This window comes from Erinaceus europaeus, chromosome 7, assembly GCF_950295315.1.
Source record: "Erinaceus europaeus chromosome 7, mEriEur2.1, whole genome shotgun sequence".
Lineage (NCBI taxonomy): Eukaryota > Metazoa > Chordata > Mammalia > Eulipotyphla > Erinaceidae > Erinaceus > Erinaceus europaeus.
In genome coordinates, this window is record NC_080168.1 from 114,962,883 (window position 1) to 115,104,645 (window position 141,763).

The 141,763-nt window shown below is 48.8% G+C and overlaps 3 protein-coding genes and 1 non-coding gene across 6 annotated transcripts; all 4 read left to right on the top strand.

Moving 5' to 3' along the window:
* The first annotated feature begins 20,524 nt into the window (after positions 1–20,524).
* Positions 20,525–52,986, top strand: FAIM2 (Fas apoptotic inhibitory molecule 2). The gene is made up of 12 exons (XM_016190581.2): positions 20,525–20,697; positions 23,830–24,022; positions 27,750–27,847; positions 28,116–28,180; positions 28,526–28,579; positions 34,368–34,418; positions 34,720–34,759; positions 35,658–35,695; positions 36,066–36,153; positions 36,420–36,515; positions 38,049–38,102; positions 51,247–52,986. Exons 1-12 carry the CDS (start codon positions 20,683–20,685, stop codon positions 51,394–51,396), a joined length of 942 nt encoding a protein of 313 aa, XP_016046067.2. The 5' UTR covers positions 20,525–20,682; the 3' UTR covers positions 51,397–52,986.
* A 9,338-nt stretch (positions 52,987–62,324) lies between these two features.
* On the top strand, positions 62,325–72,148 carry BCDIN3D (BCDIN3 domain containing RNA methyltransferase). The gene is made up of 2 exons (XM_007528536.3): positions 62,325–62,582; positions 67,114–72,148. Exons 1-2 carry the CDS (start codon positions 62,349–62,351, stop codon positions 67,816–67,818), a joined length of 939 nt encoding a protein of 312 aa, XP_007528598.1. The 5' UTR covers positions 62,325–62,348; the 3' UTR covers positions 67,819–72,148.
* Positions 71,952–72,055, top strand: LOC132539627 (U6 spliceosomal RNA). The gene has a single exon (XR_009550965.1). It is a non-coding gene; the product is annotated as a U6 spliceosomal RNA (small nuclear RNA).
* Positions 72,149–84,178: 12,030 nt separating the features above from the next.
* On the top strand, positions 84,179–121,529 carry NCKAP5L (NCK associated protein 5 like). 3 transcript variants are annotated; one of them, XM_060195398.1, is made up of 11 exons: positions 107,498–107,646; positions 109,299–109,367; positions 109,459–109,497; positions 110,839–110,958; positions 115,205–115,315; positions 116,007–118,612; positions 119,128–119,290; positions 119,553–119,634; positions 119,911–120,216; positions 120,302–120,447; positions 120,685–121,529. In XM_060195398.1, the coding sequence occupies exons 1-11, from the start codon at positions 107,521–107,523 to the stop codon at positions 120,895–120,897; spliced, it is 3,981 nt and encodes a 1,326-aa protein (XP_060051381.1). In that variant the 5' UTR covers positions 107,498–107,520; the 3' UTR covers positions 120,898–121,529. The 3 variants fall into 3 exon arrangements, with proteins under 3 accessions (XP_060051382.1, XP_060051381.1, XP_007528558.2); XM_007528496.3 differs by having other exon boundaries at positions 120,305–120,447; XM_060195399.1 differs by lacking the exons at positions 119,128–119,290; positions 119,553–119,634; positions 119,911–120,216; positions 120,302–120,447; positions 120,685–121,529 and adding exons at positions 84,179–84,244; positions 106,128–106,186; positions 118,711–119,115.
* The last annotated feature ends 20,234 nt before the right edge of the window (positions 121,530–141,763 follow it).

Genomic DNA, 141,763 nt, shown 5'->3' on the forward strand with positions numbered 1-141,763 from the left:
GATAGTAAGTACACTAGTTTGTACATGCATAACATTTCCCAGTTTTCCATATAACAATACAACCCCCACTAGGTCCTCTGTCATCCTTCTTGGACCTGTATTCTCCCCCCGCACCCCAGAGTCTTTTACTTTGGTGCAATACGCCAATTCCAGTTCAGGTTCTCCTTGTGTTTTCTCTTATGATCTTGTTTTTCAACTTCTGCCTGAGAGTGAGATCATCCCGTATTCATCCTTCTGTTTCTGACTTATTTCACTTAACATGGATTTTTCAAGCTCCATCCAAAATTGGCTGAAAACAGTGAAGTCACCATTTTTAATAGTTGAGTAGTATTCCATTGTGTATATAGACCACAAGTTGCTCAGCCACTCATCTGTTGTTGGACACATGGGTTGCTTCCAGGTTTTGGCTATTACAAATTGTGCTGCTAAGAACATATGTGTACACAGATCTTTTTGGATGGGTGTGTTGGGTTCCTTAGGATATATCCCCAGGAGAGGAATTGCAGGATCATAGGGTAGGTCCACTTCTAGCCTTCTGAGAGTTCTCCAGACTGTTCTCCACAGAGGTTGGACCAATTGATATTTCCACCAACAGTGTAGGAGGGTTCCTTTGACCCCACAACCTCTCCAGCATTTGCTGCTGTTCCCTTTTCTGACAGATGACATTCTCACAGGAGTGAAGTGCTATCTCATTGTTGTCTTTATTTAAATAGTCAAATTGTTTTATGAAGTTGGTACAGCCCAGGACATGGTATAATGGATAAAACACTGGACTCACAAGAATGCACTTCTGCGTCGTATTCCTGGCATTGCATGTGCAGCTCTGTTTCTCTCTCTCTCCCTGTCACTCATACATAAATATTTTCTTAACAAAAGATGTTAGATAGCAACTATCCTAGTTACATTTTTTTCCATAATGGATCATTATAAATATGACTGTGTTTCCTGGTGGCCAAGGCAAAAAGAGAGAGAGAGAGAATGGGTCATACAACTACCATTATTTGGCAAAAGGAAATATATTAAGTTGTTCAGAGATTGTTTTCCCCTTGGTATAAATACTAAGGCTCATTTATCATGTGGGTCTTTAGCTCTCTAAGGAACAGAGATCACCACAGTAGATAAGGCTGTTTTTCCAGGACAAAGACAAAGCAGTACCTCTCAGGTGGTCATTTCTTCTGCCAAATAGCAGCAGATGCCAAGAGTTAGCATCCAGAAGGAACTGGGTTGAAGACCTTTTTTCTTAAGCAGCCAATCTCAGGGGTTCAAATGTATAGTTTTCTGGTGACAATTCCTGATCTGTCTGTAGAGGTGTCTCTCGGCTTTGACAAGCCTTACAAGAATGTTTTCCTTCTACTTTTCTTGGCATAAGGAGGACACCTTTCGCGAGAGTTTTATACTCCTGTTTGCACAAAGAAAGGAAGAACTCCGAGAGCCCTTCTTGCACCTGCTCTTTTCCAAGTGCCTTTAGTGCATACTTATCCTCATGTCAGAGTGCTGTGTTTGGGGGGCACGGGGGTGGGGAGCAGTGTTCTGTGGCCCTGCAGGACACACTTACACAAGCACACTTCTCAAATACTTGCTCACTTTCCCATAGTTGCCTTTGTCCACTCAAATATAAAGGCACAGAAAGGTCGGTTTCATCAATTATTATTATTATTATTTTATTTACCAGAACACTGCTTAGCTCTGGTTTATGATGGTGCTGGGGATTGAGTCTGGCACCTTCAATACCTCCAGTATGAGTCTTTCTGCATAACCACTGTGCTAACTCCTGTTTTCATTATTTCTTGAGTCTCAGGTTCCTTATGAGAACGGTTGTGTGTTGTAGAGGGTGAGTGAGTGAGTGTGTGTGTGTGTGTGTGTGTGTGTGTGTGTCCATCCTACTAGTCTCTTTAGTCTCTTGTTTTCTTTGCTTTTTGCTTTGTTTTTGGACAGAGACAGAGAGGCGTTGAATGGGAAGGAGGAGATAGAGAGGGGGAGAGGGAAAACCGTGACACTGCTTCACTGCTTATGAAGCCCCCCTCCCATTGAAGGTGGGGACCAGGAGCTTGAACCCACCTCTTGTGCATTACAAGATGATGTACACTCAACCAGGTGCACCACCACCTGATTCTGCCTGTATGTTTTCCATCAATTTAATTCTTTGTTCAAAATCTCTAAGAGGGCTGAGGTGAAAACTTGCCTTCCTTTTATATTCCCCAATATTGTGTGGGCTTTCCTGACACTAAACAAATTGTTGTTGTCTATTTAAAATTCAAGTTTAACTAGGTGTCCTCAATTTAATTTGCTAGAGTTGGCACCCTTAGACATTGATCACCCATTGCAATAATAGTAACAACTCAGATCTGCAGAACATAAAAGAGTTTTGATGAATTGGGGCCCAGAAGGTGTCACAGTGGCTAAAGCAGTGGATTCAAAAAATGGGGCCTGGAGTTTGATCCTTGGCACCCCATGTGCCAGAATGAAGCTCTGGCTCTCTGTCCCTCTCTCATTCATAAATATATGATAAAAAATTAGTGATTGATTGCTGGGTATTAAACCAGACCTCAGGCATACAGTCTTGGGTTCTATCCCAAGCTTTGGAGACACTGTCACATCTACCAACTAGTATGTTCCTTTCAACAAGTCTGACCTGGTGGCACACTTGATACTGTAGTGGGGGGCTGGGCGAGTGCTGCTGTAGTGGGTCAGAGGTCAAGGAAGGGGAGTGAGTGTCTTGGAGGTGGGTGGGTGTTGCCTCTGGGAGCCCTCTAACAGCAGCTGCAGCATTTGACTAGAACATCATGCAGCTCTGGCTGTTGGTATCGGGAATTGAACCCAGGACCTCTTACATCCATACCCTGTGCTAATGATGAGCTCTCTCCCTCCACCACTGTTCTTATTTTTTTATTATTAGTGATTTAATATTGATTAAGAAAATTATAAGATAACAGCGCTGTAATTTCATACCTCTCCCACAACTAGAGTTTTGTATCCTGATTCCCTCCATTGGAAACTGTGTTAGTTCTCCCAAGATCAGAGATATGTGTTGACTATTATTTCTATAATTATCTATCTGGATTTTTAGATATTTGCTAATTTTTTTCCCCTATGCACCTGCCTTCTCTTCCTTTCTAAGTTACAGCTACTACTTCTGAGTGTTCTTTTTCCACACCCCCACCCCTTCTCTCTCCTGGTCCTGGTGGAGTTGGAGTTCAGAGCCCTCTGGTTGTCTTCCCCTAACATTTATCCCTTTTGGGATCTGGACTAAATTCTTTATGGGGTGCAGAGGATGGAAGGTCTGGCTTCTATAATTTCTTCTCCGCTGGACATGGGCGTTGGCAGGCCAACCCATACCCCCAACCTGTTTCTACGTTTCCCTAGTGACTATTCTTACTGGATCAGTGCTGGGGAGAGAGCTCATCAGTAGCACATAGGATATGTATGCAGGAGGTCCTGGGGCTCACTTCCTGACACCACCAATAGTCAGAGTTGCATGGTACTCTGGTCAGATGTTGCTATTGCTAGAGAGTGTACCCAGGACCACACATATGAATGCTGTCATTGAACTACTTCCTTGGCCCAACTCCTTTTTTATTTTTAGAATGGGAGAAGGAAAGGAGACAGAGAGAGAGAGAGAGAGAGAGAGAGAGAGAGAGAGAAAGAGAGCACTCTGCCATTCATGGAGCTCTTGCTGCTCTTGTATGGGGATCAAACCCAGAGCATCACATATGACAGGCAAGCACTTCACCCAACAGCCACCTCCTCACCCAGTCTCCATATTATTATTCCCCATTTAACATGCAAGAAGCCCAAGCACATTTATGGCACATTGGACAGGTATGCATTTATTCTTTGCAAAGCCTGATAGAGACATGAACTGATCACCACAGGGTCCCCCTGTTGGTGGCCCACTGAACCCTGCCATGTGTGCTCACACACCAGCCTCTGGGAGGAGCCCTGAGGGGTCCCACACAGCATGTCGCTGTTGCTAGAGTTTTCTGAGCATAAGTTAGTCTCTACCTTTCCATTCTGCCTCAGGCTGGAGCCCACAGGGGACAGGAGCTATACTTTTTCTTTGCTGTACTCAGCAAAGCTTGGTATGGGTACTCTGTAAGTGTGGGATTCAGGGACTGTTATCTGAGAGGGTCTGTCCTCTGGCACATTGCTCCATGAGCTGCTGCATCCTTGGGTGATGGTGGCACTTCGGGCTTGAGCCTGGGCCTGCATGTGGCAAAGCACATACCTTATCAGGTGAACTATATACCTGTTTTTATACCCTTTAGACAAAATAAATTAACAAATATACAATTGTGAGGAACAAAAACTTTGGGGAGGGGGCAGGGAGGTGGCTCAGCAGTAGAGCACAGGCCTTGCATGTGTGAGGCCCTGAGGTCAATCCCTAACATCATGTTAAAAAAAAAAAAAGGTAGATAGGCTGTCATAAATGGTGGAGCACTGCTTTGAGCTCTCTCTCTCTCTCTCTCCATCTCTCTCTCTCTCTCTCTTTTCCTGTCTCTCTTACACACATGCACACATTTAAATAATAAAACAAACCTATACTTGGGTGTGGATGGGTGAAGAAGTGAGCAGGTGTGTTGGCACTGGGCTCCCTCTCTTTGGTGACAGTGGCCTAATCGGGGGCAGCCTGCCCGGAGCCAGTCCCCGCCTGGCCCATGCTGTCCAATCCTGTCACTTTTCAAACTGTCTCTTCTTCTTGCAGTTGTCTGCAATGCCTCTAACTCCAGGAAACTGTGCTTGTTTACCTGGTGTTTGTACACCAATGCACCCCAAAGCTGCAGAAAAACACCTGCAGTCCTGTGTGCCCGGTGCATGCATGCTATGTTGAACTTGTTGGACTGAATTTTAAAAAGGATCTTGCTAATTTTATTGTTTCCCATCAGGTGTGCTTTTTGAGCTTCCTGCAGTGCTTGTGAAACTCCTCAGGCCAAGTCCCTCCCCTACTTGCTGAGGAATTAAAGTCCCTTTTCTGGTGTAGCCCTCTCACTTGGCAACAGTTCCACAGAGGTTTCCAGAAGGGTCTGCCTTGCTCAAGGTCACCATGATGTTTGGGTCCAAGCCAGCAATCCCTCAGTTCTCTCTTTCTGGGTCCCTTCTACCTCTCTAGTGTATGCTGGAACCTGGGGTACCAGGTTGTCAGTCTAGAATATTAGATGCTAATATTGCAACTCCTATTGGTGTTAGACATGAGAGGCAGTGCCTGTGGTGTTGTTTTCTGTCTGGTCTCTCTGACCCAGATAACCAGCACAAAGCTGGAGTTCAGTGAGGGTCCACCCTTCTCACTAGACGTCATATTCTTGGTGAGCAGCAGTGTCTGGGACGTGGACTCAGTGGATCATCTCACACTCTTCAACACAGCTGAACTGGAGAAGCCAGGAGTGGAAGGACATATCTGCCTCTTCCTCCCAGCAGGCCCTGAGTTTTAGAGTCTAGAGGCCAAAGACCTGTGTTTTTACCTGCTCTGCAGCCTAGGCCGTGTTTAGAACCATCCCGAGTCTGTTTGCTAACCTGTCAAATGGCTAATTCCAGGGACTGATCTGAGGTTTCCACCTGATTTTGTACCTCTGAGAGTGCTTTATAAGTCACAGGTCACCACGCAAACCTGCTCTCTGTCTTTGATCCTTTTGCTTAATGTCTCCTATAGCTCCCCTCCCTCACTCCAAGGACAAAGCTCCAGCTCCTCAGCCTGGAACCTGAGGTTAGTTTTCTGTTTATCTGTTTTTTTGTTTTTTTTCTTTTTTAAAAAATTTTTAAAAATATTTTATTTTTATTTTATTCCCTTTTGTTGCTCTTGCTGTTTTATTGTTGTAGTTATTATTGTTGTTGTCGTTGTTGGATAGGACAGAGAGTAATGGAGAGAGGAGGGGAAGACAGAGAGGAGGAGAGAAAGGTAGACACCTGCAGACCTGCTTCACCGCCTGTGAAGCGACTCCCCTGCAGGTGGGGAGCCGGGGTTCGAACAGGGATCCTTATGCCAGTCCTTGTGCTTTGTGCCACCTGCGCTTAACCCGCTGCGCTACAGCCCGACTCCCCTGTTTATCTGTTTTTAAAAAATATTTATTTATATAGAGTACCAAAGTAAAAACCCTGTGGTGAGGGGTAGACATGCAGCTTCCTGGGCCGGTGGGGGTTGGGGGTGGGTGGGTGGGATGGGACACAGTCTTTTGGTGGTGGGAATGGTGTTTATGTACACTCCTAGTAAAGTGTAGTCATATAAATCACTAGTTAATTAATATGAGAGGGGGGAAATTAATTGTATGCCTCAAAGTTTTTAAAACACAGACTGAGTCTTCTTAATATATAGGCTGTGTATTTGATATGCGGACTCTCTCAAAAGCCTAGACCAAGTAGATCAGAGGCAACCAGTGGCACAGCTATTTACAAGATACTGGGTACTATACAGCAAACCCTAACAAAAGGACTTTTCAAAGTTAACCCAATTACCAAATAATGTGATGATAACATTAACTATCCATTGTCTTTTGAACCCTAAGACAGCAGGAACCTCACATCTCCACTATAGAGCCTATATTTCTCCCAGTCCTGGACCTTACGATAGGGCCCACTTTCCCACATGCCTCTCCCAATCCATATCAAATAATATTGCATCAGCCGATCGCAACCTACTCAATGCAACGATTGCCACCTCAACATGCTTCAGCTCAGACTGTGTCCAGAGACTTCAGGTGTGGAATGACAACCCTTCAGCTTCATTACTCCGGTGAGACCTTTCCTTTCATAGCATTCTCTAATTCCATCCCAGGTGGATCACTTTCTAACAAAATCCCAAAACCTAGATATACACCAGGTTCTGTGAGAGAGAGCATATGTTCACACGTATCCATAAACAAGTGCAAAATATATACCTGAAAGCAGAAGTACACTAGAGTTTACAGTGAGCACCCCCCCAACACTTCCTCTCCACTATTCCAACCTTTGGGTCCATGATTGCTCAACAATTTGTTTGGCTTTGTATGTTAACTCTCTTTTCAACCACCAGGTTCCAGATGCTATCAGGATGCCGGCCAGGCTTCCCTGGACTGAAGACCCCACCAATGTGTCCTGGAGTTCTGCTTCCCCAGAGACCCACCCTACTAGTGAAAGAGAGAGGCAGACTGGGAGTATGGACCGACCAGTCAATATCCATGTTCTGTGGGGAAGCAATTACAGAAGCCAGACCTTCCACCTTCTACAACCCACAACAACCCTGGGTCCATGCTCCCAGAGGGATAGAGAATGAGAAAGCTATCAGGGGAGGGGATAGGATACGGATATTGGGTGGTGGGAATTGTGTGGAATTATACCCCTCCTACCCTATGGTTTTGTTAATTTATCCTTTCTTAAATAAAAAATAAATAAATAAATAACTAAAAAATATATATTTATTTATAAAAGGAAACACTGACAAGACCATAGGATAAGAGGGGTACAACTCCACACAATTCCCACCACCAGAACTCCGTATCCCATCACCTCTCCTAATAGCTTTCTTATTCTTTATCCCTCTGGGAGTATGGACCCAGGATCATTATGGGATGTAGAAGGTGGAAGGTCTGGCTTCTGTAATTGCTTCCCTACGGAACATGGGCGTTGACAAGTTGATCCATACTCCCAACCTATCTCTCTCTTTCCCTAGTGGGCCAGGGCTCTGGGGAAGCAGAGCTCCAGGACACATTGGTGGGGTAGTCTTCCCAGGGAGGTCCAGTTGGCATCATCATGGTAGCATCTGGAACCTGGTGGCCTCTCTGAGAATCCCAGGTCGAAAGCAGCTTCTTTGCAACACTCACACCAGGTATTGTCTCTAAGTCACTATCTTGGCTCCACTTTGTTTTTTGGTTTCATTGCCACCAGGGTTATCACTGGGGCTCGGTCCTAACACGACAAATCTACCACTCCCTGTGGCCATTTATGCTTCTCCCTTCCCTTTATTTTTATTAAATGGGACAAAGAGAGATTGAGAGGAGAGAGGGAGATAGAGAGAAAGACACCTGCAGATCTGCTTCACTGCTCATGAAGCTTCCCCCCTGCAGGTGGGGGGCAGGGTCTCTAACCCACACCCTTTTGGGAACACGAGGTTCTGCCTGGGTCCCAGCACCTCCTCCCCACCTATTGCCGCTCCATTCACTTGCTTTTTGCTCTGGCCACAATCACCACTGCTCCTTTTGCTCAGGGTGCTCCCCTCCCCAGCCTAGAGGGTTCCTATCTTGGCAATGCCCTGCTTCCTTGCCTGTCTGTACCAGCCTGACTCAGACCCCCCCTGTACTGCCATCCCCCATTACCTGATAATTAGATCCTCCTCTGGACTGAGCCCACACAGGGCCTGGCACTTGCCTGAAATAAGTAAGTAAAGGTTCAGAAAATGGTAGCGACTATTTCTACTCTCGGCATTCTTACTGACAGCACCTCCTCCCAGCCACCCCCCAATTCCTGCCTTTCCCACTAGGTAGGTGGCTCCTGGTCTGTCCTTAAGATGTCTTGAAGCCATCTTGGCCAAGCCAGTCCAGGCCATTCCAGAGGAAGAGGAGAGAACTGGCCTGTCCTTACTGATTAAAGGCACAACCAGCATGAGAACCATCGTGGGAGAGGAAAAGGAACCCGAGCTGTGTTCTCAGGCAGGAGGTCTGTGTCTCAGCTGGTGAGGTGGAGTCTGAGGAGGGTAAGGCCACAGCTGCTATAGGATTTTCCCACCCTCCACATTCCACCTGAGTAGCATTTCTGAGAGGAAGGCCAAGGACAGCCCACTTGCCTTCTGGGGCCTGACCTGTTCTTGCTGCCTTCTGGGGCCTGCACTGTTGCTGGCTAGCTCCTCAGCCTGTCCCAAGTTCCCATAGTGGTTAGTGCCATAACCACTGCTAATTCTCACTAATCATGTGCCAACGACAGCACAGCACTGGGGAGATAGGGAACTGGCTTTGGAGGCCTGCCAAGTGCCTAGCCGGAGGTAGGTTTAGGGTGATCACTGCTGTCGCCACAAATTTTCACAATAGCCACTAGACACCTGTGCGTTAGAGACAGACTGTCCTGGGCTCAAGGCCCAACACCACCACTTTCTAGGTGTGTAACTTTGACAAACTGCTTCACCATTCTGGGCTTCCTTTCTTTTCTAAGCAAGGCCAATGATAATAATAGTTCCTACTTCACTGAACTGATATGAGCATAACTTATCATGTCTTCAAAGCACTTAGCTCCAGCTGAAGAGACAGCATAATGCTTATGAAAGTAAACTCTTATGTCTGAGGCTCTTTTGTCCCAGGTTCAATCCCCAGCACTACCATAGCCAGAGCTGAGCAGTGCTCTGGTTAATAAAAAAATAATTAAGTGCTTAGCTCAAAGCTTGGAACACTAGTGAACATTCAATAAATGCTAGTTATTGTTAACCATTTCCCTACAGGGGTGATGAGGCAGTGGGAAGCAAGAGAACTTCACAGGGTCAGACAGTGGCGCACTGGCTTGAGTGTACATAGTAAGAAGCGCAAGAACCCGCTCAAGGATCCTGGTTCAAGCCCCCAGCTCCCCATCTGCAGTGGGGTCACTTCACAAGCGGTGAAGGAGGTCTGCCAGTGTTTATCTTTCTCTCTCCCTCTCTTTACTTTCCCTTCTCCTCTCAATTTCTTTCTGTCCTCTCCATTAAAATGAAAAAAAAAAAAAAGGCTGCAGGAGCAGTGGATTTGTATTGCAGGCACTGAGCCCCAGTTATAACTGGGAGGGAAAAAAATTTAAAAAAGGAAGAGAACTTCACCAAGGACACTCAGCTAGGAGCTAGTGGGGGCTGGATTCCACGCCCCTCCCACACTTGGGCTGGGGTTGTTTGACTCCAAATTCAGGGTTGTTTGGATTTGTCATGTTACCCCTTATTTTTTCTTGCCCTCATTCCCTACTACACTTAATCCAAAATAACAACTGAGATAATTTGAGGCCTGGTGAAATAGATCACTCGGATAGTGCACTGCTTTGCCATGCTTGAGCCTGATCCCCCACCAGAGACTGTGGGGTCTCTCTCTCCTCTCTCTCTCTCTCTCTCTCTCTCTCTCTCTGTGTGTTTGTGTGTCTGTCTGTCTGTCTCTACCTAAAAAAGAGAAAGGAATAAAGGAAGAAAGAGTTCTTATGTGTCATTCTATAATTGCAGTGGGTAGAAATACTTCAAATATGTTTAAATATGCATATTTAAATGTAAGAGTTCATGATTAAAAAAAAAAAATACCACAATCACTTTTGGAGATTCTAAGAAAACAGCTCATTATTTTGAAGATGGCAAGCACAGGAGAGAAGCTCCAGCACTGACTTCTCCTCCTATCTACTTTATAGAAATTAGCTCACATTAGCCACATAGCTGAGACTGGGATATTCTTCTTGGTAAATCTGCTTCAGCCAGTAAGTGTGGATGGGATGCTAGCATAGCACCATGAACTAATGCTCCAGCATTCATGATCACCAGCTGCACAAACGGTGTCTCTTGGTAAAGTCCACACCAACTGGGCTGCCATCTCCCCGAAGGCTGAACCCAAGCGCACCAAGCCTCTCGATCCAGCAGCATGATCAAACTCCAGACTGTGGGAAACTCTGCAGAACAAATCATCTGCTTTCTCAACAAGCTGTTAAAGAGGGGAGAAGAGAAGGAGGAGGGCCTATAGCCTAAAAAAGACTTGAATGACACCTGTCACTTACCATACAGGAACTTAGTCTGAACTCAGCTTTAAACTATTTTATTTGTTTAGTTTTCTTAATATACTTTATTTGTTTTATTTTACTGAGAGAGTGAGGCATACAGAGAGAAAGACACACAGAAAGAGAGACCAGAGCACTGCTCAGCTTTGGCTTATGGTGATGCTGGGGATTGAGCCTGGGACCTTTGGTGCCCCAGGCATGAAAGTCTTTTAAATAACACACTATTTTAAGAGAAGAGGCGGCTAGATAAATTGAACAGTGATTAGTCATGTTGGTCTATCATTGCCATTGCTTTGGGTGTAATAGCAGGTAGTGTAGCTGTTTTTGTTTGTTTGTTTTTGCTTTATTTATTTTGCCAGAGCAATTCTCAGCTCTGGTTTATGCTGGTGTGGGGGATTGAACCTGGGACTTTGGAGCCTCACACATGAGTCTCTTTGTAGGGGCTGGGCGGTAGCACAGCGGGTTAAGCATATGTGGTGCAAAGTGCAAGAACTGGTGTAAGGATCCTGGTTCGATACCCCAGCTCCCCACCTGCAGGGAGGTCGCATTGCAAGTGGTGAAGCAGGTCTGCAGGTATCTATCTTTCTCTCCTCCTGTCTTCTCCTCCTCTCTCCATTTCTCTCTGTCCTATCCTATAACAACAACAACAACAACCACAGCAAGGGCAAGAACAAGGGGAACAAAAATGGGAAAATTGGCTTCCAGGAGCAGTGGATTGGTAGAGCAGGCACCGAGCCCCAGGGATATCCCTGGGGGGGGGGGGGTCCAGGGGGGCCGGGGGAGTTTCTTTGTATAACCATTATGCTATTTATCCCCTGCTAAATTGTTTTCTTTTAAGGATACATACTAAAATGTTTACAGATGAAATGAGTAATGTCAGAGATTTGTTTCAAAATATCTCTCCATCTCTGTATAAAAAAGAGAGTCTTCTTCCCCACAAAACCAAACAAACCTAAAAGAAAAAACAGAATGGTATAACCATCTTGTCTTTATTACTGTGTCTATTTATTCTTCCTCTTTGGGTGTCCTTTTCCCAGTTGTAAGGTAAAGATGTTAAGAGTATCTCTTCTTTTCTGTTGCTTCGCTATTCCAAGTTAATTTTTTTTTTTGCCTCCAAGGTTATTGCTGGGGTTCAGTGCCTGTACCCGAATCCACTGTTCCTGGAGGCCTCTTTTTTTTTTTTTCCTTTTGCTGCTCTTGTTGTAGCTTCGTTGTGGTTATTATTGTTATTGTTGATGTCGTTCATTGTTGGATAGGACAGAGAGAAATGGAGAGAGGAAGGGAAGACAGAGACGGGGAGAGAAAGACAGACACCTGTAGACCTGTTTCACAGCTTGTGAAGCGACTCCCCTGCAGGTGGGGAGCCCGGGGCTGGAACTGGGATCCCTACACCAGTCCTTGCACTTGGTGCCACGTGCGCTTAACCCGCTGTGCTACCTCCTGACCCCCCAAAGTTAATTTTTTTTTCAGATAGAGAGACAGAGAAGCGGAGAGATACCACAGCATGGGAGCTTTCCCTGGTGTTGTAGTACTCTCACGTGGTGGTGGTGGTGAAGGAAGAGGAGGAGGGGGACGGTGGTGGGGAGGAGGAAGACTTGAAATTGGGCAGAGAACATGGCAGAGCAGGTGCCCTCCCAGGTGAGCTGTCTCGACAGCCCTCAGTTAGGCTATTTCTAGCACTGAGCATTACTGTGGGCAGGGGAGGGGTTGATCTGAGTACCTGACTTGTTTATAGACACTGAGTCTCTGAGGCACCCTGTGTGCAGGGGACTGCAAGATCCCCATTTTAGAGTGAAGGAAGAGGGACTGGCAAAATTGCTCACTTGGATAGTATGCTGTTTTGTCAGCTGTTTTGTCATGAGTGTCCCCCAGGTTTGAGATTGACCTCCACCATGTTGAGGGAAGCTTCAGTTCTGTGGTGTCTGTCTCACTCTCTCTGCCTCTCTGACAAAATGAGAGAGAGCGAGCCTGAAAGGTTAGTCAACTTGTCCAAGAGATCCACAACAAGTGAAGAACTGAGCTTTGAACCCCGAGCTGCAGAAGACAGTGCTTAAGCTCTACAGTCCTACTGCCCCTCATGGTGCAGCCTCTTCTCCATCCTCCAAGTTCCTGCAGTCCTTTCTGCAGCCCCTGGCCCTCCTTTACCCGCTTCCACCCCACCTAGCCTGTGACTGCGAGAAGAGTTGCCCTGAGGGAGGAGCCCGTGGGAACCTGCCTGGGGGACCCCACCTCGAAAGTGGAGTCGACGTGTGAGAGACAAGATCTCTTGTGAGCTGCTGACCCATGACTTAGGCACAGGCGGGCCAGGACTTGCCACAGGGGCAGAATGGTGCCACCTGGGCGGGAGGTATGTGCTCCTCCTCGCAGCCCGTGCCCCCCAGGCTAGGGAGCATCCATGACGGAGGCACAGAGGCAGCGTCCTGGGTCCAAGGCCTGGCCGCCTCTGGCCTCTTCCCCTTTGCTCTGTAGCTAAGGCCTGCCTGCTCTCCTGACTCCTTAATCCAGAGGACTGAAGGGTTAAACTCGCTCAATATTCCTGGTGTTACAGCCATCACATGGTCTGGATTCTCTCCCCAGCCAGTGCATGTTTTGAGGATTTATTTTCAGGAAGACTTATTTTACCCACTACTTAGTAGAGAGACAGAGAGGTTCACATGAGCCAGAGAGAGAAGTCAGAGCAGCTCTCCAGCATATGTAGTGTCAGGGGCTGAACCGGGAACCTCAGCCATGCAAGTCTGACATTCTGCCTGCTGCACATTTCCGTGGTCATGAAGATTTATTATTTAGTTTTTTCTCATTGATGGAATTTCACCAATCCAGGCTGACCTTTTCAGGTAGATAGATAAAGGACAAGACACCACAGTGACAAAACGTCCCCCCACATAGTGGAGGCTGTCTGGAATTTGGTTCACACATGACAAAGCTGGTCCCCTCCCAGATGAGCCATCTCATCTGCCAGAGATTGATTGGTTTTCTTCTCTTTCTTTCTTTTTTTTTTTTTTTTAATGAGAGAAATCAACTTGAGAGCCCACTCTGTCCTGACATGGGTGGTATTGGGGACTCTACACCCCAGGGCTGTTTTTCAGTACTTACTCTGTGGCAAGCACTGTGCTGGGCTCAGGATATGAAGATGATGAAAACCTTGGGAGACTCGGGCACAAAAGTCTGTACGCAAACCACTGTGACATCTCCCCCACCCAATTAAAACGTAAAAAGAAAAAAGAGGAAAAGAAAGTTCTTTAGAGGTAGAGCCCTAAGTCTGGCTCTAGTCCCTGCTACACCCTTCACTCCTCACTCTTCTCCCTACACTCCCTGAGGCCTCTCCCAGACCCCAAGTTTGATAGAGCTTTGCCACATGGGCTGGGTGTAAGTGTGGGGGTGGGGCACCCCTGGCCATCACCAGGTTTGGGGAGTGCGACCCTGGATAGATTTGTGCTGTGGCCCCTCTCCAGAAAAACTCTGGGTCTTCTCATGCCACTGGCGGCCAGGTGTTCTGAGGAAAGTTCTTTTTTTTAATTTAATTTTTAATTATTATTATTTGTTGGATAGAAACAGCCAGAAATCAAGAGAGAAGGGGGAGAGAGGGAGAGAGAGAAAAAAAGACATCTGCAACAATGCTTCACCACTTGCAAAGCTTTCCCCCTGCAGGTGGGGACTGGGGGCTTGAACCTGAGTCCTTGAGTATTGTAACATGTGTGCCACCATCTGACCCCCCTGAGGAAAGTTCTTTGTAGGACAAGGAGGTTGGCCATATACCTGTAGCAGGCTGCTGAAGACAGTCCCCACAGCCACACACACATCTTGAAAAGCTGACAAGGCTACTGTCGAGGCTGAGTGCAGCTGCTTTCTGCTAAGGAGGAAGGGAGTGAACCAGTCACACCATGTGAAGCAAGATTTTCACTAGCAAAGTCTCACAGCTCCTTGAAGGAGCTGTCATCAAACCTGATTACCTGCTAAGGAAACTGGGATGGACAGATGGGTCCCACTGCAGCACTTACCAGCTAAGAGAGACCTGAGGTGAGTGCCCTTGCCTTCCCAAGATCAGTTTCCTGCCTAAAATGGAGGTGACTGGAGCTAGAGAGACAGTTATGCAAAGGCTTTCATGTCTGAGGTGATCATGGACCTGCCTCTACTGGCAGACTCAACGAGGATCCACAGGGTGCAGCTAGTTCAATCCCTAGGATACAAATAAATGCTCCACAAAGACTAGCCAGCAAGGGCCAGAGAGATAGTTCAAGGCGTAGGGGGCCTACATTGCCCTGTGCATGGCCCAGGTTCCAGCCACAACATCACGCAGGGGTTGCCATTTTGACGGGAAGTCTCCAAGGCTAATGGCATCTCTATGTGCATGAAAAAAAATTGACCCAGAGTGGTGAGACAGTACACGTCAAGTCCCTGGCACTGAAAGAAAAAATTATTGCTCCAGTCACATCACATGGCTGGAGAGGGAAGGATCTGGGGATGGAACCAAGGTCACTAACTACAGCCACATCCCTTGGGGATAACAGTCTCTCCCTCTTCTGCCACACAGTTACTCAAGTCAGAAGGAGAAGTTTCATGAGCAGTGAAACAATGCTACAGGTATCTCTCCTCTCTTTCTGTCTCTCACACTGTCAAAATGAAAGAAAAAGGAGAAAAAAAAATGACTGTTGGGAATGGTGGAGTGGTGGAGGCACTGAGCCCCAAGGAGAACCCTGGTGGCAGAAAATATAACCCAGTAAATAAAATTTTCCCATACCACCAAACTCAGGTAGGAGAGATGGGACAGGAACTGGAAGGGTCAAGAAACACAATACTGCTTTTTTTTTTTTTTCTTTCTGGCCACAAGGGTTATTGCTGGGGCTCAGTTCCTTCATTACAAATCCACCCCTCCCTGTGGCCAATTTTTCCAATTTTTTTCTATTTCTATTTAACAAGACAGGGAAAAATCAAGAAGGGAGGGGAAATGAAGGGAGAAAAAGAAAAACACCTGCTGACCTGTTTCATGGGTGAAGCGTCCCCCCTACAGTTGAGGGTGGGGGCTGAGATGGGCGGTGGTACACCTGGTTAAGCGTACATATCACCATGCACAAGGACAGTACTACCTTTGAGGGTGTTCCCACCTGAAAGAGAAGGAGTCCACATACCTTGATTCATGTGACCATCCCAGCCTCAAACTCATCAACCCCAAGGCCCAGGGACAGGTCCTGACAGGAAACAGCAAGAACACGCAGGGCATGTGAAGGGGCAGGAGGGGACATGGTCCAGCTCTAGATTCCAGCTGAGGGGCAGGGGAGAAAGGAGGAGAGCAGAATTGTGTTTCACACCCTGAGCAACATTTGCAGCCAGGAAGGGCTGATACAGGGTGTGGGCTTTTGGCCAAGGCTCCTGTCCCCATGTGTGGGGAGGCACAAGGTGCCGTGGGTGAGAGGCAAGAATGAAAAGTCTACCTCAGAGGACTTGTACACACAGGCTGCAGCTTCCCAGAACCATGCTGGGTTCTAAAAAACCAGCTATAGGGCTGCTGGGGTGGGAGGTGGTAGTGGGAGCTGGGGGACATATCTAGAGAGCAGAAAGGGGAGGCTAGGGACCCTCAGGGCAATGAAAGAAAGGTTCTGGAACTTGTGTGTGTGTGTGTGTGTGTGGGGTGCAGTTGTGGCTGAGACCCCAAGGATGTCAAGGAGGAGCACATGCCCTGCCTCCTCCCCTTCCCCATCATGGCCCCAAATGCACGGGGCTGTCTCTTCCCACCGTGGGGAGAGGCTGGTGTAGCTTGAATGCACAGGTCTGTGTGAGCACCTCAGGCAAGGAAGCCCGAGGGTCCCCCACAGCCAGTCTGTGTTGTGATGATCCCCGGAGGGAGGCCAGTCACTGGGTGGTACCCCCTTCTCAGATCCCAGCTTTCTGAATTAGTGACTCACGCTCTTTGGCCTTTTGCTGCCATGAGTGTCAAAGGAGAAGCATGCCTCCATCAACACCTCGGGCCCCTCAGTGCTCTGGGCGCCCAGAATAGAGCTGGCTAGCAATCAGAGCAGAACTGGGGTGGGCCTGGAAGGAGGGAAGGGGGAATGGCTGTCCTTGAAAAGCCTCCTGATGCATCTGCCTTCCTCCTTGGGTGTATCTGCGTCCTATGCCCCCCCCCCCCAGGGCAGCACTTCTTTCTGGCCATCCCACCTGGTGCTGCTCTGCCAGCCAGCTGCCACCCCTCCCCTCCTGGTTCTCCCTCTCCATGTTTTCCTTACACACTCAGGAGATCAGTCTCTACCCACATCTTAGGCCCAAGAAGTTCCAGCCCAAGTCACATTGCTCAGCCCATGAGGTCCTGGGCTGGGCCCAGGGAAGGATGGAAGGAAGCAACATTCCCCTGAGTGACACTCGGCTGGCGGGGCTGCTTAGACCTCTCTCTTGGGCACCTTGGGCCTCTAGTCATCTTCAGCTGAATGTCCACAGGCACTGCAGACTGGATCTGACTGAACAGCTGCTTTGTTCTCCTCCCTTTTTTGGTAAATAAATATATATACTTACTTATGAGGGAGGAAGAGGAAGGAGGGAGAGGGAGAGAGAGAGAGAGAGAGAGGAGACACACTAGAGCATCACTCTGGCAAATGTGATGCTGGGGATTGAACTGGAGACCTCATGTTTGAGACTCCAATGCTTAATCCACTGAGCTATCTCTCAGGCCACTCCCCTTTCCTTTTAATAATGGGAACTCTCCCCCCATTAACCTCTAGTCCATCATTTTTTCCCATTTATTTATTTATTTATTTATTTATTTATTCCCTTTGTTGCCTTATTGTTGTAGTTACTATTGATGTCATTGTTGTTGGACAGGACAGAGAGAAATGGAGGGAAGAGGAGAAGACAGAGAGGGGAGAGAAAGATAGACACCAGCAGACCTGCTTCACTGCTTGTTAAGTGACTCCCCTGCAGGTGGGGAGCTGGGAGCTTGAACCAGTATCCTTACACCAATCCTTGCACTTTGTGCCACATGTACTTAACCCACTGTGCTAGTGCCTGACTCCCAACTTTAATTTTTAAAAACATTATTGTCTTTATTTACTGGATAGACAGCCAGAAGTTGAAAGGAAGGGAGAGATAGAGAGGACAGAGACAGAGAGAGACCTGCAACACTGCTTCACCACTTGCAAAGCTTTCCCCCTGTAGGTGAGGACATGGGGCTCAAACCCAGATCCTTGTGCATTGTAACATGTGCACTCAACCAGGTGTGCCACCGCCTAGCGCCTAGCCCATAACTTCTTTACCTAGTCATCTGATGATGGACATTTAGGCTGCTTTTATTCTTTGGCTATTGTGAATAATACAGCTATCAACATAGGGGTGTGTATGTTTCTTCTAATTAGTGTTTGAGTATCCACTGGACGCATGCCTAAGAGCGGTGTTGCTGGATCATAAGGTCGTCACATTTACTTGTCTAAGGGCTCGCCATATAGTCTTCCAGAGGCCGTCCATCGCTTTTTCTGGACCCCCCTCTCCTTTCACCCCATGCCTGGCCTCTTTGCAAGCCCTGTCTTATCCTGCCTTTCCCCATCTTTTCTGCCTCTGGGTTACTAGTTCTGATGACATTTTCTCAAACACACAGGGAGCACTTATTATCTACACTCCAGACTTGGTGCTTTTCCAGTCTTAATTCTCTTAGTTCACACGCCTTCATTTTATAGATGAAGAAACTGAAGAAGCACAGACCAGTGAAGCACCGTGCCACGGCATCAGGATCTGAGCCCAGGTGGCCTGCTGCAAAATCTGGACTGAGTCTCTGTTACAAGAGCTTTGTGCCAGCCACTGCGTTTGTGGTCTCTCCCTCCTTCAACCCCTGCCATTCAATGCTTACAGACTGACCCTTCATCCCTTCTTGTCCAACAAAGTGATTTAATGGTAAACACTACTCTGTAGTCTGTTGTTGCCTGCTCTGGAGCAACATTTTCAGACAGAAAAGGAAGAAAGGGAGAGATGGCACAGCACAAGGCTCCTAGATGATGCCGAGGGGCTAAACCTAGGCCAGATATGTGGCAAAGCAGGCACCCTCCCAGGTGAGCTATCTCATCAGCCCCCAATTGTGTTTTCTGAAGCAAGACCTCGGACATGCTAATTACCTGCTTTAGTCTCTTGACACTCCTCCCTCGAGGCCCCAGCTTGTGCTAACATGTCAGAGCTCATTCCCAGCTTGGCGCACAAGCATATGACCCCAGCAAGCTCCCCACATATCTATGGGGATGTCTTGTGGTTCCCAACTCCCCTTACTCCAGCTTTCCTGTTTCGACTGCTCACTCCTGTGTCCCATGGGTGTGACTTGGGACTGTTTGCTTCTCTTTGAGCCACGGAAACACCTACCACATGGTTCCACACAGGGCAGATATAGCCGAGGTGACAAATAAGCCACAAGTAACAGTGCCCTGAGATGCCACAAGAGAGTGGGATTATTGGGTTGTCGGAAAAGCCCTGACACATTTTTTTTTTTTGTATAGAAAAATGTCATGAGGAGAGTCAGGTGGTAGTGCAGCGGGTTAAGTACACGTGGCACAAAACACAAGGACTGACATAAGGATCCGGGTTTGAGCCCCTGGCTCCCTACCTGCAAGGGAGTCACTTCACAGGCGGTGAAGCAGGTCTGCAGGTGTCTATCTTTCTCTCTGTCTTCCCCTCTTCTCTCCACTTCTCTCTGTCCTACCCAACAATGACAACAACAATAATAATTACAACAATAAAACAACTAGGGTAACAAAAGGGAACATAAATAATATTTTTAAAAAAGAAAAAAAAAGAAAAATGTCATGAGTTTTCTGACAACCCAACCCCCCATTAAACATCTGAGAACCCTTAACACTTATGCACAGGGTGCTGGGTCAAATAGTTTTCATCGGATACTCCTAGAATCTGAAGAAGCCCCAAGAATGGGGCGTTCACTTGCACCAAGTCACACAGCTTTGAGGTAGAGGAGCTGGGGTGGGAACAAGATGGGTTGATTCTCATGTCTTTGCACTTGACTGTCACACCTCACTGCCTCCGGATGTCAGAGGAATGCAGACAAACACCTCCATCTCTGAGTAATGTCCAAGACCACAAAACGGGAGCAACCAGCAAGTGATGTCAGAGAAGCATCGCAGCACCGACAGTGTCCAAATGGCTGAGAAGTAACCCGGCTGTCCAATGCACTCTCCTCAGCTCAGGTTTCTCAAGCACCTGCTATGTCCACTGAGGCACTAGTTTAACCCAGTAGAGCAGTGACAGCACACCCGCACCTCCTGGGGATGCCAAACCTACTGTAACGTTGCAACAATGGACTGAGCCTGGAGGACAGGCTTTAGACCGTGGGGTTGTGCAGAAGTACACGTGATGGTGGAGACAGCAAAGGACGGTGTAGGGAGGTTTCCAGCCAGCCCAGGTAAAATGTTCCAAGGGGGCTTGGAAACAAGTGCACCCCCCCCCAACCTCGTGTCTCCTCCCACTTAACAGGTGGGAAGACAGAGGCCTAGGAGAGGTTCCCACAGGATTTGCCTGAAGGCCATCAAGAACTCAGGGCCCAGGGAGTGCCCGTTAGGAGCCTGGCGGGGACTGGAGAGGACTGTGAGGGCAGAGCACAGAAAAGCCCAGGGGGAGCCTGTCACCAGGGAGGCGGCGGGGAGCCCAGCCCTGACTGCAGCTCGGGTTCCAGGCGGGTATCAACTGCTCGGGTATCACTGTCTGCCCGCACCTCCTCCGGCAGTCCGTGTGGACTGGTCCACCCGTGGTTCCTCAGCACAGAGCCTTGGTCTGGGGGGTGAGGGTCCCAAGGTCAAGGGGCGGGAGCAGAAGAGGCGCCGCCTTCTCCAGGCAGGCCTGCGAATCCGCATCGCCCCCCACCCCCAGCCAGCCGCGCAGCCTCCTCCCCCGCTGGATGGTACGCTCCTCTCGGCTCCTCTGTTGCCTGGCTGCAGTGGATGTTGCTAGAACCCACTCGGAGGGAGGAAGAGACGCAGGCAGCCTGCGGTGACCCGAGAGGCCGTCCCTGTCTCAGGGACCCTTTCCCGGACAGACGCCACCATGACCCAGGGAAAGGTACCGCATCTCCCCCGCATCCTCCGCTCAAGCTCCCTGCATCCTCGCGGAGCCAGCGTGCTGGACCACTGGGGCAGCCCTAGCTCCTGTTCCCAGGTGCACTGCGGGCCTTGCTGGAGCTAGAGGCCTCAAAGACCCGACTGCACAAGTGGGCGAGGAGCGCCTCCCGCTCTCCAGAATCGCTCTCCCCCCAGCTCCCTACCAGTCTGTGTCTCAGCATCACAGGGCACTGGGCTCAGGTCTCTTGAAGGACTCAGCCTGGGTGTCTGGTGTGTGTATGTGGGGGTGGGGGGCATAGTAGCACCATCTGGCCCAATCCCACCCATATTATGCTTACCTTTTGTACCCTCCCTTGCAGACCCCTCTGCAGACACCCTTGCCCCCACCCCCTAGGGCCCTGTCACTATTCCACATCTAGATGGGTTCCTGTAGTGGGGTTACCATGGTAACCTGCATAAGAATGCTCTGGGTTCTGATTTGGTTTTCTGAGGGTCATGGACTGGAAAAGACTGAGAAGGGGGAAAAAAAAAATTCCTTTAACTAGCGTTATGCCCAAAAATGTAAAGCAAGAGCTGGAGCAGGGGCCAGACTGGCTTAGTGGAGTTATGTAACATCAACAGCCTGTGGAATTATACAACTGTCAGGGGCTGGGGCAAACAGGGAGGGTCCTCTGGCCCTCTGTTTTGGGGTGCTCAGGACTGGGCAGAGCAAACAGAAAAAAGACCTCCCCCACATTTACCCCCCCCCCTTTCTTTGGGATGAGTCTCAAAGCCAAAGGCATCCTTTCCTGGACACTCAGACTCTGGGTGTTTTTTTTTAAGCTCTTCAGGCCTGAGGATGATGTCATTGGGTGATACCACCGCTGTTAGGCAGACCTCATTTGGACATGCTCTGTGTGTGTGTGTGTGGGTGTGTGTGTGTGTTAGGAAGACCAGATATGCACAAGGCTGGTCAGTGGTGGTAACCCTTTCTCTGGGCTCTGAACCCAGACACCCTTATTGTGACAGATTGGAAAAGGTTTCCCAGAACAAAGGGGGTTAGGTATCCACAGGCCTGGGCTCTGACACCTTAGCCCTGGGGGTGGGGGGCAGCAAAGGAACCACCCCCAGCTCTGCTGATGCTCACCCTCCCACCTCCTCACCTCATCCCCAGTGGTCATGGTGCTGATGTCAATTCCTGCCCTGTGTGGGTGTCTCAGTCCAGCCTGCTTGCCCCCTGCTCACAGCTTTGTGGTGAAAAGACCCCTATCTAGGTCATTGGAGTGGATGGAAGAGAGAGCTTCCTGCACTCTCTTGTCCCTGGACCACCTCGCCTCAGCACATCCTGCAAACAGGGAACTCTGCAGCTTTTCTCAGAGCTTCCAGGCCTTTCAGAAATAGAAAGGACCTGAGCCATATCAGTCTTCCCTTCTTTCTTTGCTTCTTTCTCTCTTTCACTCCTTCCTTCCTATTTTCACATCATTTTATGGGGGGTGGGTGGTGTTAATGGTTTATAGTACAGTAGCTGACACATGGCTACAATTTCTGAGTTTAGGTCCTTTTCCACATCCTGTACCAGGACCCCAATGCCCTCTCCATCCCATCCGCTCCCCTTCTTCCTCAGAATCCTTTGTTTTGGTGCAGTGAACCAGACCTTTCTTTCTTTCTTTCTTTTAAACATTTTTATTGTCTTTATTTATAGAGAGAGCCAAAAATCAAGAGGGAAGGGAGTGATAGAGAGGGAGAGAGACAGAGAGACACGTGCAATACTGCTTCACTACTCACAAAGCTTTCCCATTGCAAGTGGGGACCAAGGGCTTGAACCCAGGTCCTTGCACACTGTAACATGTGTGTTTAACCAGGTGCACCACCACCCAGCCCCTCAACCAGACTTTTCTTTTGGGAGCTTGACCTCTCATTCTCTGAAGTCTGGGCCTTTTGTCAATGCTTTCATGCAACCCTTCCAGCCTAGTCTTGCTTCTCAGGTGACACTATTAGGGCCTCAGATCTGCAGTGTGGAGCTGGGGCTACGCCAGTATAAATGGACTTGAATTCCCAGCCCTCCTTAGTGCATTTTCTTCCATTTCCTGGGTCTCATTTCTCTCATCTGTGAAGTGAAGGAAGGAAGCCTGATGCCTTGTGATCTCCCTTCCAACATAACATTCTGTGTTTTGTCCTGGTGTGGGAAAGAGGTGATTTAGGAAGCCCTAGTAGAGTGACAGCAGACTGGGATGCTCAGCCACGATGCTCTTGTCCTTCCTATGCCCCATAGTCCTTTCATTCCATCAGGGGTCTACCATGTGTCAGCCCCTTCCTAAACTTCCAAACCATCCATAACCAGCTCCTGGCTCAGGGACAGTGACCACTAGTGGCAGGCTTTCCTGAGATAGCTCTCCTTCCTCTGGTCTTGTGCCAGCTACAGTGTGCATCCCCGGCTGGCACCACCCACTGAGCTCAGTCCTTCCATCAGGAAAGCAGGAAGGTTCTGTTTTCCTTAAATTTGAGGGGCTATGATTGAGCAGTAGAAACTGTATGTATGAGAAGTGTACACCCTCATGTATCCATAAGTTTTGAGACTTGTACACACTGAAATCATTAGACAGTGAAGTTAGCTCAAATATCCACAACTTCATGCCATTTTTTTCATTTTTAATTTGGAGGAAGAAAACTCAAGATCCACCCTCTCCACAGATGTCAGAGAGACTATAGGGACCAGGTCATCACACACAAGTTTCCCAGAAGGTCTCAATTTTGCACAATGGAAACGTTGTCCCCTTGGCCAGGTCTTTCCCATTTCCTTCACCCCATCCCCACCACACACACCCCGGCAGCCCCCATTCTACTCTGTGCTTCTAGGAATCTGACTGTTGCTAATTCCATATACAAGTGAGATCTTTCAGCTCTTGTCTCTCTGTGTCTGGCCTACGTCACTTATCGTGACGTCCTCCCGTTTTGCTCATGTGGTGCCAAACGGCAGGATATCATATGTGCCACATGAAACACAGATAAACATTTATTAGTAGTATGAATTCTCTATACTGCTTAAAACAGGGGTGTGCAAGTACCCATGGAAGCCCTAGGAACTGAAGGCTGGTTTGGAGGTCTTAGGATATACCTTTTCCCCAGTGACTGTCTCTCTCTTTCTGCTTTGCAGCTCTCTATGGCTAATAAGGCCCCTGGGACAGAGGGGCAGCAGGCGAACCCTGAGAAGAAGGAGGCCCCTGCAGTGCCCTCGGCCCCGCCCTCCTATGAGGAGGCCACCTTTGGGGAGGGGTTGAAGGCAGGGGCTTTTCCCCCAGCCCCCTCGGCCGTGCCCCTCCACCCCAGCTGGGCCTATGTGGACCCCAGTAAGTGTCTCAGCTGTTGGAACTAGCGGGGAGGCAGGGGGTGTGGTGGGAAGCTTCCGGGAGTACTCTGCATGGTTATTGCATGAGGGTGCTGGTAAAAACAGATCAAAGGAGATTCTGAGCAAGGGCTGTCTGTAATCAGGGTACTCTTGGACGTTGAAGAGGGTTGTTATTTTTTTTCTTACATTTTATCTTTATTTATTTTTATTTGATTTGATGGGATAGAGAAATTGAGAGGGAAGGGGGATAGAGAAGGAGAAAGAGACACACAGAGAGACACACCTGCAGCACTGCTTTAACACTCATGAAGCTTCCTCACTGAAGGTGGGAACAGAGGCTTGAACCTGGGTCCTTGCACTGGGTAGCACATGCATTTAACCAGATGCACCACTGCTGGGCCCCCGAGGGTTACTTTTTTCAGGTCACTGAGTTAGGGCAAATAGAGTGGATAGAAGCACAGAGGTAAGTTAGGGGTGGCTTTCAAAAGGTTCTCCTGGGAGAAAGGGGTGAGGGAAGTCAGGCTGGACTTAGGAGGGCACAGTAGGCGACAGCAGCTGGGCCCAGTCTGAGCTGGACCCCGGTGTGTGTCTGTGTGTGTGTGTGTGTGTGTGTGTGTGTGTGTGTGTGTGTATGTGTGTTGCTGATGTTGGCCAGTCTATAGCCTTAGTAGGTATACACCCCCATGGAGACCTCAGACTTGCTGAGATGAGCATCTTGCATCTCCTAGTCTTTCTCTCTTTCCTAGACTCTCCTAGTCTCTCTCTTTTTCCTTTCCTCAGGCCTTTGTCAGGGGCAGGAGGGCATGACCTGGGGAAGGTGTGTGAAGACAGGGCTGGATGGTAACTCTCCAGTTGAGCACACACCTTACCATGAGCAAGGGCCTGGGTTCAAGCCCCCCACCTGAAGGGGACCATTTCACAAGTGATGGACCAATGCAGCAGGTGTCTTCCCCCTCTCTCTCTCCCTTTCTATCTTTCTCTGTCTCTCACCTCTATTAAAAAGAAGTAATCATGGGGCTGGGTGGTGGCATATCCTGTTAAGTGCACATAGTACTAAGTGCAAGGATCCGGGTTCAAGCCCTCCAAACCCCCACCTGCGGGGGTGTCACTTCACAAGCAGATCTGTAGGTGTCTCTCTTTCTCTCTCCCTCTCTTCCCCTCCTCTCTCAATTTCTCTATGTCCTGTCCAATAAAATGAAATTAAAAAAAGGCTGCCAGGAACAGTGGATTTGTAGTGCTGGCACTCAGCCCCAGTGATAACCCTGGAGACAAAAAACAAAAACATAGTAGTCACTGAGTGTGGTGGGCTTGTGCAGGCACCAAGCCTCAGAAAAAATCTTGGTGGCCAAAAAAGGAAAAAAAAAAAAAAAAAAGAAAAGAAAAAGACATGGTGTGAAGGTCAGTATCTGTGTTCCGCACAGGTTCTCGCACCCTCTCACACTCTTGGGGAGAGTGTCCCAGCCAGCAGAGACCTCACTGTCAGGCTGATCCGAGACATGGGAGCTGAGATCAGAGTCCCACTCATTCAGCAAGGGCCCCTCCTCACAGCCCCTCAGCCCCTCCCCCCACTCTCACCCCCAGCAGAATTCTAGAATGAATCTGGGGACAATGCCTCAGACAGAGTCTCGACTCACTGCAAGTGGCCACCATGGTTCGCACCACTCGCCACAAACCCCCTTTGCCCAGAACCATGCAGACACACCCCAGCGTGACCTACTGGAAGGTGCCTAAAGGTCTGGTCTGCATGGCACCCCACCCCTCCATCCCTGTCCTCACTGGGGGTTAGGGATGGTGGCGGAGATGAGGGTGGGGTCTCCAGGCCTCAAGTTTGCAATGAGAGAAGGTCCACCACTCCCACCCCCCTTCCCCTCCTAGTTTCCCATGTCCTGGCTGCCTTAAGGAGTATTCCCCAGGCTCCCCTTGGGACAGGAAAGCAGCCCTTCTTAGTCCCCCATGTGACAAACATTCACTGAAGTAGACTGAGCACATCTGTAGGGGGCTGGGGGTGGGTAGAGGTTTGCATGGCCTGTGTCACAAAACTGACTGCAGACCAGCAAGTAGGTGACTCCTGCATAGTGGAACAGACAGTGGAGACCCGGCCAGCTAGAATAACCCTCTTCTGGGAAGGCTTCTTGGAGGAAGGGGCATGTGCCTTGGCCCCTGAAGGAGTTAGCCTAGAGAAATGGAAATGAGCAGTTAAGGCTGAAAAAACAGAAGCTGCAGAGGCCTGGGTGAATAAGGGCACAGGGCTACAAAAATGTGGTCAGGCTAGAGAAAAGGGTGTCGGAGTGAGGAGCAGTGGAACTGGGGACTGTGGATGGTCATTAAGGAACTTGATCTTGAGTGACAGGCAGCAGGGGCTGTGGAGGAGCAGGGCAGTGCCAGGGCCAGCTCTGAAATATTAACACAGATGCTACCACCGCGGGAGCCGGGAAGGTCATGGAGAACTGGAGGGGACAGGAGAGGAGGGGAGTGGACGTTTGAGGACTTAGGCTCAGTCTCAACAAGAGAGAGATGCAAGGTGCAGGGTGGCAGAGCCTGGCAGAGAGACAGCCATGGGGTTTCTGAGTTTATCTTCTTTGGTATCACCAACCTCTGTCATCAAAAAAAGAGACACAGAGAAGGGTGTGACTTGCTTGAGCTCATATAACGAACCCCCCACCCCAGCCCTAAACAAGCACAGAGAGAGATGGAGGGAGAGAGAGGGAAGGAAGCCACAGCACCAAAGTTTCCTCCAGTGTGGTGGGCGCCGGGCTAGAACCTGGGTTGTGCACATGACAAAGCAAGAGCACTATCCAGGGTAGCAGTCTTGCCAGTCCCACATGGCAGCGCTTATTACAAAGTCTTTGGGATGACTAGAGGCACAAGAGCCAAGGTTCTGCCAGTTGGAGGCTGACAGGCAGTAGGAAGACAGGGAGGGAGAGGGCACGGATTCCGTGTTTGCCAAGTGGCGGGCAGCTTCTGCCCCAGGCACTTCAGTTCTAAATGACAGCACTGGCCTTTCACCTTTTCTTTTCTAATGTATTTCTGATATTTGTTAGGACAGACAAATTAAGAGGGGAGGAGATATAGAAAGGGAGAAAGAAAGAAAGAAAGAAAGAAAGAAAGAAAGAAAGAAAGAAAGAAAGAGCAACACCTGCAGCATTGCTTCCTGCTTGAGAGTCTAATGCTTTATCTACTCCTCCACCTCCCGGACCACAAGATGCACAGTTTCTTGCCTCCCCTCTCTCAGCCTGTCACCTTCCTCTGCCATAGCTCACTGGGTCCCCCACGCCCTTCACCCCCTCTTGCCTTCACCCTTTGGAGTCCTTGGACCTGCATAAAGCTGACATGACCGTGGGGCCTGTATTCTGAGTTCTAGAGCCAGACCTCCAGACCTTATGCCTACCCATCCACTTCATGCCTCTGTCCTACTCACACCCCCAAAGTACCTCCCCTCCCCGCAGCACCCCTCACTCCATGTGGTTCTCAGCTGGAGCCCAGGCAGGTGCTGAGACCAACCAGCTCCAGACAGAGAGAGGGAGAGAAAGACAGACACCTGCAGACCTGCTTCACCGCCTGTGAAGCGACTCCCCTGCAGGTGGGGAGCCAGGGCTTGAACCAGGATCCTTATGCGGGTCCTTGTGCTTAGCGCCACCTGCGCTTAACCCGCTGTGCCCGACTTAACCCTTAGCCCGACTCCCTGAGGTGGGATTTCTATCATGAGCCCTGCCTGTCCATCCACTTAGGCAACTCCAGCTATGAGAGCGGCTTCCCCGGAGACCATGAGCTGTTCACCACCTTCAGCTGGGAAGATCAGAAGGTCCGCCGAGTCTTCATCAGAAAGGTAGCTGCCTCCCCCACCAACCCAGCCTGCAGGGGTGCTTCATGCCCCTGCTCCACCTGACATGAGGTCTGTCCTCAACAGCCTCTGGGGTACCTTTGCTCTCCTTTCATCATGTTGGGGGGCTGTCCCAGTGACCCCTGAAAAGAAGGGCGGGAGGCTCAGTGTGGAGAGTAGGCTGAGTCTCCAGGAAGAGGGGGTCTCCCAGAGGGTAGCTGCCTTGGCCTTGATTGGGGGTTTTCCATGTCCCCCACTGCTCCCCACCTCCCAGGTCTACACCATCTTGCTGATCCAGCTGCTGATGACCTTCAGTGTCGTGGCGCTCTTCACCTTCTGGTGAGTCACGGGGGACATGCCACTGAGGCTAGGGTTGGGGTTGGGCCAAAGGCCTGGGTCAGACAGTCTCTACAGACTCTAGGACTGGAGAAATAGGTGACCTGGCACCAGAAGAGTGGCACCAGGAGACTCTGCCCCTGTGGGTGTAGGGTGGGCCTGAGCAGGCAGGTCCACGCAAGGCCCCAACTGGGAGCCAGAAGGGACGGGGTTCCTTGAGCTCCAGGGAGTGTGGGCTCTCCTCCCCCACACACCCCCCCATCCCCACGAGCTGCACAGGACACACATAGATGTTGAATCAGAGACCAAGACAGAGGGTAAATCAAATTCTCTCTCCCTCCTCTGCAGTGACACTGTGAAGGACTACGTCCAGGCCAACCCCGGCTGGTACTGGGCGTCCTAGTGAGTACACCCTGTCCCCAGACCTGCCTAGATACTCTCAAAGCACCGGGCTGCACGTCTCTGTTGACAGGAGGGCCCTCCTGGGTGTTTAGACTGAGGGGAGGGGAGGGTGGGGCTAGGCCCACTGCCAGGGAGACCCAGACCTTAGCTGTGCAAGGAAGGGGGCTGAAACACCTGGGTCCACATAATGATAATTACCATTATTAGCGCTTACAAATTATTAATCATAATAGCCACCACTTACAGAATGCCTTATAAGGGCTGGGCATTGTTCTGGGTGCTCGATACACAACATTGCATCGATTCTCCCATCGACTGCTTACAGTTGCCTCAGAAAACCAAGGTTCAGAGAGGTTGAGTCATCTGCCTAAGGTAACACAGATAGTCAGAGCCGAAGCTGGGATTCAAACCGAGGATTCAGGTTGAGGCTTGTGCCCTTAATCCCTCTGCTTGGCAGGCTCCCTCCCTTTCCTGCTTCTGGCTTCTACTTGTCCTCACCTCTTTCAGGAGAGTGGCAGGTGACTGAGAGAAGTGTTGTGCTGGTGGGGGTGACCTCAGCCTCCTGTCTGGGTCATGAGGGGGTCTTACTGGGTATGTCCAGGTAGGGACCACCCTGGGCTCAGAGCAGCAGTGCTCAGACCACAGTCTCTGAGCAGGGGAAGAGCCTTTGCAGGGGAGGGCCTCACAGGAAGCATGAGGGGAGTCGGGGACAGAGCCTGAACTCCTGATGCCTCAGTCAGAGTCACCTCTAAGGACTGAGGCGTCTTAAGCAAATGTAGGGGTATCAGGGCACACAGGAAATATTTGGTAACTTGTGGGGAGGGGGCTGCTGAGGTCTAGCAGGCTGCAGAGATGTTTGGTCTGGCAGGCTGCAGAGTTTGGGTCAGAATTAGGTCACTTATTATGGGATGGAGCTGCCAATGTCATATCCAGGAACTTGCACATGGTGGCTGTTCCAGGCCCAGGCTGGTGGCAGTGTGGGCTCAGCTCAGAGACTCTGTGGGAGCCCACAATAATCCTAGAAGCGCCCTGAATTAACATGGGCTGAGGAGGAGAGCCCACCTCCTCTCCATGCCTAAACACACACACACACACACACACACACACACACACACACACACACACACACCCTGACTCCTTCTTAGGGCAGCAGACAGTGGGTCCCCTATAGACCAAGCCCTGAGGCTCAGTCCTGGGAGCTGGAGGCTGTGCGTGGGGGAGCTAATGAGGCCCCAGGGACTGCCACCCGGGCTGGCCCACGAGGCAGGTCGGCGTGACTCCCAGCACGCCTCGGGCACCCAGGGAGTTTGGGAATGGAGGCCCTGCCTCCCATCAGGCCAGATGTGGGAGGGTCTTGTGCTCTGTGTCCCAAACAGGTGATGGGGGTGGGATGGGGTAGCAGCTCAGGAAGGAGCAGGCTCAGGAAGTGGGGGAAATCCCCTCTCATTGAGGGAGGGAGTGGGCAGGGCTGTCCATGGACTCTGCTTTTCATGGGGTGTCTGTCACAGGGCCTTAACACCAAGACACTGCCCTTTTGCTGCTGAGCCCCCACATCCAGTCTGCCCCCCCTGCCCCAGACTGCCTCCAAGTCTGAGATCTGCCTGGTCTCCCTTCCCCGTGCAAGGCCTGGCGTGTAGATTTTTGTCGTTTGCACTGCGCAGCAGCCCTGCTGGTGGCTAATCTCACGATGCACATCATCCAGAGCAGGAGGCTGCTGCTCCCTGAGCATCATGGTGGCACCGCAGCCCTCTCCACTGCAGAGATCAGGCCCCGCAGGGTAGTTACCCCACCTGGCCCAGCACTGGCTGAAAGCAGGGTTGTGGGGGGAAGGGTTGGGTGTGGAAGCTGGCCTCCACCAGGCCTCCCTCCTCTGCTCTGCTCCTCCGACTCAGTCTTTCTCATTTCTTTATTTTTTAAAGACAGAGACACAAGCAGAGAGAGTGTGTGAGAGAAACCACAGCACCAAAACTTTCTTCAGCTGAGGCTGGGCTCAAACCTGGGTAACACAATGCAAAGTAGTGCACTACACAAGTGAGCTGTTTTGCTGGCCTTCATTCTTTTTTTTTAACATTTACTTATTTTATTTTTATTTTATCTTATTTTTTTATGAGAGCACTGCTCTGCTCTGGTTTATGGTGGTGTGGGGGATTGAACCTGGGACTTCGGAGCCTCAGGCATGAGAATCTCTTTTGCATAACATTATGCTGTCTACCTCCACTTTAGCATTTATTTTTATAACTATTTTATTTGATAGAACAGAGAGAAATTGAGAGGGAGAGGGAGACAGAGAGGGAAAGAGACAGAGACAATTGCAACACTACTTCACCACTTGTGAAGCTTTCTTCTTGCAAGTGGGGACCAGGTACTTGAACCCAGGTCCTTGTGCAAAGTAGTAGAATGCACATAACCAGGGGTACCGCCACTCAGCCTCACTGGCCTTCATTCTTTCTGGTAGAGCCCTTGAGGCAGCTGTCACTGGGAGAATAATCACAGCTCCCAGCTGCACTGCCTTAGCGTGTGCCAGGCTGTACTCAGTGCTGCATTCTCTCTGTCTTCCCTCCAGCCCAGTGAGTTGGTAGCAGCCACAGTCTCCCTGCTACAAAGGCAGAAGCCAGGGCTCTCAGCTAAGTCACTTGCTAAAGTCGCAGGGTGGCAGTGGCTCTCTGAGCTGCAGGTCTCGCTGCTATTCCTCCCAACTATTTTTCTGAGGATCTGAGGACCAGAGAGAAAACTACAAGTGCGCTTACCCTCAGGAAGCTTGCTTCCAGTCTAGCCAGGGGGGTGGACCCACGCCCAGCATGCATTCACACAAAGGTATTATTATTGTTATTATTATTATTACCAATAATGTGGCCAATGACTCAGGGGAGACCAAGAGTGAATAGATGTCAGAGTGTTGGTCAACCGGGGCGGGCTGAGTACTTGTCCCTCCCAGGCCAGGAGGCTCCCACAGTCACTGTAGCTGTGGTTCAGCACCTCTGCAGAGCCAACACAGAAGAAGAGAATTTAGACAGAGGATTCTGCACTCTGCTCTTCAGACCCAGAAAACTCATGTTTCATCCAGAACCTGCATAGATGCCCCATTCAGTGCCAGGCCTAGGCTAAGTAGTAGATGTCAACCGCGCGCGCGCGTGTGTGTGTGTGTGTGTGTTTGTGTGTGTGTCTGTCTGTCTGTCTGTCTCTGTCTGGTGTGCAGGCCATCTGGGGTGGGGGTGCACGGAGAATACCCTTCCACCCCAGGCCTCAGGCACCCTTGCCAGTTGGTCCTTGCCAGCAGGAGCCAAGTGAAGTGGACACAGGGTGAGGAAGGCCGGTGGGCTGACTCCTGCAGAACACTCACTGCCAGGCCTTTGGAATCTTCAAGCAGGGGTGTCATGTTACCGGAGCTGCCTGGAGCTCAAGAGGGTGGAAGGCAGGATAGGAGGCAGGAGAACCAGATAGACAGAAGTGGCTAGATCTAACCGGGTGACAATGGGGATGGGGAGGCAGGGCAGACTGGGGAGCTGCCTGGGTAGGAGTCTGCACAGGGCCAAATGACTAGCTGGGTGAGGTCAGAGGAGCACCAGGAGGATGCTGAGGGCACAGGGCATCTTCTGCAGCGTTGCAGGAGGAGGGCCAGGAGAGGGAAGCTGAGTTGATCTCTGTTGGTTTGTTATGTTTGTTTGCTGCCAGGGTTATCACTGCAGTGTCACACCTCTACAATTCCACTGTTCCAAGCAGATTCTTTCTTTCTTACTTCCTTTCTTTCTTCATTCCTTTTATCCTTCCTTTTTTTTTTTCTTTAGATAGAAAGTGAGAGGAGGCCAGTTGGTGGTGCACCCGGTTAAGCACACATAGTACTGAGTGCAAGGACACACGCAAGGATCTGAGTTTAAGACCCCAGCTCCCCATCTTCAAGAGAGAGGCCTCACAAGCAGTGAAGCAGGTCTTCAGGTGTCTATCCTTCTCTCTCCCTTTCTTTCTCCCCCCCCAATTTCTCTGTGTCCTATCTAATAAAATGGGAAAAAAGGGTCACCAGGAGCAGTGGATTCATAGTGCCAGCACCAAGCACCAGTGAGAACTCTGGAGGCAAAAAGAAAAGAAAAGAAAGAAAAGTGAGAGCCAGGGGTGGGTAAGAGAGAAAGAAGAGAGATATCACAGCGCTGCTCCACCACTTGCTCCCATGTGGTGGCTGAGGGGCTTGAACCCTGGTCCTCACACATAGTACACTGTGTACTCTACCAGGTGAGCACACACTCCTGGCCCCCTGACTCAGTTTTCAATCATCATATCAGATTTGAGGCTGAGAAGGAAAAATCTAGATCAGAAACTTACGTGTGTCAGCCCAAAGCCTTTGAGCTCACCCGGAGAGAGCATGGAGAGGCTTGGACCCAGCAGGCCTCGGTGTTGAAGGAACCAGGAGTGTTTCAAGACAAAGAAGGAGTGGCTAGGGAGGTAGGAAGGAACCCAGGAATGTGTCACTGGGGACAACAGGAGTGATCAGATGTTGAAAAGTCGGGTAAGATAAGGGTTGACACGTGTCAATTGGATTCAGCAAGGTCACAGTGACATGGCAAGACCAGGCCTCATGAAGTGTGCAGCTGGAGCTGGTTTGTTAGGTTGGGGACTCGTTGGGAAATGGAGAGGACCCAGAGAATGGAGATGTCTGTTAAAGACAAGTGGCTGTGAGTGGTGGTGGCCAGAGCCAAGAAGGGTGGTGCTTAGAGCTGGAAAATGGCTGGAGAAATGGAGGAACAACAGCATGAAGGCCACAGGGATGGTGGCGCCTCTGCAGGGTGGGCCCGAGCTGGGGGCCTGGCTGGAGGGGAAGGAGGGACAGGCACATGGATGCTTGTATGTGTTAGGCAGGGAGCCAGCAAAGCCCCACCTCATCTCTAGCTCACATCAGGCCAGGCCAGGCAGGGAAGCAAGGCAGCCTGGGAGGTGTAGGTGAAGACACTAAAAATGGGGGAGCAGTGAGGAGGGAGGCAGGCACCACATCTAGGGCTTATGGGAATCTGGTGACCTTGTGTTCATGGTGACTCTCCTTTAGGTAGCAGTGAGGATGCCCACGCTTGGGTCCTCACCCCTCACCTCCCACCCCTTGTTGCCCTGCACCTCCATTGCACTCATGCCACCACCACCCCCACCTTCTGAGCTGTACCTGCCCATCTCTCGTGAACCTGCCCCCCCCTAGCCAGACATCCATGCCACCAGCTGTGCCAGACCTAGGCAAGACAGGCTTGAGCCCTGCCCCTGCTGAGTTTGCAGTAAAACAGCCGACATGATGCCTGCAGGTAGTGAGGCGCTTGGGCAGGGCTAGGAGGAAGCAGTGTGGGCCAGTGGTGATGAATTAGGACTCTGGAGCAAGGGCTTCTGGGTTCAAATCTGCCTCTGCTGCCCCAGCTGCAAAAGGCAGAGCAGCTCATGCAGAAGACGGGAGGGGCACTCTAGTCAACATTCACAAAGTGCTTTGCACTCTGCCTGGCACGTGGAAGCCATTATCTCTGAGCCGCTAGGTTGTAGGATGGTGTCTGGGGGGTGGTGTGTGGCTACTCTGGGCGGGGCGGCCAGCTAGGCCATGGCACCCAGGATTCAGTATTCCTGGAAGCAGGCTTATCCTATCCCCTTTCCTCTCTGTGGGACTGGACTGCCTGCCACCTGTCCCACTTCTAGGGTGACCATGACCTTACCCCTCCCCCCCAGCCCCCTGCCTGGTGCCCTGTGGGTGGGTGGCAGAGTAGGATGAGCAGGGAACCAGACATGGGGCCTCTGGGGGACTGACTGACTCCTTGTTTCTCTCTCACAGTGCTGTGTTCTTTGCAACCTACCTGACCCTGGCCTGCTGTTCCGGACCCAGGTACAATAATGACTTGTGGAACCATCAGCATGGTATTGGGGAGGCCCTGGACCCTCCTGCCTTCACCAGTACTGTGCACACCCAGGAGGTTCCTATCTGTTTCTGGGCTTCATCAAATAAGCCTTCTCCTTCCTCCTTTTCCTGGTGCCTTTGAGGGGGGCAGAGGGTGAGTGGACAGTGCACATGAGAATTTGGATGAGAGAAGAGCTCCGACAGTGGGGTTGGCATTGGGCAGAGACCTCCTCCCAGCAGTGGGGGACTGGCGCCCCCAATCTCCTCAAACCCCACACATGTCTTGCAGGAGGCATTTCCCATGGAACCTGATTCTCCTGACCATCTTTGTAAGTGATGGGGGCAGATCTGGGGACAGTTGTGGAATGGAAATGAAGGGAAGATAGGAGAAGGGTGGGCTTCAAGGGTCAGGAAGATGGCTGGGGATATCCAGTTTGATGTTTCAGGGTCTTTTCACTCCACTTCCACAAAGATGCTCCACCCTCATACCCAGACAGCTTCGGTCTTCCTACTCTTTCTGTCTTTCTCTCTCTTTTTGCTCTGGGCCTTACATAAGCACAATTTCACATCTCCTGCCCCCCCCTTTTTTTCAAATTTAGTTAGAGGAGACCAGGGGATGGGGATAGGGAGAGATAGCACAATGGTTATGCAAAAATATTCTTGTGCTTAAGGCTCCCATGTCCCAGGTTCAATCCCCAGAACATCATAAGGCAGAAGTGAGCAGTGCTCTGGTAAAAATAAAGAAACGAGAGAGAGAGAGAGAGAGAGAGAGAGAGAGAGAGAGAGGCATCATAGAATGAAAACATCCTCCAGTGGTGTGGCACTACCACGTGGTCCTAAGGCCCAAACCTGGGCCACATACATGGCAAGCCGTGTGCCCTTCCCAGTGAGCTATCTCTCTGGCCCCATGCACTGCCTCTCTCTAAGGTGATTCTTTTAGAGATTGGTACTGGGCATCCTAGAGCAGTTATGGGTAATAAAACACGGGGTGGGGGTGCACAAATAAGGAAAAGAGCCAGGTTGGGGGAGATTGTCAGGGAGAGCTGGGGCCAGGCATAGGGGCAGCTCCTCAGCCAGTCCCAGTGAGGCCGCAAACGTGTGTGTAAGCAGACTGACACAGGCTTGAGGGGCACACAGAGGGTGGAGCCCTGGGCTGGCCCCTGAAGATGTCTGGGCCCTGCAAAGTCTGGATTCCGGGACATTCCCTCACACTACCTCTTCTTCCAGACCCTCTCCATGGCCTACCTCACAGGCATGCTGTCCAGGTAACAGATGGGTGGGAGGGAGGCACCAGCCACACCCTGTGGGTGCTGCCTCTCAGTACCACCCCTTCTCCTGGGAACAGCTGGATGTGGGGGGGGGGGGTCAGGATTTAGCTCAGAGCCCCCTTCCTTTGCACCTTGTGGGGTGGGGCAGCACCTCCAGGAGCCATGGGTGGGGGAGAGGGTAGGGGTGGAGGATGAGGGAGAGTTGGGGCCCACAGAGAAGCCAGGAAGAGGAGGAGTCTTGTAGAGAGGTCAAGGTGGGGCTGGGGACCAGGGTCAGGTTCTGGCAGAAGGTGGGTAGGCCCAGTAGGAGGGGCACTGGGGAGAGCAGAAGCCCTGCCAGTGAGCTGCCTCTGTTCATGCTCCACAGTTACTACAACACCACCTCTGTGCTGCTGTGTCTGGGTATCACAGCGCTCGTCTGCCTCTCTGTCACCCTCTTCAGCTTCCAGACCAAGGTCAGCCTGGACTCTGCAGGGGGGAGGGGCATGGGGGCTCCCTGGTTGGCTTTTCCTGGTTGGGGAGAGAAAGGAGTAAAGAGCACTTGGGTGAGTGGTGGCAGACCTGGGAGAAGACAGCCAGCTTGTGTTGTGTGCATATGGTGGTGTTGCTAGGCCTCAACCTTCTGGCTGGTGGGGCCCCCTGGAGTGGCAAGGCACTGCATACAGGCTCAAAAGGGGGTTCCCACCCCAGCAGCTAACACCACACCTGCCCCATCCTGCAGTTTGACTTCACCTCCTGCCAGGGAGTGCTCTTTGTGCTTCTCATGACGCTTTTCTTCAGTGGACTCATCCTGGCTGTCCTCCTGCCCTTCCAATACGTGAGTCCAGGTCACCCAGTGGGCCCCATATGGGGGGGGGGTGCTGGCCCAGGTGCTGTTTCCTCCTACACCCTCTGGGGAAGGCCCAGAGCCAGCTCCCTCCTGCCCTTACCCCCATCCCCACGTGCTTGCTGGCCATGTAGGCAAACAAACAAGGAGGTTTTTCTTGGCAGATGGGGCACCTGCCACATCCGGCTTCACCTTTCCATCCTTCCCTAGTGGTGGGAAGGGGCGGGCTAAGACAAGGACATGGAACAGACAGGATAGGCTCTCTGAGGCTCCATGGGACCCTGCAGAGGGACCTTTTAAGGGCTCTTGGGGGAGGGAGGGGGCCAGCCTGTTTCAGAAAGGCAGAGCTGGCAGGTCTGTGGATAGGAGTTATGGTAGGGGGGCTCTAAATATGCACCCCAAAATTAGAGCATCCACAGCCCCCCCTCCCCAAATCTTTAGTCCTCTAGACATGCTTCCCTGGGAAATCTAACAAGTATCTCTGGGGGATTGGGGACCATTCCAGGTACCAGGCCGCTGCAGATACAGAAGGGGACAGATTGAGATCAGAGTCTTGGGAACCTCAGAAGTTATAGGAGCCCTTACACCTTACACCTGACTCACACCTGCCTCTAGCTCCTCTTAGCCACCATCACACAAGGTTCCACTGCCCCTGTTCTTCCAGGCTGGGTGCAGCTCTCCCCACCCACCCCAGTTCTCCTGCCCCCCTCCTCGCCCAACCCCAGCCCCCAGGGCCTTGGCTCCCCATCCAGGACATCAGGATCAGTGCTGGCATTTCCTTGGCTCTTCCCAGGATCCTGTTGACGAAGGGAGGGCCCGGAGCTGGCCTTGAGGCCCTCTGTGTATCTAGGGGCGGGGGGGACAGGAAGGGACCCAGTGCTTCAAAGAACCCTTTATTGACCCAAGTCAGCCTGGTGAGATGCCTATATTTCCAGGAATCTTCTGGGTAACTGGTGTGGCACCTCTTACAATGTTTCCACACACAGGTCGGTGCCCCGAGACATGGGTGTGGGGAGGGCTGGGGGTTGCGTGGGAAGAGGCTATGTTTCAACCTCTGCAGCAACACCACTGTGCACAGCAGAGCCATAGCTGGGGATGCTCCCCAACTCCCCAAGTTCAGATCTCTGTGCCTCTCTACTTGGCCACATCACATGGGCTGGTAGGGTCAGGGAGCTCCAGGACCCCACACCAGATGGCCTCAGGCCAGACCCGCCGGGAGCAGACAGCCAGCAACAGAGCCCAGGAGGATGAGTCACCTGGGCTGCTTGAGCCTGAGTGGTTGGGAGCACCCCAACAGTCCCTCCATCATCACTGTGATTTTGGGGTTCCTCCAACCACCAGCACACAGCCAAGTACTCTTAGGTCCCGGGGCTTTTTCAAGACTGGAGCAGGGCTGTGGGAGCATGAGAGAAAGCCCACACTAGGAAGAGGTCTGTCCCACATCCTCTGGGCTAGGACCTCGCTCTCCGCGTGGCTTCTCTTCCTGCCGCCTCCCCAGCCCTGAGCCTTCCCCTCTGCCTGCAGGTACCCTGGCTCCACGCAGTGTATGCCGTGCTGGGAGCAGGCGTGTTTACACTGGTGAGTGTGCCCTCCCCACCTCACCTCACCATCACTTTCTTGGCCTCCTTACTCCCCAAGTCTCTCCTTTCATCTCTATTCTTTTTTCTCCTCCTCCTCCTCCTTGAACCGCTTGTGGGTGGGCTAAGAAGGGGCACCAAGACAGAGCAACTGACCTGGTTGGAGCAAAACGGAAGGTAGAACAGGATCAAAGCTTTGTTTATTTTGTAGAGCTGGGCCTGTTGATGCACCATTTTACCACTGTGGCTTACTTCTTCCTTCAAAGAGAGACGGACATAGAGAGGGAGAGCTACCATACTACAGAGCTTCCTCTGTTGCCATGGCACCTCCCATGTAGTGCCTGGGCCTTGCACTTACAAGGCACATTGTGCCCAGTGAGCTACTTCTCTAGCCCAGGACTCAAGTTGTATATATGGAGCTGTGGGGAGGGTGCCTGACTGCCTGGAGCAGGAGGGATAGGAGAGTGAGCGTGTCCTGGCCGCATGGGCTGATAATCAGTGCTTTTCCGAGGGGTAATCTTGGAGCAAAGAGCATGTGAACAGCCTGTGAGAGAGATGCACGTAGACTGAGCTTGTTCTTGGCTGTGGTGGTGGTGAGCGCTGTTTCTCCAACACACAGTGATGCTTCCTCAGAACTCCATAAAACTGTTTTTGTTGCCTTCCAGTCAGAATGAGGAAGTCAAAGTTCAGGGACTTTAAATAGCTCACCAAGCCCCTGAACGTTCTGGCACTCCACACCAAGCAGAGACAAGCCCACATGCATTAGTGGCTTGGTGTTGGTGACCTCCTCACGGGGAGAGGGGCCAGGGGTGGGGGGTGCATATACCTCAGGTAAATGTCACCACCAGCAGAGGTCACAACCCCACTCCCTCTCCCTCACTGGAATGTCTGCTCACCTCGGTCTGGCTGGAGTTCTAGTTTAGACTGGAGGTCCCAGGGACTTATGGGTGACAGTCTGGAAGAACAGAGATGAAGTGGGGTAGGAGAAAACTATGAATAGAGGTTTTAAGAAGGGGATTGGGTAAGGATCAAGCCAGAACTGGGATACAGTGGGGTCATTCATTCATTTCTTGCAGGTGTTTATTGTGTTGGGTAGGCAGGAGGTCACAGAGCACATTGGCATTAAGTAGGTATCTGTGGAATGAGTCCATCTCCTCCAGGCTTAGAACTAAAGCTGGCTAAAAGGGGACCAGGATAGCATAGTGGTTATGCAAAAAGACCTTCTTGCCTGAGGCACCTAAGGTCTCAGGTTCAGTCCCCAGCACCACCATAAGCCAGAACTGAGCAGTGCTCTGGGGGAATTTTTTCTCCTTCCTTTCTTTCTTCCTTCCTTTCTTTTACTACTTAAAAGGGGACTGAATGAAAATTCCATTCCCTCCTTTTACAGATGAGGAAACTAAACCCCCAACCAAGTGATTGGGCAAGAGTAGAACAGCTCACTCATCACCCAGAACTTTCCCAGCTTTAGCACCGAAAATCCCTCTTGGTGGGGGGCGCTAAGTCTTGGACAGACCGAGATCCCTGACCAGCCCGTGACACTAACTTCTCCTGGCTCTTGGACCAATGCTCTTCCCTCCAGCAGAGCCTGCTAGAGACAGATTTCCATGAAAAGCATGGGGTGAGGCAAAGAAGGAGGGAGCCCTCTGGGGCTGGGGCTGGGGCTGGGGCTGGGGAGAGCCTGGAAGGGAGTCTCCCAGGACAGTGTCCTCTGAGGGATGGGGAGCATGAGTGCAGGGCAAGCAGCATGGTGAGGTGTGGGAGGTGAGGGTGGGGTGGAGAGTCAGTTTCGGGGGAGGATCATCCGTTTCATGAGGAATCAGTCCCAGGAAGTGCCTGGTCTCTTCAGGGAGCATAGACCATGGACGGCAGTCCCTAGATTTCCTTAAAAACCCCCACATGCTGGGTGGGAGTCAGGCGGTAGCACAGCGGGTTAAGTGCATGTGGCACAAAGCGCAAGGACCAGCATAAGGATCCCGGTTCAAGCCCCAGGCTCCCCACCTGCAGGGGGTTTGCTTCACAGGCGGTGAAGCAGGTCTGCAGGTGTCTGTCTTTCTCTCCTCTCTGTCTTCCCCTCCTCTCTTCATTTCTCTCTGTCCTATCCAACAACAACGACATCAACAATAGCTACAACAACAATAAAAACAACAAGGGCAACAAAAAGGAAATAAATAAGAAAAAAAAAACCCCGCCTGCTGCTAGAATAATACAGATAATCCCAGCCACCTGCTCAGCGCTCTCACACCATTACATCACTAGCTGCCCTCCATAGCCTAGGGAGGGAGATGCTGCCATCCCTGACATCCTGGCACTGAAGGGCTGGCACAGAGTCCCGCTGCTAGGAAGAGGCAGGCCTACACACAACCTGGGTGTTCTGGGCCCAGCCTGTTGCCATCCCCAGTACCTCATGGTTCCCTTCAAAGCCAACACTTTCATGGTCTTGGAGGTGGCGCAGTGCATACAGCATTGGATTCTCAACCTTGAGGTCCTGAGTTTAATTCCTGGCAGCACATGTACCAGAGTGATGTCTGGTTTTTTTTTTCCTCTCTCTCTTCCTATTTTTCTCATGAATAATAGTAATAATAAAAATAAAAGCCAGTGGCCTGGGAGGTGGCATAGTGGCATAGATAAAGCATTGGATTCTCAGCCATGAGGTCCCGAGTTCAATCCCTGGCAGCACATGTGCCAGAGTGATGTCTGGTTCTTCCTCTCTCTCCTTTCTCATGAACAAATAAATTCTTTTTTAAAAAAGAATTTAAAAAAAAATAAAAGCCAACACTTTCTGTTGTCTTGAAGTGAGCATAGGTTGAGGGTGCCCTGTTCTGCACCTCCTAAGCAACACCACTGTTTTTTATTCTCTTTTAAGACATGGGCTTAAAGTGGAGGGAGTTGAGGAGCTTTCCAGCAACTTCCTGCCCCCTCTCTTGAATCCCCGCCCTTGTCTCTCTGCTGAATTAGTCGCATCAACATGCGGCAGACTATACATCTCCACTTCTGGGGTGGGGGGGGAACCCCACCAAACTCTTTATTTTTTGCTATATTTTTATTTACTATATATGAGTTTCACAGAGAGGGGTGGGAGGTAGGAGAGAGATCAAGATGCCAGAGCACCACTCTGGTATATGCAGCACCAGGAACTGAAGCAGGCATCTCAGGCACTCAGGTTCATTGCTCTACAAGCCAAGCCACTGCCCAGGCCTCCCAGACTCTCTTGATTTGCACCCTCTTCTCTCTCACCCATTAGAGCAAAATTCCTTATACAAAAATACATACCATCTATATTTTTCTCCCCACTTCTCATTTTTCTTTTTTGAAGAAAAGCTATGGGGGGTAGTGGTAGTGCGCCTGGTTAAACACACAGATCACAGTGCACAAGGATCCAGACCCAATCTCCTGGTCCCCACCTGCAGGAGAAAACTTCATGAGCGGTGAAGCAAGGTTGCAGGTGTCTCTCTGTCTCTCTGTCTCCCCTCCTGTCTCAATTTCTCCCTGTCTCTATCCAACAATAACAAATAAACAAAAATATCTTGAAAAGAAAAGACGAACTATGGCAGTAGCTATTTTGAAGTAACAATGGCTTACACCATTATGTAGGTTTCTGGTGTACAAACTTGAATTCAGTATTCAGGTGCACTACATTACGATCCGCCAAAGTCTCCTTTCTACCCAGCTTTACCACTCAACTTTCCCCATGCACTCACTCCCCAGCCTACTTCCCTTCTGGTGACCATCAGTATACCCACTAAGTCTATCTGTATTGTCACAAATGGCCACATCCCACCTTTTTTATAACTTGGTAGTATTCCTTTGTGCATTCATGCCCCCTTCTCTTTATCTACTCCTCCACTCACAGGCACTTAGCTTGTTTTCACATCATGGCGATTGTGAATAATGCTGTAATAAGCAGAGGGGTACGTATATCTTTTCAAATTAGTAGGTTTGTAACTTTCAGACAAATGCCCATAAATGAACTAGCGAAACGATCTGGTTTTTCTACTGAATTTTTAAATGTATTTTATTTATTGGGGCTGGGTGGTGGCACACCTCACTGAGTGCACATGTTACAATTCACAGAGACATGGGTTTGAGCCCTGAGTCCCCACCGGTAGGGGGAAGCTTTGCAGGTGGTGAAGAAGGGCTGCAGGTGTCTCGCTCCTTCTCTCTCTCCCATTTCTCTCAATTTCTGTCTGTCTCTATTCAATAAGTAAATAAAGATAGTACAATTTTAAAAATATTTTATTTACTTTTGAGTAAAGTCAAAAAATTGAGGGGGGGGAGTTGGGCAGTAGCATAGTGAGTTAAGCGCACATGGCGCGAAGTACAAGGACCGGCGTAAGGATCCTGGTTCGAGCCCCCGACTCCCCACCTGCAAGGGAGTCACTTCACAAGTGGTGAAGCAGGTCTGCAAGTGTCCGTCTTTCTCTCCCCCCTCTGTCTTCCCCTCCTCTCTCCATTTCTCTCTGTCCTATCCAACAATGACAACATCAACAACAATAATAACTACAACAACAATAAAACAATAAGGGCAACAAAAGGGAAAATAAATAATAAAAATTTAACAAAAAAATTGAGAGGGAAGGGGGAGACAGAGAGACAAAAAGAGAGACCTGCAGTATTGTTTCACTGCTTGTGAAGCTTCTCCCTGAGGGTGGGAGGTGGGAATTGAACCTGAGTCCTCAAGTATTGTAATATGTGCACTCTACCAGGTGCACCACCACCTAGCCGCCGCTACTCAAAGTTCTGAGGAATCTTTATACTGCATTATTATTATTATTATTTCCTCCAGGGTTATTACTGGGGCTTGGTGCCTGCACTATGAATCCACTGCTCTTGGAGGCCATTTTCCCCCCTTTCGTTTCCCTTGTTGTTTATCATTGTTGTTATTGCTGTCCTTGTTGTTGGATAGGACAGAGAGAAATCGAGAGGGGAGGGGAAGACGGGGGGGAGAGAAAGTTAGACACCTGCAGACCTGCTTTACCGCTTGTGAGGCGCCCCCCCCCTGCAGGTGGGGAGCTGGGGGCTCAAACCGGGGTACTTACGCCGGTCCCTGCACTTTGTGCCATGTGCGTTTAACCTGCTGCACTACCACCCGGCCCCCCATACTGCCTTCTATAATGACAGTCATTATTATATACTTCTACCAGTGATATATGAGGCTATCATGTACTCCACATCCTTACCAACACTATAATAATGTCTTGTCTTAAAATTTATATATATTTGTTTATTAAGGAAAGAAAGAGAGAAAGGAGGAGGGAGGGATGGAGGAAGAGAGAGATCAGATCAGTTTTAGCTCTAGCTTATGGCGTATGGTGGTGCTAGAGATTGAATGTGGCACCTCAAAGCTTCAGGCATGAAAGATTTTTTTGCATAATTATTATGCTGTTTCCCCATCCCTGTCATTAAAAAATTACTCTATGCATTAGAGATAGAAAGAGAGAGGAGAAAGATGCCCCCTGGCCACAGTGGTGAGCTCTAGTGCCATCAGCTCACTCTGTGCTCACTCCCTGGGGTGTCCCCAACCGCCTTTGAACATTGCCTTCCATGGTGGTGACCCCCAGCATCTTGTCCTGGAGTAGGTATTTCTGGCATGTAATTCCATACTGAACTTTCCACTGGCCTGCTCAGTTCCCCTATTTGGAAGTCTAACAAGTGCCCCAAACTGTGTGTGTACAAAGTCAAACGCTGGCTTTTTCTCTGAACCCCTGCTCCTCCCACTGCTGTCCCCACCTCTATAAGTGGTGACTCCATCCTTCCCATCACAGGCCAAACACCTTGGTGACAGCCTCAGTTCCTCCACTCCTCACACCCCACAGCTGGTTCAACAGCAAAACCCAGTTGGCTCTGCCTTCCATGTAGAAGCTGATCATTTCTCTTCACCTTCACGGTTCCTCCCTGGTCCCTGTCACCTCCCCCAGTGGCCTGTTACTGGTGTGGCCTCTCCTACCCACCACCATCTAGATTCAGTGCAGCAGCTAGAAGGTCAGATCACTGACCTCCAGCACCCAGCAGGCCCTTGCAGTTCTTTCTGCGGGTCCCCAAACCCCTAACCTCACAGCATTCCTTCCCACCCCAACCCTCCCATATACTCTGGCTTCCCTCCTGCTCCAGAGCTTGGCAGGCTCACTTCCACAACCCCAGGCCAGGGCCTCTACTGCTGTGATTTCCTTCTGTCTGCTCACAACACACACACACACACACACACACACGCACGCACGCACGCACGCACGCACGCACGTATGCACGCACATGCACACACACACACACATACACACACACACACACTTGCACGCACACAAACACAGAGACCTTTGCTGCCTGTCCCCACCTGCATGGTTCACCCCTGACGCACTGTATTTTTTCCCCTGGCTTTTCTGTGTCCTCCTCCAGCAGAAGGTAAGGGGTTTTTATCTGATAGGCTCTCTGCTGCACCCCCAGCACTTAGCCCACGATGGGTACATAACAGGCAGCTACACACACACACACACACACACACACACACACACACACACACACACACACACACACACCGCCATGTCTGCAGAGCACACTGACACCTGGGAACCAGGGCCTAGGGGCCAGGCCAGCTGAGATGCTGTGCAGACAGCCTAGCCACATGGTTGACTTGAGCGCCTGCTCCCCAGTGAGTCACAGGGGAGGGGAAACCATGGAGCCTAATTAGCCGTTAATGTCTCATTAGCAGATAAACACAGCAGACCTGGGCTGGGATCATCCTGGGGGTTATGTAAACAGTGGGCAGAGTGCAGGCAGGCTCTCAGGCTCTGTGTCCCCTCCACCTCCTGTCCCAGTTCACCTGGTCACAGGAGTGACCCACTGCCCTGAGCCCCCTTGGGTCAGGATGGGGGCGTGCTCTCACTCCTCTCCCTCCTGTCAGTCTCAGATTCAGGAGATGAGGCCCCTGCCCAGAAGGTCCCTGGCCTCAGTCTACCACTGTTCCCTCCAGTGGGCTCTGTGGACCCCCAAACCACTCCTAGAACCAGTGCCAGCTCTCCTGGCCTCTCCTCCTGCCCTGATGGTTTTGGAGGATGGGGCATGGAGGTGTCTTAGCACCCCAGGGAACCCTCAAACTCACTGCCTCCAGGAGGACATGTGAGGTGGGGGTCAGGGGGATGAGAGCTGTTTGAGTGCACCTGGCCCTCAGAGAGGACCTCCACCAGCCCCCACCTGCCTGGGTCATGGGAGCCTGAGAAACCCCCACTCTTCTGTCCTGTGGGTGGGGTCTCCCGCAGGGCCAGGCTAAGACTGGGCAGTAGAAAACCAAGGAACAGCACCCCCCAAGGCCTCACACCAGCCAGTGAAGTCTCAGGATGTCCTGCCTGATCAAACTGCCACTGGGTACCAGACACCGCGTGCTATCGACCTGTGCTAGGAAGTTGGGGTGTCCCAGTCATCCTCTCCCTTCCTGACCCTTTTCCTGGGGCCTTTGTTTATAGAAACTCATGGGAAGTCAGACTTGAGGGTAAGTCACGGGGCTGAGCAGGGTCTTGAGGCAAGGTGGAGGGTAAAGGAGAAAGTCGTCGTAGGGAGAGAAAGTGAGGGAGCTGAGGACTAGACCTGTGGGCTCCTCCGCTGTGACTTGGAGCAGGCTGCTTTGCCCTTCAGGGGAACTAAAGTCTCCCAAGCTCCTAAATCAAGAAGCCAAGCCTGGAGACCACAGGGAGAAACCAGGCAGGGGCTTCAGAAAGGAGGTGACATCCCGGTGGCCATGGTTCCGCCCTCTTCTGGTTCACCATGGTCAGTAGGAGCCCCGCAGGAAGCATCAGTTTCTGCATCTGAGGACAGTTGGTGAGAAATCAGACACGGCTAGATGCTGCGAAACCAGTTAGGAGGCCATTAGCATGTACCAGAGTTAGGGACAGCGTGGCAGGGAGATGGCTAAGGGCAATACCAGGTATTTAGGTGTTTCAGTACAGTAGGTGTTTGGGAAAATGAATCTGGGAGACAATGGCACTTGAGGGGAGACAGGCCTCCTGTGCTGCCTCTGGATTCCTGACCAGGGAGTTCCGCTCAGCCTTTTGTCTTCAGAAAGAGGACCAATACGATGAGTCCTTGGGCTGGGGTGACAGCAGAGTAGTTATGCAAAAGACTTTCCTACCTGAGGCCACAAGATCTCAGGTTCAATCCCCTGCTCCACCATAAACCAAAGCTGAGCAGTACTCTGATTAAAAACAAAGAAACAAATCAAAATATTCTCAAAGTGGCAGCAATCTCCCTGCCCTAACGTCCAAAGAGAACACAGACACACATACACAACTACATACATACCACGCAATACACCACACATAGCATGGAGTGTCACAGGCCAAATTGGGTGCAAGGCCCCCTTTCCCTGGCTCTGGGCCCAGCATTCTTCTCACTCTGTTAATGAGTTCATTTTCCAGATGAGAAGACAGGGGTTTAGACAGGCCTCAGGCCCGGCCCCCTCCACACCAGAAGGAGCCAGAAAGCATTGACCTCGGTCACCCTGAGTTTAGGCCTCTGGCACTTACTTCACTCCAGGCACCACTGTCAGACCCAGGCCAGACCCTGGTACCTGAGGGATTCCAGAAAGATTCCATTTCCCCCCCACCCGTACCCCATCCCACTCCTTACCCATTTTTCTAGTGGAGTTGTGATAAGTGCTCTCCCTTCTTCACAATTAGAGAACCATTTTGGAAAGTTAAAAAACGGTGAGGCAAACCCAAGACAGTGGTATGGCTATATCAAAACCTTAAACTTTATTATGTTCAGAGCCTCTTTTGTTGTCTTTTCTTTCTTCCCCCCCTTTTTTTTTCCACATCAGTGGTTCACATGATCCTGCACCTTCTTCAGTTCTGCCCCCCACCCTCTGTCGCTCAAATCACCCCATGCCTCACTTGAGACCTTGCCTGAACCCTCTGGTAGTTGAGTGGATTCATCAGGGGAAGGAGGGTGGACTGACTGGTAATTGCTTCTTCAGGAGGAAAGTGTACTGGGTCCCCCTCCCAGGCCTCACCTCAGTTTCACTTCCTGAGGTGCTAATCCTCAAGAACCACTGCCCTGCTTAAACCAAGTCCTTGGGGCCAACACCCTGACCAGGAACCCCCCCACCCACCCATCAAACCCCTCAGCCTTGAAGGTGTTATTCCCCATTCCTCAGTCCCCCACCTTCACAGGCCACATGGGAACTCCTCCCCCCACCATGCCATGGTGTTCCCATGTGGTGCTAGGGTTCCAGCCCTATCCAGTGAGCTGTCTCCCACCCCTCTTTTAAATATGTAACTAAACAGGAGAATGTGTACATTCACATAATTCATTATTAAGTCTTTTTAATATTTTGATTATATTATTATTTTTTATGTTTTAGACTGATCTATTTCTTTATTGGGAGAATTAATAGTTTACATTGAAAAGAAAGTACAGTTGTTGTAACATGTATTATTTTGCTTTTTATTATTAATATTATTATTTACCAGAGCATTGCTCAGCTTTTGGTGGTGGAGGGATTGAACCTGGAACTCTGGAGCCTCAGGCATGCAAGACTTTTTGCATAATCACTATGTGATCTCTCCCTGAAATCATAAATGATATAGGTAGAGCAAATGTTGATGACAGCACCCCTGGCGCCCTCCCCTGCTGGACTGCTGGGGTCAGTGTCCTCTCGACAAAGACTTGTTCTCTGTGCGTCTTCTAGATATTTGGTACATGGGCTCCTGTACCATCTAGTTTTTCAGTGTTTGTCATGTGATGCGGGTTTTTCTTGTTCTCATAATAACACGTAGTAGAGATGTTTCTGCCCCACCCCAACCCCCTTTCTGGAAGCATCTCTGCTGGGGGCTGGGGGCTGGGGGTGGCCTCCAGGTTCTGCTGCCAGAGGCGCTCTGCCGTGAGCTGCCCGGGCTCTTCTCTGTGTGCTCCCACTGCCATCTCTGCAGGGCAGACACTACCCACGTGTCACCTTTTATGCTTATTCAACACACGTCCAGCCAGCTTTTTCTATTCAGTGCCTGCTTGCTGGTAGTACTCAGCTGGCCTTTCTGGGGCCTCTCAGCCTCACCTCAAGGGCACAGAAAGCCACAGCCTGGGCCTGGGCCTGGATTCACAGCCTCAGACCAAGGGTGTGGCCAGGAGCCCCTGATCAGCTGGCCTGATCCATGAGCAAAGTAAGAAAGCCAGCCTCGGGCTCATTTGGTCAGTCCTCTGCCAAAACAGGAAAGAGACTGTCGGGTTCCAGAACTGGGTAGATTACCTATTGGCAAATCACTCACTTGCTCACCTACCTCAAGCCCACTATTCCCTGAAGCCTTGCAGTCAGCTGGCTACCAGCTCAAGTGCTTGCTCTCTTTCTAAGCTTAACTCTCAACTAAGAGCTTAACTGCCTACTAAGGTATAGCCAAGATACCTTCTCTCAACCAAGACACTGCTTAATAGTGCTTACATTGAAGGGGTGGGGTTAGGGGGAATAGCATAGTGGTTATGGAAAAAGACTTCATGACTGAGGCTCCAGGATCCCACGTTCAATCCCAGGCACCACCATAAGCCAGAGCTGCACAGCTGGCTTCCCTTGTAATGCATGCCCATAGTGTCAGCTCCCAGTGTCTTACTCTCACTACACTGTCTTTGCACTCTGAAGGCAAGCTCTCTAGAACACAGTACTGGGTGCTTAGTAAATCTGCTTAGAACGAATAAGTGGAAGTCCCAAGCTGGCTGCTAGACTGAGGCTTCAATGATATGGCAGCAGTGGGACTGCAGTTGGGGGCAGGCAGAGTCCCAGGTAGCTAACACCTGTGGCCAGCAGCCAAGGTTCAGGACCGAAATCACTGCATTCCTCTCTCCTCCAAGGAGAAGGCCAGCTGGCTGCACTGGGAGACCTCCTGGTTGGGTGCTTATTGGAAGGGCCACCCCAGACCTCGTCAGGTCCAAGCTTTCTAGATTGAGAGATTCAATTTCATTAGCTCATCCAGGGGTGACCAGGCTCTGGGAACTCGACCAAGCAAGTTCCTGATTGATAAGCCAGACCAGCAATTTATTAACTAAAGTTGGCAACAGTGGCTGCTGGACCGCCTGTAGTGGGAATGCTGACCCCTCTCCTTGCTTGCTCTCCAACAGAAGGAAAATGTACTTGGGGATCCAAATCACAAGGCCTGTTACCCCCTTCTCCAGCCCTGACCTCAGCTGTCTTCCACATGCCCAGGCCACGCAGCTTCCCCTGATGACATCTCTGCACCCTGGTGGAGCACAGGAGCTACCTGAATCCCATCCCCCCCCACACACACACACACTCTCAAGAGGCCCCTCATCTCCTGAGGATGATGACAATAAGCTGCATTAACAGGCACCATTCATTACGTGCTCACCATGTGCCAGGCATCATGCCAGGCGCTTTGCACACCTTGCCTGGTGCTCAACAGCCTCAGGAGATAGGCTTGCTGATCCCTCATGGACCTGAGCCCCCAGGGTCCCCTGTGTCCCCCACGCCCAGGGTTAAGTAGCGGTGGTGCTCAGACAGCCCAGCCCAAGCTTGTGACCAGCCCTACTCCCTGCCCTGCAGGGAGACGTGACTGATGGCACACCTGCTGGAGTTGCTCCCCGCTGGGGGCCAGACTTCCTGTGTGCTGGAAACTTGGTTCTCAGGCAGGGACCCTGGAAGCTCCCTTGGGGCTGTATCCAAAGTCACTTCAAGAGTCGGATGCCTTAGCCTAAGGGTGCACTATGCTGGCGGGCCCAGCCCCTCTCGCCTCCCAACCCCCACAGCTCTTGGCACACCAAGCCTCTCATTTCATGGCTCCTCTAGCTTATCACCTTAGCAGACTCCTACTCATACCACAAACCCCAGGACCCTTCCCTCTGGCCCAGTCAGCCCTGATCCTGGCCTAGTGGCTTTAACTGTGCTGGTCCATGGTGGTCTCCAAAGGCAGACACGGCATGGGGCTCTTTGTCTCTGTAGCTCTCAGGCAGTCTGGCACCAGCTTCTGCCACTTTGCTTATCTACCTGCAGTGAATGTGCCACAGGCCTGGGGAACATGGGGTCTCCCGCACACAGAACAGAAGTGCTAGGCATAGCCCTGCTCACAAGAATGCAGATTGCTGTCAGCAAGTCCAGACCTATGCGGGCCAGTGCTCGTGACCTTAGTGCTTGAGACACTAGTGACACACTGAGGACCCCAGAAAACAGCTGCACTAGAACCCCAGAAAATAGCAGCGTGGGCAGAGAGGGGCCACGTCTTGAGCAGAAACTGTTCATAATTCTTCAGGCCAGCACGGAGCCCTGAGGAGATTTGTCCTGGGAGGAGACACATTAACTGGAGGTGCTGTCAAGGCTCTGGAGCCCACCTGCTGAACGTCAAATCCTGGTTTCACCCATTCCAAGCTATGTGGCTGTGCTCTAGAGACAGAGGGGCTGACTCTACAGCTTGACATCCTGGGGCCTTGTTTCCTTGGGGAACAGAGTCCCCACTCAGTAGGATGTCCCTAGGCCCAATGGGCTAATTTAGTTAAAGTACAGACTGAGGCCAGAGAGATAGTTCATCAAATAGGGTGCCTGCATAGCCAGACACACAGCCCAGGGTCAAACCCTGCCACCACATGGGGGGTGTTATGGCAAGAGAAGAAGCATCCATGCTGTGGTGTCTCCCTCTCCCCCTGTCTATGTGAATGAAAAAAGTGGCACAGAGTGGCAAAATCATGTTTTAGTATGGCCCAGTTCCACCAAGGAAATAGCATGCCCACCCATGCTCACTGTTACTGGAAGTATTTGTTTATCCTCTGAGTGTGAGCAAGAGAGGCAATGGCATGAAGACCAAGGTCTTCCAAGTTCCCTCCTCCAGGAAGCCTTTCCTGTCTGCTTGCTCCACCCACAGAGGTCATGAGCCTTGCTGTTAGCCACCTGTAGTGCCTCATCTTCCTCTGCGTTTACACCGGTCATACTACGATGCAGCCTCACTGGGCTCTAAGATGTGGGTTAGGACATTGTCTGCTTTGTGCTTTCTGCCTGGCTCATAGTAGCTGCTCAGTAAGTAGGTGCTGAGTTAGGGGGGTGGAAGGTGCCAGGAATCAGCTATAGGAAGGTCACTGAGAAGCCAGGTAGCAGGTGACATGGGGTGGGCCTGCAGGACCTCTCGGTCCCATCCAGGTGGTTAGACTTCTGACTGCTCTCCGTCCTTCCCCAGTTCCTGGCATTCGACACTCAGCTGCTGATGGGTAACCGCCGCCACTCGCTGAGCCCCGAGGAGTATATTTTCGGAGCCCTCAACATCTATCTGGACATCATCTATATCTTCACCTTCTTCCTGCAGCTTTTTGGCACCAACCGTGACTGAGGAGTGCCCCCTATGGACCTCCCCCCTTCTGAGAATGCGCCCCCACTGGCCCCCACGTCCCTGCACTCCTGCAAGCCCAGCTATAAACCGAGCTGCCAGCCCAGCCTGTGCCCCCACTCCCTGAGCCCGGCCCTCATCCCCTGCAGCTTATGCCCACACCCAGGAACCACCCCATGAACGAAGGCCATCTGCACATGTCCCCAGTGTCCCCAGTTATGGCTGCCACACAGGGACAGTCAAGCTGAGACTACTCTGTGTATGAGGACTCTAAGGACCGGGGAGTGGGGGGCTGTCCACAGGATTTCAGAAGTGAGAGAGATGCCCCAGGAAGCCAGGTTGAGGCCTGAACCCCTGCTGTGATTCTTCTGGAGTTGTTACAGCTATGTGACCTTGGTGTGTGCTTCCCATGTCCAGCTTGCTCTCTCTCTCTCTCTCTCTCTCTCTCCCTCCCTCCCTTTCTCCCTCTCTCTCCCCAGGTCAGGCAATGACACTCTGTTTTGTAAAAAGTTTATTTATTGAGGGACAAAGAGAGAGAACCAGAGCATCACTCAAGCATAAAGCATTGCTACCCTATAAGCAAAGAAGGGGTGAGGACACCAAGTGAGGGTGCCATGCCCAGCCTTCATGGCAGGCCTGCTGTCCTCTCCCAGCTCTGGGGCCAGCAGTTTATTGGAGGTGCATGAGTCCTGGGATCAAGGGCAGGGGCGGGGGACGGCAAGACAGTCAGTGGATCCTCCTGGCACGTGGGGGCAGGAACCGAGGCAGGAAGAGGGTGTCTCTTCCACAGCTCCAAGGTTGGGGGGATGGGGTAAACCGTCTGTGAGTGCCACCTACTTTCCCCTGCATCCACCTGCAGGGCATCTAGGGTGTCCTCTCCCACCATGGGCTTGAGGCTGAGGCCAGGGGCTGGATGTGCCAGGATGGAGCAGAGCTTTAGTCACCCTGAGTGGCCCACTGGAGGGACTCCAACCTCCCCCACCCCCAGCCCTCTCCCAAAGCTGTGTTTCCCAGACCCTCTCCCGGCCACTGCCAGTTGCTGGCTTCTCCCTGGCCGGGCCCCTGGAGGCTCATGAAGTGCCCATGGCCATTCTCCCAGCCTTGAGCCCTGAGCCCCCTCTGCTTTTTCTCCCCTTTTCGCCTCATTGAGTCCATTTGGAAGCTGCCCAGCTGATGCTAACAGCTGGGCCCAGCCTTCCAGCTGACCCCATGTGATAAGGTCGGCCTCCTTATCATCCTCCAGGCAGCTGAGATCTCAGGCAGGGTGTGTGTTTGCGTCAGCTCAGCCTCCTCCCCCCACACTAAGGCCTGCTGGGTAGGGGGTTCGGGGCCACACCTGGGGGAAGCACGCAGCCAGCACCTGCTAGCAGCCGAGTCAGGCTGAGTGGAAAGTTACCGGGTGGAGTCCAGGAGGCTAGGAGTGGACACCCGGCCCTCCCTTGGCCTCTCCCTCCCGGCAGTTTCCCTCAACTTGTGCTGGGGGTGGAGGGGTGTTTGCCACAGGGGAGGGTGACTCCAGTCTGTTATCTGTCTTCCCCCCTCCTTCCTATTCCTAGCTTTCACAAAATCTTAGATAAAGCATTTGGAATCTCATTCCATCTCGGGTGTGCGAGGAGAGAGGGGATGGTGGTGGGGAGCCTTACTGGGATCGTGTGTGTGTGTGTGTGTGTGTGTGTGGGTCTGAATGCACTGCACTGTTCTGCCCTGTACCAAGCTGGGGTAACCCAGAGGCCTGGTGACAGTGTACAGCAATGGGGCGAATAGGGGCTGCAGTGGCCCAAGAGGTCTTGTCCTCTGCCGCCCTGCCCTCCCATCACCCCTCAAATCCCCCCACCTGGGGTCACACCTTCTGGACAAGCCAGGAGGCAGGTGTCTAAGCCCCAGCATTGCTGCCAGCGGGCACACATGGGCCAGCATCTCCAACTGTGAGCCCCGTTTCCTACCAGTGTGATGGGAGACCATGACTGGCAGGGGGCTAAGAGCATCACAGTGTGGATCCCCATGAACTTCTCGAGCCAGTTGCTACTTCCCACTGATGTCCTTTCGGTTCCCCTCCTAATCTCTGGTCCCAGTCTAGAGGGGACCTCCCTACACACACACACACACACACACACACACACACACACACACCTTAGCCTGTTCTTTCAGCCTGGGTCTTGGTCATGTTCCCTAGAACCCACTTATCTGGACCCCACCTCCTGTTGGGATGACAGAAGCTGAGGAGCATGTTAGAGGCAGAGCTCCAAAAGCTCAAGGGAGAAGACCAAGCCTCAGTCATGAACCTCCAGACGTGGGCTGCTCAGGCCCACCTCACAGCTGTGTGTGCTATAGAACTCCCAACTCTGGGTCCTGAGGGAGGCTGGGATTCATGGGGCTGCCTGCAGGGCAGGGCTGGGGCGTTTGTCCCACCTGCATCAGCTGCAGGAACACCTGTATGGGTGCTGGAAGGAGAAAGGGTGGAGGATCAGGAATGCAAGATTATAAGAAACCGAGAAGCTGAAGCTGGCCAGGTGCCACACGCTGCAGAGGAGGGGGAGGGGAACCTACTGGCCCCTCACTGTTTTCGCAGCGGCAGGGCTGGGACCAGGACGGGACAAGGGGGGATTTATAGAGCAGTTAGGAATCTGACTGTCTGTGACACAGGGTCAGAGGTCTCTAGTTGAGTGGAAACATTGTAGGAGCTCCTCTCCTAGGGACTGATAGCAGGTGGGGGTGGAGGGGAGCAGGGAGGCACCTGTAAGGCCATTGGCTTCTGAACCTAAGACCAGGTGGTGCACAGCTCCTGGAAGGGGGCTGGAGAACCCCCAGGAATCTCTGCCATCTCTGCCATCTCTGCTCTTCCTCTTAGGGAAGTCATGCAACCTTATTCCAAAAGGTTCGGGCTTGCCACCTGCCCACCTGGGAGGAGTCCCCCAGGGCCAATTGGCAGGTGACTACGATTGTACACAAACACTTTGCTGCCCCTCAGTGGCTTCCTGAGGAAAAGCAGGGCCTAGTTCTGCACAGGAGAAGCAGAAGCCAGGTGTTTAGGGGTTGTGAGCAGGAAATGGTCCCAGCTCTCTAGCCCAGCTCTTCTCAGACCTCCCCAGACCTCTCTCCACATCAGCCTCTGGTGGTTCTATTCAGTCTAACATTTGCTGTATCCTGTGCACCTTTCACCTGTTTCCTATAAACTCTCCCACTGCTGGACCCCGTAGTGCCTCATTGAGACACACACACACACACACACACACACACACACACACACACACACACACCCTTACCCTTTTGGCCTCAGCTCTTTCAGGTTTTCCAGACATCATGTCTGTTCTGGTTTGTGGCTGACAGGAGATAAGTGTGAAAATAGTTGGGGTCAGGTAGCACCACACCAAGTGAGCACATATATCACTACAAGCATTGACACAGGTTCAAGTCCCTGGTTCCCACCTGCTGGAGGGAAACTTCACAAGCAGTGAAGCACTCCTGCTAGTGTCTCTCTTTCTCCTTCTCCATCTTCCCATCCCCTCGCAATTCCTCTCTATCAAAGGGAAAAAAAAAATGGAAGCAGTTGTAACACTGCTGGTATCTTGTTTGTTGCCTCAGTTTATCTCAGGGAGATTGTGTGAAAGTTTGTCTCAGGCTCAGCACGAGTGGTTCACACCAGAGCTGCTTCTCCAGGCACAGCTAAGTGCAAATGAAATTTCTATCTTCATGGGAGGAAAGAGGCCTTACCCTTTCTACTGACATATGCCCTCACAGAGGCTCTTGGAATCCTTGCACCTGTCACAGCTCTGTTTGGAGCTCTCCCAACTGGTAGTCTTCCTCAGAAGCCTGCTCTTTTGTTAGAAGAATATTTTGTTATTTTTCCCCATGGAGGGAAGCCTGTATTGCACCTGGAAGAAACCCTAAGAGTCACAGCTTTTGGAGTAGTCTCTCAGACAAATGGAATAGAGAGCCCCCCAAATAAGCTCACACATAGACATCTAACCTGTGACAAAGGAAGCAAAAATCATACAACAGAAGGGGAAAACACCCTTCAGCAAATGGTATTGCAAAAACTAGACCATCAACTAATACCACACACAAAGGTTAACTCAGATAAAAACTTGGATAGAGGGGCCAGGTGGTGGTGCATTGGGTTAAGCACACACATTACAGTGTGCAAGGACCTGGGTTCAAGCCCCTGGTCCCCACCTGCAGAGTAAAGCTTCATGAGTGGTGAAGCAGGGTTGCAGGTGTCTGTCTCCTCCCCCTCTCGTCATACCCCTCCTCTCTAAATTTCTCTATTCCTATTCAATAATTAATAAAATTTTTAAAATTAAAAAATACTTGGATATATTAGACCCAAGTCTATAAAATACATAGAAGAAAACACAGGTAATACATTTAGGGATCTTCACATCTGAGGAATATTTGGAGATTCAGTCCAGTAGTGCACTATTGGTGGAAATGTAAACTAGTGTGACCTCTGGGAAAGGCTGTGGAAGTATTTTAAAGACATGGACTCCCCACCTGAAGAAGGAAAGCTTCACAAGTGGTGAAGCAGTGCTGCAGGTGTCTCTATCACCCCCTTCCCTCTCAATTTCTGACTTTCTCTATCAAATAAATAAAGATAATTAAAACATTAAAAAAGAAATATAAATACCAGTGCCAACCAATGGCACACCTGGTTAAGTGTACACATTACCGTCCACAAGGACCCAGGTTCAAGATCCTGGTCCCCACCTGCAGAGGGAAAGCTTTACGAGTGGTGAAGGAGGGCTTCAAGTGTCTCTCCCTACCTTCCCCTCCCTCTCAATTTCTCCCTGTCTCTATCCAATAAAAAAAGAAATGGAGTGGTCCAGGAGGTGGTGCAGTGGATAGGGCTTTGGCCTCTCAAGCATGAGGTCCTGAGTTCAATCCCCGGCAGCACATGTACCAGAGTGATGTCTAGTTCTCTCTCTCTCTCTCTCTCTCTCTCTCTCTCTCTCTCATCATTTCTCATGAATAAATAAAATCTTTTTTAAAAAGAAATGGAAATATCTTATGATCCTTCAGTGATATATATATATATATATATATATATATATATATATATATATATATATATTCATTCCAAGGACAAGGAAACACTAATCTGAAATGCTACATTCATAGCTGCACTGATCCCAATAGCCAAAATATGGAATCAATCTAAATTCTCAACAGATGACTAAATAAGGAATTTAAGGGAACAGCCCAGGAGGTGGCACAGTAGATAAAGCATTGGACTCTCAAATGTGAGAGTTTGATCCCTGGCATCACATGTGCCAGAGTGGTATTCTGATTCTCTTTTCTTTCTTTCTCTTATTTATAAATAAATATTTAAGGGGGAGTTATGGAATACTCAGTGGATTTTGGATCAGCAAGAACTAGAAGCAATTATGCCAAGTGAAATAAAGAAATGAGAAATAGCTGCTAGATGGGTTCATTTATACGTGAAATACATATATCTAAAACAAATTTGAAAAAAAGTAATAACCAAGTTGACTCTTAGACTCTGATATTATGGTGGTCATTGGAGGGGACAAGAAATGGGCAAGAGGGAGTCAGGCTGTAGTGCAGCGGTTTAAGCGCAGGTGGTACAAAGCACGAGGACCGGCGTTAAGGATCCCGGTTTGAGCCCTGGCTCCCCACCTGCAGGGGAGTAGCTTCACAAGTGGTGAAGCAGGTCTGCAAGTGTCTGTCTTTCTCTCCCCCTCTCTGTCATCCCCCTCCTCTCTCCATTTCTCTCTGTCCTATCCAACAACGATGACAATAATAACTACAACAATAAAACAACAAAGGCAACAAAAGGGAATAAATAAATAAATATTAAAAAAAAAGAAATGGGGCAGAGATATTTCCCATTCAAACCCTTGAATACATACAGCCCATCTTTTCTGACTTTCAGAATTTCTCTTGAGAAATAAACTGATAGTTTTATAAAAGTTCTTTTATAAATGACTGACTCATCTTTTATCTAGCTGCCTTCTTAATATTCTCCTCTTCATTAAATAATATTTATTAGTGCTTGATTTTTTTTTTTGTTGTTGTTGTTTTGTGCTACCAAGGTTATTGCTGAGACTTTTTGCCTGCATGATGATGACTCCACTGCTCCCCAAGGCCATTTTTTTTCCTTTTTTTTTTCTTACAGAGGTGAGAAAAATAGGCAGTCACTGTAAAATGGATTAAGAATTTAAAAAGAATTGAAACTGAGAAACTCATAGAAAGGAAAAAAAAAAAGATAAGGGGTTTGTGTTTGTTCTTCGTTGTGACTGGGACTTCACTGTGCCAGGCCAACTTTTTCAGATAGACAGAGACAGAAAGAGACCACAGCACAGAGGTTTCCTTCAGTGTGAGGGGGCTGAGTTCACATCTGGCTGTGTGCATGACAAAGCAAGCATACTAGCCAAGTGAGCTATCTTGTTCTATCTTGTCAGTTACACTTAATTTTTTTTTTTTTTTAGTAATAGTCATTCCACAGCCTTTAGGGTGATAGATTTTGATTTTCATAGCCACTGTGCCACTTCCCAGGTCACTGGTTTGTATATATTTCTTACCATTCCTTTGTTTGCCTTTGCTATTCTATTAATGGTCCTGCTTGCTGGGTAGAAACTTTTTAGACTTTTTTAAAAATAAGATTTATTTATTCCTTTTTGTTGCCCTTGTTGTTTTGGTAGAAACTTTTAAATTTGATACAGTTCCACTTTCTATTTTTGTTTCTGTTGTTTTTGTGTTTTTGGTATCCATGTAATCATAAGTCAAGATAAATGTAAAAAATCCTTATCCCTGTGGTCCAGGAGTTGGTGCAGTGGATAAAGCATTGGATCCTCAACCATGAGGTCCCGAGTTCGGTCCCTGGCAGCACATGTACCAGAGTGATGGCTGGTTCTTTCTCACCTCCTATCTCTCTCATGAATAAGTAAATAAATAAATAAATTCTTTTAAAAAATCCTTATCCCTGGGCCAGGTGATGGCCCACCTGGTTAAGTACAAGTACTCTACAGTGCACAAGGACCTGGGCTCAGGCATGAGTGGTGAAGCAGGGCTGCAGGTGTCTCTGTCTTTTTTTTTTTTTGTAAAGGTTTTCCATGTATCTATTTTTTCTTTTTCCTTTTTTAAAAAATTTTTATTTATAAAAAGGAAACACTGACTAAACTATAGGATAAAAGGGGTACAACTCCACACAATTCCCACCACCAGAACTCTGTATTGCATCCCCTCCCCTGATAGCTTTCTTATTCTTTAACCCTCTGGGAGTATGGACCCAAGGTCATTGTGGGGTGCAGAAGGTGGAAAGTCTGTCTTCTGTAATTGCTTCCCCACTGAACATGGGTGTTGACAGGTCGATCCATACTCCTAACCTGTCTCTCTCTTTCCCTAGTGGGGAAGGGCTCTGGGGAAGCAGAGCTTCAGGACACACTGGTGGGGTTGTCTGTCCAGGGAAGTCTGGTCGGCATCATGCTAGCACCTGGAATCTGGTGGTTGAAAAGAGAGTTAACATACAAAGCCAAACAAATTGTTAACCAATCATGGACCTAAAGGCTGGAATAGTGCAGATGAAGAGTTGGGGGACCCTCCATCTTGTAGATAGTTAGTAGGCATATTTTAGTTATATTCCAAAGGACCTGTGGCTAGTTTTTTTTTTTTTTTCTTTTTTCCCCTGAGCCTGAAATCTGATATGCATGTTATTGTTTGGGGAGATGATGTCATCGCTGGAAAAAGGACCAGAAAACTGGATCAGGGAAGAGAGTAGCTCCCTAATATGGGAAAGGGATATAAAAATAGTTGATTGCAAACCCCATCGATTTGATGTGATCTAGGGCCCATATTTAGCTTAGGAGCCTATGTGACCTCTGCATCCCTGTAGATCTGAGCTCACATTCTATGGTCATGAGTAGAGACATTCCAAGCTGCCCCAGTATCGGCCTATCTTCCTCAGGTGTAGCATAGAGTATGTTGTATCCTTCGGAGGATGGAACATTCTCTACTGTTGTTGATCCAAGTTGAAGGCAAGGTCCTATGGGGGCCCACAAAGGGGTCTATTGTGTTGTTCCTGATAGAAATGACGGGTAACAACGGAGAGAGGGATTTATTCGAGTTCTAGGCCCATCATGTCTGTTTGGGAATATCAGGACTCTCTGATTAGGGCCCCAGCTGATGGGGTGGCCTGATAGTGACTAATGAGTCATCATTAAAGTATGCCAGTCTCTTGCCCTTATTCAGCTTTTGCAGTCCTTGCTTTGATAAGGTTAGCTTTGGAGTGAGTGAGAGAACTGTAATAGGAAGTAGGTGAGAAGGGTATCTAAGTCTAAGTAGACACTATTTCATTATGGACTTTATACTGACTCACTGCAGACTATTGTGCATTTTTGCTTTCAGGTATATATTTTGCCCTAATTTATGGATACATGTGAACATATGCTCTATCTCACGGGACTTGGTCTATATCTAGGTTTTGGGACTTTGTTAGGAAGTGAACCTCCTGGAATAGAATTAGAGAATACTATGAAAGGAAAGGTCTCACCCGAGTAATGAGGGTGAAGGGTTGACATTCCATGCCTGAGGTCTCTGGACACAGTCTAAAGTGAAGCATGCTGAGGTGGTACTCCTTGTGTTGATTAGGTTGGGGTCGGTGGATGCAATATCATTTGGTATGAATTGAGAGAAGCATGCAGGGAAGTGAGCCCCACCCTAGAGGCTATAGGACTGGGGAAATACGGGCTCTATAGATGAAGCAGGAGGTTCCTGCTCTCTTAGGGTTTAAGAAGACAATAGGGGGCCAGGTGGTGATGCACGTGGTTGAGCGCACATAATACAATGTGCAAGGACCCAGGTTCGAGCCCCCAGTCCCCACCTGCAGGAGGAAAGCTTCGTGAGTGGTGAAACAGTGCTGCAAGTGTCTCTCTGTCTCTCTCCCACTCTATCACCCCCTTCCCTCTTGATTTCTGACTGTACCCAATAAAGATTTTTTAAAAAATTTTAAAACATTAAAAAAGAAGACAATAGATAGTTATTGCTATAATCACATTATTTGGCAATTGGGTTAACTTTGAAATATCCCTTTGATAGGATTTGCTGTATCATACACAACATCACCATAATTTATGTCCTTTTACATTATTTGTATATAGCTGTGCCACCGGTTGCTTCTGTTCTGCCTGATCTAAGCATTTTTTAAAAAATATTTATTTATTTATTTATTTTCCCTTTTGTTGCCCTTGTTTTTTATTGTTGTTGTAGTTATTATTCCTGTTGTTATTGATGTCGTCATTGTTAGATAGGACAGAGAGAAATGGAGAGAGGAGGGGAAGACAGAGAAGGGGAGAGAAAGACACCTGCAGACCTACTTCACAGCCTGTGAAGCAACTCCCCTGCAGGTGGGGAGCTGGAGACTCGAACCGGGATCCTTCCGCGGGTTCTTGCGCTTTGCGCCACATGCGCTTAACCCTCTGTGCTACCACCTGACTCCCCTGGTCTAAGCTTTTAAGAGAGTCAACATATCAAAGACGCAGCCTATGTATTAAAAAAGATTCAGTCTGTGCTTTAAAAAGTTTGAGACATTCAATCACTTTTCCCCTCTCATATTAATTAAAGTGATTTATATGCCTACAAATTAACAGGCATGTACATAAACACCATTCCCACCACCAAAAGACTGTGTCCCATTCCATTCCACCACCCTAGGAAGCCAAACATCCACCCTCACCCTCAACCCAGGGTTTTTACTTTGGTGCCCTAATCCAAGGTGTGTGTCTCTGTCTATCTTCCTCTCTTTATCCTCTTCTCCTCTAAATTTCTGTCTCTATCTAAAAAATAAATATATAAATATCCTTGTCCCTATGCTTTTTTTTCCCTATGAGTTCTCTCAGTTTCAATTTTTTAAAAGTCCTTAACCCATTCTGAGTTGACGTTTGAGTAGGAAAAGGATCCACTTTCATTCTCTTTCACATAAACACTTATCATTGTATGTTCCAACAGCATTTATTGGTACTGGGATTTCATTCCACAAATATTTACTGAGCATCTTAGGATCTGGCATTATGGCAGACTTTGGGAATCAAACCCGAGAATAAAAAAACTGTGGCAAACACAAACTTTGGAACCAAACTGCTGACTTTTAATCCTGGTACTATCGTTTCTAATTGCATGACCTTGGGCAAGTTACTAACTTCATCATGTACCAGTGTCTTCATCTATATAAAACAGATGGCAATTGCAGTTTTTTTTTCCTAGGGGATTAAATGAGTCAATAGTTGTAAAGGGATTAAAAGGGTGTTTGATGACTGGTAAGTACTCTTAAATGCTAGCTCTTAAGTTATAAGACTTTGCTTCTCAAGGAACCAATAGGTTAAAGGTGTCGTCCGTCTTATGTGGCAGACACAGTCTTCTGGGTCTTCAGGCACCTATGTGTCTTGTACTTCACTTTCCCAGAACCACAATATGAATCGCGTGCAAGTTCCCGTTTTGCAGACCCACTGTGAGACCCTGGGTAAGCAATGCCTTCCCTTTCTTTCCTTCCTCTTTCCATTTTAACCAGTGCACTGGACAGCTCTGACTTACTGAGAATTGAACTTGGGACCTCGAGGCCTCAGGCATGACAGTCTTTTTTGTATAATTATGATATCTCCCCATTCTATGGATAAGAAATTTCTACTCTCGAGGTCCCCATTGCATTTGTAAAGGGAGGGATTTGACTAAAACTTATTTCCAATATCCCAGCAAACTTATTCTGGGTAACCGACATTGAACTGAGCTCAATTCAGGCAAGTCACTTCACCTTTCTGCCCTTCCTTCCTAGCAAGCAAAATCACGTCTACAAGGTAATGCCAGCCCTTGGCGTCAATCAAGGGCCTGAACAAGCCAACCTCCACACTAGCCAACGCCGCCTTTCCGGGCTGGAGCCATTGCCCTGTAGCCGCAGCAGCGAGACCCACTTCCGGTTCCGCACGGAAGCGGAGGCCAGGCTGACGCTAATGGCGGCACCCACAGAGCAAGTCGTCGGGTGCGTGGAAGAGGCGGCAGCGGAAGAAAAACCGCGAATTCTGGAGCCTGGGGCCGCCCCATTCGGAAATTTCCCCCATTATTCCCGTTTCCACTCTCCAGAGGAACGACTCCGTCTCTTGCCCCCGGAGCTGCTTCGCCAGCTCTTCCCTCGCAGTTCCGAGACAAGGCCGATCCTGGGGCTCGACGTGGGGTGTAACTCCGGGGTGAGTGAGAGGGGAGGGACCCGAGGTCGGGGAGCCGCGCGGTTGGCTGCCCCGGAGTTCATTCGGTGATGCTGACCCCTTCACGGGGTTTCCGAAATGCGGTGACTGAACCCCTGTCGCTGCGGCTGCCATCCCCGCGGGTTAGGGAGCCCCGCGCCCTGCCTCCGCGTCCTCCGCGTCACTGCCGAGCCCGGGTGGGTGGGGACACCGCATCCCAGCTCGGGCGCTTGCTTGCCTCCAGTTCTGCAGGAGAAGGGGCTTCTGGAGATACCCGCTTGAAAGTGTGGGGTTAGGGTTAGTTGTCAAGGAGAGAAGGGCTGGAGAGGGGTTGTAGAATCTGCCTGGAATTAATATTCATTCGTGTGCCCTACCATGCAAGTCGGTCCCTGAAACCAAGCGGATACTTACTGAAAGAGCAATGAGTTGACTGAATATATAGTAGAGGGGATTGAGAAGGAAAATACAGCATCTTTAGGTGTACAGTGTGTTAAACTACATTAAAAAAAAAAAAAAGGCAACACGAAATGTCTAACTACCTATTTATAGCTCCTAGGGGATCTGAGAGGAGCAGATACTCTAGCCCTTTGACTTTCAGTGTTTGAAAAACTAGCCTTCATTCTGCTCCAGATCGGGAGCTGGATTGGATGAAGAAAGTTGTGTTGCTGGTGCTAGACAGAAGAGTCTTGTTGAAGGACTGAAAGCTACAGGGACACACTGATAAAGGAGAGGGATCCTTTAGATACAGAATTAAAGCTGGAATGAACAGCTTGGGTGGATGTCTGGCTGTCTCCTGCAGACATTTCTCTGCTGTGACTAGGAAACCAGAGAGGGGAAGAAAGTCTGGGTTTAGGGGCTGGGGAGATAGCATAGTGATTATGCAAAAAAGACTTTCATGTTTGAAGCCAAAAACGTCCCAGGTTCAATTCCCAGCACCATCGTGAGTGGGAGTTTATCTGTGCTTTGGTTTAAAAATAAAGTCTGGGGAGTCGGGCGGTAGAGCAGGGGGTTAAGCACATGTGGTGCAAAGCGCAAGGACCTGCCTAAGGATCCAGCCGGGTTTGAGCCCCGGGTTCCCCACCTGCAGGAGAGTCCCTTCACAGGCGGTGAAGCAAGTCTTCAGGTGTCTTTCTCTTCCTCTCTGTCTTCCCCTCCTCTCTCCATTTCTCTCTGTCCTATCTAACAACGACGATATCAATAACAATAACTACAACAACAACAAAAAACAAGGGCAACAAAAGGGAAAATAAATAAATATTTAAAAAATTAATAATAAAAATAAAGTCTGGGTTTATGCTTAAGGCTTGGGATTTCATGAAAGGCATTTTAAAATCTGGAAAGCCAGATTTTAAAATTGAGAGTAGTATACATACTCATGAGAGTTAAGGACATTAATTGCTGCTAACTAGGACATTGGTTCTCAAACCTGAATGTTCATTCGGAGGGCTGTTTATTTTTTATTGCACAATCAAAATACAAGGGCATCTAGGAGAAGATAAGTCTCCAGACCCTGCCATCCATTTCTCCTATACAGTAATAACCACTATTTCTAATTTGTATACATATAAGTGTACACAAGCATGTTTGAGTCTATAACTATCTCACCTTTTTGTTTTACAAATCATAGCACACTGTTTTACATTATGCTATTTATTTAGTAACTTAGAAATCATTCATGTCACTACATTCCTTTTTAGCTGCTACATAATTTATTGAACAAATGTCCCGTGATTCTCGGGGTCTATTGTTTAAATATTTTAAACTGGGAGTCAGGTGGTAGCACCCCTGGTTAAGCACGCAAGGATCTGCGTAAGGATCCAGCCGGGTTCGAGCCCCCCCCCCCGGCTCCCCACTTGCAGGGGAGTCACGTCACAGGCAGTGAAGCAGGTCTGCAGGTGTCTGTCTTTCTCTCCCCCTCTCTGTCTTCCCCTCCTCTCTCATTTCTCTCTGTCCTATTCAACAACAACGACATCAATAATAGCTACAACAGTAAAAAAAAAAAGGGCAACAAAAGGGAATAAATAAATATTAAAATAAATAAATAAATATTTTAAACTTCTAGTCCTCATTCTAAACCTCCAAAAGTCAAGTCTTAGAGGATTGAACACTTCAGTTTGTACTTTCATTCTCTTTTTAAAAATACATAGTTATGGGTTGAGGGGGAAAGGAGAAATAGAATCAGAGCATCACGCTGGCATCACATGTGATGCCAGGGATTGAACTTGGAACTTCATGCATGGAATCCAATGCTTTGTCCAATGTGCTACCTCCCAGGCCACTATTTAGATTTGCTTATTTTTATATGTGAACGAGCACTATGTGGTACTGGAGATCCAAATTGGGGGGGGTGGCCTCACACATGCAAATCTGGTGCTCTCCTGTTGAGCCGCCTCGCCAGCCACTCTATATTTTTGTTTTCAAGCTTTCAGCATATATAAGTTGTCAGATGTGAGGTTGGAGAGGGTGACAAGATATAGTGGAGGGAGGACTATGGCAAGATAACTGGTCAGGTATAAGGCCCATCAAATCAGGTAGAAGATAACAAGGAAGTAAGAAAGAGGCTGAGAGAGAGTTTACCTGGTAGTGTGTGCCTGACCATTCCCAAAGTCTGAATCTTACCATGCATGTGACACTGGACAAGTATTGTAAGTTACTGACCTCTAAGCCTTTATTTTTGTTGTCATCAGGGTTTCACCACTCTGAGTAAACGTTTTTAAGTAAAAAGAGGGGAGATACCACAGCACCAAAGCTTCCTTCAGTGTGGTAGAGACCAGACTTGAACCTGAGTTGTGTGCATGGTAAACCATAGTGTTTTTAAATACTGGTTTTTTGTTTTGTTTTGTGAACTATGCCACACTCAGAATAGTGCATAAAACATACTATTTTTATGAATTATTATAAAAGTCACCTTATTTTTAAATTTTTTAATTATTATTATTTTTTTAACCAGAGCACTGCTCAGCTCTGGCTTATGGTAGTGCAGGTATTGAACCTGGGACTTTGGAGCCTCAGGCTTGAGAGTGTCTTTGTGTAACCATTATGCTATCTTCCTCCACCCTAAAAGTCATCTTTATGACTATTGTCCAGGTTACTAATAAAACATTGTCAGCACTTCAAAAATCCCTCCCATAACCTTCCCCTATTCCTAAGCCCCTCTCTTTGCCCAAGACTTTTATTACTGTTTTCTTGATTTTTCTGGTAGCTTACTATTTTTGTATCCAAAGTAATGTTAGTTTAGTTTTACCTTTTTTGAACTTCATAGAAATGTAAACTCATACGGTATGTTCTTTATCTTTTTTCACGCATTATTACATGTGAGAGTCATCTATGTTGCTATACTAAAGTGGATTCCTTCATTTCTAACTGCTGTCTAGCCATCTTAGTGACTATACCACACATATTTTAATCCATATGAACAATTACTGAAAATTACTGATTTCCACCTACACTCCATCTGCTTGCACAATGGGCATATTTCACTCACAGAGCAAATGAGATCATGAATAGGTAAACTCCTTAGCAAAACTAATTAGAACAACAAATTTGAGTTAGAATGACTGTTGAAGTCAGAGTTAGAGAAAGGAGTTGGGGACCTGTTTAAGAATCAAAAAGATGCTTAGATGGTAGAAATCATGGTCAGCTGGGGCTTTTGGAAATGTGGATACAGAAGCAGAATCCATCTCAGAAGAGGGTGGTGAAGCCTTAGCCGGAAAGTAAAGCTGAAGTTGTAAAAGAAGGATGAGATTTTGGAATTTAGGCTTTGTCAATCATAGATCTAAGAAGTAGATTTTATTTTAATGCATTTTCATATATATGTATATAATTAATGTATTATTGGATAAAGACAGAGAAATTGAGAGAGTAGGGGGAGATAGGGAAAGACACCTGCAGCACTGCTTTGCCACACGTGAAGCTTCTCCCCTTGCAAGAGGGGACCCAGGCTTGAACCTGGGTCCTTGTGCACTGTAATGTGTGCGTTGTAACACCACCTGGCCCCATTAAGAAGTAGATTTTATAAGATGGTGCTTGGAAAGGACCGCTTCTGTTTTTTTTTTTTAATTTATTGGGGGATTAATGTTTTACATTTGACAGTAAGTACAACAGTTTGTACATGCATAACATTTTTCGGTTTTCCACATAACAATATAACCCCCGCTAGGTCCTCTTCTGGAAAGGACCACTTCTTAGGCACTAGAATTCTTCCTTCTATGTGGAATTGGATATACACCCAAAAGGAAAAAAAAAAACAATGAGCTGATCATATATTATTTAAACTGGAAAATAGCATTCTAGAATTCACTGCTGCATCATTGGGCTGTAACAACCCTACTATTTGATGCATTACTGCCCAAGACCTCTGGAGGGCACTAGAGTTTTCCAGGCACCCTCCTTTCTTAGAGGTTAAAAACCTCACATTCTGTAAACTTAGGAGTAAATGGCATTGGAGTAAAGGGCAGGAAGATTAGACATATAAATTTCACTTGCACTCACTAGCTAAGAGCTACAATGACATGGCTCTTTTGGGTTCCTCTAGGATCTGAGTGTGGCCTTATACAAACACTTCCTTTCCCAACGTGACGGGGAGACCTGCTCAGATGCCACAGGAGAACTTTGTTTCCTCTGCTGTGACATCGACCCAGTCCTGGTGGAGCGAGCTAAGAAAGAATGCCCTTTTCCTGATGCCTTGACCTTTATCACCTTGGACTTCATGAATCAAAAGAGTCAGAAGGTTCTCTTAAACTCTTTCTTAAATCAGTTTGGACGATCAGTTTTTGACATTGGCTTCTGCATGTCAGTAACCATGTGGATTCATCTGAACCATGGGGATCATGGCCTGTGGGAATTCCTGGCCCACCTTTCATCTCTCTGCCACTACCTCCTTGTGGAGCCACAGCCCTGGAAGTGTTATCGGGCTGCTGCAAGGCGTGTCCGGAAACTGGGCCTCAATGATTTTGACCACTTCCATTCCCTTGCCATCCGAGGTGACATGGCAAGTCAGATTGTACGGATTTTGACCCAGGACCATGGAATGGAGCTAGTATGCTGCTTTGGCAACACCAACTGGGACCGAAGTCTTCTGCTTTTCAGGACAAAACAAACCACAGAGACTCAGCCAATCCCTGAATCACTGATAGAAGAATGGAAAAGAAAGGAAGAAGTTACGAATCTAGAGACAGTGAGATGGGAGAGCATAGATACCAATAAAGAAGTAGTGAAAAGGTTTCATGCTGAGAGTTAAGTTCACTATCTTGACTTTATAGTTAGGCAGTCTTAAAACCTGGCAGAGGCTTTTGGCAAAATGTTCAAAAGACATATATTTGAAATAATCACTATCCATTCTTTTTTATTTGGGATAATTTCCTGAAAAGACTGCATCTCTAGGACAATGAGCTGGACTATTTGGATTGAGAAAGTGGTCCTGACTGCAATATGGTAGGCCATGCAGTGGATAAAGCATTGGACTCTCAAAGATGAGGTCTTGAGTTCTACCCTTGGCATTGCAAATACCAGAGTGATGCTTTAGTTCTTTCTCTCCGATCTCTCTCATTAAATAAATAAAATCTTTAAGAAAAAGAGAGAGATTGATTGATCCTGGCTCTGGGGTATGAAAGGCACTGCCTTTGATGTATATTTATAGACTTACAGGGACCAGGATGTAGCTCAGTGGTAGGGTATATACTGCACATCTGTGAAGCCCTGAGTTTGACCCAAACCAAACCTAAAGAAAACAAAGACTAGACCAGGCTAGCCTTATAATGTTTTGCTTCCTTGATCTGGATTCATCCTCTGGATTTTGAGTAAAATCCCACAAAATGTTCTAAAAATGAAGTCCCTGGCCTAGCTATAGAAGAGGGTTAGTGGTTAAAACATTCAGAACAAGTCCAGTCTTCTCTTTGCCTGGGGTTGGCACAGTAGTTACAGATAATAAGATGCTTTGGCATTTAAAAGATTAAACTGTGAACCCAAAATCCACCTAATACAAGTGAAATGAATAAAGTAGACTTGTACTCTAGCAGGATCTTCACAGCCTCATTGGCTGATCCTACCCATGTGGTGGATTCTCCCTCACTGTGTTCTGTCTCACCCTTAAACTCAAGCATTCCTTCCCTCACTTCTTTACCAAACCTGAGCAAAATCCTTGAATGTTCTGGCCCCACTGCCCCTGTTCCCTTACTTTGTACCATCAGTGACCACCTGGAGGCCTCAAAAGTCTTCCTACACCATTCAACACTGTGGGCCTCTTCTTCTTGAATTTTGTTGCATTGCTTTCTTCACCATAATTATCTTCCTTTATTCTCTTCCTATGGCTTAGCTTTTTTCTACCCCTTAAGTAACTTGTTAAGGTTTTGACTTTCACAACTATTAACTGGGGAGTCCTGGATTCATCTGGGGAAACAGTGAGTTAAGTCAGAAATGGAATAGGAATCCTTTTTATTTGATCTGATTTGGGTTTTTTGCATTGTCTTATAGTGAAACAGATATGACATAAATTTATCGTTTTAACTTCGCAAAGTGGCATTAAATACATTCACAATGAGAATTTCATTTTTAACCCAGAGGATTCTGATGGCAGCAAAATAGACTATATTATGTTTGCTGAGGGGTCTTTAATGTCTATCTTGTCCTCTTCTAAATATTCCCTGGGGAATATGATAGCACCCCCAATGTTGGTAGCCCCACCTCCATAGTTCCAAGTTAATCTCTGTTCTTGTTTTTATTTATTTATTTATTTTCCATTTTGTTACCCTTGTTGTTTTGTTGTTATTATTGATGTCGTCGTTGTTAGGTCAGAGAGAAATGGAGAGAGGAAAGGAAGACAGAGGGGGAGAGAAAGACACCTGCAGACCTGCTTCGCCTCCTGTGAAGTGACTCCCCTGCAGGTAGGGAACTGGGTGCTCAAACCAAGATACTTATGCCAGTCCTTATGCTTCACTCCACGTGCGCTTAACCCACTACCCGACTCCCTCTTTTCTTGTTTTGTAACCACATTCCCCCTAGATAGTCCTTAGACACCTCAAATTTAACATAGCACAAAAGCAAACCTACTTCCTTCATTCAAATCCTCATCCTGTCTCAATTGTTGGTATCTACCTATTGCTCAAGCAACAAACCCGAGTTGACTCTTCTCACTTATACTTTCCATACTGACATCCAGAAAACTCTACCATATGTAAGTATGACACTGGGAGAGTACATTGAAAACCTTGGCATGTGCAAGTCCCTGGGTTCAAGCTCCAGTACCACACAGAAGCATCATGGATGGTACCAATAAGAGCTCCTTGGATGATAAGACTAGTGCTGAGGTGGCTCTCCCTTCTCTCAAGAAAAAAAATGAAAATTGGGCCCAGGAAGCTTATCAGTACTATTCATGCCTGAACTCATTGTTCACTGCCACATAACAATCACTTAAGTTAAATGAAATAACATTTTTAATTCAGCTCCTCAGTCATGATAGCCACAAAAAATGTTAGTCCGGCTCCTCAAAGATAATAGCCATATTTCAAGTGTCCAGCAGCCACTGTGGCTGGCTCCTACCTAGTTGGATAGTGCAGATACAGAACAGTCCCATCTTCACAGAAACATTCTGTTGTTCTCAGCCTGTCATCAAGACTTCACATATAAGCCACATTGAGCTGCTCAGACTTGCTGTGCCTTTCATACCTCTGACACTTGGCACAAACTTTCCATCTGTTTCCCTCTTTCTCCTCTTAAGTTCCCTCTTTTGCAGCCTGGCTAAAGAGAAAATATGTCCTGAAAAAGGGGATCAGGGGGACAGGTAGTGGCACACCTGGTTGAGTGTACATGTTACAATGCGTAAGGACCCAGGTTCATGCCCCCAGTCCCCACCTGCAGGGTATGTGGTGAAGCAGTGTTACAGGTGTCTCTCTGTCTTTCTCACTCTATCACCTCCTTCCCTCTCGATTTCTGGCTGCCTCTATACAGTAAATAAAGAGAATTTTTTAGAAATTTAAAAAAGAAAAGTGGATCAGATGTTGCATTTTTGCCTTCTACCTCAGCAGCCAGAGCAGAGCAACAGCTATGGCCCTGCGCTACCCTATGACCATCACCCTCAACAAGGGCCACAAAGTCACCAAGAACATCAGCAAGCTGAGGCACAGCTGCTGCCACAGGCACTTCCCCAAACACACCAAGTTCGTGCGGCTTGGTCCAGGAGGTGTGTTGTGTGGCTTAGCCCCTATGAGCTCTGTGCCGTGAAACTGCTCAAGGTCTCCAAGCACAAGGGAACATGGCAAAAGGAAGCAGGAGGAACTGAGCAACACACTTCCCTCCTTGCTGCCCCCCACTCTGAATAAAACCTGCTTTCTGAAAAAAAAATATATATATTTATGTGTATGTGTGTGTGTTACATTTTTTCACACATCTCCCTCAACCCTACAGTACTTGGTATTTGTTACTACATGCTATTAGGGAGTTTGCTTAGAAGCCTCTACTATAGTATTTAACTCAGATTATTACTGTTTATATTCCTCTTTCCCACAATCACAGGGCTGATCTTCTCAAGCCCAACTTGTCTTTGTATCCTAAGCCTAGCCCAGTATCTGACATACGGCAGGCAACTGACAATTACTAGTTGGATGAATACATGAACAGAAGAAATGTAGCTGATTGAAGGATTGAGAAGAGGGGCCAGGAGATAGCTTACCCAGTAAAATACACACTTTCCCAGTTTCTTTCTCTGTCTTTATTTCCTTCTCAACCTCTCCCTTACCCTCTATCTAAAAATATAAAATAAATAAAACCCTTAGGAGCTGAAGAATTGTGCAGGTTCAAAGCCCTAGTGATAACCCTGGTGACAATTTTTTAAAAAGGATTAAGAAGAAAAAGGAGGCATATAATTAGGCAGAAGATTGCCCAGGAAACCAAGAGAACAGAAATGAGAAAGTTGACAGGGAGATAAGCTTGGCCTTTGACACAGAAGTTTAAAGTATGTTTTCTCAAGTATCTTTATCCATGTTGAGGTCTTGGTTAATGGTGGTTTGGGAGGAGAGAGCAGATCAAGACTAGATATAAAACCTTGGAAGTCAGGCTGGCCAAATATCTAGTTTAAATAGTGTGCCTACTCTGTTCATCATGATACTCAGGTTCAAGTCCTGCCCCCACTGCATTGGAGGAATGTGCTGTGGTATCTCCTTTGTCTCTTTCTGTCTAAAAAAGGTCACCCTTAAGTAGTGAAGCTCAGCTAACAACAACAAAAACTGGAAGTCATTCATATAAAATTACTGAGATTTTACCGGTAATAAACATAGGTGTGAGAAGAGAGGGGTCAAGTCCTATTAGGCAAGGGGAAAGGAGGAACCAAAAGAGGCCTGGCTGGGAACAGGAAAATAAGAGAAGAAAATTATGTTGCACTTGCTTCAGCAGCACATGTACTAAAAATTAGGATGATCCAGAGAAGATCAGCATGACCCCTACATAAGAATGACAAGCATACTCATGAAATGTTCCAATATTTTGTATGAATGAAGGCTTGTGATTTTTAAAAATTTTTATTATCTTTATTTATTGGATAGAGATTGACTGGCTTGTGATTTTTTAAAATTTTTATTATCTTTATTTATTGGATAGAGACAGCCAGAAATCGAGAAGGAAAGGGGTGGTGGAGAAGGGAGAGAGACAGATGTCTGCAGCACTGCTTCACCACTCACAAAGCTTTCCCTCTGCAGATGGGGGCTGGGGGCTTGAACCCAAGTCCTTGCGCATTATGATGGCCCCTGGCTTGTGATTTTACCACTTATTTATGCCCCTACTCACTTTTTTGCGTCACTAACAATTACCCTTCTTTTAGTACTATGAGGAAGATATTAAATCTACATAGAAGTTGACTTAAAATTTATTAAATAATATAGTATTCTCTCCATTGGAAACTGCAGTAGTTCTTCCAAGGTCACAGATACGGCTTGACTATTATTTCTTTTTTTTTTTTTAATTTTTAATTATTTATTTATTCCCTTTTGTTGTCCTTTTTCATTGTTGCAGTTATTGATGTCATCGTTGTTGGATAGGACAGAAACAAATGGAGAGAGGAGGTGAAGACAGAATTTCTATAACTATCCATATTTTTATATATTTGCCCCTTTTTTCTATGGTCCTGCCTTTTTTTTTTTAATTTAAGTTTTTTTTAAAAATATTTTATTTATTTATTTATTTATTCCCTTTTTTTGCCCTTGTTGTTTTATTGTTGTAGTTATTATTGTTGTTGTCGTTGTTGGATAGGACAGAGAGAAATGGAGAGAGGAGGGGAAGACAGAGAGGAGGAGAGAAAGATAGACACCTGCAGACCTGCTTCACCGCCTGTGAAGCGACTCCCCTGCAGGTGGGGAGCCGGGGTCCTGCCTTCTCTTTCTAAGTCAAACCTACTACTTCTGAGTGTCCTCCCCCCCCACACACCCCCTCCCCGCCTTTTTTTTTTCCTTCTATTCTTTCTCCAGGTCCTGATAGAATGGGAGTTCAGAGCACTCTGGTCATCTTCCCCTAACATTTAGCCCTCTGGGAGTATGGACCAAAATCCTTTATGGGTGTAGAAGGTGGAAGGTCTGGCTTCTGTAATTGCTTTTCTGCTGGACATGGGTGTTGGCAGTTTGATCCATACCCCCAACTTGTTTCAGTCTTTCCCTAGTGTCTGTCTGTCTCTTCTGTTAATTTTGTCTCTATCCAAAATAAATGATAAAATTTAAAAATTAAAAAAAAATCAAGATTGAGAAGAGAGAAAGAGAGCATAAACACGGGGCTCCAAAGTTACTATGTTCTATTAAATTTTGTGTTCAGACTCAAGTTATCTGGCCACTTTTAGAGATTCCTGATGTTCTTACAATTCCTGTCAAAGAAATCATCTAACTCTAGGCTAGATGTAATACCAGCTAAACAGGCTTGACCCTAATGGGTGTTTTGGAGAAGTAGTTGGCAGCCACAGAAATACTGTTAGTCTCTCTTAGTCCTTACTACCCTCTCTTTGTTTCCTTGACTTTGCAGCAACCCTAGTCTTCTCTAGAATTCCTGAAATTCTGTCCCTAGATTTGACCCCTTGGCATGTGCAATTCTGGCTCTCCAGACCACTGATTTTTGTTGTTGTTTTGTTTTTCCATTTAGATAGAGAGCTGACCCCAGAGCTTTCTCTGGTACTGTAGCACCTCCCATGTGGTGAGGCTCAAGCCTGAGTAACATGCATGGCAAGGCAGACGCTCTACCCAGTGAGATATATCTCCATCCCTTAAGTGGTTTTAATAAAATTAAGCAGTCTGACTAGAAATATCTTTATACATAATTCTCATCCTTCATTTCCCTACCTGTCTAGTTTTTCCCTCACTACATGGTCAAAATTCCTGAAAGAACTGAAGCACTTCTTGTCTCTTTTCCTTTCTTTGTACCGCTTTCTTGACCCTTCAAAATTGGGTTTTACCAAAGTCCCAATGACATGTGGCTAAAGTCTGTGTGTGTCTCAGCTCTGACTCAACATTAACCATATCAGGAACTATTTGATCTTTCTTTGTAATCTCTTAGACTCTGGTGACAAGATTCAGCTATTTGTCTTCCTCCTCTGTTCCAGCCTATGTTTTGATGATTTACGAACTTCTTAGCTTAATCCAGATCTCTCTCCTGAAGTTCACGTGTATCTATCCAACAGCGTTATACATCAGTACTTGCCCGCCTTTTCCATGTCGTGGACAACAGTATATCCAGAAAATGATGACGTTTTCATGGCAGCCCACCTAAACCAGACCGATGTCTGTCAGAAAGAACTTGTGCAATAATGAAGCTTAATAGTAACAGCTGAAAGTAACAGTAAGGGCCAATAATAATGAGCAATATTTCTGTAACATCTTCCTGGGGCACAGCAGTTGGGAAACAGACCTCTCAGACACTGCCACTTGCATGTCCCCCTGACATGTCAGTGTCAACATGCTTGAAAGGGGACAGACTACCTTACAGACCTGCTCTTCTGTCAGTGTTTTTCTGTTTCAGTGCGTGGTCCTAACATCTACAAGTTACCCTGACGAAAAGCACTGGCTAAGCTCTCTGCTTCTCCCCAGCCCCCATTTCCAGTCTTAAAGCCTGCTGACTCTGTTTCTGAAAGTCCTCTCTATTACCATGAGTACTTGCCTCATTCAGAGGACATTATTTCTCATGGCCCCTCAACTCTTAAAAAACTTTCTGTCTCCTCGCCCCACTAGGGAAAGAGAGACAGGCTGAGAGTATGGATTGACCTGCCAGCACCCATGTTCAGTGGAGAAGCAATTACAGAAGCCAGACCTTCCACCTTCTGCACCCCATAATCACCCTGGGTCCATACTCACAGAGGGCTAAAGAATAGGAAAGCTATCGGGAGGGGATACAGAGTTCTGGTGATGGGAATTATGTGGAGTTGTACCCCTCTTACCCTATGGTTTTTGTCAGTGTTTCCTTTTTATAAATAAAAATTAAAAAAAAAAAAACTTTCTGGGAGTCGGGCTGTAGCGCAGAGGGTTAAGCGCAGGTGGTGCAAAGCACAAGGACCGGCATAAGGATCCCGGTTCGATCCCTGGCTCCCCACCTGCACGGGAGTCGCTTCACAGGCGGTGAAGCAGGTCTGCAGGTGTCTATCTTTCTCTCCTCCTCTCTGTCTTCCCCTCCTCTCTCCATTTCTCTCTGTCCTATCCAACAATGACAACAATAATAATAACTACAACAATAAAACAACAAGGGCAACAAAAGGGGATAAATAAATATTAAAAAAAACAAACTTTCTGTCTATCCTCCTTGATTTTGGTTTTGCTCTCTATTCTCCACACTGTGACTACAGTGATCCTTTTTTTATTTTATTAATGTTTTACATTCTACAGTAAATAAATTAGTTTGTACATGCATAACATTTCCCAGTTTTCCATATAACAATACAACCCCCACGAGGTCCTCTGTCATCCTTTTCCAGTGATCTTTTCAAAATGCACTTTTTTTTTTTCTTCTGTGTGTGTGAGGTTAATTCTCAATGTAGTGGGTTTTTTTTAATTTCCTTATTGAGAGATTAATGGCTTAAAGTCAACAGTAAAGTACAATAGTTTGTACATGTGTAACATTTCCCAGTTTTCCACATAACAATTCAACCCCCACTAGGTCCTCCTTTGCCATCATGTTCCAGGACCTGAACTCTCCCTTCCCCCACCCCCACCCCAGAGTCTTTTACTTCAGTGCAATACACCAGCTCTAGTCCAAGTTCTGCTTTGTGTTTTCCCTTCTGATCTTGTTCCTCAAATTCTTTTTTTTTTTAATTTAATTTTTCTTTTTCCCTTCACGGTTATTGCTGGGGCTTGGTGCCTGCACTACGAATCCACTGCTCCTGGAGACTATTTTTTCCCACTTGTTGCCCTTGTTGTTTATCATTGTTATTATTATTGCTGCTGTTGTTATTGTTGTCATTATTGTTAGATAGGACAGAGAGAAATCGAGAGGGGGAGAGAAAGATAGACACCTGCAGCCCTGTTTCCTCACTTGGGAAGCAACCCCCCTGCAGGTGGGGAGCCATGTGCACTTAACCTGCTACTGCAGAGCCCCATTTTTCAACTTCTGTCTATGAGTGAGAGCTTCCCACATTCATTCTTTTGTTTCTGACTTATCTCACTTAACATGATTCCTTCAAGCTCCATTTAAGACCGAAATGCAATTCTGATTGTGCTACCCTGATACTTAAAACCATTCAAGTGTGGTGTTTCTAGGAGGACCTAGATGGGGGGTTAGAGTGTTATGTGGAAAACTGAGAAATGTTACACATGTACCAACTGCTGTATTTTACTGTCAGCTGTAAGCCATGATTAATAAAGGAAACCCCCAATAAAGGAAACAACCACTCAAATGCTGCATTGTTGTTGTTGCCAGGGTTTCACCATTCAGGGCTAGAATTTTCAGGTAGAGAGACAGAGGGAAAGACACCACCGCACAAAAGTTTTCTCCAACGCAGTGGGGCCAGACTTGTCAGCACTGCTCTTATAAAGTAGAATTTTCCCACCACTTCCCTTTTCAATATAATTTCCTGTACTACCCTGTATGTATATGAATGCCATATTCTAATGCACAGTTGCCGGCTCAGTTAAGTTTTTTTTTTTCTTTTAACAAAAGCACTGCACAGTTCTGGCTTATTATGGTGATGCTGAGGATTGAACCTGGGACCTCAGAACCTCAGGCAGGAAAGTCTTTTACATAACTACTATACTATCTTCCTAGTCCTCACTAAAAACACTTGGATGAGCAAAAATGAGTTCAAGAATTTGAGTATATCCATCATACTGTGCCTGGTAGGAGGTTTTTCTCTCTTAATTTCCTTATGGAGGATTAATGGTTACAGTCAAGAGTAAAATACAATAGTTTGTACATGTAGAACATTTCCACATAACAACACAAACCCTACCAGGTCCTTGGTAGGAGGTTTCAAAACTGTCAGAACACACAAGAAACATGTAGAATTAAGTGGCAACAGCAATGGTCAACAAGTGGACTAAACAGTAGCCCACCCCCAGCTCTTTTCTTCCTCTTATTTAGCAGGAAATAACATAAAGGATGCAGTCAGAGTCAATCCAGTCTGGAAAATAGATTACTAAAATATTTTAAGAGACCAGTTACCAACATGACCACCTCCTGATGTCAGTAATTCTAAAGTGGAGTTAGTTTATCAACCAAATGAAACACAGCATCCAGATGGCTACACCACCAAACAAGAATGAAGATACTCCCAACACTCAACAACCACATGGTGTTAAGTAGAGGCCCTCCTCCCTCCCCTCAAGCACTGATATGACCAGTGTGGGAGTGGCTCTCTGAGACAGTATCAGTCAGTCATCAACAGTTAGACTATGCCACCAAACTAGTTTACTGCCAGCAGCTAACTGCAACCAGAGACCTGGGGGCCTAGATTGTTTTGAAACAACTCAAGAAAGGAACAATATATGATCAGTGGTCTATAACAAGACAGAAAACCAATTCTGGGACTCTGGTAGATTTTTCAGCAATGTAAGTGAATAATACCACTAGAAAATGAAAATGTCATAAGCCCTCTCATCAAAGGTAGGTGATGAAGGAGTAGTGGTAGCCATACTGCTTTCACCTCCTGTCAGTAAAGATAAAGGCTGGGAAGACAGAGACAATCTGCCAAAATCTGAATGCCTAAACTTGCAAGTATGCACAAACCTCTAAGTCAGGAAAGCAGGTACTTGCTCTGACAAGTACAGATGTTCTGGCTGTGTTTATTAAACAAGGGTAAACAGAATGAAAAGTAAAAAAGAAAAGTCATCTATGTGGTCTGTTTGCTTCCAAATGTTTAGTTATTTGGAAACATCCAATGATAGTTAGAAATACTTAACAGACTCTTAAGGTTTTTCCATCCCTGACTGCAACTGATCTCATGGGATTTTAAGTCAGTTGTGTAAAGAATCATGTTCTTTACATGAATTTTTGTTGCTAGATCACTGATTTATTTATTTATTTATTTACAAGCGCACTGCTCTGTTTTGACTTACGGTGGTGAGGGGGATTAAACCTGGACTTCAGTCAAGAGAGTCATTTTCCATAACCATTACGCTATCTCCCTCACCTATGATAGATTTTAATAATGATTAATAAGAATCAACATTGGTTGTCGGCGGTAGCGCAGCACGTTAAGCGCATGAGGTGCAAAGTGCAAGGACCTGCGTAAGGATCCTTGTTCGAGCCCCTGGCTCCCCACCTGCAGGGCTGCAGGTGTCTATCTTTCTCTCCCCCTCCCTTCCCCTCCTCTCTCCATTTCTCTCTGTCCTATCCAACAGTGACAACAATAATAACTACAACAATAAAATAAGGGCAACAAACGGAAATAAATAAATAAAATATTTTTAAGAGAGTCGGGAGGTAGCGCAGTGGCTTAAGCACACGTGGCGCAAAGCGCAAGGACTGGCGGAAGGATGCTGGTTGGAGCCCCCAGGCTCCCCACCTGCAGGGGAGTCGCTTCACAGGCGGTGAAGCAGGTCTGCAGGTGTCTATCTTTCTCTCCCCCTCTCTGTCTTCCCCTCCTCTCTCCATTTCTCTCTGTCCTATCCAACAACGATGACAACAATAATAATTACAACAATAAAGCAACAAGGGCAACAAAAGGGAATAAATAAATAAATAAAAGTTTTTATAAAAAATATTTTTAAAAGGGCAGGGGTAGATATCATATGGTTATGCAAAGCGGGTAAAGAGCACGTTGCGCAAAGCGCAAGGACTGGCATAAGGATCCCGGTTTGAGCCCCGGCTCCCCACCTGCGGGGGAATCACTTCAGGTCTGCAGGTGTCTATCTTTCTCTCCCCCTCTCTGTCTTCCCCTCCTCTCTCCATTTCTCTCTGTCCTATCCAACAACGACGACATCAACAATAATAACTACAACAATAAAAACAACAAGAGCAACAAAAAGGAAATATTTTTTAAAAAAAGAAAGAAAGAAAGAAAGAAAGAAAGAAAGAAAGAAAGAAAGAAAGAAAGAAACTAACTCTCGTGCCTGGGGCTCCGAAGTCCCAGGTTCAATCCCCCAGCACCACCATAAGTCAGAGCTGAGCAGTGCTCTGGTGTTTCTCACTGTGTCTTTTTCTCTCTGCATTTCTCTCAAAAACATAAATAAATAAATAAATAAATAAATAAATAAATAAATAAATAAATAAATAAAATACTTATAAAAATAAGTCAAACTCACAGAAAGCCTGCTACAAAAACAATGTAATGGGAGTCAGGCGGTAGCACAGTGGGTTAAGTACACGTGGCGCAAAGCGCAAGGACCAGAGTAATGATCCTGGTTCAAGCCCCCATCTCCCCACCTGCAGAGGAGTCGCTTCACAGGCGGTGAAGCAGGTCTGCAGGTGTCTATCTTTCTCTCCCCCTCTCTGTCTTCCCCTCATCTCTCTCATTTCTCTGTCCTATCTAACAACGACGACATCAATAACTATAACAATAATAACTACAACAATAATAGAAAAACAAGGGTAACAAAAGGGAAAATAAATAAATAATCAACACTATAGGTATCCTGGGGTGGGGAGCAGCACAGTGACATTGGACTTAACAGCATGAGGTCCTGAGTTTAATCCCTGAGTGCTCCATGTGCCAGAATGATGCTCTCATCTTCTCCCTCTGCCACCCTCTCATTAATAAATATTTTTAAAAATCAGTGATTCCGCATTCCAAAATTTTCACAATCATCAAGAAATGAACTTTCTCAGAAATGAGTCAGCACAATACAATAGCTCACTGGGATAGCTGCTTTGCCACGTTTATGATCCAGGTGGGGTTCCAGAAGGAAGCTTTTTCTTTTTTTTTTATTATGAAAACTATAACAAGTGTCTTTATTTGTATCTTACAGAGTTACTTGGATCAGGTAATGTTTTAAAGATATTTTTTAACAAATCTACATTTTAACTAACATAATAATATTTTAAACAACGTAAATATTATGTTTTTTTCCTCACAATTACAATACTAAAAAATAAACTGACTACTTTTATATCTAAATGAGAATACTGAGGCTTTCATCTAAAAAGAAACTTTTTTTCTTTATTGGGGGGATTTTACAGTTGACAGGAAAATACAGTAATTGTAATGTGTGTGACATTTCTCAGTTTTCCATATAACACTCTTAACTCCCCACCTAGGTCCTCTTCCACCATCATGATCCAGGACCTGAACATCCCCCCTCCTTGGCGACCCCAGAGTCCTTTACTTTGGTGCAATACACCAACTCTAGTCCAGGTTCTTGAGAGGGGAAGGGGAGGTAGAGAGGGAGATAAAGATAGGCAACTGCAGACCTGCTTTACCACTCGTGAAGCAGACCCTTACAGGTGGAGAGCAGGGGCTCAAATCCAGACCCTTGCACTTGGTACTATGCGCTCTTTTTTTTTTTTAAAAAAAAATTTATTTATTTATTCATTCCCTTTTGTTGCCCTTGTTGTTTTATTGTTGTAGTTATTATTGTTGTTGTTGTTGGATAGGACAGAGAGAAATGGAGAGACGAGGGGAAGACAGAGATGGGGAGAGAAAGATAGACACCTGTAGACCTGCTTCACCACCTGTGAAGCAACTCCCCTGCAGGTGAGGAGCTGGGGACTTGAACCGGGATCCTTACGCCGGTCCTTGCGCTTTGCACCACTTGCTCTTGGTAATATGTGCCCTTAACTGGGTGCTCCACCGCCCAGCCCCCTTATTTATTTTATTTCAATGAGTGTGAGAGATACAGAGATGGGGGCTGGGTGGTGGCACACTGGGATAAGCACACATTGTACTAAGTAGAAGGACCCAATGCAAGGATCTGTTTTGAGCCCCTCGCTCCCCACCTGTAGGGACATCGATTCACGAGTGGTAAAGCAGGTCTACATGTATCTATCTTTATCTCTCTCTCTACCGCCCTCTCCCCTCTCAATTTCTCTCTTTCCTATCCAATTAAAAAAAAGAGAGAAAAAATGGCCACCAAGAGCAGTGGATCCGTATAGTGTAGTGCAGGCACCGAGCCCCATAACCCTGGAGGCAAGAGAGAGATAAAGAGAAAGACCAGAGCACTGCTTAGCTCTGGTTTCCCACAGTGCTGAGGACTGAACCTGGGAGCCTCAAGCATGAAAGTCTTTTGCATAACCATTATGCTGTTTCCCCAGCCCTAACCTTATTTTTAATAGTTGAAAACTGAAATCATCAAAATAAAAAAATAAACTATACATGGCTATGTCTCAAAAACAATACTAAGCTGAGAGATATAGGGGCAAAAGTACTTCTGTTGTCACTGGTGCTTCACCATTCTGGGCCACCTTTTTTCAAATAAAGGCAATGACAGAGGAAGGACCTCATTAATTTAAGAGTGGGGTGGGGGATCACAACACTGAATCACCCCCCAATGCTTGGGTACCAGAGCTTGAACCTGGGTTATACACATGGCAAAGCAGACACTCTCCCGGGTGAACCCATAATATATGTTCTTGGGCAGAGATGGCTGGCTCAACTGGTAGAGCACAGGACTTACATGTCTGAAATTTCCAGTTTGATCCTCAGCACTGCATGTTCCAGAGTGATGTGTTTGCTTCTCTATGTACTGCATGTGAAACTAGCTCTCAAATGTAATAAATCTTTTTATCGTACCATGTAAAAGAAATCTTTTTTTAAAGTACATTTTGTATTAGTCCACTTACATAAAATCCATCATGATATAAGTCAAGGAGTTGGAGGAAGTGGTTAAAGTTGGTTGTTAGATACAGGACAAACTCACAATCAAGAGCCTGAAGGAATTACATAGGGTAATGGTTCAATATCTGGGGTGTATATGTTATCACTGAAATTCAGTTAGTCCAACACTTAGTGCTACACTTTACTGTATGTTAAAGATAAATCAGTTTTTTGGTTTTTTTTTTTTGTATTTGCCACCCAGGTTATCGCTGGGGCTCGGTGCAGGCCACAGCTCCTGGTGGCCGTTTTCCCTTTTTTTTTGTTTTTTCTACTTTCTTTTTATTTGACAGGACAGAAAGAGATTGAGAGAGGATGGAGAGATAGAGAGGGAGAGAGAGGAGTCGGGAGGTAGCGCAGTGGGTTAAGTGTACATGGTGCACAAGGACCATCATTAATGACCCCATTTTGAGCCCCCAGCTCTCCACCTGCAGGGGGATCACTTCACAAGTGGTGAAGCAGGTCTGCAGGTGTCTATCTTTCTCTCCCCCTCTGTCTTCCCCTCCTCTCTCCATTTATCTGTCCTATCCAACAACAATAACAGTAATGACAACAATAGTAGTAACCATAACAATGGAAAAAAAAAGGGCAACAAAAGGGAAAAAAAATAGCCTCCAGAAGCAGTGGATTTGTGGTGCAGATGCTGAGCCCCAGCAATAACCCTGGAAGCAAAAAAAAAAAAAAAATCTTAAAAAAAAGAGAGGAAGAGAGAGCGATAGATATCTGCAGACCTGCTTCACTGTTTATGAAGCATTCCCCCTGCAGGTGGGGAGTGGGGACTTGAACCTGGGTCCTTGCGCATGGTGATGTGTGTGCTTATCCAGTTGCACCACTGCCTGGCCCCAAGATAAGTCAATTTTATTGTATTTTTTTAAAGATTTTATTTATTTATTTATGAGAAAGATAGGAGGAGAGTGAGAGAAAGAACCAGACATCACTCTGGTACATGTGCTGCAATGGGATTGAATTCAGGACCTCAGGCTTGAGAATCCAATGCTTTATCCACTGCACCACCTCTTGGACACGATAAGTCAAGTTTAAAATGTCTTCTAAAAATTTTAAAAGCAGTTGGTGGGAATAACCATCATGACATCTTTTATGTTTCTATAATCACTGTTCTGAGGCGTTGTTTCAAGAACCTAGATTGACTTCTTTATCTCTTGTCTTGTCAAATCTATATCCTCATCTGGTCTCTTCCATATAAAAGCTCTCCTGTTAAGTTTCCCTTCTTCCATCTGAACACAGTGATCTGCTCACTGTCACAGGCAGATAATTTGCTCTTTCCTACCTGAGTCTCTTGTGTCCTCACCCTGCCTGGATCCTCCTTGAGTTCTATCAGCTCTTCAAATCCCATTTCAAATTAAGGAGACTTCTTCAAAGAGAAACTCTGGATTAATCCTAGCCAGTTTGAGCACCCTCTGTTCCCTTGGCTTTTATGTTCCTTTACTGGACTAATGCAATGCTTTAATACACCTCATGTATACCGCAACAGAAGCAATTTTAATAAAATGGGCAGATGCTGTGGCTAGGGATCACTGCTTCTCTACAGAACTCCGTTCAGAACTCTTATTAATGGGCATTTAGTAAAGTGCAGAGTGAAAAGATTATATATACAGCACCCAGGCAAGGATATTTAAGGAAGAACCAACGAGAATGGTATTGAAGGGACTTCTGAGGCTGTGGCTTTTCTCTTTTAAGCACATAGTACAAAAACGAAGGAACTCAATCCCAATGAGATAGCAAGTGTCGGACAGAGAACAAGGTTGTACCCTTTTTTCTGCTTAGTCCTACCTCCTCATATACCAGTGAGGAAAAGGCCAGCATCCAGTTTTCCACATCACTGGGAGGAACCGATCCCAGATGAGAATTAAGGAAGGCGGTAGCTTTTAAGGCTAAGGAAGCACTCAAGCCTCTCCTCAGACCCAACACGTATTCAGGAAGACAAATTACAAAACACCGTTGCTCACTCACAACCACATAGACACGTGCACGCCCAGCTACACAGAAGCAGACGCGCATGCTCGCGGTTCTGCAAGCACCTACTTAGTTTTCTCTGCTATACACTCCCCACCCCAGCTCGGCCCATCTTGGCTGCTTCTACCCCGGTACTGGAGAGGTTCAGCAGGCCGGACTCAGTCAGGTTGGGGACACAACTCCTCTACGGGAAAGAGAGGAGGTCCTTCCTTTTGGGGCGGAAGCCGTGCTAGCTGGCCAGGCCGACTTTGCTCTTGTCCTGGGAACATCTGGCGGAGGTTGGGCGGGGCGCACGTCCAGACAGAGCGACGATTGGCTGCTCGGACGTGGGGGGCGGGGCTAGGCAGAGGGGCGGGACTCACTAGCCCCTTTAAAGCCTTGACATCAAGAGGCGGCCCCAGCGCCACCCCCCTCTTTCTCTGCCCCCCGCCCCCGAGCCGCGGCCATGGACCCGGCGGATCCGGCCTGTCCTGGCCCAGATCAACACCTGATCTCGGTGAGTTCCAAGCCTACTTATGATTTTGAGGGCGGCTAGTATAGAAATAGAGATGCAGTGGGCCCCAATCTGGGGAGGGGAGGTGTGGAGGATTAGGCTGTGGCGGCTGCCTGGGTTTGGAGGAGGCGGTGCGGCTTCCCGCCGGGACCTCGCTGCTAGTCCCTAGCTCCCGTCGCACTCTCCCGAGGCGGGCGGGGGCTGGGGGGCTGGCTGCCACTCAGTGCACCCCCACCACAGCCCCTCCCGCCCCCCGCGCCATCCTCGCGCACTCTCCGTGGCCCCGGAAGGGAAACTTTCGGGAGAGGGGCATGTTCCGGGGGGCGGTCCCCCTCCCTCTTTAAAAACACTGACCTTGCCCCAGCTGGGCACCGCACCCCACCCGAGTCCTACTGTCGGGATGCCGCTTAGTGGTGCGGGGTGGGGGTAGGGCGCAGGCGCACTGGCGAGCCCGGGGCTCAGCTCTGCTAGCAGTCCCAGTGGCCTGGGGCCGCGGGGTGGGAGGGAGGTGGAGGGAGGCGGGGAGATCAGGGTCTCCGGGAGCTGCCTGCCTTGGGCTTGGAGGATCTGCGGGAAGGATGAGGGTAGCCCTGCCGACTGAGCTCTAAAGAGAGGCTGAGGGAAGGAGAAGGGCTGGGCGGAGAGTGGGCGAGGGCACCGCTGCAGAAAAGGCGCTCAGGGTCCTGGCTGCGGTGCCAGAAGAATGCGGAGAATGTATCTGTGCCCGACACTCCCCTGGCCGGGCCAGGAAAGCCGCTGTCTGAAGCCCAGTCTCTCTCTCCTGAGCTCAGAGCCCCATGGACTCTCCAGCCCAGGCACTGCCCCAAGGGCACACAGAGCCATTCCTTCCCGCAAGCCCTGCTTTCCAGGTGGCTGGATGCTGTCCACTCTGCCTGGCCTGCCGCTGCTTCCTGAAAGCCGCCCCAAGGCTTAGGAAGGTGGTCTCAGAGAATGGCTTCCCATCTCATTCTCTCCCTACCCTGCTACCCCAGAGGACCTCCAGGCTGCCAGCCTGGGATTGTTGGGACTGGGGCGGGGGAATGAGAGAGAGGGGTCATTGTCTAGTCATCCTGCAGCCAGTACTTGTGAGAAAAATGAACCTAGCCTACGTGCCTTGTTGCAGATTCTCTTACAAGACACTGTGTTAGCTCTCTTCCAGGCCCCTTGTTTGGCAAGGAGGGAGACTCAAAATTCACTTCTCTTATCAGCCCCTCTGTCTAAGGGCGACCTTGTGTGAGTGAGTTTCCCATGTCAGACAATCACATGCAATCCTGTCTGGAAAGATATGCCCAAATAGCTTAACTTTGTTGTCCAAGTCTGTGGCCTATATGTGAGGTGTCTGGGGCCTCCAGTTTCTTTCTCCAGCTCAGGCCCTTAGAGGAGAGGGAGCCCGTGAGTGGCAGATGGCCTGGGCTGCAGGGAGGAAGGCTCCTCCACAATAGGCCAGGAGGAACTAGTGTGTTTGAGGACCAAGCTGCTGTCACTGTAGACTGGGAGTCAGAGCTCTGGTCCCCACTCTTTCTTGTTTGCTATGTGACCTTGGCCAAGACATTCTGCCTCTCTGGAACTTTTCCTCCATCTGTGAAATTCAGTGGTTGGACTAGAAAGTCCTAGCAATCCCTCCCACTTTGGGAGAGTGTGTGGTTCCACCAATGAGTGAATATGGAGGGGAGAAAGGCAACTGGGTTTGCAGAGGTATTGGGCGATGAGGTAGTTCATCACTGAGATTTAGTATTAGAAGCCTGGATGGAGGGTAGCAGCTGCCCTTGCCCTGCCTGAGAATAGCCATTGTTCTGCTCACCCCTGGAGCCTTGGGGCATGACTTCTGCTGCCTGGCCATTGCAGTCTCTGGTGAGACATCGTGGTGAAGCCAGGCTTTGGGCTTCTGGGGAGGGACTGAGAGGGGGAGGCAACCAAAGGCCAGCAGGGCAGGCAGATCCCCTGGAGACTCAGCTGTTGGGACTTGTTTTAGGAGCTGTTCCAGGGCCTCCTAAATGAACCTGCCCTCCCTCTCAAGGCAGAGGGTAAGAACCCCACAGTTCTTGTCCATCAGTGTCCACCCTCTCCAACCTCACTTGCTTCTTCACTCACAACCCCAGCTCCTAGACAGAGGGCTTAAGGGGTCTGTCTTGCTGCCCTCACCTGGTACAACCAGACCTCCAGGCTCTGCAACACCCACCCAGCAGTATCCAGGGAGGCGGCCCCAACCCCACTTTCCCAGCCTCCTTCCCTCCTGTCTCCTGTGGGTAGGGCTTTCTGAGGAGTCAGGCTCTCCAGGTCAGAACTTGCTCTGCAGCCCGAGTGCCAAAGGCCTTCATGCTCCCTGTTTGTTTTCATCCTCCGGTCTCCCAGGTGCCAAGGGGGGATGTGGAAGGAGCAGTGGAGGTTAGAGAGGCCTTGGGGTTGGCAGGGGGCAGGTGGGGTGGGCACGTTCTGCTGCATTGCTTTCCAGGGCACCCTCTTCCCAGGGCCTTGCTGGTGGGAGTGGAGTTGCAGCAGGGGGTTTTAGGTGAGATGGATGAGCCCCTGGAACAGGGAGGTGGTTTCCCAGAAAGTGGTGGCTGCTGGCATCCCTGTCAGAGTGCAGGATGCGGCTGTTGCTAGGCAGAGGCTGCTGTTTCCTCTTGGGGTGTGGCTCTGAGACTGGCCAGCAGGAGCCCTGCTAGGAGCAGGAAAAAGGACCCTTGTCTGACAGCCAAAAATGCCCAGACTCCCCAGTATTGCATCTCTGCAACAGACAACTCTCGCCTCCCCTGCCCCCCCATCCCCCCCCCCCCCCCATTGCCTGCTCTGACAGTCCTCTCCCAAACCTGGCAGGCTTTGCCAGCCCTAGTCTGGCTGCACTAATGGATTGATTGGATTTTCTATACTTGGAGTTTGGGGGTTTCTGATTGAACATGCAAATTTATGGAAATCAAACTGGGATCTGCCACCACATCAAAACAACATAGAATCCCAGGCTGGAAGGAATCCTGGAGACAGTCTAGTCCGCCGCCGCCTTCGTGCTAGAAATGGGGAAGCTGAAGTTCCAGGGGGAGGAAGTGATTCACTCAACGGTGAGTGTCATCCTCTGGGCTCCTGACCTGGGGCACTGCTTATGTGATGCCGTTCTGCCTTCGTTTCTCAAGCAGCAAGGGACTGGTCAGATCTAAAGCAGAGAGAGCAGCTCTTGAAACTGCAGCTGCTGAGGGCACTTTATGTATCAGCCTCCTTCAAACAATTCCGTAATATTTTCCCCTTGTCTCTGGGGAGGTGGCTCAGCCAATAGCGCACATGCTGTGCATGTTTGAGGCCCTGAGCACCATCCCCAGCACATCATGTGTTTGAGTGATGCTCTGTTCTTGTTCTTGCTCACGCCCTCTTTCTTGTAAAACAGTAAACCTTGCAGCCTGGTTGGCAGTACAGTGGTTAGAGTGTGGGACTAGAAAGTATGAAGTTCCAAGTACGATTCCCCACGTTGCATATGCCAGACAGATGGTCTGATTCTCTTGCTTCTTCTCTCTCTTGTGTTCCTAAATAAATGAGGCTTCTTAAAAAATAGTAAACCTGTGGTCTGGGAGGTGATAAAGCTTTGGACTCTCAAGCATGAGGTCCTGAGTTCGATCCCTGGCAGCATATGTGCCAGAGTGATATCTGGTTCTTTCTCTCTCCTCCTATCATCTCATGAATAAATAAATAAAATCTTTTTTAAAAAAGTAAACCTAGGAGTTGGGCGGTAGCACAGCGGGTTAAGCGCAGGTGGCACAAAGTGCCAGGACCGGCATAAGGATCCTGATTCGAACCCCCAGCTCCCCACCTGCAGGGGAGTCTCTTCACAAGCGGTGAAGCAGGTCTGCAAGTGTCTGTCTTTCTCTCCCCTTCTCCGTCTTCTCCTCCTCTCTCTATTTCTTTCTGTCAATGATAACAACAATATTAACTACAACAATAAAACAACAAGGGCAATAAAAGGGAATAAATAAATATTTTTTAAAAGCATTTAAAAAATAGTAAATCTTTCAGATCATCAGAATAAAATGAAGCAATAAAAATAGATCGTAAAGGTGGTCCGGGAGGTGGCACAGTAGATAAAGTGTTGGGCTCTCATGCATGATATTCCCAGTTCGATCCCCAGCAACACATGTACTACAATGATATTCTGATTCTCTTTTTCTCTCTCTCCTCCTATCCATTTCATTAAAAACTAAAAATCTTTAAAAAAAAAAAAAAAAAGATCATAAAAGGATGGCAAGATAGCTTAACTGGAAGAGTGCCTGCTTTGCTGTGTGCTGCCCAAGTTCAAGCCCCTGTTACACCACCTGAGAATGCTACCACTCTGGCAGCTTGGGTGTGGTGTTGTCTCTGAGAGTAGTCTTCCTCGCTTGGTGACACAGTTTGCTCTGATCCACACCCAGTTGCAAATTACCTCCCTTCTGCCCCTCCGGGGACTGTGCTTGGGGGGTGGGGAGGCTGTTCGGAGGGCTGACCCTTCACTTAGCCAGCTGGGATGCGTGCACTGCAGAGTTGCCAGCGTGCTTTGTAGTGTTTTGGGGGAGTGAATGTGTGGACCCAAGGTTGAAGGTCCTGACTCCCCAGCAGGCCTTGCCACAGTCTGGGAAGGGGGTTTGAGACACCTATTTGGGGTCTTCCTCTCTGTCACCCCAAACCCAGGTCTGCCTGGCTCTGCAAGCTTGCCATTGTCTTAGCGTTTTCTTTCACATAGCAGGTACAGAGCCTTTGCTTGGTCCCTGGCCTCCTGGTAGCCCTCCGGCTGTGTATCTTAGCTCTGTGTGTTGGAAAAAGCCTTCTCCCTGGGCCTCAGTTTCCCATCCTGTGCAGATGGATTAACAGCACATTATCATTGGGGTGTGGCACCTGCTCCCTAATTACCGTTTTCCCAGCTCTGGGAGTTAGGCAGATGAAAGAGGCCCAAAGAGGCCAGGCTGTTATTAAGGTGAATTATCATTGCTGTTATTCCTGATTTCTGAAAAGCCAGCAGCCACTGAGAAGAGCCCAGCCAGGCACAGCTCCCCAAACCTTCTGCTGGTTCGTGAGCTCTGGGTTTCTTACCTCTCACTAGGATTTAGGAAGGGAGGAGGCACCTGTGTAGCTATTTTTTGTTTATTTATTATTGGATAGAGAGAAATTGAGAGGTGAGGGAGAGAGAGAGAGAGACACCTGCAGCCCTGCTTCACCATGTGTGCTGCTTTCCCCTGCAGGTGGGGACCACGGTCCTTGCACACTGTAATGTGGGCACTTAACCAGGTGTACCACTGCCCCCCCATGTAGCTGTTTTTAAAGGAGAGACCACTCCATTTTGCTGCTTGAGTGGTGGGTGGCACTCAGACCTCAGGCTGCAGTTCTTACTCTCACACAGGGCTTGAAATGCCTCCCCTCCCCCCAAAGATCCTCTGGGTAGGAGAATGATGAGGTGTTTCCTAGACTGTAAGGGGCCCCTGAATTCTTGGGGTGTGGCCCTGGGCTGCTGAGCAGCTACAGTTCCCAGGGGCTGATTCACTTCACCCCCAGCTGGCTTAGTGTGGGGGCTGTAATTGGCCTTTTTGTGTGAGGATCTGTTGAGACACCCCCAGAACCTGCCTGGAGCAGCCCCAGACTCTTTCAGAAGTTTACCCCACCATACCCCACCTGCCTGTTCTGCCTTTGACCAGATTGAACCCCTGTGTACACACACACACACACACACAGAATGAACCAGCTCTCACCCAGGTGGCAGTGCCCCTGACCAGCTTCTCAGCAGCTTGATGCAACCAGGCAGTACCACAGCCTGGGCACGGGCTGGCCCCTCCCCTGACCCATGGAGAAGTTTCTGAAAGACTGGTGTCCCTTGGCTGAATACCCACACTGTGTCTGGTCACACCTCCTAGTCCTCCCTCATCCCAGGGGCCTGGCCTGCATTGCTAACAATAGGAAGATAGTGGATGGCCCCAGCTGGGATGGGTTTTAGAAATCACCTAGTCAAGTGGTTATTCCTTCTTTTTTAAGACGTTTATTTTTACCTCCAGAGTTCTCACTGGGGCTCGGTGCCAGCACTATGAATCCACTGCTTCTGGAGGCCATTTTTTTCTTTCTATTTTATTGGACAGGACAGAGAGAAATCAAGAGAGGAGGGAAAGACAGAGAGGGAGAGAAAGATAGACACTTGTAGATTTGCATCACTGCTTGTGAAGCTCCCCCCTTTACCACTTGTGAAGCAGGTGGGGAAACATAATCCTTGTGCGGGTCCTTGCACTTTGTACTATGTGCGCTTAACCAGGTACACTACCGCCCTAAGAAGTTTTTAATTTTTATTTTATTTATTTATTTATTTATTTTGGGTAGAGACAGAAATTGAGAGGGAAGAGGGAGATAGGGAGAGTGGGAAAGAGACACTTGCAGCCCTGCTTCACTGCTCGTGAAGTTTTCCCTATGGGTGGGGACTGGGGACTAGAACCATGGGCCTTGCACCCCTCTTGGTATGGAAGTGGGTGCTTATGCTGGGGAGGTGGGACACAGTGCCTGGGGCCACATGAAGTGTGTGTGTGTGTGTGTGTTTACCTGAATCAGTGGCTTGTCTCCCTGCAGGTCCCTGTGTGTGGGATATCCTAGGTCTCTTGAAGAAATCTTTCCTTCAGACAGGCCTGAAGGTGCCTCCCCCAGCTTCCCTCATACCTGCTTTCCCTGCCCAGGGCCTCCCTGTCCACTGCAGGCCGTGGAGCAGTTGGGGGGTGTTCGATCCTCGTTTCCTCTCTAGACAGCACCTCACTTCCTGTCCCTGGGTCTGGAAGTGAGCTGAGGCTCTGGGCTCTACTGCCCCTTCCTGCTTTCCTGGGAAGCCTGCAGGCCCTGGGGGAGGAAGGCAGCATCAAAGTCCAGGCTGAGCTCCTCACCCTACAAAGGAGACCTGTCTTCACAGCTGCACTGCCTTTCCAAACATGATCTCACCCTTCCTTCTCTTCTTTGGCCTGCAGGGAAAGAGGAGTCAGGGAAGCCCATTTTACTTGGAGGAAAACAGAGTCCCAGCGAGGCACCAGGCTTTCCCGAGGGCTGTGTGGCAGGACAGAGCCAGAGCTGGACTCCAGCAAGAGCAGAGCCCAGTGGACACTGGTGGCTGTACCAGAGCTGCTTCCTCAGGGACAGAGCCAGCAGCCTGGGCGGTGTCCTCAGGCCTCTGGCCCAATGGCAGTCACTGAGTCAACATGGAAGCTGCCTAGACCAGGAAGGCACTTGGCCAACCAGAGCTGCTTCCTTTGAAGAGGCTAAAATAGGGACCCTCAGGAAGGGAGCAGTGGAGGCTGAGCACAGAGCCTGGGAGGCAGGCGCCCAGCTCCCAGGCCTGCAGGTCCAGCCTGAGAGCCTGCAGCCCATGCAGCCTGCTGGGCCCTTTTGCTCTCCCCGTCACCTTTGCTCTGGCCTCTCTGCCCGAGTTCCTCCAGTGGGGCCAATCTGTCTGCCTGCTTACGCCTGACATGTCCAGAAGACACTGACTGTCCTCTTCTGATAGCGCTGGGAGAGGGGACTGTCCTGGCATGGTGGGAACCAAGGCAACGTACCTTCAGATGTCTATCGATAGGCTTGCACTGAGTCATTCTGTCACAGAGGAAGAATTGTATTGAAGTAGTGCTGTGGTGTCTCTTCTCTCTGTTTCTCTCACCCCTATCTTAAAAACAAACTTTGATGAGAGTGGAGCCCCAGCGATAACCCTGGTGGCAAAATAAGTCAATAAAAGTAAAACTTTTTTCTTTTTTGATGGAGGCACAAGAACCAACCTAAAAGAATTCTCAGAGCTGGTGGTGGCTCACCCAGTCGAGTGTGCGCGTTACCACATGCCAGTATCCAGGGTCAACCCCCTGCCCCACCCGCAGGGAGTACATTTCAGTGCTGAAACAGGGCAGCAGATCTTTCCTTGTCTGTCTGTCCCTCCTCTCCAACTGCAATCTGTCCTATCAAAAAAAAGTAGTGAAAAGATAAGAAAGGAAAAGAGGAGAGCAAGCCGCCAGGAGTGGGGTACTCGTGGGGTACTCGCCATGCAGGTGCCCAGCCCCAGCACTAAGCCTGGTGGCAATAAAGAAAGAAAGAAGGAAATTTCTCAGTGACCGAGGTGTAAACAAAGTAAGTGGTGATTTCTTTTTATTAGACTATAAAAAATAAAATCAATATCATGTTTCCATTCTAAGGTGGCCAAAGAGGTGGCTCAGTGGCAGGGCACATGTTTTGCACGAGTGAGACTTGGATTTGATCCCTGGCACCACATAAGACAAGACAGCAACAAATAGAACATCATAAATGTCAGGATGGTACTCTGATTTCTCTCATAAAAATGTTAAGTGGGGGCCAGGTGGTAGTGCAGCAGGATAAGCGCACATGGCGCAAAGCGCAAGGACCAGTGTAAGGTTCCTGTTTCGAGCCCCTGGCTCCGTGTGTGTGTGTGTGTGTGTGTGTGTGTGTGTGTGTGTGTGTGTGTGTGTGTGTGTGTGTTGCTTGCTTCATGGGAGGTGAAGCAGGTCTGCAGTTGTCTTTCTCTCCCCCTCTGTCTTCCCCTTCTCTGTAGATTTCTCTGTCCTATCCAACAACAACAACAACAAGGGCAACAAAACGGGAAAGATGGCCTCCGGGAGCAGTGGGTTCCGAGCCCCCAGCAATAACCCTGGAGGCAAAAAAAAATGTAGTTAAGTAGATAAATGGGAGTGAACAGGCAGTTCTTAGAAAATACTTCAGACTTAACATAAAAAATATACAAGGAATAATGGAAATCAAAAATTATCATTTGAGACTGAGACAATAGCAGAATGACTATGCAAAAAGACTTTCATGCCTGGATGGGAGAAATGGCCTCCATGAAAAGTGCTGCTTTGCCATGTGTGCGACTGAGATGTGAGCCCAGCCCCTACCATGTAAGAGGAAGCTTTGGCTCTGTGGTCTCTTTCACTCTCTTCTCTGCCTTTGTCTCTGTTTCTCTCTATCTGAAAAAGTAATCCCAGAGTGGTAAAAAAGTGGGTAACAGAAAGACTTTTCATGCCTGAGGCTTCAAAGTCAGATATAGTCCCCCACATCACCATAAACCAGAGCTGAACAGTGCTCTGAGAAAGAAAGAAAAAAAAATGTCTTTTCAGACTTTTTCCTCCCATTTTTTATTTGATAAACAAAAAGAAATTGAGAAGAGAGGGGGGAAAAAGAGGGAGAAAGATAAGACACTGCAGACCTGCTTCACCGCTTGTGAAGCAACTCCCTTGAAGGTGGGGGTCAGGGCCTCAAACCCTGGTCTTTGCATATTATTGATGTGCACTTAATGAGGTGCACCATCGCCCAGCCCTGAAAAAATATATCATTTACATCAGGCTCAACCTGACGCTGTTGACTGGCTACGGAAGAAGGGCAAACGCTAGAAGAAGAAGGGGCCAGGAGATAGTGCACCCAATAGAGTACATATGTTACAGTGCAAAAGGACCCAGGTTCAAGCTCCTGGCCCCTACGGCAGGGAGAAAGCTTGGGAAGTGGTGAAGCCGTGCTGTAGGTGTGTCTCTTTTACATTATCCGTCTCTTTCTCTATCTCCTCCACTCTCAATTTCTCTGGCCCTATCCAAAATAACTAAAATATTTTTAAAAGGAATTTTTGAGCTAACTTTTTTTTTTTTTTTTAGATTTTATTTATTAATGAAAAAGATAGGAGGAGAGAGAGAAGGAACCAGACATCACTCTGGTACATGTGCTGCCGGGGATTGAACTCAGGACCTCATGCTTGAGAGTACAGTGCTTTATCCACTGTGCCACCTCCCGGACCACAACCAAAAAATATATATATTTTTAATTATAGGGCTGAGGAGACAGCATAATGGTTATGCAAGAAGACTTTCTGTGCCTGAGGCTCTGAGATCCCAGATACAGTCCTTGACATAACCAGAAGCCAGAGCTGAGCAGTGCTCTTGTCTCTGTCTCTTCGTATCTTTCGTTAAAAATAAATATTAAAATTATTGTTAGAACACCAGAGTAATTGCTGCAAGCACCGCCAGTAATCTTAAAATTAGTGATTAAAGCAATTACAGAAGCCAGACCTTCCACCTTCTGCACCCCATAAGGAATTTTAGTCCATACTCCCAGAGAGGGGTAAAGAATAGAGAAGCTTCCAGTGGAGGGGATGGAACACAGAACTCTGTTGGGAACTGTGCGGAATTGTACCCCTGTTATTTTTCAGTCTTGTTAATCATTATTAAATCACTAATAATTGTTTAAATTAATGACTGAATTAGCGTGAGAGATGGTGCAGTAGATAAAGCATTGAATTCTCAAAACTGACGTCCCAAGTTTGCTCTCTGATATTACCTATACCAGAGTGACACTCCTAGTCCTCTCTCTCCCCTTTTTTTTTCTTCCCTCCCTTCCACTTTCCCTCCACATCTCCCTTACCATCTCATTAATAAATAAATCTTTAAAATATGGCTTTCTCATTTAAAAAAAAAGAACTAGTGAAAAGTTAAGCAAAAACCTGGATATTTGCCTGATCACAAAATGTTGCCCTCCCCCAAATTTATTAAATATAAAAGGGAGAAACAATAATTTTACAATGAAAAAATCCAAGAGTAAGCCCCTTCTAGCCAAGGATAACATTGCCAGAAATAAAATAGCGGGAGTCGGGCTGTAGCGCAGCGGGTTAAGCGCAGGTGGCGCAAAGCACAAGGACCGGCATAAGGATCCCGGTTCGAACCCCGGCTCCCCACCTGCAGGGGAGTTGCTTCACAGGCGGTGAAGCAGGTCTGCAGGTGTCTTATCTTTCTCTCCTCCTGTCTTCCCCTCCTCTCTCCATTTCTCTCTGTCCTATCCAACAACGACAACAACAATAAAACAACAAGGGCAACAAAAGGGAATAAATAAATAAAATTAAATTTAAATTAAAAAAATAAATAAATAAAAGAAATAAAATAGCTTGCCTCTGCTTACACCTCCAGAATGGTGGCACTCTATGCTCACTGGAGTGGTGTTTTGCTTTCTCTCCTCTGTGTGCTCTTATGAAAAAATAAAAATGATCTGGTGTGACCAAGAAGGCGGCTTAATGGTAGAGGACAAGACTTTCACGCAAGAGGTCCTAAGTTGTGATCCCCAGCCTGTGTCTGTGTCCTTTTATTTTTTATGTATAACAAAAATTTATACATAAATAAAAATTGGGCCAGGGTAGAGACCCTGGGCTTAGTATCTCTCTCTCTCTCTCTCTCTCTCACCAAGGAACTGTTTGTTATGAATCGTAAGACACTAAGGAGACATGGTAATTAAGAACATCAGTGGAACAATTGGTGAAATCCAGTGAAAGTCTGGTTTTATTGTTTAACAATTGCTTTGCCAAAGAAAGATGCGGAATGGAGAGAATGGGCCTGTGTGTTTGTATACACACAGGGCAGTAGAGGTGGGGGGGATGCAGTTCAGTGGTGCAGTGCCTACCTTGCATGAGAAAATGTAGCGTCAACGGGAGCAGGCTGCGTACTCCCTACCTCACTCATTTACTTATTTATTTAGGATGGAGACAGAGAGAAATTGAGAGGAGATAGGGAGAAAAGGAGACACCTGCAGCACTGCTTCTCCGCTTATGAAGTTTCCCCCTTGCAGGTGAGGACTTGAGCAACTTGAACCCAAGTCCTTGCACACTGTAATGTGTGCGTTCAACCAGGTACACCACCACCGGCCTCTTCTCTCTCACACTTTTCAATTTTTATGTAAAGAAAGAATAAATATGGAAGGTAGCTGGAGGAGGAGAGGGGTGGAATGGACATGGGGGTTGTTGTCCAGGAGGAATTAGTCACCAGCAGGGACTGAGAGAGCTCACCATATGTGAGGACCCAGGTTTGAGCCCCCACAGCATATGGACACACCCTGTGCAGCACCTGAGGAGGCTCCATGACAAGGAAGCAGCTCCGTGGTGTTTCCCCTGCTTTCTGTCTGAAATGAAGAGCAGGTGAAGGCCGGTCTGTCCAGGTGCATGAAGACCCCAGCACCATCCCCCTCACCGAAGGAATGTAATAGTAGGACTCGCTTCGAGAGCGATGAGGAACCTTGAAAGCATTGTGCAGTGTGAGTAAACGCAGTCAAAAAAGCATGTGAATCTGCTCCTGGGAAACCCCAGAATAGGAACAAATTAGTGGGTGCCCCGGGTTCAGGAGGCAGTGACCTGTGTCGGTATTGGCTGTGCTCAGGATTACAGGTGCCTGTGACTAAGCCACAGACCACTGAATTGTACATGTTAGTGTCTGAGCTATGTGGAGTATGAATCGTATCTCAAAGAAAACAGTTCAGGAAGCAGTGAGCCCCAGGGCACCTCAGTCAGGAGAGAAGCACTGGCAGGCTGAGAGAAGAGCAGTAAATGAGGGTTCCTGTTAAAGTTTTGTTTTGTTTCACTTATTTACATATTGGGTTTTTTTATTATTATTATTTATTTTTTACCACAGCACTACTCAGCTCTGGCTTATGGTGGTGCAGGGGATTGAACCTGGGACTTCACAACTCCAGGCATGATAGTCTCTTTGAATAACCACTATGCTGTCTCACCCAAACTTATTTTTTAATTTTTTTACCAAAACATTACTCGTGGTGCTCTGGTGCCTCCGGCATGAAAGTCTCTTTGCATAACCATTATACTATCTTTCCCATCCAAGGGTTACTTTGTAAAAAAAATTTTTTTAATTTAAAAAAGAGGGGAGTCGGGCTGTAGCGCAGCGGGTTAAGCACAGGTGGCATTAAGCACAAGGACCCGCATAAGGATCCTGGTTCAAGCCCTGGCTCCCCACCTGCAGGGGTGTCGCTTCACAAGCGGTGAAGCAGGTCTGCAGGTGTCTGTCTTTCTCTCCCTCTCTCTGTCTTCCCCTCCTCTCTCCATTTCTCTCTGTCCTATCCAACAACAATGACAACAATAATAGCTACAACAATAAAACAACAAGGGCAACAAAAGGGAATAAATAAATAAAAATAAAATATAAAAAAATATTTAAAAAATTTTTAAGAAGTATCTGATTTATTTCCTATTTTGGATAGAGACAGAGAGAAGTTGAGAGGAAAGGGGTAGCTAGAAAAGGAGAGGGAGAGAAAGAGAGAGCGAGAGAGAGAGAGAGGCCTGCAACACTGCTTTACCACTTGTGAAATCTGCCTCCTGCAAGTGGGGACCTGGGGCTTGAACCCAGGTCCTTGTGCACTGTAATGTGTGTGCTCAACCAGGTGTGTCACCACCTGGACACTAATTGTTTTTCTTATTAGTGATTTAACATGGGCTTACAAAATTGTAAGACTTTAGGGTGTAGTTTCACACCCTGTGTTTGTGTGTGCAGTTCACCACACCTGCCACCAAAGTTCTGTGCCCCTCCATCACTCTGGTAAGTATGGCAGTTCTCACAATCCGAGAGACAGTTCAGTGACCTTTTGTTGCTGTTGCTTCAAGTTCCTTTGCTTCCTCCGACCTCTGTATCCACATATGATGGGGATGGTTTATTTACTAATAAGAGAGAAAACCAGAGCATGACTCTGGCCTATATGTTATCTGGGATCGAACTCAGGACCTCATGTTTATGAATCCGGTGCCTTATTGATTGCACTGCCTTCAGGCCACTAATGTTCTTTTCTTTAATTGCAGAGTAGTATTCCATTGAATCCTTTATTTAATACCGAAATAGCTTCTTTATCCAGCTGTCTGTCGGTGGGCATTTATGTTGTCTCCATATCTTGGCTATTGTAGCTAGTGCAGCTCTGTAGGGGTAAATATGGACTTTGAAATTCGTGTTGTCATGTCCTTTGACTGTGTGCCCAAAGTGACACTGGTGGGTCACAAGGTATTTTCCGTTTTGTTTAAGGACCCTCCAGACTGTTTTCCACAGTGCCTGCATTCCCCCCACCAGTGTTCCAGAGCTCCTTTTTCTCCACAAAGGATGACTTTTTAAAAATAGGGAACTAGGAAGTTGGGCTGTAACGCAGAGAGTTAAGCGCAGGTGGCGCGAAGCACAAGGACCGGCGTAAGGATCCCGGTTCAAGCCCCCGGCTCCCCACCTGCAGGGGAGTCATTTCACAAGTGGTGAAGCAGGTCTGCAGGTGTCTGTCTTTCTCTCCCCCTCTCTGTCTTCTCCTCCTCACTCCGCTTCTCTCTGTCTTATCCAACAATGACAACAACACCAACAATAACTACAATAAAACAACAAGGGCAACAAAAGGAAATAAATAAATAAATAATTTTTTAAAAAGGAGCCAGGTGGTGGTGCGCCTGTCTGAGTACACATATTACAGGTTCTAGCTCCTGGTCCCCCACCTTCAGGGGGGAAGCTTCACAGGTGTCAAAACCATGCTGCCAGCTGTCTCTATATCTCCCCCTTCCCTCTCAATTCCTGTCTTTATCCAAAACAGACAGATAAAATAAAAACGAATTGTATTTATTTGTTATGAGATAGAGAGAGGGAGAGAGATAGAGACACCAGAGCTCTCCGCCAGTGAGTCTCCAGGAGCATCAGGCTTGCAAGTCCTGTGCCCCACCACCTGAGCTAGTCTACCCACCCCCAGCTGGAAGATGGCTGTTTTGGAGAAGTTTGGCCATGAAAGGCAGAAAAGGGCAGTGTCAGGGAATTCTGAAGATGAAAGATGCTGGAGAAGCTTAACAGTGAGTAGGCAAGGCTTGGAGCAGTGACTTAGAGTGCTCAAGTCAAGGAATCCCAGGAATCTTCTAGAACTGCCCTGTTCTGTAGAGTAGCCACTAGCAACATGTGGTTATTTAAATTTAGAAGGGGCAGGGAGCTAGCTCACCACACAGGGTGTGTGACCCACACTGGAGCCACGGCACTGTATAGGAGTGCCAGAGCACTGGGGGAAGCTCCTATGCTGAGGTGTCTGCCATTCTGTCTGTCTGTCTATCTGAAGGAAAAACTCAGTCTGGGAACAGTGAAATGTCTCTCTCTTTTTTTAATATTTATTTATTTCCTTTTGTTACCCTTGTTTTACTATTGTAGTTATTATTGTCGTTGTAGTTGGATAGGACAGAGAGAAATGGAGAGAGGAGAAGACGGGGAGAGAAAGATAGACAGACACCTGCAGACCTGCTTCACCACTTGTGAAGCAACTCCCCTGCAGGTGGGGAACTGGGGGCTCGAACCAGGATCCTTATGCCTGTTCTTGAGCTTTACGCCACCTGCGCTCAATCTACTGTGCTACCACCCGACTCCCCAGCAGTGAAATTTCTATCATGCATGCACTTGACTTAGAATACACATAAATAAAATAAATGGAGACTGGCAAGCTAGCACATCTGGACTGTGCACCTGCTCTATTTTCTTCTATTCTTTTGTCACCTCTGGGACTCAGTGCCTGTACCTCCTCTTGTTCTGGTAGAGGCAGAAACAGGGAGAGAGAAAGAGAGACACCTGCAGCACTACTCCACTGCTCATGAAGCTTCTTCCTATAGGTGGGGACCAGGGCTTGAACCTCAGTCCTTGCACATGTGCTTTTCTGGATGAGCTACCACCTGGCCCTAGTGTACCTGCTTTGCCACACAGCCCATTCCAGCTCCCACAACATGGAGGGGAGTTTTGGTGCTGTGGTCTCTCTCCCTCTTCTGTCTGTCTCTCCCTTTTAAAATTTTGTTTTATTTATTGCATATGAGAGTTTCACATGAGAGAGAGACAGAGAGAGGAGAGAAAGACGCCAGAAACCAGTCCAGTACATGTGGTGCCAGGGATTGAACTAGAAACCTCAGGCATGCAAATCTGATGCTGTGTCAGTTGGGTCGTTTGCCCAACCACTGTCTCCCTTTCTAAAAAAAAAAAACGTTGACCCTAGGGGCCAGGAAAACAGCATAGTGGTTCCGTAAAAAAAAGTTGACCCTGAGCAGTGAAGTCCAGGAAATGGTAGTCAGTCAAGCAAGCAAGCAAGCAGTTTAATATTTATTCTCCCACTCACACAGCCACATGGCAGGAGCTCAGCAGTCCCTGTGGCTAGTGGCCACCATGTCAGACAAAACAAAATGGGGACATGAGAGGTGACACAGTGAGTAGGACAGTGCACTTGGACGGGACAAGATTGCCATTTTTATCATCACTGACAACACTGTTCTAGTAAAGTGATTCTCAGTCTCTCTGACCTAGGACAAAAAGCTTGACAGTTCCAGATCCTGGTTGATATGGGTTTTACTTACTGACATTTACTGTTGGAACATGCAGCTGAGAGGTTTAGACATGTACTTAACTCCCTTTAAAATAACAATAAATCTGCTATATTTTTTAACATGTTGCAAAAAGTATGTATTTCTCTTTTTTCTTTTTTTTAAATTTCTTTATTGGGGGATCAATGTTTTACAGTCGACAGTAAATACAATAGTTTGTACATGCATAACATTTCTCGGTTTTCCACATAACAATACAACCCCCACTAGGACCTGTACTCTTGAGTCTTTTACTTTGCTGTAATACACTAACTCCAGTTCAGGTCCCTTTTTTTCTTTTTTCAGATACAAACAGAGGGAGGGAGGGAGGAAAGAAAGAGACAGACATACTACAGCACCAAAGCTTCCTTCAAAGTGGTGGGGGTCAGGCCCAAACCTGGATCACACACATGGCAAAGCAGTGCAGTATCTAAATGAGCTGTTCCGTTGGCCTCTGATGTATTTTCCAAAACAAACCAAAAACATAGTGGGCAGAACAGCCTTCATTGTGCTGATTCACCATGTCTGGTTTAGCTGAAGGTGACTGGATCCTCGGGGTTTGTCAGCATCTTATCTGAACACCGTAGCTCACACTGTCTCCAGAAATTGCCACCATCTCCACAGGAGTGCTGAGAGGGCAACAAGTTTCCTGGCAGTGGTGTAAAAACAGCTCTGACCCTGTGGACTCCTTGAAATGACCCCAGAGTCCCTGGAGCACACTTCGGAGACCACTCTATTCTAGTGGAACCAGGCCTTTTAGCATGAAGGAACTTGTTCCTGACAGTCTGTGTGGTTTGTCTCAAGTCACACACCATATACATTGATTGCAATGTGGGGACCAGACTCTCAATCTTCGCCCTCAGCTGGAGTCACTACCCAGCACCCCCAGACAGGCTTCAGGGCCTCAGGGAGAGGGGCCTTGGCTTCCGTCTGTGGCATGTGACTGTAAATAAACCCACTGCATCTCTATAGGGTTCCCAAGCTGCCCTTGGGCTTGCCCTGCAGGGCAAGAGACAGGCCCCACTGTCACTCAGAAGGACGTGATACAGAAGTTCTTGGAGAGCTAGTGAAGGGGAAGTTGGAAGGGGTGCAGGGGCCCCTTCCGCTTGGACACATGGCTCTCAGAAGAGCTATTGTGTCTTGGGGGCCAGCTGTCAGAAGGAAGGAAGGAAGGAAATTCTTGTCTGCCCTCTTTCTCTGAGGGGGAAGGAGACCAGTTGGAATTTCTGGGGCTGAGAAAGGCTGGGAGCTGGACTGAGCAAGTCAGGAAGGCCCTGGGGCCTCAACCCTCCATCCTACCCCACAGCAGCTCCACTCAGGGCCGACCTTGGCGGCCAAGAAGTGTTTGCTTTGGGTGAAGAAGTTGCTGTTTACAAGCCGGCTCAGGCTCAGGGTGTGACAGGGATTCCAGAAAGCAGCTGGGGCGGGGGGCAGGGAGCAGAGGGGGAGACCATGGTATACAGGATGATTCTAGTAGGCCTCTCTGTCCCGCCTTCCCACAGCTGCCCCCCTTCCCTGCCTGTTGGTCCGCGGCTGCTCTCCCTAGAGGACTCTGGGAGGAACAGCTGGTGAGTGAGGGGCTCACTGGGCCCTAGGCCTTGGCTGAGGGCCTAGGAAAGGGAACCCAGAGAACAGGCTTGCTACCACCTCTCTAGTCTCTGCTTTGCCTGCAGTGGGACTAGGGGTGGAAGTGCTGGCCCTCTCCTGTGATCTGATCTGCCGTGGCCTACATGATCCACAAGGCTTTAGAGACTGGTTACCTAATTCACTCAGCCCTCTGGCTGAACCAGCCAAGTTCCCTGGTCACACATAGCTGCTCCCCCCCACACCCCCAGCAACTGTCCTGTCCTCCCACCCCCCACCCCAGGCTCTGGGCTTCCTCCTTCCTCTCCCTCCCCTCCACTGAGGTCACTCCCTCTGAATCAGGCCTTTGTGGGGAGCGGGGCTGCCCATTGGCAATTCTGGCAGGAGAGTCCTCCAGTTGAAGTTAGAGCCCCCACACTGTGCCAGAACCTCCCCCCACACCCTGCAGGGAGCTATCCCAACCTGGCCTGTCGGGCACCATGTGTCCAGCCCCGGCTCTATGGTGGAACCCACATCCCTGGAAATAGTTGGAGCCCTGGGGCATCCTGAGGGAGCCAGCCTGAAGGACTTTGGACTGAGCACCAAAACTGTGAGTAGGAGTTGAGGTTTCTAAGGGAGGGAACAGGGTGCTCAGTCCCTGGGAGAGAGGAGACCCCCACCCACCCACACACACACACACACACACACACACACACACACACACACTGGCAACTGAACATTCCCCCTAGACTGGTATTTTGTCTCCTGGACTTAGGTCAGAAACCCATATTTTTCAAGGCCAAACTCCTAACTAGGTTCAGGCTGAGAATCAGGGGTGGTAGCACCTTTCTAGAGCTTAACATTACGGGGGTGAGGGGTCTCTCTGCGATAAAAATCTTGTACTTAAACCCCAGGAGATTTTGTGTGTGCACACCTCCCAGCTTCTCCCAGCTCCCGCTTTCAGTGCAGCCCCCTTTATGTGGGGGACCTTCTGCCCAACGCCCCCAACTCTGCACATAGGCAGATGTAGACCAGCTCCTCAGCCATGTGGGCCAGGCCGCCTTGCTGCTGACAACCCACCCCCACCCCCCAACTGCCTCTGTGGGGCTGAGTCACAGTCTGCCTTCAGCTGACACTTCCGAGTACTCCTGGCCAGGCTGGGACACAGGGACGGACCACCTGTCAGAGAATTGCTCTTGGTGCTTATCACTCAGAAGAGCTTCCCCATCACAGTGGGGAGCTGGTCTCCTTGCCTTGGGGGAGCTCATGCTGGGGCCTGGGGTGCAGAGGTTGACTTCATGGATCTGTTGGGTCTTTGCCCTTCCCGGCACGAACAATACCATGTACACAGATCTGCCAAAGCCACACTCACAACTGGGGCCTCGCCTAACCCAGAGGCCTTCATAGTTCTTTTAGGAAAAGGGGTCTTTTTTCAGGCATTTTTCTGTATCACCTCCTGTGGTTTGGTTTCTGTTGTGGCAAGAATGCACAGGCATGGGCGTTCTCTTCTTCCCCTGACCACTGGACACTGCCCTGTCCATCCTTCTCCCTTCTCCACCCTCTGCAGCCTCTCTGTCCCTTGAAGTGTCCTTTGGAGAAGTAAGGGCTGAGGGGACTGAGGAGACGCTAGTGATATGGGGTACTAGCCCCCCCCCACTAAGTACTATTTACTTGTTTATTCGTTTATTTATTTTACCAGAGCACCTGTCAGCTCTGGTTTAGGGTGGTGCAGGGGATTGAACCAAAGACCTTGGAGTCTCAGACATGAGAGTATTTTGCATAACCATTAAGCTATCTCTCCTACCCCATTGCTTTTGTTTTTTTTTTTTAATTTTACCTTTATTATTGCATAAAGACAGGGAGAAATTTTTTTTTGACAGGGAGAAATTAAGAAGGGGAGAGAGAAGAGAGACAGAGAGACACCTGCAGCCCTGTTTCACCACTTGTGAAGCTTTCCCCTTGCAGGTGGGGACCAGGGGCTTGAACCTGGATCCTTGAGCACTGTAATGTGAGCACTTAACTAGGTGCACCACCACCTCCCCCCCCCCCCCCCCCGCTTGTTTTTATGCTGGAGGAAGCTAAGACTGCTCAGTTCTGGCATGTGCATTGCTAGGGCTCAAACCATGGTCCTTAGGATTGCAAATTTTGTGCTTAAATGCTAAGCTATCTCCCTGATGCATTTATTTATTTCGTTTGTTAGTTTGCTTTAACCCCTATTTGTTTACCTGGGAAAGAGAAAAATTCCTGAATTTGTTCCATTTCTTTCAGATCTGTCCATTTCTAAGTATATCAAACAAGATAATGCCTTGAGCAGACAAAGAAAAAAAATTTAATTGCCACCATGCCCACACAGTGAATCCACCACCCCAAGTAGTTGGTCTTTCTTTCTTTCTTTCTTTCTCTACCCCCCTTCTCCTGTGGATACAGAGAGAAATAGAGGGAGAGGGAGAGAGGGAAAGAGCACACCTGCAGCCCTGCTCCACCACTCATGAAGCTTCCCTCCTGCACGTGAGGACCAGGGCTTGAACCTGGGTCCTTGACCATGGCGATATATGCACTTTACTGGGTACACCACCACTCAGGCTCCTGAGTAAATAAATTATATTTGGTAGTTTATTTATTTACTTATTTGTTTTAGATAGAAGCAAAGAGAGAATGAAGGCGAGAGTGACAGTGACCACAGCACCACTGTTCCCTTCAGTGTGTCAAAGGCCAGGCTCGAAGCTGGGTCGCACAGATGACAAAGCAGTATTTATTTATTCTAACCGGAACACAGCTCAGCTCTGGCTTTCAGTGGCACCAGGGATTGAATCCGGAGCCTCAGAGCCTCAAGCTGTTGCACTAGTGATGGTGCTGTCTTCCTGGACTTTGCACATTTTTATAATGTTAAGGTAACAAAGGACTTTAGGTTCTTGTGAGTTTTAAAAGTATTGCAGTTTTTTTCTTCCCCCGAAGTTTTCAGAAGTTCCATCTTACTGTTGCTTACACACAGACATATGCTCATTCTCTCACACTCAGAGAGGAGGGGTCTTTTTCCTCTTGCTACAACCCTGTCTCTTACCAGGGTATGAGACAGAGAATATTGGCGTGAGGGCTGGGAGATAGCCCACGTGGTAGAGCACACACTATGTCATGAGAGACCTGGTTTGAGCCCCGGCCACCCCGTGGAAGCCCCTGCAAAAAGGGAGCTTCAGGAACAGTGTGGCAGTACTACAGCATCTCTGTTTCTGTGTCTCTCACTGTCTGGGGCCGGGGAGAGCCTTCCGAGTGGGGTAAAGCAAAATAAAAGAATGAGAGTGACTTGATCCTGGGACCAAAGAATTAACAAGGAGGGAGTTAAGGAAAAGGAGTCCCTTGAAGTCAGGGAGGTAGGCAGCATTCTGATCTTCAGGCAGCAGCCAGGAGCCTGAGGAGAGGACCTGGGACCGGGGTCACTTGCAGTGGACAAACTCCTAGGTCTCGTGGCTCTGTTAGGATGTGATGGTGTGGAAAGTGTCTAGTTACTGAGTCCATGCAGACATTACACAGAATACCTAGCTCAGTTCTCCAGCAACCCTGAGAGCTAGGTAGCCTCACCTGCCATTTATGAGGAAACATTTTGCTAGCCCAGGTCTGTCCAGCCCCCATGCCTGGGAGTCCTGGGCCCATGGAGCTCATTGTAGAGCCAGCAGGTGCGCAGAGGCAGTGTGGGAGGGAACCCAGGCCTCGGCCAGCGACTCCCCTCCAGAGCCCAACACCTCACACAGCTGGTGCCCCCTTGGGAGCACCACACTGCCTGCCCCATTTTTCTTGTCTTCCCCTCCAGGGTAATCACTGGGGCTTTGTGCTGGCCCTTCGAATCCACTACTCCTGGCAGCCATTTTTTCCATTTTAATGGATAGGATAAAGAAATAGAGAGGGGAGGGGAGATAGAGAGGGAGAGAGAAAGATAGACACCTGCAGCACTGCTTCACCGTTTGTGAAGCTTCCATCCTTCAGGTAGGAACCAGGAACTTGAACCCAGGGACTTGAGCATGATAACATGGGTTCAACAGAGTGTGTTACCACCCGGCCCCTGCTGGCTTATCTGTCTTATCTCCCCACCACCTCAGGACAGAGGCCTTTCTCCACTCTGCTGCCCTCACGCCCCAGGTCTGGTGTGCAACAGCAGCCTGACATGTCCTTATAGAAGTATGACTGACGCCTTCTGTTTCTCTGTAGGCGAGGTGACTGTCCTGGCTGCTCAAGCAGGTGCCTGCCTGGGTTAGGAGCAGAGACAGGTAAGGGACTGTGGAGCCAAGGCACTGGGTGGAGGCTGGTGAAGGGCTTGGGTCGGGGAGGCCCCCAGGCCTGCTGTGGAGGACGGAGGGGAGATCATGCAGACGCTGGGCTGTGAGCTCCCCTCAGTGGAAAAGCGTGGGCCCCTTTATGTGGGCCTCCGTGGGTCTGGGGGCGTGCATCCTTGGTGGTGAGCTGGGGGCCTCCATCCTTTAATTGGGAAGGGTTTCCCACTTGCTGGCAAGTTCTGCAGTGTTTATGCAGAAGAAGATGAGTTCTTTCCCCTCGTGGAGAAATTGAAGCTCAGATGGGAGACCAAAACCAGTCAGTCGAAGCCAGTGACTGGTGGGAATTTGGCAGGGCCGGGGGCTCACAGCCCCATACACTGAGAACCCTGGCTATGTCGTGTCCAGGCAGTGACACACTGGCCCATTTCATCATCAGTGTGCCCATAAATACCAGATGCCACAGCAGGAAGTAGGAGCATAGACCCTAAAGTAATTGTCTCTGCCTTCCCAGAGCTGATACTGAGGTGGGAGGTGGAGGTGTATCATAGAGCCGTATGGGAATGGCGCTGACGGATTTGGGGTGAGAGCCATAAAAAGTGAATATAAGATGCTGTCAAGTGAAGCAGAGAGGCTGCTGAGTCCCCTGCAGAGGGGTCCTCACTGGGACCAGGAGGCCCTGGGGGCATCCAGGAGACAGGCCCGTCTCAGTGGAAAATCCATGGTTCTCTTGGCTCCTGATAGTGTCTGTGTGACCTGTGACGGGGTGAGGACAGCTCTAGGGGTTATTGCAACAATGCTCCCTCTTGTTAAGATGGGAATCTGTCCTGCGCCTGGGAGCATCCAAGCCTGACCCTGAGCTCTTCACTGTGTGTGATGTGTGGGTCACACTGTGCTAAACGCTGAGACTGTTGACAAGTTTCTTTTCTCCTTCTGCTCCTTCCCCTCCTCCCTCTCCATCCCTCCTTCTTCCTTTTCCTTCCTCCTTCTTCTACCTCTTCTTCCTTCCTCCTTCTCCTCCTCCTTCCTCTTCCTCCTTCCCTCCTCCTCCTTCCTCTTCCTCCTCCTCCCCCTCCTCTTTCTCCTCCTTCCCCCTCCTTCTCTTCCTTCCCCTCCTTCCTCCTTCTCCTTATTCTCCTTCCTCCTCCTCCTTCTCCTTTTCCTCCTTCTCCTCCTCCTCCTCTTTCTTCTCCTTTTCCTCCTCCTTCTTCCTCCTTCCTCCTTCCCCTCCTTCTTCTCTTTTTCTTCCTCCTTTCTCCTCCTCCTCCTTCTCCACCTTCCTCTTCCCCACCTCCTCCTCGTGCCCAGGTGTCTCTCACTTGAGGGGCCTCATGTCATCAGATGCCATGGACCAACCAGCTGGGAGTCCTGGAAACCCCAGGCCAGGGGAGTGTGGAGATGGCAGCATGGAGCCAGGCACCTGCCAGGAGCTCCTGCACCGCCTGCGGGAGCTGGAGGTAGGCATGGGTCTGGGGAGGTGCTGTGGGCTTAGAGGGTGGTGGCAGCCCTTTGCCAGGCTGGAGCAGAGCTGAGCATGACTTGACACGACTCCTTTAGGAAGTCGCTCTTGCTCTTAACCTTCTAACCCAGAGGAATGCACAGGGGTGGGGCTGTCCTGAACCCCAAAGGTTACCCTCTTGCCCTCCTTCATGCCTCTACTGGCTCTAGGAAAAGGGTGGTCATAGGCTCACAGGAAGAAAGGTGTGAGTGGGTGGTCCGGGAGGTGGCGCAGTGGGTAAAATGTTAGATTCTCTAGCATGAGAATCCATGTTCAATCCCCAGCAGCACATGTACCAGAGTGATGTCTGGTTCTTTCTCTCTCTCCTTCTATCTTCATGAATAAATAAATAAAATCGAGAAAGAGAGAGAGAGGAGAGAGAGAGAGCGCGCTTTAGAAAAAAAGAAAGGTGTGAGTGGCAGCGGGCCTGGGGCTTGGTTGGTTGGTTGGTTTTTGTTCTTTGGTCAGAGTCCTGTTCAGCTCTAGCTTATGGTGGTATGAGGTGTCCTTTTCTTTTTTAATACATGTTGTATTGAGAGAGAGGTCAGTTCACCACTCTGATACCTCCAGCCCTAAGTATCACTTGGGAGCCTCCACCATGCTAGTCTGGTGCTCTGCTGTTGCTGAGGAGTTATTCTGATGCAGTCTCCGCCCCCAGGTTTTACTACGCCCCGTGAAATCCTAGCATTGCCCCCTTCAACCAATCCTGGCCCTACACGTCACCCCTGGTTGTCGCCCAATAAAAAGCCCCCTCACCCCCCCCCCCCCTGGGCTCTCAGCTCTCCCTCTCTGAGGTCTCGCTCCCTGCTCTCCCCCCGTGGTCAGGTAGTGGGGACGGCCATTGCCGGCTGGCTCCACGTGGTCTGAACCAACCCCCCCCATCCTATAATAAAGATTTGTGTACCCCTTTGCTCTGGACGTCCGCTCTCTTCTCCGCGGTGCAGCCCGACACCAGACCGCCACAACAACACTCTGCCAACTGTGCCACTTCCCTAATAGATGGATCTTTAAACTAGTAAAAAAAGTACTTATTATTATTATTATATTTTATCAGAGCACTGCTCAGCTCTGGCTTATGGTGGTACTGGACATATCTACTATGCTACCTCCCCAGCCCCACATTTTTTATTTTAATGAGAGAGAGGAAAGAAAAAAAAAAAAACAGCGCTGCTCAGCTCTCGAACCTGGAACCTCTGGATCTTAAGCATGAAGCCTGGTGCAGTACAGATGATACTATCTCCCCAGCCCTCTATCACTTTTTTAGATGTACTTATTTGTTCATTTATTTAATTATCTATTCATTGCTTTTAATGAAAGAGCCAGAGCATCAATCTGGCAAATATAATGCCGAGATCCAGACTCAGGATTTCGTGCTTGAGGTCCCAGCATTATCCACTGTGTCACCTCCCAGGCATTCTTAAGACCTGCCCTTCACCCTCCTCTGCCCACTCCCAACTCAGGTCTTCCTAGCATGGTCTCTCCCAGCCTCCCCAGCCAGCCCAGCGCTGCTGTGTTGCTGCATTGGTTCATCGTGGCTGGTGTTCTCTGGGCAGAAGCCTCAAGCCCGAGGATGGGCCTCCTTCTGACCCCCTCCCTCTCTCCCTCCTGTAGGCAGAGAATTCAGCACTTGCCCAGGCCAATGAAAGCCAGCGGGAGACCTATGAGCGCTGTCTGGATGAGGTCTGTGGGGTCTGCGTTGGGACTGAAGTGGAGGGGTTGGAGGGAGGCTAGACCGACGTGACAGCTCTGCCCTGTGGCTTTCTGTCCCCAGGTTGCCAATCATGTGGTACAAGCATTATTGAACCAAAAGGTAAGAAGCCCACTAGAGACTCTCTCTCTCTCTCTCTCTTTCTTTCTTTCTTCCTTTCTTTCTTTCTTTCTTTCTTCTCTCTCCCTTCCTTTCTTTCCTTCTCTCTCCCTTCCTTTCTTTCCTTCTCTCTTATTAACACAGGCATGAAGGGGGGGTGGGAGGAGAGCATCACTCTGGCACCTGTGATGCCAGGGATCAAACTCTAGGCCCCTTGCCTTTAAATCCAGTACTGTAGCTACTGTGCCCTCCCAGGCCACTCTGGAGACTCTGCTACCTGCAGCCTAGATGCTCTGTGGAGAGACCTGAGCCCCCAGATACAGCAGGGAAAGTCCTTCCTGGAGACCCCTGAGCCTGCTCAGCTGGAGCCTGGAGGAGGGGGCCTCAGTGGGAATGTCTGTGCTGTTTATTCTGCCTGGAGGCAAGGGTGGGCTAGGTAAGGCCAGGTATGAGCTGTGGTGACTTTAACTTGGGCTTGAATCTGTCCCTTATTCTCACCTCAGCTGGTTTCTCCACGTTGTGATGGCCCTGGAAGCAATGTTGATGTGAACAGATGGTGGTATCTAAATATTTATTCGAGGACTGTGGGAAACTTCTTGACATATGGGTCACTCTGACCCCCAGGTCTTCCTCTGCGTTAGATGAACCCTTCTTTGATGTGTGTGTGTGTGTGTGTGTGTGTGTTTCTCTCTCTGTTTCTTTCTTTTTTTTATTGCCACCAGGGTTATTGCTGAGGCTTAGTGCAAGCACTACAAATCCACCACTCCTGGTAGCCATTTTTTCTTTCTTTCTGTCTTTCTTTCTTTCTACTTTATTTGATGTCAATGACTGCCACCTCTCCAGATTCAAAGGAGGTCTCGAAACTTTACATCAGGCTCAACCTGATGCTGTTGACTGGCTACGGAAGAAGGGCAAATGCTAGAAGAAGAAGAAGAAGACTATTTGATAGGACAGAAAGAAATTGAGAGGAGAGGGGGAGATAGAGAGAGAGAAAGATAGACACCTGCAGACCTGCTTCACTGCTCGTGAAGCTGTCTCCCTACTGGTGGGGAGCAGGGACTCAAATCCAGGTTCTTGAGCATGGTAATGATGTGCAGTTTCTCAGAGGCAGAAGGCTGACTCCAAGGTGGGGAAAGGTGTTGGGGGTGGGAGGATGGAGAATGAGATGTATCTCCTACCAGGGGTCGTAACTTCAGAGGACTTCCCATCCCCAGATGTGGAGTAGGGCTCCACCCCTCCTAGCAGAGTGGTGCAGGGAGGAAGGGAGGAAGTTGCGGGGGAAGAGCTCGCCATGCAGGGCTTCCCACTGCCCTGATGTCAGCAGACACCCTTCCTGACCCCCAGGACCTGCGGGAAGAGTGCATCAAGCTGAAGAAGCGGGTGTTCGACCTGGAGCGGCAGAACCAGATGCTGAGCGCCCTGTTTCAGCAGAAGCTGCAGCTGACCACAGGCTCCCTCCCTCAGGTTGGCGGATCTCCTCCTCACCCCTCACCCTCGTGCCTGCTTTCCGCTGCCCTTTGCCAGCCATCGCTGTCACTGCCTTTTCTTTTAAATATTTTATTTATTCATTTACTGGATAGAAACAGAGAGAAACTGAGAAGAAAGGAGGAAATAGAAAGGAGAGAGAGAGAAAAAAATCTGCAGACCTGTTTCTCCATTCATGAAGTGTTGCCCCCCCCCACCCCCGAAGGTCCTAATGCTATGGCCTCTCTTCCTTTCTCTGTCTCCCTGGGTGAAGTAACACCCCACATGCACAAGTCCCCAGCTCCACGTTCACAAAATAATGTCAGGAGGCTGCAAGTATGGTGTGGGGCATGGGGCTTGTGGAGCAGAAGCAGGTTTCTGTGTGCTCTGAGGTCAGCCAGCAAACCCCACCCCTCCCACAGCCTGGGAAGAAGAGAAGCACTTTCTCTGTGTGTATGTCTGATGCCAGCCAGCAGCTCTTTGTCCCAGGCCCAGAGCAGCCTGACCCCCAGCAGAGGGAGCCTGTCATCACTGTGGCCCCTGGAGCAGAGCTGGGTGAATCCCCTGCCTGGCCACCCAGCTGCAGGGCCACCCAGGAAACCCAGAAGCCTAGTCCCACCAGCCAGGCATGTGCCATCACATCCTCCTCAGAGGCCAGTGGGAACAGGGGTGCAGGCCATCCTAAGGTCATTTGTTTCTGCTTAGATGAATTCTAGGACTTCCTGGGGCTTGAGACACTAGAAATTTCTTCCTCTGAGGTCACATGTTATAATGGAAAGTTCATGAACCGTAGCCTCAAAGAAACTTGGATTAGATCCCTCACTTAGCTAATTCACAACTGTGAAAAATGATGTATTTATTTGTGGGAAAGTGGGACCAGAGCACCATTCTGGCACTTGTGATGCCAGGAACCAAACCTAGAACTTCATGCTTGAGACAGACCAGTCTTATGTGCACGATATCACTTTCTGGGTCCCTGATTTAACCTTCTAGTGTGTGTGCTTAACCAGGTATATCACCACCTGGCCCCCTGATTTAACCTTTTTAAACCAGTTTTTCCTCATTGTTAGGGAGAAAGAAATACCCACATGGCAGGTTGTCGTGAGGATTAAGTGAGGTCATACGTGGTACTTGGCCCACTTCGCTAAGAGGTAGCTACTTAGCAAGGAGGGAAGGAGTGGTACTTTTTCTGAGTCGTGCTTTGCTGGGAAGAAAGGCCTGTGAGCAGATGCTGACTGGGCTCTTGCTGTGAACAGCGCCTTTGCCAGCACCCCTGCCACAGGCCTGGCCTGTGCTGAGTGCCATGTGGGCCTGAAAGCTGGGGCTGCTGCCAGTGTCCAGGACAGGAAGGGACTAAGGCCAGTTAGGACAGACAGGGAGGGGTTCTGTGAGTGACAGTGCTGGCCCGGGCCTTGCTGTTTGGGAGGCTTAAAGAGTGGAAGAAGGGCTGAGAAGTAGAGATTCCCCAGTGGAAGGAACTGAGCAGAAGTGCAGAGTGGCAGAGAAGTTGCTGGACTAGGCTGGGCTCGGCTGGGCTGGGCTGGAACAGAGGATGTGGGAAGGGCAATGAGAGCTGAGGAGGCCACAGGGGAGCAGCTGGCAGGTGGACTAGGTGCCAGTAGAGAGTTCAGACTCAACTCTGGAGGCAGAAAGCAGCACAAAGATGCTTTAGAAAAAGATGCTCTCAGTTGTGATGTGCATGGGAGGCTGGGACACCACCCTGCCAGGCCAGTGTATGGGAGGGGCCAGTGGTGTGAGGATCTTGGCTGATGGAGCTGACGGCCAAAGGGAAGACCAAGACCTGCTAGAGAGATGGGCTTAGAAACCCAAAGGCTTCCTCTTTCAGTTCTCAGCCTCGACTTTCTGTTTTTTAAGGTTTTTTTTTTTTGTTATCTTTATTTATTTGTTGGATAGAGACAGCCAGAAATTGAGAGGAAGCAGGAAATAAGGAGAGAGACAGAGAGACACCTGCAGCCCTGCTTCACTACTCATGAAGCTTCTCCCCTGAGTGAGGACCGGGGGCTCAAACCCGGGTCCTTGCACACTATAACGTGTGTGTTCCACCAGGTGCGCCACCACCCGGCCCCACAGCCTCGACTTTTGGCCCCAGCTCTATACTCTGAACAAGGAGATTGTGTTGTTGCCAGGTGATTAGGATGACTGAGGCAATTCTAGGGGGAAAGATCCACATTTAGAGCAACACGGATGATACCACCAGGACCTTCAGAAGCTGGTCAGAGTCCAGACTGATGTCAGTGGAATAAGACTGTCTGAAAGAAATGCCTTCTAGGGTCAGGAGACAACTCCTGGTAGAGCAGTCTCTACCTGCCATGTAAGATAAAGGGACCTGGGTGCAGGTCAGGGTGCTGAGCATGGCACTCGGGGAAGCTTTGTGAAAGGTGGAGTGGTGCTGTGGTTTCTCTCCTTCCTGCTCTCTGAGTGCAGTGGGGACATTAGAGTCACACATGCATGAAGTACTGAGGTCCCAGTGACCAAAAAGAGGGGTTCCGTGTGTCTGCGGGGTCGTGAGGTGTGTTATGGGCAAGTGAAGGCAGTGTCCTACCCCACCCAGCCTGACTCCCCCCCGCTTCACTTGGCTGCTTGTTTAAAAAGATGTTAAAAACTCAGAAACTGAAAGGGGGAAAAAAAGGTAGAGGATGAGAGACAGTGAAGAGTTAAAGGAGTCCAGAGGTAGCACAGCAGGTTAAGCGCAGGTGGCACAAAGTGCAAGGACCAGAGTAAGGATCCTGGTTCGAGCCCCAACTCCCCACCTGCAGGGGAGTCGCTTCATAAGCGATAAAGCAGGTCTGCAGGTGTCTGTCTTTCTCTCCCCTTCTCTGTCTTCCCCTTCTCTCTCCATTTCTCTCTGTCCTATCTAACAACAACGACAATAAGAATAACTGTAACAGGGAGTTGGGCGGTAGCACAGTGGGTTAATCGCAAAGTACAAGGACCAGCATAAGGATCCCGGTTCGAGCCCCCAGCTCCCCACCTGCAGGGGAGTCGCTTCACAGGAGGTGAAGCAGGTCTGCAGGTGTCTATCTTTCTCTCCCCCTCTCTGTCTTCCCCTCCTCTCTCCATTTCTTTCTGTCCTATCCAAAAATGAAGACAGACAACAATAATAATTACAACAATAAAACAAGGGCAGCAAAAAGGGAATAAGTAAATAAAAATATTTTTAAAAAAGAATAACTACAACAATAAAACAAGGGCAACAAAAGGGAATAAATAAATAAATATTTTTTTAAAGAGTTAAAAAAGAGTTAAAGCTGTCCCATATCTAGTCAAGATGCCTCAGGAAGGGAGTGATATTCTCAGGGACTAAAAGGAGCCGCCCCTGACCCAATATCACTTTCATGGTCCCCAGAGTGGGAATTACACAGCAGACCAGCTGGGGGTGGGGAAGAGCAATTATAACTCCTGCCAGCTCTTTCATAAACAAACAAACAAGATGTACTTGTGCATTTTTAAAAACCTGTTTATTTATGGGGGTAGGGGAGAGAACCAGAGCATCGCTCTGACACATGTGATGCTGGGGATCCAATTCAAGACTTCATGCTTGAAAGTCCAACACCATATCTATCTATGTGCCACCTCCCAGGCTGCTTATTTATTTATTAACAAGAAGGGCCAGGCGGTGGCCCACATGGTTAAATGCACACAACATAGTGCGCAAGGACCTGGGTTCAAGCCCTCGGTCCCCACGTAAAGGGGGAAAACTTCACAAGTGGTCAAGTGGAGCTGAAGGTGTCTCTCTGTCTCTTTCCCTCTCTATCTCCCCATCCCTCTCAATTTCTCTCTATCAAATAAATAAATAAATACCTTTAAATAATTATAAAAAGAAGAAAGATGGTGGTCACCTATCATCTCTTTCCACAGATGTGGTATGTTTCCCAGCTAGCCCTGTGGTCCCAGGGTCACAGGCAGTGAAGCAGTAAGACAGTCGCAGCGCCTGCTCTGGGAGGGGAGGCCCCATAGGCAACCCTGGTGTTCTGGAGCCAGAACAGGCCCCTAGGCCAGGCTCACCAGTGCGCTTGGGTCCAGGGGCTTTTCTTTCTCCAAACCCCCCAGAGCAAGCACTGGCTTTCATCTTCCTGTCAGTGCTGGATGTCCTGAGGCCCCTCTGGCTACATGTAGGGACAACTGCAAAGCCACATGTAGGGCCACAGCCCCTATCGCCGATCAGGAAGGCCGAGCTTGACGAGGGAGTCGGAATCCTATGCTCATGCTGCCTCTCTCCACACAGATCTCACTTACTCCACTCCAGCCACCATCGGAGCCACCAGCCTCCCCTTCCCTGAGCTCCAAGGGACCCGCCACCCTGTTACCCCTGGGGCTCTGCGCCGGGCAGAGAGAGGTAGGTGGGCTGGGCGAGGTGGTGGTCTTGGCTTCAGGGCTCTGGACTCATTGGTCGCTGCTCCATTACTGCTTCCTGAGGAATCCCAGCTGCTTCCCCAGGCAGGTTCTCCCCTGGCTGCAAGTGTGAGCCCTCCGCAGTCTGCTCACACCAAGAAAAGTGGGTCCCATGCCCAGCCCCTGGCCCAGATTAGTCCCACAGCAAGTGGCACCTATTTTACTCATAGTGAAGCTTCCTTCCTGCAAGTGGAGACCAGGGACTTGAACCTGGGTCCTTGCACACTATAACATGCACTCAACCAGGTGCGCCTCCACCTGGCCCCAGGACCTTATGCTTTTAAGCAAAGTGCTTTAGCCACTGAACTCCAAGGTTCAAAATAATTATGACCCTGTCTGACAGGTGTTAGAGTGGAGCCTGCAACTGGACCACTCTCCCTCTTCTGGGGTGAACATGGCTGGCAGGCCTGAGGGTGGTCGGCCCTGACAACTCCAGCAGCAATGGGAAATAGCAATGGAGGGGGGGCTAGGACAGCCAGGAAAGGAGGTGGAGTGCCCACATGCCTCAGGTGTGCCCAGAAGGGTTGGACTAAGTAGGGCTGAGGAAGCCGAGCTCTGCTCCCAGCATCCCCTACCACAGCCAGCTCAGGCCCTGGCTCTCCTGTAGCCCCTCCTTATCCCCTCTCTCCCCTGAGGTGTGCTGGGAACAGCAGCTTCGGCCTGGAGGCCCAGGACCCCCAGCCGCCACACCCCCAGCGCTGGATGCCCTGTCCCCGTTCCTCCGAAAGAAAGCCCAGATCCTGGAGGTGCTTCGAGCCCTGGAAGAGACTGATCCCTTGCTCCTGTGCTCCCCTGCGGCCCCTTGGCGACCTCCTGGTGACGGGCCTGGCTCCCCAGAGCCCATCAACGGCGAGACGTGTGGGCCCCCCCAGCCCGAGCCCTTGCCCTGGGCCCCCTACCTGCTGCTGGGCCCAGGAAGTCTGGGTAGCCTGCTGCACTGGGAGCGCCTCTTGGGCACCCTGGGGGAGGAAGAAGGCACTGGACGGCCCTGGGGCACTATGAGGGGCTCCCCCCAGGCCCAGGGCCCCAGCTGTGGCCCACCCTGTGCCCCAGGTAGCAGCTCCTCCTCCTCATCAGATGAGGCAGGTGACCCCAATGAGGCCCCCAGCCCAGACACCCTGCTGGGTGCCCTGGCCCGAAAACAGCTGAACCTGGGCCAGCTCCTGGAGGACACAGAGTCCTACCTACAAGCCTTCCTGGCGGGGGCTGCAGGCCCCCTCAATGGGGACCACCCGGGCTCCAGACAGCCACCCTCCCCAGACCAGTGCCCCCCACAACCAACCAAGTCAAAAGGCCTCTCAAAGTCAGCCTGGGGTGGGGCCACCCCTGAGGCCCACAGGCCGGGCTTTGGTGCTACCTCAGAGGGCCAGGGGCCCCTCCCCTTCCTCAGCATGCTTGTGGGTGCAGGGGACGCTCCTCTGGGCACACGGCCTGGCCACCACCACTCCTCATCTCAGGTGAAAAGCAAGCTCCAAATTGGCCCCCCTTCTCCAGGAGAGGCCCAAGGACCCCCGTTGCCCTCTCCAGCCAGAGGCCTCAAGTTCCTCAAGCTGCCCCCAGCCTCGGAGAAAACCCCCAGTCCGGGAGGGCCCCAGCTCAGCCCTCAGCTGCCTCGAAGCTCCCGGATCCCTTGCCGGAACAGTGGCTCAGACGGCAGCCCTTCCCCACTGCTGGCGCGCAGGGGCCTGGGCGGGGGGGACCTGTCCCCAGAGGGGCCTCCAGGCCTGCCTGCCAGCCCTTTCCCCTGTTCTGCCACACCTGACTCTGTGCAGCTCAGACCTCCCCCACCAGCCTCAGCCACCACGCTGTCCCCAGGGGCAGCTGTGTCTCCCTGCTACGAGAACATCCTGGATCTCTCTCGAGGCACCTTTCGGGGGCCTTCCCCGGAGCCACCTCTGTCCCCACTGCAGGTGTCCCCTTATCCACAGCTAACTCTGGAGGTGCCACGGGCCCCCGAGACCCTCAGAAGCCCTGGAGTCCCCTCCAGCCCTTGTCTCCCAGAGTCCTACTCCTATGGGAGTGCCCAGGAAAAGAGTATGGACAAGGCAGGCTTGGAGTCCCCCCATCCTGGCCGGAGGACCCCAGGCAGTTCATCCAAGAAGCCCAACCAGGGGGCAGGACGGCGGCTAGGGGACCCCAGCTACACACCCCTGAGGGAGAGACTTGCAGCTCTGGGGAAACTCAAGACTGGCCCTGAGGGACCCCAGGGCCCAGAGAAGAACGGGACACCAGCCAGACCTGGCCCCGAGAAAGCCCGAGTAGCTGGGAGCTCAGTAGAGAGCCCCGGAGACGTGGCACCCCCTGCGCCCAGGCCTCCCGAGCAGCCAGAAGCTAAGGGTGCCCTGCGGGGCATCGTGGCCTTGGGCACTAACAGCCTGAAGCAGCAGGAGACGGGGCTCCTGGGGGACACCGGGGTCCGAGTCTACTCCTCTCACTCCATGGGGGCACGTGTGGACCTGGAGCCGGTGTCACCCAGGAGCTGCCTCACCAAAGTGGAGCTGGCTAAGAGCCGGCTGGCAGGGGCCCTGTGTCCCCAGACACCCCGCACCCCTGCCAAAGCGCCCACCCCGGCACCCAGCCTGAGCAAACCCAGCAAGAGCCCCCACGGAAGCCCTACGAAGCTGCCTTCCAAGTCACCCACCAAGGTGGTGCCCCGGCCTGTGGCCCCACCAGCCCCCAAGGAGGCCCCCAAGCATGACAAGGGCAAGGGCCCACCCTGGGTGGACTGTGGAAGCCCCCCAGCCCCACCTGCAGCCCCTGCCCCGGGCCCCCAGTGTCAAGGCCCACACTCAGCCATCGAGGAGAAGGTGATGAAGGGCATCGAGGAGAACGTGCTGCGGCTCCAGGGCCAGGAGCGGCCACCGGGCACCGAGGCCAAGCACCGCAACACCAGCAGCATCGCCAGCTGGTTTGGCCTCAAGAAGAGCAAGCTGCCAGCGTTAAACCGCCGCACGGAGGCCGCCAAGAGCAAAGATGGGGCTGGGAGCTCCCCTCTCCGCAAGGAGGTCAAGGTGGAGGCCCGGAAGCTGGAGGCCGAAAGCCTCAACATCTCCAAGCTGATGGCCAAGGCGGAGGACTTGCGCCGGGCGCTGGAGGAGGAGAAGGCCTACCTGAGCAGCAGGGCCCGGCCACGGCCCGGAGGACCTGCCCCAGCCTCCACTGCGGGGCTGGGCCCAGTGCAGGGCCAGCTGGCTGGCATGTACCAGGGTGCTGACACCTTCATGCAGCAGCTGCTCAACAGGTAAGGAGGTGGTCAGGGCACTGGACCCTCCGTGGGCACAGGGGTCTACAGCAGGGACTCTTTCCTAAGAGTCTGGGCTTCCCACCCGCTCTTTGCAGCTGCCGCAGACCTAGCAGTCAGGGCCTGTGGACATCTCAGCTGCCCCGGCAAGTTGAAGCAGAGTGTCTGTGGGGCCTGGGCCTCAGGCTACTGGGAGTAGCGAGTGCACTTGAGTTGTGCTGGGTGGGCCGCTCTGCTGAGTGGACCCTCAGCAGGGCTAATGGGGCTGAGGGCAGGGGGGGGGGGAGTCACTGCTTGTCCTGGGCCACTTTGGGAAAAGTACTCCTATCTCTGGCCCTGCTGTTCCCCTGGGAGCTTTCCTAGGACCCCTGCTTGTTCTTGGTATGAGTCAGAGTGAAGGGGCAACTTCCATGGCTGGGAAGTGGGGGTGGCTGTGTGCCTCTCCATGCCCAGGCCCCCTGGAAGGAGTGTTGGCCCAGGTCTCCCTCACCTCCATCCTCACTGCTGCCCCCTAGGGTGGACGGCAAGGAACTGCCACCCAAGAGCTGGAGGGAGCCCAAACCTGACTATGGTGATTTCCAGCCAGTGTCCTCTGACCCCAAGAGCCCCTGGCCAGCTTGTGGGCCCCGAAACGGCCTGGTGGGGCCTCTTCAAGGCTGTGGGAAACCTCCAGGGAAGGTAGGTGCTTCATGCAGGAGATCCCGACTGGAGATCCAGGCCCTGTGGGCTTGCAGTGGCTCTCAGCCCCACGAGGCTCCCCTTCCCTGGAGCCTGGAAGTCACTAGTTGTGATCTCCGAGGAGGGTTGGGGAAGGGAGAGGGTCTCCTGAAGATTGGCACTCTTGGGAAACTCAGGACTCTGCTCCCAGGGCCTAGTGGCAGAACCTGGGAGGGGCCTGGGGTGTAGGAGGTGGACACTGAGACTTCCTGCACTCACACAGCCCAACAGTGAGCCAGGAAGGCGGGAAGAGATGCCAACAGAGGACAGCCTGGCCGAGCCAGTGCCCACCTCGCACTTCACAGGTCAGTGGGCTGGGCGCCAAGGGTGGGACCTGCTTCTCTCCCCTGCCCCTTCACTCTTTCCTGTCACCACCACAGGCGCCAGGCCCTAAGTGCTATCTTGGTGCCAAGCACCAGATGGGCACAGAGTCCTCCCCTCAAGATCCCGAGTGTATCCCCTTCCCCGAGCCCTAGGAGGTGGTGCAGGGGTGACAGTCTGTGGGGCCAGGAGGGACCCTGAGCGGAGGCTGGAAGCTAGAAGGCAGAGGGGCTGAGTCTGAGGTACCTTCCTCTCCACAGCCTGTGGCTCTTTGACTCGAACCCTGGACAGTGGCATTGGGACCTTCCCGCCCCCAGACCATGGCAGCAGCGGGACCCCCAGCAAGAACCTTCCCAAGACTAAACTTCGTCTAGAGCCCCCACCCGGGGTGCCCCCAGCCCGACCCGCACCCCTGACCAAAGTCCCCCGGCGAGCCCACACACTGGAGCGGGAGGTACCCGGTTTGGAGGAGCTGCTGGTGAGTGGGCGGCACCCCAGCATGCCCACCTTCCCCGCGATGCTCACCTCTGCACCCAGCCCACGGGGCCACCAGACCTGCCCTGACGGTGAGTGCCTGGGTGAGCGGGCAGGTGGGCAGGCATCCTCGGAGCCCCTCAAGCAGCTCCACTGCCTACCCGCCCCCTCCCCCAGCAGAACCCTGCAAGGACCCGGGCCCACCGCCTCCCATCCAGCTGGCCAAGAACTGGACCTTCCCCAATGCCAGGGCAGCTGGCGGCTCCTCTGACCCCTTCCTCTGCCCAGCCCGACCCCTGGAGGGGCTGCCCAGGACCCCTATGGTGAGTCCGATGGAGACTGGGTACAGGAGGGTAGGCCACTGCCCCTTGAGTACCTGTCTCCAGCCTTCCTGATTCACCTCTCAGAGAAAAGGTGTGGATGCCTGCCCAGAGCCCTGATAGCACCACGCCAGTCCAGCTGATATTCCTAAAGTGTGCCCACCATCCTGGGCCCCCTGTGTAGCCCCCAGAGGTGCAGAGGAGCCTCCTCTGAGCCCCCCCCCCCCCCGTTCTTTCCAGGCCCTGCCTGTGGACCGGAAGCGGAGCACAGAGCCCAGCCGCCCAGCCCCTCCACCCCAAGGTCCAGCATTTGGGGGTAGCCGTACCCCCAGCACATCGGACATGGGAGAAGAGGGCAGAGTGGCCAGTGGGGGCCCCCCAGGGCTGGAGACCTCCGAGTCTCTCAGTGACTCTCTCTATGACTCGCTCTCTTCCTGTGGGAGCCAGGGCTGATGGCCTACACTGCGTCATGGCCCTCAAGTCGGGGACCACAGACTGGACTGATGTCCCTGGGCCCAGCCCACAGGGACCAAGAAGGCAGAGGGACCGAGGGTGAAGGGGGTTCCTGGCACACACCACTGCACTGCTGCTGTGGAGGAAACACGGCTCTCAGCTCAGGGAGAGACCCCACCCTTGCTCCCTTCTCTCACCAGAGAAAGGCTCCAATGGGAGGAAGCTGGAGCCCCCGGCTTCCACTCCGGGCTGAGCCATCTTGTGGTGCTGGGCTTCCTGCCCGCGGCTGTGCTGCCTCCACTGCCCCGCTGCCCCCCACCCCAAACCTCCATGGGGCCAGTCCAGAGGTCCCGTGTGGGTGGAGGTAGGGGGCGAGGGGTCAAGTTGCCTTCTCCATCTGCCCCCCTCCTCCTTGCTGTCTGGATGGTGCTGCCCTCCCCGCCTGAGTCTCTGGGGCCCCTTTGTGTGTCTTCATTGTTTTTTTATATCAAAGCGCCTGGCCCAGTCCCTGCCTGGCTCAGTCTCGCCCCCCACCCCCCGCACTGCGGTTAATTTATCTGTCCTCCAATGCGGCTGCTCCGCTTCCAGCCTCTGCTTCTGCTGTATCCCCAATAAAATGTGGAGGCCACCTCCCTCCTCCCGATTCGTGTTGTTCTGTGGGAAGGTCAGGGATGGATTGTGTGCATGCCAGGGACCTGGACACCTTTGCGAGACAGCCTCACACCCACCACCCCCAACTATTGCTCTGAAGTGATGCTGATCCTTTGTGTGTTATCCTTGGGTCTGATACATGCCCCCAGTGTAGCACTAATATTATTCTTTTTACTAAAAAATATACTTACTGTGGTCCAGGAGGTGGCACAGTGGATAAAGCATTGAATTCTCAAGCATGACATCCTGAGTGCAACCCCTAGAAGCACATGTACCAAAGTGATGTCTCGTTCTTTTTCTCCTATCTTTCTCATGAATAAATAAATAAATTATTTTTTAAATATGGGAGTAACAACAAAGGCAACAAAATAGGAAAAAATGGCCTCCAGGAGCAGTGGATTCATAGTGCAGGCACCGAGCCCCAGCAATAACCCTGGAGGCAAATATATATATATGGGAGTAGATAGCATAATGGTTATGCAAACAAACTTTCATGCCTGAGGCTCCAACATCCCAGGTTCAATCCCCTGCACCTCCAAAAGCCAGAGCTGAGCAGTGCTCTGGAGTAAAAAAATAATAAACAAATAATTAATAAATTATTAAATAATTTTTTTATTTAATAAATTATTTTTAAAAATAAAAATAGATTTACTGATTTATTAATGAAAGAAGGAAACAGAGCATCACTCTGGTGTACAAGAGTAACCAGAGCCCTGCTCAGCTTGACCAATGGTGGAGCCAGGATTTGAACCTGGCACCTTGGAGACTCAGCATGAAAGGCTTTTGCACAATCATTATGCTGTCTCCTTGGTCCTAAAAAGAAAAATAGAAAGGGAGAGGCTGGGTGACACACCTGGTTGAGCACACCCATTACAATGCACAAGGATCCAGTCTTCACTGCAAGGGAGAAACTTCACTAGTGGTGAAGCAATGCTGCAGGCCTCTCTCTTCTCTTCCATCTCTCTCTCTCTCTCTCTCTCTCTCTCTCTCTCTCTCTCCCCCCATCACCGCATCCCTCCCTCAATTTCCTCATTTGTCCTAGCAAATAAAAAATTCTAAATAGAGCTGGGCAGTGATACAGCTGGTTCAGTGCACTTGTTACAATGCTCAAGGACCATGGTTCAAGCCCTCAGTCCCCACCTACAGCAGGAAAACTTCACTAGTGGTGAAGCAGTGCTGCAAGTGTCTCTTTGTCTCTCTCACTATCTCCCCTGTCCTTCTTTATTTTTCTTTGTCTCTATCAAATAAATATTTAAAATAATATTAATGATTAATTTTAAAAAGAAAGAGAAATCTTAAGTTTGAAGGTGGTATGGTTTTCCTCAGCCTTGCTTGACCAAGGATAATAACAGACAGTGATAAACCCAACAAGAAGGCTGCAAGGCGTTTGCTGAGGCTCCTATGATTTGCCCTGTGAAATGGTGCTTGTGCGAGAGTCACCCCAGTCAGGAAATGCACTTTTCACAGTTTCTTTGCCACTGTGAAGGACCTGCCCTGTGGCAGAGGCAGGCTTCATCCATCCGGGAAACATGCACCCAGAAACAAGGCTGAATTGATGCCCAGTCCTGAGTAGAAAGTGAACAAGGCAACAAGTGTTCACAGGGACAAGGCGGAGGCAGCCTGAGGCCTGTCCGGATGCAAAGTTTTTCCAGGATTTTGAACCTGGCAGGCCAGCCACTGCTAATTGACAGCTTTTGTCATTTTTATAGATGTTTATTCACCAGTGTCTCTTCATAATCTGAGTCATCATAAATGCACTGAGGTGAAGTGAAGGAATAAAAAAAAAAAATGGAGTTAGCCCGGAAAAACCAAATGCCCTGCAGGCCCTAGCTCCCTTCATTCACAGTACTTGTTTCCCCCATCCGAAGGTTTCTGAGTCTGAAGCAGATGGTGGCCTTGTTCCAAGGACATGAAGCTGGCAATGATCTACCAACAAAGGGTTTTCCTTTTTGAAAGCAGGTAAGCAAGTGGTGGCACACCTGGTTGAGTGCACATGTTACAGTGCACTAGGACCCAGGTTCAAGCCCCCTGGTCCCACCTATAGGAGGAAAGCTTCACAAGTGGTGAAGCAGGGCTACCAGTGTCTCTGTCTCTTTCCCTTTCTATCTCCCCTTCCTCTCAATTTCTGGCTATCTCTACCCAATAAATAATTTCTTTTAAAAAAAGGAAAAAAGAAAGAAAAGGAAGCACATAAACTTCATTTTCATGGGCCAACATCTCCACAGATTCCATAGCCACTGTCTTTACAGGGAACCCAGACTATTTCCCCAGCACTCGCGCTTCTGTTAGTGGGATCCCCAACTTCAGTGACAATTGCAGCAGGTAAAGGGAGCAGCACTACAGCCATGACTTGCTGCTGTCTATTTATTTATTCCTTCTTTCCTGCCTTTTTTTTTTTTAAGCGAGATGCCTTAGGATATAAGAAAACATCATCTTGCGGGCCTGGCAGTAGCACAGCAGGCTGAGCATACATGACACAAAGCGCAAGGACCAGTATAAGGATCCGGGTTTAAGCCCCCGGCTCTCCGCCTGCATAGGGGTCACTTCACGGATGGTGAAGCAGGTCTGCAGGTGTCTGTTTTTCCCCCTATCTTCCCCGCTCCTCTCTCAGTTTCTCTCTGTCCTATCCAACAACAACAGCAGTGGCAACAATAACAACAACAAGGGCAACGAAATGGGAAAAATGGCCTCCAGGAGCAGTGGACTCACAGTGCAGGCACCGAGCTCCAGCAATAACTTGGAGGCAAAAAAAAAAGAGAAAAGAAAAAAGAAAACCAACTTGGGTGGTCCAGGAGGCGCTACAGTAGATAAAGCACTGGACTCTCATGCTTGAGGTCCTGAGTTCAGTCCCCGGAAGCACATGTACCAGAGTGATGTCTGGTTCTTTCTCTCTCTCCTGTCTTTCTCATGAATAAAGAAATAAAATCTTATATATAAAAAAAAAGAAATAAAGAAAACCATCTTGGCTCCCATACATCCTCAAATCATGGATGACCCCAAAGGTACAATAGCTAGGTCTTTGTCTTTTTGTTTCTGTTTTTTTTTTTTTAAAGAATTTATTTATTTATTTATGAGAAAAATAGGCAGAGAGAGAAAGAGCCAGTCATCACTCTGGTTGGTACATGTGCTGCCAGGGATTGAACTCAGGACCTCATGGTTGAGAATCCAGTGCTTTATCCACTGTGCCACCTCCCAGACCACTTGTTTTGTTTTTTAATCTTCCAGAAATGCCCCCAGGGCTGAAGTGAACACCCAGTTTTATTTTAGAGACAGAAAGCAGAGAAACAGTGAAAGGCCACAGTAGCCTGGGGGATGGGAGGGATAGCATATGAGAAAGACTCTGAAGTCCCTGGTTCATGAGCCAGAGATGAGCAGTGCTCTGGTACAAGCAAGCAAACAAACAAATAAACAAAAGACACACAGCTTCCTATAGTGCCATGGGTTTAATCCCCTGTACCATCATAAACCAGAGCTGAGCAGTGCTCTGGTGCAAAAAAGAGAGAGAGAGAGAAAGGGAAAAAAAAACTTTGGGGACCAGGTGGTGGCACACACACTTGAGCACACATGTTACAATGTGCAAGGACCTAGGTTCAAGTCCCCAGTCCCCACTTGCAGAGGGAAAGCTTTGCAAGTAGTGAAGCAGGGCTACAGGTGTGTCTCTTCTTTTCCTTCTCTATCTTCCCCTTCCCTCTTGATTTCAGTCTATCTCCATTCAATACGTACATAAACTATTTTTTAAATATTATACAAAAAAATCGTCATTACTATTACTATGGCTATTTACTAGAGCACTGCTCAGCTCTGACTGCTGGTGATATCGAGGATTAAACCCAGGACCTCGGGGCCCCTAGCTTCCAAATCCTTTATGTTATCACTGTATATCCTCCCGGGCTATGCAGTGCGTATTTGAGTCTCATGAGCCTGCTCGTGCTTAGCTTCCCAAGAAAGGGGCTCAGGAGCTGGAATCTGAGTGAGCACATAAAGTGGGGAAGCTCATTGAGATAAGCGAAGAACCCGCATCTTACAATAGGCAGTCAACCTAGCAAGCCACAAAGCCGTCACTCACTTGTGGGTCTAGGAGTCCCTGCAACAATTTCATTCTTTCTTGATTCTGAAGGCCCAGGAAATGAACCCATGGCCTCATCATGCACACACACCACCACTACTACTTGGCTGCCTCTCTAGGGCTGGTTTTGTTAGTCTTTATTTGAGAGAGAGAGGAAGAGAGAGCACAGCACTGCCCCCCTATCTGATGGAGAGCTCCCCTATGGTTCTGGGGCTTCCATCCAGCACGTCCAATATATTGGGGGAGCTACCCCCCATCCTCTGAACTTGTTTCATTCTTTTTCTGGAGACGGCCAAATTCTTTTAGCTTATGACCTAGCAAATGAGCAGTTATCCATGGCAGCAAATAAACGGGCCCTTTCATGGGCATTTCTGCAAGAGGTAATCTACATATTGTAGCAAGGACTACTTTCTGGGGAGCTGGAGCACACTTCAATCTTAGAGAAGGACATGAGAGAAATAAGAAGGGGCTTCAGTGAGGCCGTGGGGCACAGCTGCCCTGGTTTATTGCTACTTGTTCCAAAGGCAAATAGATAATTAACTGTTGGGGCTGACAGGGACACTGAAAAAAGCTGACCCCAAATCTACAGCAGTGAACCATTTTGAAACTGATGAAATGTGTGACAGAAAGGTATTCAAGGTCACACAAACTGGGAGACAGGGAATAGCTGTCTTGCTTGTTTGCTTTAGTTGTTACTATGGCAGTTACTGCTCCAGCTCTACTTTTTTAGATGGAAGCAGAGAAAGAGTGCTGGGGAGATAACATCCTGGTTATGCAAAAAAGACTTTCATGCTTGAGGCACCAAGGTTCAAGGTTCAGTCCCCACCACCACCATAAGCCTGAGTTGAGCAATACTCTGATAAAGAAAGGAAGCGAGGGAGAAAAGGAGGGAAGGGCAAAAACAGGGAAAAAAAGGAAAGACACCAGCACTCAGAAGAACCACCCCACCCACCCCCACCCCCACCCCCACCCGTAATGTGATAGGGGCTGGGTTTTGCACTTGGCAAAGTAAACACCCTCTCAGGTGAGCCCCTAAGGATCTTATTTATAAGATATCTTGTTGGTTGGGGAGTTGGGCAGTAGCGCAGCGGGTTAAGTGCACATGGCGCAAAGTGCTAGGACCGGCATAAGGACCCCTGTTCGAGCCCTCGGCTCCTCACCTGCAAGGGAGTCGCTTCACAGGTGGTGAAACTGGTCTGCAGGTGTCTTTCTCTCTCCCTCTCTGTCTTCCCCTCCTCTCTCCATTTCTCTCTGTCCTATCCAACAACGATGACATCAACAACAATAACAAATTACAACAACAATGAAAAACAACAAGGGCAACAAAAGGGAAAATAAATAAAAAATAATAAAAATAAATATCTTGCTGGCCTGTAACATCCTTGTATTTTCAAGAAAGCGATCACTCAGCTGGCAGAATGCAGGACTCACATGCCTGAGGCTTCTGAGACAATCCCCAGAGAGGTGCTCTGGCTCCTCTCCTCCTGTCTCTCTCTATAGATATATGAGGTAAATAAATCTTTAAAGGAGCTGAAGAGCCAGCTTACCTGGTGGGACACCTGCTATGCCACGTGTGTGGCCCAGTCTTGAGTTCCAGAGCACCACGGCACCAGGAAAGGCTTCAGTGCTGTGCTCTGCCAAGGACTGAACGTGGGACCTCCTGCTCCAGGGCTCAGGGGTTTATCCACTGCACCACTTCCCAGCCTTACTTTAATCAGCAAATCTTAGGGCTAGTTCTCCGTTAAAGGCAACAAGTGGTGGTTTTTTTTAATTTAGAAAGGAGAGCTCTGGGGAGTTGGGCAGTAGCTCAGCAGGTTAAGCGCAGGTGGCGCAAAGCACAAGGACCAGTATAAAGATCCCGGTTCGAGCCCCCAGCTCCCCACCTGCAGGGGAGTCGCTTCACAGGCGGTGAAGTAGGTCTGCAGGTGTCTGTCTTTCTTTCCCCCTCTCTGTCTTCCCCTCCTCTCTCCATCTCTTTCTGTCCTATCCAACAATGATGACATCAATAACAACAATAGTAGTAACTACAAAAATAAAACAACAAGGGCAACAAAAGGGAATAAAGTAAGAAATATTTTTTAAAAAAATAGAAAGGCAAGCTCTACCTAGGAGTTCAGTTGTTTTCTGGTTGCCTAAGAATGGCTTTAAATTCTTCAAAAGCACTTTTAGGTTCATCCCCAGATTTCAAAGTATGTGTGTGTGTGTTGTTACTATTGTTGTGTTTTTTTTTTTAATTTTTTATTTTATTTTATTTATTCCCTTTTGTTGCCCTTGTTGTTTTATTATTGTAGTTATTATTGTTGTTGTCGTCGTTGTTGGATAGGACAGAGAGAAATGGAGAGAGGAGGGGAAGACAGAGAGGAGGAGAGAAAGATAGACACCTGCAGACCTGCTTCACCGCCTGTGAAGCGACTCCCCTGCAGGTGGGGAGCCGGGGTTCGAACCGGGATCCTTACTCCGGTCCTTGTGCTTTGTGCCACCTGCGCTTAACCCGCTGCACTACAGCCCGACTCCCCTATTGTGTTTTTAACAAGGGCTGCTATTCCTTGACCAAAGTGAAGGCTGCCCTCAGAGGTCTGTCTGCAGTTGTAGGTATATTTCTCTTTAAAGGTAACACCTCACTTTGGAGGGGCAGTTCAGAGAGTGCAGCCTGGATACTCCTGTAAGAAAAAAGGTGGGGGGAGTCAGGCGGTAGCGCAGTGGGTTAAGCGCACGTGGCGCAAAGCGCAAGGACCGGCCGAAGGATCCCGGTTCGAGCCTCCGGCTCCTCACCTGCCGGGAAGTCGATTCACAAGCAGTGAAGCAGGTCTGCAGGTGTCTGTCTTTCTCTCCCCCTCTCTGTCTTCCCCTCCTCTCTCCATTTCTCTCTGTCCTATCTAACAGTGACAACAGTAATAACTACAACAACAATAAAAACCAAGGGCAACAAAAAGGGAAAATAAATAAATAAATATTTTTTAAAAATTTAAAAAGAAAAAAGGTGGGAGCCCGAGTGGGTGCCACCATGCACAAGGATCTGGGTTTGAGTCCCTTCTACTCACCTGTAGGGGGGATGTTTCATGAGAGTTGAAACGGTCTGCAGGTGTCTATCTTTTTCTCCTTCTGTATCTCCCCTTCCCTCTCAATTTCCCTCTCTCCTATCAAATGAAAATAGAAAGAAAAAAAATGACCACCAGGAGCAGTGGATTTGTAGTGCAGGCATCAAGCCCCAGTAGTAACCCTGATAGCAAAAAGAGAGAAAGAAAAGAAAGAAAAAGGTGGAGGGGCCAAGGGAGACCTTTATTTATTTATTTATTTATTTTAAATATTTCTTTACTTATTCCCTTTTTTTGCCCTTGTTGTTTTATTGTTGTAGTTATTATTGTTGTTTTTGATGTCATCATTGTTGGATAGGACAGAGAGAACTGGAGAGAGGAGGGGAAGACAGAGAGGAGGAGAGAAAGATAGACACCTGCAGACCTGCTTCACCGCCTGTGAAGCAACTCCCCTGCAGGTGGGGAGCCGGGGGCTCGAACCGGGATCCTCACACCGGTCCTTGTGTTTTGCACCACATGCGCTTAACCTGCTGCGCTACTGCCCGACTCCCAAAAAATGGGTTTTTATGTCCGAGGCTCCAAAATACCCCAGGTTCAATCCCTAGAACCATTAGAAACCAGAGAGGAACAGTATTCTGGCATAAAAAGTAAATATTAAATAACAAATACTAGAAAGAGAGGGAGAGAGAGAAAAAGTGTGGGGAACAGTTAGTGTCAGCCCCACTGTCCTGTTGTAGGTACTTCCTTTCCTTTTCTTTTTTAAATTTTTTCTATTATATTTATTTATTGATTTATTAGCTAGAGACAATCAGAAATCGAGATGGGGAGTATTGCACCAAAGTAAAAGACTCTGGGGTGGATGGGGGGTGGGGGGAGAATACAGGTCCAAGAAGGATGACAGAGGACCTAGTGGGGGTTGTATTGTTATATGGAAAACTGGGAAATGTGATGCATGTACAAACTATTGTATTTACTGTCGAATGTAAAACATTAATTCCCCAATAAAGAAATTAAAAAAAACAAATCTGCCAGCACTACAAATCCACTGCTCCTAGCAGATATTTTCCCCATTTCTTTGGATAGGACAGAGAGAAACTGAGAAAGGAGGGAAGACAGAGAAAGAGAGAGAAAGACAGACACCTGCAGGCCTGCTTCAACACCTATAAAACAACCCTCCCCCCTGCAGGCGGGAAGCCGGGGGCTTGCACGGGTCCTTGTGTTTCATGTTATCTGTGCTTACCCCTGTGTGCCACCGCCCAGCCCCTTGTTAGACTTTTTTTTTTTAACATGGAATATACAGCTACATCAGAAGATGGCCTACACATTTTGAAAAAAAAAAAAAAAAGTTTATCTATCACAGCTTGGGAATTTCCCACTGGTCAGGGTGCAGGGGAACTTCCGCCCAGGTCATGCTGACCGGTGGAGCTGGGCCTCCTCTGACGCTGCCCTGTGCAGGCTGCAAGATGTGCAGGCTGGCCCAGAGCACCCGCCCCATGTGGCCCGTGCTGCTCCCTCCCCACAGTTCACTCCTCTGACGCTGTGACTCTCAACTGCTTGCTGTAGGGCGGTGGCCCTGGATACACACCCAGTCTGTTTGCACCATAGATTTGCCACCTGGGGTCAAGAGTGTTGGGTCCACTCCTAACGGGCTTAGAACTCTGGACACTGCCCTGTCTTTGAAAAACCCAAGGAAGGGGTGGGCATCTTTCCAGCAGTGTCTCTGAATGTTCCAGAGAGCCATGAAAGAACTCTTCTGTTAACTAATACCCACTGTACTGCTAACCTCCCGGTTTAGTTATGGCCTCATGCAGGCACCATCTCCCTGCTGTGGATCAAGTTTATCAGGTAGAGAGACAGAGGGGGAGAGACACCACAGCACTGAAGTACCGCCACCCCTCACTGCCACAGGGGCAAGGGCTCAAACCTGGGTCGCGCCCATGGCTAGGCAGGAGCCCTCCCATGTGAGCTCTCTCTCCAGCCGCCGGCCTCATGATTTCTAACTCCTGCCATTACCCAGCCAGAGGTGTTTAACCAGAGCACTGCTCAGCTCTGGCTGGACATTGAACCCAGGGCCTCAGAGACTCAGTTGCTCCAACTTAAGTTGCAACTTAAGTTGCTCCACGCAGACTGGCAGCCGTCAGTGGTCAGTGCACCACACAATGTATGCGTCACCCAGGTTCAAGCCCAGCCCCCACCATCTTGAAAGAAGCTTCGTTGCTGTGGTGTCTTTCACTCTGCTTCTCTGTCTCAATCAAAAAGAAAAAAAAAAGTCAGCAGCCACCCATGTTGGGCCTTATGGGAGTGTAGCTGCGGGACTCCTTTCACCCGCCAGAGTTGGCACCTTCCTCCCTTCCTCTGAGCCCTGGCCAACTCCCTCTTGCACCCCTGCCCCTGCCCCTTTCTTGCCCCTGCCCTTTCCCCTGCCCCTGCCCCTGCCCCTGAGGGGTTTTCTTATCTAGTGACGCTTAGGGGACTGGGCTGGACTGGCTTTCTCCTGCCCTGTCCCCACCTCTAGCCTCTCCACCCCATTTGCTTTGGTTGATGTCATCACTGAGGACATCAAGTCAGATATCTCAGTTTTCTTTTTCTATTTTTCTTCCTCCTCTTCTTCTTCTTTTCTTCCTCCTCCTCCTTCTTCCTAAGATTTGTTTATTTGTTTGAGGAAGAAAGAAAGAGCCAGAGCAGCCCTCTGGCAGATGCTATGCCAGGGGCTGGATTCAGGACCTTGTCCCTAAGACTGCAATGCCTTATCCACGGTGCCATCTCCCGGGCCTCTTGGTTTCCTTTTTTTCTTTTATATATTTTTATCTTCTAATTTAATTAACTAATTTCTTTTATTCATAGCACAGAGAGAAATTGAGAGGGGAAGGGGAGATAGAGAAGGAGAGAAAGACACCCGCAGCCCTGCTTCAGCACTCATGAAGCTTCTCCCCTGCAGGTAGGAACCAGGAGCTTGAACCTGGGTCCTGGCACATGTAACACATGTGCTCAGCCAGATGTGCCACCTCCTGGCCCCTTTCCTTTAAATGTCAGGACTCCTGGGCTGGGAGGTGGCTCTTATCAGAGTCTTGCTGGACGCCCTGGGTTTTGTCCCCAGCACTACATCCAAACAAGCCAAAAGCCAAACAGAATGGCACACCTGACAGGACAGTGCACAGTGTCCTCTCTTCCCTCCATAAAACAGAATAAAGTTGAGGGGGCTGGGCAGTAGAGCACTGGGTTAAACGTACATGGCCTGAAGCTCAAGGACCAGCATAAGGCTCCTAGTTCGAGCCCCCGGCTCCCCACCTGCAGGGGAGTTGTGTAACAGGCAGTGAAGCAGGTCTGCAGGTGTCTGTCTTTCTCCCCTCCTCTCTGTCTTCCCCTCCTCTCTCCATTTCTCTCTGTCCTATCCAACAACAACAAAGGCAACAAAAAAAAAAAAAAAAAAAGAAAGAAAAATGGCCTCCAGGAGCAGTGGATTCATAGTGCAGGTACCAAGCCCCAGCAATAACCCTGGAGGCAAAATAAATAAATTAATTAAATTAAATAGAATAAAATAGATTGGGCCGACAGAATAGCTCAGCTCCATACTGCACGGCTTCGTCATTCACATGATGCAGGTTTGAGCCTGGCCTTCACCTCAGTGAAGAAAGCTGTCTCTCTCTCTCTCTCTTTTTAATTTTATTATCTTTATGTATTTATTCAATAGAGACAGCCAGATATCTAGAGGGAAGGGGGTGGTAGAGAAGGGAGAGAGACAGAGAGACACTGCAGCCCTGCTTCACCACTCGCAAAGCTTTCCCTCTGTAGGTGGGGACTGGGAGCTTGAACCCGGGCCCTTGTGCATTGCGATGTGTGTGCTCAGCCAGGTGTGCCACCACCCGGCCCCTCTCTATCTCTCTATCTGAAAAAGTAGGGCTGGAGTAGTGAAGCACAGATGATGACAATAAACAAAACTTGACAATACGTAAGTAAATAAAACAGATTATAAAAATAAGTCAGGGTTGTAGTTCTGACTCCCGTCTTCATCTTCCACCCTGGCCTGTTACCCCTTCTGCTTTTATGAGGGACATCACCAAGCTACAGACGTCTGCTTCTTGCCAGACAGACTGAGAGAAATCTACACTTCTTCTCCTAACCAAGTAAAAAATATATATTATTAGCAAAAGGGAGAGCAGAATAGTGCCAGGCGTCTAACCAGGGACCTCAGAAAATCTGGTGCTCTACCCACTGCACCACCTCCCTGGCTTCTCTGACTTGCTATTTCTTGATCTTTCTCTTTTCTTTCATTTGAACCCTGTGAACCAGCTCATTTCCTTGTGAGAGCAGAAGTGGACCTGCTCAAGCTACTTTCTCTCTGGAAAGGAGCTGGCTCTGGTAGGCTTGGCCAGCTCCATCTCTTACAGGCTACCAGAGACTTCTCCATCCTGGTGTCTGGAGCAGGATGTGGGCTGCTGCTGACACTGTGTTCTGGGGCTTTGCAGTTGCAAGGGGTCCCTTTCCAACTCTGCAGTGAGGGAGGCCTGGGGGTGGTCACAGAGCAAGCTGAGACCAGCCACAGCGGCTCTAGCCAGGCACCTCTTATGGCTCCACAGGGAAGTCACCCCGAGGGCCCCACAGACACTTTGTTTCCCTGGAATCACCATGGGCAGGGCCACACAGGTAAGTCAGAGAGAGAGAGAGAGAAAGAGGGAGAGAGGGAGAGAGAGTAAAAAAGGGAGAGGGAGAGAGGGAGAGAAAGAAAGGGAGAGAGGGAGAAGTGGAGAGAGGGGGGAGGGAGAGAGAGAGAGAAAGGGAAAGAGGGAAATGGGGTTGAGAGAGAAAGGGAGAGAGGGAGAGGGGGAAAGAGGGGGAAGGGAGAGATATGGGGGAGAGAGGGAGAGGGGGGAAGGGAGAGATATGAGGAGAGAGAGGGAGAGAGGGAGGGAGAGAGAGACGGGGAGGGAGAGAGAGAGAGACCCTCCTGGAAAGCTGGCTTCTCCGGCACTTTGAGAAGGTGCTGAGCTCACAGTCACCAGGCCTGGGTCCTCCTTCCAGAACTGTGTCTCTCCCAGCTCTGTGTCTCTCCACTGGCAGCAGCCGAGTGGTGACCCTATTGTCTTCTGGGGGAACAGTGGGTGAGTGTTTGTCTTGCCATCCTGTGTCACCCTTTCTGCTGGGTTTCCCAAACAAAGGCTGTGGAGCTGCCAGCCGCCACCACCACCCCCACTACCAGTGGCGTGGAGGCATCAAAGGCTACAAGAACTCGGGGTCCACGTCTCTCTGCCTTTTGCAGGAAATGTCTTAAATGTTAGCTGAGGTTTGCACTGCATTGCCATGCCAGTGGCCATTGTTTTCTTACTTTTTCCTCCCCAGATTTCCTATAAATAGTATGTTTTGTTTGCTTTGTAAAGAAGAAATTAGTGAGGCTGGGAGGTAGGTGGCCCGGCCGAGCTCACACTTCACCAAACCAAACACCAGGACCTGGTTTTGAAACTCCAGTCAACAAGTAGACGTGCTTGCAGGCTGCTGTGTCTCTCCTTTCTCTGCCTCCCTGCCCTCTGTATCTTTCTGTCTCCTATTCTCAAAACTAAAAGGAAGAAAAGAAAACAGCCTCTGGGAGTGGTGCAGACATGAAGTCCCAGCCATAACCCCGGGCAGGGACGGGTAGGGGTGACAAAATAACTCACCTTCCAGGATGCCTGCATTGCCATGCAAGACCTGGGTTCGAGCCCTCAGCACCAGGGGACGCTTCTATGAGCAGTGCTGTAGCATCTCTCTCTCTCTCACTCTCTTCTCCCTCTCTCTTTCTAACTGAAAGGAGAGAAAAGAGGAGAGGAGAGAAGGAAAGAGAAGAAAAGTTGAGGGGCTAGGCAGTGGCACACCTGGTTAAACACACATATTTCAGCAAGTGCAAGGACCTGGGTTCAAGTCCCCCAAACCCTGTGCCTGCAGGAGGGATGCTTCACGAGTGGTGAAGCAGGTCTGTGGGTGTCTGTATTTCTCTCCCTCTCTATCTCTACCCCCTCACACACACACACACACACACACATACACACACACACACACACACACACACACAATTCTCTCTGTCCTATCCAATAAAATGGACAAAAAAAAAAAAGAAAGAAAGAAATGGCCTCCAAAAGCAGTGGATTTATGGTAATGCTGACACTGAGTCCCAGTGATAACCCTAGAGGAAAGAGAAAGAGAGAGAGAGAGAGAAAGAGAGTGGGAGTCGGGCAGTAGCACAGTGGGTTAAGCACAAGTGGTGCAAAGTGCAAGGCCCAGCCCGGCGTAAGGATCCGGGTTCGAGCCCCAGCTCCCCACCTGCAGGGGAGTCACTTCACAGGTGGTGAAGCAGGTCTGCAGGTGTCTTTCTCTCCCCCTCTCTCCATTTCTCTCTGTTCTATCCAACAACAAAAACATCATCAATAACAATACTAACTACAACAATAAAACAAGGGCAACAAAAAAGAATAAATAGATAAAAAGAAAAAAAAGAGAGGGGAAGGAAGGAAGGAAGGAAGGAAGGAAGGAAGGAAGGAAGGGAGGAAAGTTTACTGGTAGCAACAGAATTATTTAGGCAATAGACTCTGGCAGCAACAATAAAGAAGATTTAGAAGAAAAGAAAAACAAGCAAACAAACAAATAGCAACTGAGATGACACAGTGGAAGAGGTGTTGGACTCTCAAGCATGAGGTCCAGAGTTCAACTCCCGGCATTGCATGTATCCAGAGTAATTCTCTCTCTCTCTCTCTCCCTCCCTCCCTGCCCCCTCCCTCCCCCCTCCTTTTCTTCCTCCCACCTCTCCCTCATTAATGAGCACATCTTAAATAAAGAATAAATACAAGTCCAGGTAACAGGAATTGAGTGGCAGTTTATAGGACAGCCTCTCTGATACTCCACTCAGTCTCACTCCCCAAACAGGACCTGCAAAACCCCCCCAAAGCTTGTGCTGTTTACATTAGCCTTATTTTCATGTTGACCTTTTAGTGGACAATGAAATCATTCTATCTTTACTGACCTGCTTCCTCTTTGGCACTTCACATGTCTCGAGGGCCCGGGGCTCCCCACTCTCAGCTTGCCCCCACCCCTTGTCTGTAGCCCTCCAAGGCCCGAGCCCCACCCCCCAAGCATCATGGGAACACTGGTGGCGACTCCTGGGATTCCTTGAGGTGAGTTACTCTGGGTGAAATTTCTGGGTCATGGAGGATACTTAGTTGATATTTATCCCTTTAGTTTAAATAGGAAGATAGAAGGAGAGGGGAGATAGCACAAAGATTATGCAAAAAGTCTTTAATGCCTGTGGCTCTGAAGTCTTGGGTTCAATCCCCAACACTACCATAGCCAGAGATGATCAGTGCTCTGGTGACGAAACAATAACAATAATAAAAAAGAAAATCAGAGAGAGAGAGAGAGCAAAAGAGATCACAGCACCTCAACTTCCTTCAGTGCAGGAGAGGCTGGGTTCAGACCAGGCTTGTACACATGGCAGCACAGCACACTACCCAAGTGAGCTATTTTGCTGGGCCTGGATTTTTTTTTAATTTATTAGGGAATTAATGTTTTACATTCGACAGTAAATACAATAGTTTGTACATGCATAACATTTCCTAGTTTTCCATATAACAGTACAACCCCCACTAGGTCCTCTGAATCCTTCTTGGATCTGTATTCTCCCCACCCACCCACCCCAGAGTCTTTTACTTTGCTGCGATACACCAATTCCAGGTTCTACTTGTGTTTTCTATTCTGATCTTGTTTTTCAATTTCTGCCTGAGAGTGAGATCACCCCATATTCATCTTTCTATTTCTGACTTATTTCATTTAACATGAATTTTTCAAGGTCCATCCAAGATCAACTGAAAATGGTGAAGTCACCATTTTTTACAGCTGAGTAGTATTCCATTGTGTATATATACCACAACTTGCTCAGCCACTCATCTGTTGTTGGAAACCTGGGTTGCTTCCAGGTTTTGGCTATTACAAATTGTGCTGCTAATAACATATGTGTACACAGATCTTTTTGGATGGATATGTTGGGTTCCTTAGGCTATATCCCCAGGAGAGTAATTGCAGGATCATAGGGTAAGTCCATTTCTAGCCTTCTGAGAGTTCTCCAGACTGTTCTCCACAGGGATTGGACCAATTGACATTCCCACCAGCAGTGCAGGAGGGTTCCTTTGACCCCACACCCTCTCCAGCATTTGCTGCAGTTACCTTTTCTGATGCATGACATTCTCACAGGAGTGAAGTGATATCTCATTGTTGTCTTTATTTGCATTTCTCTGACAATCAGAGACTTGGAGCATTTTTTCATGTATTTCTCAGCCTTTTGGATCTCTTCTGTGGTGAATATTCTGTCCAAGTCCTCCCCCCATTTTTGGATGGGGTTATTTGTTTTCTTCTTGTTGAGATTTGCAAGTTCTTTATATATTCCGGTTATTAGCCTCTTGTCTGATGTATGACATGTATCTGATAGTTTGTGGTATAACATCCAAGTCCTTGATCCACTTGGACTTTACTTTTGTATTTGGTGAAATATAGTGGTTCAGTTTCATTCTTCTGCATGTTTCAACCCATTATTTCCAACACCATTTGTTGAAGAGACTCTGCTTTCCCCATTTAATAGTCTGGGCCCCTTTGTCAAAGATTAGATGTCCATAGGTGTGGGGGCTTATTTCTGGGCTCTCAATTCTATTCCACAGGTCAGTGTGTCTATTCATGATCCAGTACCAAGCAGTTTTGATGACAACAGCCCTATAATACAATTTGAGATCTGGGAGTGTGATACCTCCAGTTCTGTTCTTTCTTTTCAAGATTGTTTTGGCAATTCTAGGTCTTTTCTGGTTTCAGATAAACATTTGTAGCATTTGTTCTGTTCTCCTAAAAAATGTGTTTGGGATCTTGATGGGGATAGCATTAAATATGTATATGGCTCTGGGTAGTATATTCATTTTGATGATGTTAATTCTTCCAACCCATGAACATGCAATATCTTTCCACTTCTTTGTGTCTTTTTCAATTTCTTTGAGTAGTGACTCATAATTTTCAGTATACAAGTTCTTCACTTCTTTGGTTAGGTTTATTCCTAGATATTTGTTGTTTTCGCCGGGCTGGCTTCACAGGTGGGTAACAGACAACCTGGGACTCATGGCTGGGTTGTATGCAGTATCTCTTTATTCATGCATGACGCAGCTCAATCTATACCAAGCTAAGCTAAACTAAAGTACCGTAAAACTCACAATGCTGTCTTTATATGTACTTGCCAAGTAGGGTGGAAACAGGATGTGACATAGAGAGGTTGGAGAGAAAAGTGACTGGTGAAAATCAGGGTGTGACAAGGAAAGGGGGCGGAGCAAAAACATATCATGAATCAGTGGGGATTGAACCAATGCCCTGCAGTGGTTATGTAAATAGAATACAGTAGTTATGTAAATAGAATAGTGTTAAGCATACCAACAGATATTGCTATAGTAAAAGGAATTGATTTCTGGATTTCAACTTCTTCTAACTTAGTGTTTGCATAGAGGAATACCACTGACTTTTGAATGTTAATTTTGTAGCCTGACACCTTACTGTATTGCCTGATGATATCCAAAAGCTTCGTGCTGGATTCCTTATGTGTTTCTGTGTATACTATCATGTCATCTGCAAATAGGGAGAGTTTGACTTCTTCTCTTCCAATCTGTATGCCTTTAATTCCTTGCTCCTGCCTGATTGCTATGGCAAGAACTTCCAACACTATGTTGAATAGTAATGGTGATAGTGGGCAGCCCTGTCTAGTACCTGATCTGAGGGGAAATGCTTCCAGTTTTTCACCATTGAGTATGATGTTGGCTGTAGGTTTGCTATAGATAGACTCCACTATCTTCAGGAATTTTCCATCTATTCCCATTTTTTGTAGTGTTTTGATCATAAAGGGATGTTGTATTTTGTCAAAGGCTTTCTCTGCATCTATTAATGTGACCATGTGGTTTTTGGTCTTGCTTTTATTGATGTGGTGGATCACGTTGATTGATTTACGTATATTAAACCAACCTTGCATGCCTGGGATAAACCCCACTTGGTCATGATGAACAATCTTTTTGATATACTGCTGTATCTGGTTGGCTAGAATTTTGTTCAATATTTTAGCATCTATATTCATCAGAGATATTGGTTTGTGGTTTTCTTTTTTGGTTGTGTCCCTGTCTACTTTTGGTATCAGGGTGATGTTGGCTTCATAGAAGCTGGAAGGGAGTATTCCAGTGTCTTCAGTCTTCGGGAAGACTTTTAAAAGTAGAGGTATTAATTCTTCTTTGAAGGTTTTGTAGAATTCATTTGTAAAACCATCTGGTCCAGGACTTTTATTTTTGGGGAGATTTTTGATAACTGTTTCAATTTCATTAGCTGTGAAGGGCCTGTTCGTGTTATCTACTTCTTCTTTACTTAGTTTTGGAAGTTGGTAGTTATCTAGGAAATCGTCCATTTCTTCCAGGTTCTATAGCTTGGTGGCATATAGTTGTTCATAGAAGCCTCGCATGATATGTTGAATTTCTGCAATGTCTGTTGTGATATCTCTTCTTTCATTTATGATCTGATTTATTTGGGTCTTCTCCCTTTTTGGTTTTGTGAGTCTGACTAAAGGTTTGTCGATTTTGTTCACTCTTTCGAAGAACCAACATTTACTTTCGTTGATCTTTTGTATGGTTTTCTTATTCTCAATGTTATTTATTTCTGCCCTAACGTTAGTGATTTCTGTCCTTCTGGTTGCTTTAGGGTTCCTTTGTTCTTCTTCTTCTTCTAGGTCTTTAAGATGTGCAATCAGGCTGTTTATTTGTGCTTTTTCTTGTTTCCTAATGTGCACTTGTATGGCTATGAACTTCCCTCTCAGTACTTCCTTAGCTTTGTGCCAAGTATTTTGATAGCTCTTGTCTTCATTTTCATTGAACTCTCAAAACATTTTGATTTCTTCCTTGATTTCCTCTTTGACCCAGTAGTTGCTAAGAAGTGTACTGTTGAGCTTCCACATTTTGAGACTATTACTAATCTTTTGTTGATTGTGTTAGTTTGATTCCACTGTGGTCTGAGAAGATACTTGGGATGATTTCAATGCTCTTGAATTTGCTGTTTTTGTGGCCTAACATATGGTCTATCCTTGAGACCCATGTGGACTTGAGTAAAAAGTGTATTCCAGTTTCTTGGGATGAATGACTCTGAAAATATCCAATAGTTCTAGTTTATCTATCTCCTCATTTAAGGTCCCTTACATCTTTGTTGATTTTCTGCCTGGATGATCTGTCAGGTTGAGAGAGTGGGGTGTTGAAGTCCCCTATTATGACTGTGTTGCTGTTAATATATTGCTATAGTTCTTTCAGTAGATGTTTGATGTATTTAGATGGCTTCTCATTGGGTGCAGAGATGTTAATAATTGTTAAGTCCTCTTGATTGACTGATCCTCTGAGCATTAAGTAGTGTCCATTCCTATTTTTTTAAATTTTATCTATTTTAAAGTCTATCATGTCAGATATGAAAATAGCTGTTCCTGCCCTTTTTTGTGGGCCATTGGCCTGTATGATAGTTTTCCATTGTTTCACTTTGAGTCTGTGTTTGTCTTGTTGAGTTAGGTGGGATTCCTGTAGACAGCATATTGTTGAGTTGTGTTTTCTGATCCATCTTCCTACTCTGTGTCTTTTAATAGGTGAATTCAGGCCATTGACATTTATTGATATCAAAGATTGAAGATATTTTAACACCATTCTTGTAGAGTTTTAGAGTGTTCTGATATATGGCCTATTTATGGTGGTCTGACTGTTTATAGGAGACCTTTCAGAACTTCTTTCAGGGCAGGCTTGGCGCTAGTTGATTTCTTCAACTGTTGCTAGTCTAAGAAGGTTTTTATGTTTCTGTCTAGTCTGAATGACAGTCTAGCAGGATACAGTATTCTTGGCTGAAAGCCTTTCTCATTGAGTTCTCAATAGATATCTTGCCATTCTCTTCTGACCTGTAGTGGTTTGTGTGGAGAAGTCTGCTGCTAATCTTATGGGTTTTCCTTTGTAGGTGACTCTTGGTTTTTCTCTCACAGCCTTCAGGATCCTTTTTTTATCCTTATTCCTTTCCATTCTAAATATGATGTGTCTTGGTGTCTTTAGGTCTGGGTTAATTCTGTTTGGGACCCTCTGGGCTTCTTAAACCTTTATATCTTTGATGTTGTCTAGACTAGAGAAGTTTTCAGCTATTATGTCCTGAAGAATGATTTCTTCCTCTCCCTCCCTTTCTTCCTCTGGTAAGCCAATAATGCGTATATTGTTTCTTTTGAAGTCATCCCATAGGTCTCTGTTGTTGTTTTCAGCATCTCTTAATCTCTTTTTGAGATCTCTTACTTCTTTTTTAGTTGTCTCTAATTCATCCTCAATCTTGCTAATTCTGTCTTCAGCCTCATTGATTCTATTCTCTCTCCCCTCTACTGTTTTCTGGAGTTCATCTATTTTGTTACCCTGTTCTGATACTGTTTTAGCTTGTTCAGCTAGTTGTGTTCTTAGCTCAGCTATATCAGCTTTCAGCTCTCTAATAACCTTGAGATAATTAGTGTTTTCTTCCAGAGTCTCATTTGTTGTTTCTGCATTTCTGGTGACAATTCTTTCAAACTCTTTACTCACTCCTGTGATTATTTCCTTAACCAGTGTTTGGATGTTGACCTCATTATTTTGTGCTTCAGCCTTTGGGGGGCTTTTAGCTGGACTCCTGTCCTGGTTCATTTCTCCAATATTTCTTCTTGTTGGTTTAACCATTTTATATATTATGCTATGAGGTCCCTCTCTCAGTACTTTTCAAATTACTGATCACTCTTGCCTGGATTGACTTGTGTCTAAGTAAGGTAATTAAAGGGTTCACAGTTGTGGAAGTTAACAGTTATTTCAATAGTATTTTAATCCCTGATTTGGAGCTCAGTGGCTTAAAAGCCTCTTCTGTGCTTTTTCTTCCCAGTAGGCTATGGGAGCCTGAGGCCATTTAAACTATAAGTAGGCTTCTTAGCTTAATCACTGACTCCTGACCAAGAGATAAAACAGGGAGTGCCAGATATAATCCAATGGTTATCCAAAGAGACCTTCACAGCCCCACCGCTATGTCACTGAGGTATAGATCTTCTCCTGAGTTTCCTGGATAG

Bases quoted from the DNA above. Each gene is read 5' to 3' on its own strand.
- NCKAP5L (XM_060195398.1), top strand. From the start codon at position 107,521: ATGTCATCAGATGCCATGGACCAACCAGCTGGGAGTCCTGGAAACCCC. The intron at 110,959-115,204 runs GTTGGCGGATCT...CTCTCCACACAG, and splicing joins CCACAGGCTCCCTCCCTCAG to ATCTCACTTACTCCACTCCA. The intron at 115,316-116,006 runs GTAGGTGGGCTG...CTCTCCCCTGAG, and splicing joins TCTGCGCCGGGCAGAGAGAG to GTGTGCTGGGAACAGCAGCT.
- BCDIN3D (XM_007528536.3), top strand. From the start codon at position 62,349: ATGGCGGCACCCACAGAGCAAGTCGTCGGGTGCGTGGAAGAGGCGGCA. The intron at 62,583-67,113 runs GTGAGTGAGAGG...GGGTTCCTCTAG, and splicing joins ACGTGGGGTGTAACTCCGGG to GATCTGAGTGTGGCCTTATA.
- FAIM2 (XM_016190581.2), top strand. The intron at 28,181-28,525 runs GTGAGTCACGGG...CCTCCTCTGCAG, and splicing joins GTGGCGCTCTTCACCTTCTG to TGACACTGTGAAGGACTACG. The intron at 38,103-51,246 runs GTGAGTGTGCCC...GTCCTTCCCCAG, and splicing joins GAGCAGGCGTGTTTACACTG to TTCCTGGCATTCGACACTCA.